Raw genomic sequence first — 144179 nt, 5'->3', positions numbered from 1 at the left:
AGATGCTTCTTGGATTGATAATTGATCTTTTTATATGTAACTTCAGTGTCCAAGTCTAAATGAGTCCTTCCCTATAAAAGGAGAAACCGTTTACCACTTAGCCTTTTCCTTTCGAAGTAAGAGCAGTCCAGTGGGGTCTGTTCCAAAACTCAGTGAGCTGACTCGCTGTCTCCTGCCACATAGGCAGTTGTCTTCTATGGCAACATTCTAACTGAAATGGATCCACATAAGAGACCAATTTGGACCACTCTACAATGGTGGTAACTCCACACGTCAATCATATTAAACACATTTCTTTCAATAATTTTCAGTTTATTGAAAATAAATATATTTAAAATAAAAATGTATCTCGTTTCGTCTGCCATCTTGGATTAATTTTTTTACTGAGGTCATCACAGTGCATTCTGGGATTGCCTATGAATAATACATACAACGCTACCTTAGAATTTGGCCAAAAAGAGATATCTTATTAGGCAGCATAATTAAGATACCTACCGTTTGAAACAGCCTTCCTGTCTGGAGCATGCCTATGATACCTTAAAATGCTGCCTCCAGAGGAAGCTCACTTGGTTTTGGAACAGACCCATGGAGTTGAGACGCAGCTCAGCTGTGAATGCCAGTACGTCCAATAGAGCTTTGAGCTCAGGAAGAATAAGATTGCTCTCGTGAGCTTGAAGTTGAGGAGTGGAGTGGAGTGGGGTCATGGGAGCACTCTTTGTGCATGGATTCATGGAAATCCTGGACTTGACTTTTTCTAAGTACTGTATTAGTGTCAGACTCCAAATATGGTATTACATCCAAGGGGGAAATTTTGTATATTTTATTAATGTGATTTGTGCTGTATTACAGTTTTATGCTGGCCAGTTTTAAGCCATATTTTTATTTATTAGAGTTAGGCAAATTAAGTTGTTCTTGTTGTACTTAACTCTCTGCCACCTGTAGTCTGTGTGGTGTGGCCTGGAATTTAGAACATATAAAGAAATTAATAGTTAACAAGAGTTTGACAGTTTTTGGCGTAGTCGACAGGGCGAATCACCCTCAGGTGGCAGCTGTATCGTTTGCACATCCACCTCCACTCTGCTAGGGTTGTCTGTTCACAACACTACTGCCCTTTCCTAATGAACATTACAAAATGTTGGGTTAGTCCCGCACAAGAATGTTCATTATTATTATAATCTTGCAATAAAGAGGGTAAAATTTCTCAACCCACGTAGTCTATTCCTCTTTGGTTAATGATCTCAAGAGTGATATGAGTGTCTGGTTAAAGCGCTCACAGGCCCCATTTCTCTAGTTGTGATAGGGAGTTAAAGGCACCTTTTTCAATCCATAAAATGTACTAAGTTCAGTCATCACTGATGATTCAATAACAGTTCCCCGATATAATAAGATGTTTTCAGGTCAACCCCATGTAAGAACAAGGTTCTGCCATATGGCCTTAGCTACCATTACCGCTGTCTGATCTCGAGTGGGGACAGCCCAATCATAACAAATCAGTCATAACAAGGAGATAGGTATATGGATCACCTGGTCTTTCCAAGGACAAGAAGTCAACAGCAACAGTCTTCAAGAGTGTTCAGGACCCACCACATTTTGTAATATAAGTCACCACTGGAACAGCTGTTCTAAGTTGTTGAGTGGAGTTGTGGGTGCTGATTTTGTGCGTGGATTTGTGGAAATTCAGGACTGGACTTGTTCTGTCTATTACAGTCAGACTTCTATTGCTGGACAAAGACTTCAAATGTGGTATTACATCCAAGAGGGTAATTTGGAAATGTTATGATTGTTGGTGCCAGATAGGCTGGTTTGAGTATTTTCATGCAAAAAAGTCTCTACAATTTACTCAGAATGGTGCCAAATACAAAACATATCCAGAGAGCGACATTTCTGGGTATGGAAACACCTTGTTGATGATAGAGATCAACAGAAAATGGCCAGACTAACTCAAGCTGACAGAACGACTACAGTAACTCCGATAAACACTCTGTACAATTGTAGTACAATAGCATCTCAGAATGCACAACACGTCCAACCTTGAGGCAGATGGGCTACAACAGCAGAAGACCATGTTGGGTTCAAATTCTGTCAGCCAAGAACAGAAATATGAGGCTGCAGGGTGCACAGACTCACCAAAACTGGACAGTTGAAGACTGGAAAAACTTAGCCTTGTCTGATTAATCTCAATTTCTGCTGAGGCACAGATGGTAGGGTTAGAATTTGGCATTAACAGCATGAATATATGGACCCCACCTGCTTTTTGGCATCAGTCCAGGCTGGCAGTGGTGTAATGGTGCACCTTTGCACAATTTGGGTCCGCTAATACTAATCAATCATTGCCTGAATGCCACAGCCTTTTTGAGTATTGTTGCTGACCATGTGCATTCCTTCATTGCCACAATTTACCCATCTTCTAATAGCTACTTCCAGTATGATAATGCACCATGTCACAAAGCAGAAGTCATGGTTTCATGAACGTGACAATGAATTAACTGTTCTGAACTGATCTGAATCCAACAGAACTCCTTTGGGATGTGGTAGAATGAGAGATTAGCAGTGTGAATGCGTAGCTGACAAATCTACATGAAATTTGTGATGCGATCATGTCAACAAGGACGTTAATCTCAAAGGAATGTTTCCAGCATCTTTCCCACAAAGAATTGAGGCTGTTTTGAGAGCAAATGGAGGCCCTACCCAGTATTAGTATAGTGTTCCTAATATTATTTTGAAGAGTGTATTTTATTAAGAATATGCAAATAAAGTTGTTCTTGTTGTACATACCTCTCTGCCCTCTTGAGACTGTGTGGTGTAGCCCAGGATTTAAAAACTGTGAAGAAACATATAGTTAACAATCGTTTGACAGGAACAAGTCACCAAGCGTTTGACCTAAAGTTACCTCAGTGGCATGGCAGATGAATCTTCTCTTCCCAACAATGGCAAACGCTCCAAAAATAAATCTGTCAAATTGCTGGAAGATCATTGCATTTCCCCAAGTGTAGCAAGACCAGGAGAGCTACACCTACTGAAGAAATATAGCTCTTTAAACAACCGCTGTTGCAGCCACCACTGAAAGACTGATTAATAGCTTGAAACTAAAATGAAATAATAAACGTGCTTTCCCAGATACAAATATAAATCTAATCTCTTAAAGAAGGGAAAAGAAATGCCATATAAGAATACGAAGTTGAACTCAATTTTTCACTGCTATAAAACCTGTGAGAAAATGATACATCAAAATGACAACACTTTAAGTTAATCTCTTACAGTATGAACCTGATTATGCCAACATTAGCTAAACAACTGGCCCTCTCAAAGACCCCTCCTGACAGTGAGGAAACGGCCCCCTCTGAGCTGTATTATAAACAGTCAGTATGTTTACATGCCCAGTTATTATCGAGCTACAGCTGGTTTTTGCATAGTCATTCTACAGTCTGTGAGTCCAAGTGTACATGAAGGAATGGTGTCAGTTTAGAAAGTGTATCAGTACATGTGCAAAACGCAGAGTCCAACTTTGGTCCAATTAACATGTATACATTCTGCAAGAAGCCAAGCTACAATTGCATTATCTAGGTCTGTTAGTCTGACTTCGCAAAAAGTTAACTGGACTAAAGAGTTTAAATTACATTTGAAATCAAACTTTTAATGTGCATGTAAACATACTTAGGGTTGGGGAAGCTACTTTAAACTGTAGATTGGCAAGTAGTTAGTTAAGATACAGTCAAGCTACCATTTTGAAAAAGTAGACTACAAGCTACTAATAAAAAGTACACTACATTGAAGCTATTTGTGTTGTTGTTGTTGTTGTTTTTTATTAATCAGAGCAGTATTTATCTGGTACAAAAAAAGTTACAATCTCCTACATCATTCTACAGTACACTAGCACGAATGAAACAAGGAACATTATAATTTAGAAAACAAAGTGATGAACAGCAGCTTTAATTTAAATCTATTATTTAGTAACATTTTTGTAATAAATATAGTTATTATGTATTTTACTATAAAAGACATAACTGATTAATTTATCTGAATAATAAAGATGATTCACTGATTCATTTAAGCATCTGCACTTACTCAAATGAATCAGTGAATTCTTGTTTTTAAAAAGACATTTTGGGTGAGCATGTTACTTCAGTTCGCTCAGCTGTAAAGCTGTGCATGCAATTAAGTATTACAAAAGACTGCAATTTAGCGCTTTATAATGTTACAAAACTATTTAAAAAAAAATCTCATTACTGGGAAAGCTAAAGTAATTTTTTCCAAAACATTTGGATGATGCTTCTGAAATGCTACTGAAATAAATGAATTGAAAAATTGTTTGGTTACCAGTGTCATTACTTTCAGTTAGCTACTGCCCAAAACTGATTATAACTGCAATCTGAAACTAGAAGTCAAAGAAAATGAAAACCTTCTGATATTAATAACCAAATCCAGAATTTACAACAGGACAGACATTTTTGGGACAGGCAGGTCCAAGATGAGCCATCCGAGGTTATCTAATGTCTAGAGATATTGGCAGTAGACTGAGGATTGACTTCTCATCAGTGAGCCTGTCCAACATATGGCCATAAAAAGAACATCTCTTCACAGCATTCTTCTCTTCCTGACTCCCTCCCACCCTCTCATCTTTAGCAGTGCCACATGTGGTTGGGGGGTTGTGAAGAGAGCAGCATAAATTGGACCTGTCAGCCATAAACATCAGGGCATTGCATAGCAGCTCTTCAATTATAATCCTTATATAGAGTGACTCAGCATAAACAATATTCATGGGTATCTTGCAAGGAAAAAACATAAGCTTCCTGTGATGTCCTACTAAATGGCTGTTGTTTGTGTCAGAGCTGCGATTTAGCGGTTAGTACACAGTTAGCCAGCTCTGACACATTGAGACCTGTGTTATGTTAAAAGATGCAGATTCATGTCTGGCCTGCATCATGATCCCATCCTATTAACCTATCCCCATTATGCTTGTCACTTGCTGTCTAAAGGCAGCGATTTCTAGGAAATCAAAGAAAGAACAGATGTGACGTTATTTTGAACCATGTCTGGCCAAACAGAAGGTGGAGTTAAGTTTGTTACAATGGTTCAAACAGCTTGCCAGCGCAGACTTTCAAGAAAACTTTGTACTTTCTGTTAAACACCTTCTTACTGCTATTGGACTATATCATCTGTGGGTGTGACCTGGTGATCCACCTACTTTGACAGCTTTTATTTATTTATTTATTTTCCATTGACTCAGTCGAGACAAGTCAAGATGAACACACTGGAGTGCAGAGTAGACGAAACTTGCCACAAATTCACCACATATTATTTTCATTTGCAAATGAGCTTTGCAGTAAACTCTTCATTGTCACCAAAGGTTTGCTGCAGGTTCACCGCTACCATTAAAGAGATGCAAAGTTCTGGCAAATAATGCGGCAAATTGCAAGCTCATTTGCATGTGAAAATAATGAGTGGTAAATTTGCGGTAAGTTTGCAGCAAGTTTGTGACAAATTTTTCAGAAATCTTTTTGGAAGGGTAACTACACCTGTACGATCGTTCTCATAGAGACATTATCCATGACAACAGTATGCCATGTGATATATTTTTTAGTTTAAGGCTACAAAATACATTAACAGATGGTAACCGGTGCATACTATGGCCACGTATAACATTGTAGCATTTATTTTATAGATTGTATTGAGCTTACCTTGTATCTAACCTAGAACATTCCTTTAAGGCCTCGGACATTGTATAGAACAATATAGGATCTGTCCAATTCCCAATACTTAGTAGGTCCTCATGGTGGCGTGGTTACTCACCTCAATCCGGGTGGTGGAGAACAAGTCTCAGTTGCCTCCACTTCTGAAACAGTCAGTCCATGCATTTTATCACATGGCTTGCTGTGCATGACACCGTGGAGACTCACAGCACGGGAGGCTCATGCTACTCTTCGTGATCCACGCACAACTTACCACACGCCCCATTGAGAGCGAGAACCCCTAATCACGACCACAAGGAGGTTACCCCATGTAACTCTACCCTCCATAGCAACCGGGCCAATTTGGTTGCTTAGGAGACCTGGCTGGATTCACTCAGCATGCCCTGGATTCAAACTCATGACTCCAGGGGTGGTAGTCAGTGCCATACATGCTGAGCTACCCAGGCCCCCGCATGGTAGCATTAGCATTATGAAATAGCTACTTTTACTGATCTCATGTGTATTCCATTCATTAAATAAGGCTTGTAGTGATTGATAACACATTATAATGTTACATTGGTTAATGTTTTATATGTAGTCTGTTAACAGGACAGCGTGCATCCCATATTTAAAGGCTTCTCTTTAAGCTAGCACCAGCAGTGCAAACAGTACCGTTGCTCAGCTATTTTGACCTTCTTTCTAGCTCTGAATGAAGAACAAAGAAAACATTTACTGTGAGTGTATCAGAGCCTTAAAGTGGCAAAAGCCCAAAAATGTTATATAAAAAATGCCTGTTGTGCTAAATATTAAGAGGAAATACAGAAGAACTGCCATGGGTTCTACCCAATTATATTATCTTTATGTGCAAACTTTGTCTAATTCATTATGAGGTTTTCCAGCTATCCGTAATACATCATACACTCAAATAAGACTCATCTATAAGTAATATGTAAGATGTACTAAAAGATATATTATGACATCGCTTAGCATCGTTTGGTTAACTTTTACTCCTTTGTTAGAGATGGGGCTTTTTCACAGTAGAGGCATAAATCATTTTTGGCAGGAAGTACGAGGGTGTGAGAAATAGACATGCAGTCTTCGGATTATACTGTTGTTTAAAGTGTTTTGGATCACTCTGTTGACAAACCCTTGAAAAAAATCCTTTCCAAGAAATGTTAGTACTCAAAAAAAAAAACTCCAGAAAACACAAGTTTTGGAAAATGTATGTCATCTAGCAGCTTTATACCATTTTATACACTGCATGCCATTAAAGAGTCTGTAAGTCTATCCCTCACAGCCTCATTTTCATTCCAGTCAAAAATCATATGTGCTGCTTCTGAGAATAAGTCTATGGGTATTTGATTGGTTGCTTTGTTTTGGAGGTGAGCAAATTGTAAGGCATGATTTCCTTTTGAAACTCTTTCATAGAATTGTATTATACATTTTAAACTGGTAAGGTTTAAAAGACTTCAATTACCTGATGTTTTGTAGGGTGCAACCACAATGGTGTCGATTAAAATAGGAAATCAGTTTTTGTTTTGTTTTGTTTTTGTGAACCAATGTACACAACAGCTGCACTTTTCCTGCCCACAGCTGCCACAACTATGTGTGTACTGGACTGCTTATAACTCCAAATCTGACCAGTTATTGTGGGAATTCAATTAAAATACAAAACAAGCCATTAAACCCTTTAAAGACCACACCCCTTAAGTTACGAGAAGAAAGAAGGACATCCTGGTGTTCTTTTTTTTTTTACAAAAGCTATAACTATACATCATTGGTATAAGGCCATAGACCATTCAAAAGTGTCTTTATATCAGATATTCAGCCACAAACATACTCTAAACAAGTATGCAAACACATATGCTTGTCCAACTTGCTCATATTCTAGTGTAGAGAATGTCTATAAGAATGTTCCAGGTTTAATATAAGTAAAGCTCAATTGACAGCATTTTTGGCATATTGTTGATAACCACAAAAAAAATTGTTTGACTTGACCATTGTTTATTTAAAAGAAATGCTAAAATTACAGTAAGGCACTTACAATGGAAGTAAATGGGGCCAGTCCATAAATATTAAAATACACTCGATTTCAAAAGTATAGAAACAAGATATAACCATTATAAATGTTAACATGATTTAAGTGTGATAAAATCAGGAATTTATCTCCATTATGAAAGGGTTTACCGCGTTATGTCGTCATAAAAACAAAGTTGTAATATTAGATCTAACTTTAAACAGATAAGACTGCATGCAATTTTATCACACTAAAATCATGTAAACACATACCTGTATAATGTTTACATCTTGTGGCTATACTTCTGAAATAGTGTGTATTTTAACATTTATGGACTGGCCCATTCACTTTCATTGTAAATGCCCGACTGTGATTTTAGCTTTATTATTTTTCGTGGTAATCAACATTTTGCCACACATGCCACTTTATAGTTTGGATTGAGCTTACCTTGTATCTAACCTAGAACATTCCTTTAAGGCCTCGGACATTGTATAGAACAATATAGGATTTGTCCAAAATGAATAAATGTTGAAAAAACAAACAAAGACAGCTTCTCAGAAATCATAGGTCTTATTTTCACTTTATTTGTAAATGCATCTTATGTATATCAAGAAAAATATTTTATATATATATATATATATATATATATATATATATATATATATATATATATATATATAATTGTTATTATGTACATTGGCTTAAATTTTACAGGGGACATTTATACAATCAAAGACGTGAGATACGTCTGTAGAAGAATATCCGGTATCTGATCCAACTACATTTTGTACAAAGTCTGTACATACAGTACACATACATTCAATGGTGGCCATAAGCACCTTTTTCACAGAGAAATTCATGTAGACGGCAAGGAATGCATCACTAACAGTACGCAGTCTCCTCCGCCTGTGTGTCTGTCTGTTACTTTGTATGTGAACGGTGGTCATGAACTTGAACAGGGAGCATCAAGCGCATAGGCAATTAGCATAATAAACAATAAGCGTCAATCGAGCGTATTCTTACTGTGTTTTTAAATGGGTGAGGCTATAAGTGATGCAACCAATGATTTGTTTTCTAAGAAAAATAGACTGCATGGTTATGACTCTTATGCAAGAGGGATGACAATACAGAGAACAACAAATAAAACAAAACAATATGATAGTAATTGTGGGTGACATTGCATTTCAGAAATGCTCTCATTTTATGTATGCATTTATTTATGCTATTCTGAATGAATAAGACTCATTGGCACTGGTTAAAGGGATTAAAAAGAAATTTTAAAGAGAAAATCCGGTCCCTTTAAACAGGCACAAACAGTAGCAAAACATCAATTAATGCACCATATACTGTACATTGGCATACATTTAAAATTTCCTTCATTTAAAGGGATTTACTGAAACTTCTCCAGGTCCTGGTTTTCTTTGTGAGAGGCCTGAGTGGTTCTAGTTTCTTCCTGCTCTGTTGAATCTGATCGAGATCAGATTTCCTGACCACAACAATTGCTAAATATTATGAGCTGTGCAGAAAAACAATACCATAATAATTTCTGAATGTTCCTCTAAGCCGCAGAATGCATACTGTTTCCCGATGTTATGCCCTATAATGCATGGTTGCCCATAGGAAAGATCATGAATGAGATCTCATGGAAGCAATTAGAGCAAATTAAGGTTAAACTGAGACATTTTGTTGTCCTGCTTTACAAATTTTCTTTTTCTATTTTCTGCTGAATTTGCTGCAATCAGAGATTTCAATATGATCTCAAACGTTTCTCATTAAATTCTCCCAAGACTACATTTTCTGAGCAATGTTTTCCACATTCATTTGATATCTCTATAATCTTACTGCATGTCAACAATTGTCTTATTTGTTCCTATCTGTATTTATTTGAATTTTGAGAGGATCGTCTTAGTCACATTTGATATTTAAATGACAAACAATGTACAATAAATGAAAACTCCATCAAAGGAATATTCCGTGTCAATACAAGTAAGGCTCACTTGAATTGAGCTGTTAGTGTGAATTGCTTACAGCGTGTACTGGTGTTGTGTCATCATGGCAACACACACATCACACTATAAGTATAGCCACAAGATGTGTTAACACACAAAATGTCCACTTCTTTTGGCTATACTTTTTAAACAATATGTATTTTAATGTTTATAGACTGACCCCATTCACTTCCATTGTAAGTGCCTAACTGTAACCACAGTTTTTGCTTTTCATTAAATAAACGAGGAATGAGTAATCAACATTATGCTACAAATGCTGTCGATTGAGCTTTACTTATATAGAACCTGGAATATTCCTTTAAATGTCCTGAGCAATAGTGCAACCTCTGAGCAATAAAATGTTCTTCTGGGTGAGTAGAGAACTAGAAGAGCCAGGTCAGTCCTGATTGCTTCTCTGAATGTCAGAGTCCCTGTGATATAATATCATATATACTGTATGTGTATATCGTGGATGCATCTATAGCTGCCTGTTGTGCCTGTTGGTTGTATATTGTACATTTGTGCTCAGTACAAAGTGCAACAGTGAGTTGATTTAACACATAAGGCACTGGTTAACTTTGTAGCTGTTTTCATTTGAGCTATTGTTTTGGCAAAAACAGACTGCATAGAAGAGATTGTATTTTCAAGGTTGTTGCTTAGCCTTCCACATAACAACCCCTTAAAATCCAATTGCACATTCTTAAACAGACCCTAATCAGAGAAGACATATCATTTTGTTAAAACTTAGTGCTAGTTATCAGCACCCCACTGGATTTTATGCACATTCCTTTAGCGAATATATGGCCAACGTGCCCTATCAGTAGTCAAGCTGTGTCCATGACTACAGTTCCCATGAAGAATGCCCTCTCTGAACTCCAGATGCATCCCAGACTACATTTCCCAAGCACGATTTGGCCTGCTTGTGTACCCCTGTGAAGAAGCTTGTGTTCAAGGCTGATTCGCGCTTTGCAATTCCAGTTTGTGTCATTCAAATTGTCTCATCAAGATATTTTGGCAGATGAATTAGTCCCAGGTAAATAATAATTACAATAAAAAAAAAAAAAATGGGTCAGTATTCCAGTAGAGCATTCAGATTTGTTGAGGCAGGTAGGTGGGAGAAAATAAAGAGTTATTCAGTCTTATATTGGTTGGAAAGCGCCATTTCAAAGGGCAAATCTGTTGAAAAGACCAGTATTGCTGGTCACCAGAATGGGTATGCTGGTCAAACCAGCTAGACCAGCACCAATCCATCACTAACCAGCATAAATCACCTTGTAATTGAAAATCATGCTGGTATAGGCTGGACTTTTCAGCAGGGAAAGCAGGGTTCTGCAAAACTGTTATGACATTAAGTACTGACTTGGCTTACATTTTAACAGTGACTGACTTGTATCATCTAATTTAGGTTTTGGCCAAATATGAAGCATGTTGCATTGCTGTAGAAAATATCCTCTAACCACAAGAACCTAACAACAAATGCCTTGGACCTAACTGCAAACATTAAGATTACATGAAGGCCCAGATGGTATCTTGTTCTTAGACAAGTCTTTGATGAAAGCAACAAATTAAATAAAAAAAATAAAAAAAATGAAAATAGGTTTCGCATAAACTCAAAAAGTTTGAAATAGGACAAAATTTCAATGCTGATCATAAGGCCAGTTCACATACGACAAATGTGCGTGTTTTGACTTTCGTTGTTTCACTCTATATGGTCTGACCGAGAGGCGTTTCACAGTTTACTACTACCAGGTCTCATAGAATCATGTTATTTTAGCTACACTTTTACAAAATGATTTTTTTGGTGGCTTGCTGTATGTATCACGGCAGTTTCCAGGTGAAATTAACCCTTGCAGGCACTAAAACAAATACTTTCACACAAATCACAAGTAAAATAGCAGATTATCTGTTCATAAACACTCACTTTTCGCCCTGTTCCTCAAACAGTGCGATCTTATGACATCTAAACACTTTTACTAAAGTGCATGACTGTTTAGGGGATTCATTGAACACATTTACATGCACTTAAGAAAACAGTTTACTCCAAGGTTTTTGCAGGAAGTAGCATTCTGAAACGTCATGTAAATGAGAACGATTTCCTTACACCATTTAGGGGATTAACAGAAAGCGGTTTAACACACCTGGGTTTCTCCCAGAAAATGCGGCTTATGTGGCCATATAAACGCATAAGCGACTTCTTACAGGTTTTTTGAAAAGTGTGCACCTGCTTGAACAGACCGGATAACAAAAGCCATAGGATGGAGTCCAACAACAAGTCAACACAGCAGAAAGAATTAAACATTTCTGGGAGTACAGTGTGAAAAGCACATACACTGTAAACTATACCCATTTATACACGCCAATGTAAAATATTGACTGTCCTTCACATTCGCGGATATTTGATTGTACATTGTAGGTATCCCAGAGTTTTACGTAAGAGGGAATCCCCACTATTGCAAGCGCAATTCTGTTGCAGGTTGCGATAGAAAGTTTAGGAAAGAAACACAGCAACATTTCTAGAATATCTGGAAATAAAGCGAAGCAACAGAAAATTAAATAACTAAATCTTCCTCAGATGCCATGTCTGTTATTTGCACAAGTGTTGCGGGGAAATTACGTTGCTGTGGAGAAAGCTGCTTTCTGACCGAGCCGTATGTATATGGGAGTAGAGTACGCCGCTTATACAGTGCATGGAAACGCGTCTTTCTCGTAATAAGCTGCTTTCTGGTGTCCATGTAAACGCAGTCATTTTAATGTTTGCATTACATAACCAACTACATTTATAAGCTTTTTTAAGTGCAATCAAATTGTGCAGTAGCTTAACAGATAGAGCGTTGCACTTGTGATGAAAAGGACGGAGGTACTGAAGACTTTGAGAGTAGACACATGAGCCAAAAGTTTTATAAAAGATCCACAAAATGACGCTTTTGATTCAGCAATAACGTATTTCATCTCGCATTTGCTTTTTCTGATACTATCATTTAGGTTTAGGTTTAAGGTTTAGGGTAGAGAGGTAGGCTTTGTTGATTTAAAACTCATTAGATCATTAACCTTAAAATGTAACTCACTTTTGGTGCCACTCAGTGGACATTTCACCTTGGAACTGCCGCGATACATTTAATATCATTTTGTACAAATTTTGCTACAGTCATGTTTGGTTTTTCATGAGATCCTGCTCGTTACTAGCATACAACAGAAAGTCAAGTGGGAAGACCTCATAGTTTGCCAATAGCTTATATGGCACAGTCCTACCAATGATCAGTAGTTCAAATGAACCCGAGATTTTTGGTTTAGAGGATCTAAACACTTTACGTTGGCAAAGATAAGCGACCTTATGATAATGAACAAGGAATGTTGATGTGCTAGTTATTGGCAGATACATCAACAATTCATACCTCAAAGTACAAAAAAATACTTTGAATGTTGCAAAATTTGTTCTCGAGACATAGAAAACAATCATGAATGCTACAAAAATACAATCTACGAAGCTTAGAACATCTGCAAGGCCGACGAGTCAAGTAACAGTTCCAAATTCTTCTTAAGTTCATCGGAACATAATGTAATAAATTATCACAGTACCACAAGTAAATCTGTCTCTCTCTAACTCTCTCTATCTCTTTCTCTCCTCTGGTGGGGGGTTGTGTGGGGTCAGTGTGCAGTGCGCGCTGTCCTGCTGCTTCGTGGAAAACGATGGACTTTGATGTGTTTGGACAGGTGATCGCTGCGGGCAAATTTCTTCTCACAGACGGGGCACTGGTAGGGCTTAACTCCAGAGTGAGACCGACGGTGTCGTGACAGCTCGTCTGACCGGGAGAATCTGCAAGAAGAATCCAGAGACAAAGCCAAATATCAATGGTGGTGCACTGATCCAATAAATGTATGCCTTTTTTCTTTTTTGTTAAAGATTTATTATTAATGTGTAAAACAAAATCATTTGGCCAAACTTCTATAATGCACTTGTCTTAAAGTCAACATGCAATCAGAATTGACACTATGTATTTAATATAAATTCCTGGTCTTATTCTAAACTAGTCATTAGTAGACATTATAACAGGTTAAAACAACATGATCACAAATCAACATGTTGCTTACATACTGTCATGTTACTAACAAGTGGCATTTTTTTCTCCACTGATTGTTAGGTTTAGGGTTGGGGTTTGGCTTAGGGTTTAGAGTTAATAATATATGCATTCCTGTTGACTGTATTACATTGCTTTTCAACTAAACATACATCTTGCTTTTGGCATCACATTCACCAACACTTTCAGCTTTGGCCACTGCGGGACAGTGGTTCGAATAACGGTAAGCACAGACCTGTTTCAGTAGCAGATCTTTCGACCTAAAGTTGCCGAATTCACAGTGTGATCAATCTGGTTATATAAATGTAGTTCTTTGTAATCTTTTATCGAAATTTAATTACTTGCTCCACCTCTGAAATGACTTTCCTTTTAGAATGACATCACAAATCCCACTTACTTTTCAACTCCTCCCCTTCAACCACCTGGCTTCCAACCAAATTCTCACTTTTCATAATCCAATAATTTCCTGATGGATAAAATCAAGTCTCTCCTTAATTTTTTTTTCTCATTAGGTATCCTGTTTAACTCTGAAGTATGTCAGATTATGGAAGCAAAATGGGTTGAACTGACTTTAAGGCAACCTTGGAAAAACAAACTACAGTTCTGGCAAACTAGCTGGAAAGTTGCCACTAATTTGCCACTCATTATTTTCCCATGTAAATGAGCTTGTAATTCGCTGCAAATGTTTACCAGAAGTTTGCAGCTCTTTGCTGGTAGTGGTGAACATGCAGAAAACTTTTGGCAACAATGGACAATTTGCCGCAAGTTTGCAGACAAAGCTCATTTGCATGTAAAAAAAAAAAATCAGTGGTGAATTTGTGGCAAGTTTGCAGAACATTTGGCATGAAGTCTTGATTTTTTAAAGGAATGCAGTGCCATAGCTTGGTTTAATAGCTTGAAAATGAGCAACACAGATGATAATTAAAAAGCTATTTGGACAAGAAAAGTAATTTTTAAAAGCCCTATTGCACACCTTTGCCCAACTGTCTTCTGATATTTGTGATATTGAAAGGGCCATCATTGTAAATGTGAAATCTGATGAGAGGTGAAAAATGTACTATAGTTACTGAGTAACACAGTGAAAATCATGACAGCTTACATCTGCCACAGAATTAAATCTCTTTCATGGCCTTTGAGTTGAATAGGCTGACACAGAGTGCATGCAATGTCAATTATATCTGTCAAACAATTGCTCAGTGTCTTCACTACCAAGTACCAAATGGTTTGCACTTGGGCAGATCTAATGAGCAACTATATTTAACTTAGGGCTTAACCCAGTGCTCGAGTTCTGAAAAGAAGCTTTACAAAATATTCACAATTGTTAATGTTTTCTGAAGGCAACTATGTGTCTATAAACCAAAGACCAGAGAAGGGAAATATGCACAGATCTCTTTTTTAAGGAAAATATGGAAAGCATTTTCTTAACAAGTTCCTCTGAGTTAAGTTATGCCATATACCCCGCACAAGTATTTGAGACTCATGGGAAATGAACTGCATTACGTCTCTGGTGTACAAATAACAGTCAACTTTACACTGCCTTTATTCTACCAATAGACACGTTATGCGATAATAAGCATCTGAAACAAGTGTGCACTTCTATTTGAAATGAGAAAACCAGGAGATCAACTCTTGCTCAATTCCAAGGCACGGGTGTGCAGTATATGCAGCCATAGGCAAGGTAGTATCTGTTTTTAATGCACCAGGAACATGTGTAGAGCATTTGCAAAGCTATAAAAACCAGTCTTTCTCCCACTAGGCTTTTCTTGCAGTTTTTCCAACAAGCTAAGACAGGAAAAGTACAAGTGTCTGCTATGCTAACATCCAAAAATAAAAGCCCCCTGAGCAACAACATGGCTGACAAAATTAACAAGAAGTTTCTCATTTCAAAGTCAAAAGAGATGACATCATAGGAATCAACCTTAGTGCCACAAGCATGGGTTTAAGGGATAGTTTGTGAAAAGTGAAAATTAAGTCATATGATATTGGAACAACATGAGTCTAATGATAAGTAAATCGATGTTTTTTTGTTTTTTGATTGATGAAGATCTTGACATTCTTAAATACCCCATGCATAATGGTTTTGGTATGCGAGGGAGGCTGGTTTTGAAGTATGTTTGGATATGATGGTGGTGGACTAATTGTTGCCCTGTGGGGTGGAATGAGGTGCCCCTCCTAGTTGGACGTTAGAGCTTAAGCTAAAGCTTGAGTTGTTCCAGCACATTCTGTAGCACATGCTATGAACTTCTATCTAAAAATACACATACATGCTCACAAACACATAGAGTACATTATTCCAATGAATTTCCACTTTGTGAATGCTGATATGAAATACTTTTGGAAAATGTACATGTTCCACAGGACCATTTAAAATGAACTAGTGAAGGTAAAACATTTATTAAAGATAGTGAAAAACTTAAAAAAAAATGTTGACCAGTTACAGGACCAAAGATAAACACTTTCCCTGACACATTCATATACATTTTAACCTGAAATCTTGATGTACAACTTATTATTATTATTATTTAAGTGGATAGTTCTCTCAAATATGAAAAAATGTATCATTAACTACACTTCCATGGAACACGAAGATGTTATGCAGACTGTTAGTCTCTTTCGTTGCAATAAAAGTAAATGGTAACTTAGGCTAAAATTGTGCCTTACATATCCTTTAGTGTTCCATGGAAGAAAGAAAGCCAGTTAACTTAATGATGACAGAATTGTCATTTTTGGGTAAACTTTCCCGTTATAAAAAAGTTCATGGACAGAGTATACATCAGTTAACTAACTCTGTGTTTTCATTTCCGAAACCCAATAGAAAACACAACAAGATGAGTTACAGGAGAGTCTCTTGGAGAGCTACACTCTGTTACATGCACATGTTGTTACTGTAAACGGTATCTCTTAAAATACAGTATGTCACGTGTGGTTTGCCCTCCATTAACCTTTGGTGTGCAGGTTGCTTAAACACAGTATGCATATCCAAGTCTTTTTCCATTTGTATGCGTCTTCTGAATATTAGTGTTTCCCTACTGAAAAAACAGCTTAAACCGGCATTAGATGGTTTGCTAGTCTTAAATGGTCTCCCAGTATGGTCAAGCTGGTCTGTTTTCTGGTTTTAGATGGGATTTGGGCACATATCAGTTTGACTAGCTAAACTAACTGAGCACCAGCTTGGCCAGGCTAGGAGACCAACTTAGACTGGATTAAGCTGTTTTTCATCAGGGTAATGGACAGCAAAACAAAGAATGTGAATGTAAAGATATTGTAATGTTTACCAAGCATCTTGACGCTTAGTCTTTTGCTGTGTTTTTCAGTCCAGTGTTCTTTTTCGTTGGAGAAATTTCCAATCTAAAAGTGTGTATTATGTGTCACTTAGACCCTTTTATTTGCGGAACACCAAAGGAATGCTAAAAATGCTGGCAAAGCGTTGCCGCAGCCCGGCTTGAGTCAGCCAGTGGAGCATTCTTTCTGTTGCTTTCTTCCCTACATCCATTTCCTAAACTTCCAGGAGACCTCGATCAGACTAACAGACTGCTGAAGGCTACTCACTGCCAGAGGACACACCTGCTATCCAGAAGCAAGGATAGCCAAGGTCACAGATAAAAACAGACCTATCGAGAGTTCAAGTCTTATCATACTTTACTAGAGGCCCTCTCTCTTCTCTTTTGACAGCACTGACCTGCAATTCTTTTTTTGTTTTTTGTTTTTGTTTACAAAAATGTGGTAATCTTTGCAATTGTAGGGTTGAACATGAAACTAGATAGACCAGTGGATCATTCAGGAGCTGTCATCTGAAAGAAGGACTTGTAACCCTGGAATAGCTAAATCTGGGACAATGTCTTACTAAGCCAAAGCACGTAAGATCAACAGCTATTGCACTCAATTCAAGATTAAACTTTTGTTTGGAATATGAACCATTTTGGACCCTGGATCAAAATACAGGATTAATAACATCAAACATACCCTCAATTTTACTCCTTTTGCTTAACTCTTGGTAGACAACCAACAGCCCAAACTGTTTTAAAACCGTTCTCTGTCAACTTTCTTAAAATAAATAGTCATTTAAGATTTATTTCCAATTGACAGCCACCAAAATCTATCTATCTTGTCAATCCTGACCTCACCACAAGCACTGGTGCACTTTACACTATCCAGGCCCTGCTCGGAAAGACTGTAGCTGGACATAGACTAAGAGTAAACAAATGAGCCAGTGAATAGGGCAAAGTCTGCCTCTTCAAAGACTTTATCTAATCTCCAAACAGCCGAGAGAACACAAAACAAGATCCAGAATCTAAGGGCAAAATGTGAATGAAACAACATCCACTACAAAGTCTTTATCTAGCATCACCTTAGTGCTAACAAACCACACTTAAGGCAATAATATGCACATCTCAATTCTACTCAATACCTATAAAGCCAGGAATATGAGTAACAAGAATATTTTAATGAACTTGTCTAATACCAATTTAGAGCCCTTCATGGCCCCTGTTTGAAATTCATTCATGGATGGTCAACAGAGATAGTGATGTGACTCACTGCTTTTGTAACCACTACAACTTGGAGTGAAAGCCCTTCAGACCTTGACAGCTAACCTTAGTGTTTGAGTGGAAAGAAACATGTGTAACACAGACGTATTAGTAATTATATTCATATTCTTGAATTGATTGCATTAGTTATTGATCCTAACATGTGCTACCCTTCCCTAAACACTCACCTCCAGCCACAACCTGGCCAAGTGCAGGCAAATGGTTTCTCCCCTGTGTGTCTCCTCAAGTGGGCCTTTAGGTGGCTGCTCTTGGTGTACATCTTGGCACAGCCAGGGAAATTGCACTTGTGCATTTTAATAAGATCAGCTACCGAGCTTTTCTGGAATTTGTGACCACCAACTACAAGCCCTTGGGCATCGCTTGTTCCATTCTCCCCTAGACCCACAGGCTTGGCTGCAATAGGAACCGGGGCAATACGGACAAACTTTGAGGATGAGCTGCTAAGACTGGCTGGTGGGACCACTTGAGGAACCAAGGCGAAGGTTTGACCCTGGATGTTAACGAGGAGCTGGGTTATTTTAATGTCTGAGGCAGGTTGTGGTGTTGGTGGTGAGGGGGCTGCTTTCGGGCTCAACTCCTGTTTTACCTGTATGGGTTGGAGCTGTAGAATTACGGGCATGCCAGGACTGTCCACCACCACAACCTTCCTAGATGAGTCTTCCTTTTCCAGTGCACTTTGATGATTTGAAGAGGGCCCTACTGTGAATTGTGCATTTTGGGGCTCGTTGTCTACGACAATGTCACTGGAGACAGGTACTGTTTGGTCTAAGCTTTGAGACCAAGGTTCTGATGTTGCTCCCAGGCTGTTTGCACTGGTAAATAGACCTACTTCGGCTTCCTCCTTCAAGGCCACCACTTCCATATTCTCCTCTAGGAACTCCTCAATCTCCTCCAGGGTGGGCTGAAACAGTAGCCCTGCATGGTCCTCCAAATCTCCAGGGAAAACCGGAAACTCAAAGCACTCCTCTTTGGTGGCCCGGTCCCGTCGTGACTCCCAAGCGAGACCCATGGGAAGGACTGGAGGGACCATGGGAGACACTGTGGTGGAGAAGGGGGAGTTTTGGCTCAACATGGACTGAGAGTGGAGGAAGTCAAGCAGGCCATCTTGGCTTTCTCCACTCGAGTTGCTCCCACAACTGGAGCCAAGCCCCTGAGACTCAGGGCTGGAACAGGAACGAGGGCTAGATGAGTCACTCAGGTTATCCTCTGAGAATGGAGATGGAAGCATATGGTACACCCCCTCGTCTGTCACCATATCCAATGGGTTGTGGGCTGGCAGCAAACAAGTGTAAGGAAAAAAAGTCTCTTCATCAAGCAGCAAGTGATCCACCATTCCTGGTGACTGCCTGTCCAAAGTGTGGCGGTAACTCGTGCAGTTTCCTGCTATGAATGATTCAGGTCTTTCTCTGTCTTTGTAAAAAGCATAAAAACAAACTGAGATAAGCAACAATTTTGAAATTTCACAGATGCTTTATATACAGAATAATCTATGAGAAATAATCTTTTTTCTCAATTTCACAATGGTGAAATCACAAAATTGCAACTGTAAATCTCCAGTTCCGGGCTATCTTCCACTTATCGCAAGTTTGGTGCTAAATTCTAACAGTTTAGAAAGCAGCTAATAGCAATAGCAAACAAAGAATCTTGGAATACTGTGAATGATTGGAAACAGATGATAATTGGAAACCAAAACTACTGCCAAAACAGTCATAAAATGATGCTGTTGTTTATGAGACAACTCACAATTTAATTAATCAACTATGATCAATAAATTAGTGTTTTCTAATGTAGTCATTTTTGGTCTGGGTTATAATTGTTAAATAAATATATAGGCCGATCTTTTTTGTATGAAAGCCCAACTGTAGTGCTAGCAGCATATCTAATATATGTAGACATCCATGAAGGCTGCATTGTTCATTTCTGGTAAATTCTACAACCAAAGCCTAATTACAACAGTGAAGCTAGTAATTTCATTATAGAATTCCATGGGCCATGCACAAAAAAGGAACAAGCTACAGCTCTCAAATAACCAATCCAACAGAGCTATTACACATATGTCCATAGTCATACAATAAAGGTAATAATATGTATGTGTCAATATATATGTAAAACTGTCTCTTAGAATTAAATATGGTCAAAGGTCCACCATATATTTTATAGTTCAGAATGAACAATCAGCAGCTCATGGAAAAGTTAAACGTGGTCATTGTGAGAAATATTAAACTGAATATAGACGACACGTTTCTTACTCATAGTAGCTATTGACATACCTTCTGGGTAAAAATGGTCACATGTTAGATTTAGAAATAGTATTTGAATTATTTTATGTTTTTTATGAACAATTTTAGGCCATTTTGAAGGATTTATTAGAATAAGAGTAAATATGTCACTGGACACGTTCGAACCATTATTTTTCGCTTGTCTTCCACACGATCATAGATTCGTTAGTGACAAACTTAAGAGAATATTTTTAAATATGTAACATGATCTGCACACGTGATTAAAAATTACACCTTTAAGACCAACACAGAAGGTCTAAGTCTATAATCTGCTCTAGAGCTCTAATCAGACTGTCTGGACGTTTGTTAAGGTCTGAGTAAGTAGTTTATTAATCAGTATTTGAATTGTTGTTTGGCGTTTAATCTTTGATCGTGGCAGTGAGTCTAGCGCCCCCTGTCCGCAGCGGAATGACCGAGAATAACCCTGACTTCTACAGTCAGTGTCAACACCGACATGTGTTCACTGCAAACTCAGGAGATAATGTGTCAAACACCCTTGGACACTTTAAGAATCACTTCAAAACTTTGCATTAGTGTTCATGTTACAATTAAAAAATGCTAATGATAAATAATAATAACTACTTAATAAATCGTGAAGCTGCATTATTAATATTATTATTATTATTGTAAATAATTATAATTTATAATCTAGCATGAACATCGTAGGTTAAAGTGTTATAAAAAGTGACATTTTAAAATTGTATTTCAGCATAATGTTTTTAAAATTAATTATAGCTAAGGTGAAAATATAAAAGTATCTGTAGGTATACTTTCATAACAACCATGTTTACGCATTAAAACCCCTATTATGCTGCAATAACTGGCGCTTGCTTCCACGCAGCAAATTGTTGCATGCAAATTTCCACGCATGCCAAGCAGAACTACTCGACGCTGAAATTAAATGTAAAACAAAACATGCAAACTTACGTCTCTAAATCACTCGTATTATCCCTTCTTCAAAGCTCTAACGCGATCCGTCTAAAGAATTCTTCAGTAGTTTTAAATGCAATCTATTTGCCCTTGACACAAGAAGCCTCTCATGGCAGATCATGCTCTCCGCTCTCTGTAGAATTACGTTGCTGTCACACGATAGCAGTCTTGTGGGCTTTAAGAGTAGATTTGGGAAAAGCTACTGAAGGCTCGCCTGCTCCACATTCTGGGATTGGTCGACATGTGCACGGAGGCAGGACTCTTGTCTTTTGTCGTCAGTGTAGCTACAGCTAGAACTGCTTTTATTGCAATTAAATTACTTATTGCAATGAGTTACTTCTGTAAACTAACTTGTGGAACTCTAGCTCTTGTCTGGTGCTGTATGAAAAATAATTGTCAAATGCTTCAATTGAAATTTTGCATTAAAATAATTTTGAAATGATGTTATTACAAGTTTAAATCAAACAATCCATTTTAAATATGTATTTGTCAATTGAAAAAGTGATGAATTCTTTATATTTTGTTTTAATTTTTTTATGTTTTCATTTTTAGTTCCCCATAGTGCTTTGTAATATTAGTTCATCAGATGCAAAAAAAAAAAAAAAAAAAAAAAAAAAGGTTACAACTGGACTATGACTGCAGCTGATCAGGTCAAAGTTCAAGAGTTGTGATTAATAATATGAAGTCAGACCTGTTTTAATTCACTCTAACAGAACTATTTTTATACAATAAACTAACCTTATTACTGGTGTTGCTCGAAAAAATGCTACTGGCAATTAAAGACACGTACACTCAATGAGCACTTTATTAGGAACACTATGGTCCTAATAAATTGCCCGATGTGATCTATTGTAGCCCATCCACCTCAAGGTTTGCCGCGTTGTGCATTCTGAGATGCTATTCTGCTCAGTGACGTGCGGTGATGTCTTAAAGAGGCTAGGCACTGAGTTATGAAAGCCAGATTACCTGATTTATTGTTTAAGCTAATAATACGCAATAACAGTGAACGTTACGCACAAGCGCGGCATATCAAGAAATGTCAAAATCAGGATGAATTATTTGTCAATAAAAAAAAATAAACAAAATCAGGATGTATATCGTGTACTCTCTCTCTCTCTCTATCACAGACACACACACACACACACACACACACACACACACACACACACACAGTGAACGTTACGCACAAGCGCGGCATATCAAGAAATGTATGTATTTTATATATGTGTTATAATATATACGATTTTGTTAATATATCTTCATTAGATATTATTATACAAAATTCAGTAGTCAAAACACAGAACATATAACAGAACATAAGTTGTTTATTTTTTACAACATTGTGCTTATTTTTTTATGTGCAATCTTCATCTTTATAACAGAAGATACAATACAACAATACTTTACCTTTTCATTGTGGTAGGTTATATACAGCTTCCTTTGCTCGTCAAGTGCAAGGTCGATCCGAGATTTTCCAAAGGTTTTCAGTGTAATTTGACACTGGATGTGAGCTGACGACTTTTCATGCTTGGTTAAAGCTGCGGGCAGGTTGTTCAAATCACAATATCCCGCTGAAGTCCAAACAGTCTGACTGGTTGAAAAAAACAGGCAGGGATAGCAGTACAGCCGCTGATTGTTAGAACAGCCACATAGCCAATCTTTTCTTACATACCAATCAGTTTGAAATGATCGGATAATTTTTGTGCCCTTTTGCTGTACTAGTCAATCTAAGGCTGGCGTAGACCTCCCTCTTGCAATTAACTCATATTTGGAATTAAAATCGAGCTCGGAAAAAATTCTTAATTCCGTGATTACGGCCGGTGCTGTCATTTTGATTTTGAATTTGGCCGGGATTAGGCATGTACGCTAGCTGTGGTGTAATGACGTTAGCTACGCAAATGTCCAGGAATATCTCGATTTTAATTGGTCCATGTCTGATACGTAACGGAGATGATTACGGGCATAACATATTTATGTCAAAAGGCACAGCAGATTTGTGCTTTTTGCCGTACATGTTAAAGAATACAGGATCGAAGTGCGCATGCGCAACATGGGTTTTCCGCGTGTCGTCTGTAATGAATGGACCGTAAAAGCACTGCTTATTCTACCATTTGTTTTTAGTTGATTATGCGTAACTGCTACATTTGTCATCATAACGTCTAAACAATTGGAATAACACACATATTGCATATATAAATCACAAGAATAAAAAGTCAAAATACAAATACAAGTTTATTATTTAATAAACATTTTATTTTTGAATTTTGGCAGGGTAGGCAGTGCCTAGTTTGCCTACCCAGACCGCACGTCAGTGATTCTGCTCACTACATTTGTACAGAGTTATCTGAGTTACCGTAGCCTTTCTGTCAGGTCAAACCAAACTAGCCATTCTCTTTTGACCTCTCTCATCAACAAGGCATTTCGGATAAAGACTTTTTCCGTCCACAGAACTGCCACTCACTGGATGTTTTCTGTTTTTGGCACCATTCAGAACAAATTCTAGAGGCTGTTGTGCCTGAAAATCCCAGGAGATCAGCAGTCGCAGAAATACTCAAACCAGCCCATCTGGCACCATCAATTATGCCACAGTCGAAATCACTGAGATCACATTTATCCCCATTCTGTTAGTTGATGTGAACATTAACTGAAGCTCCTGACCATATCTGCATGATTTTATGCATTGCACTACTAAAAAAATATTTTCATGACCTTCTTTGTGTCCCCGGCTTAACTTTTAACCATCTAATTTAATGTGAGGGGATAAAGACTTTGAACCAGTTTTCTCAACTTTTTCCAACCCTTCCAGGGTGTGCCCAAAGCTCATGGGGAAAAAAACTCACAATAAAATACAGACAAGTCTTACATATCTAATCAGTACAAATATGTGACAGTATTCTTGGTCCCTGAGTATTAAGTTCAAAGCTAAGCTGCTTATAAATAACAGGTGTTATCATTTGATCTATCTATCTATCTATCTATCTATCTATCTATCTATCTATCTATCTATCTATCTATCTATCTATTGAGAGAGAGAGAGAGAGAGAGAGAGAGAGAGAGAGAGAGAGAGAGAGAGAGAGAGAGAGAGGAGACATATGCTCTCTTAAGTATAATCTTGGCAACAGGTTACACGCTAGGTGTTGTTGTTTTCCACTTGTGGCTGTATGAAGTCACAGTGTATTTTTAGTAGGGGGGGATCAAACCTGTCTCAAATAACTCACCTCTTCAACGCTTACTGAAGGATTTATAAACTTTGTTGTTTTTATATGGCTTACCAGAATCTGAGCAGAGATAATATGGTCTATAAGAAATGTGTTTTATACTTGTACTTTGGTGAAGATGGAGTGTGCCAATTAATTATTGGGTAATGAGGGGAAACACTCACTTCATCCTTTGTATATGCTCATGACTCTTGGGCTGATGATTGAATTAAAGGCATACAAACATTGTAGAACTTAAAACTTAATGTAAAGCTAACATTTTTAAAGGGTATGTGTAATACCTCACATACTGTTTATAAATTCTGAGACATTTCCATATTATAAATGTTTCCTGTATTACTTTAACAACACATTTTTGATAAATTAATAAATCATATTTTAATAATATAATAATGTGTTATCCTAAGATGTTTTATAATAATATAATTACAATATAATTTTAATATGTTTAACTGACAGTTCGATTACTTTCACGGTTCAATTCATTAACATTCATGCATGTGTCATTAACAAAGAATAACAACTTTTTACAGCATTTAGGTTAATGGTAAATAAATGGTTATACATATCTATCCCTCCAACTTCCTCCACTCATCTGGGTCCGGGTCGAGGTGGCAGCATACTCAGCAGGACAGCCCAAACATCTTCCTGGGGGATCGCAAGGCTTTTCCCAAGCCAGCCGAGAGATATAATCTCTCATGGTCTAGGTCTGCCCTGAGGTCTCTTCCCAGTTGGACATGCCCGGAACACCTCCCTAGGAAGGCGTCCAGGAGGCATTCTGAGTAGATGCCTGAACTACCTCAACTGGCTTCTTTCAATGTGGAGGAGCAGCGGCTCTACTCCGAGCCACTCCCCGATGTCTGAGCTCCACACAATATCTCTTAGGGTGAGCCCAGCCACCCTTCAAAGAAATACAATTTTGGTCGCTTGTATCTGCAATGTAATTCTTTCGGTCACTACCCAAAGCTCATGACCATTGGTGATGGCGGGAACATAGATCGAGTGGTAAATTGAATGTTTTGCCTGCAGACTCAGCTCCCTCTTCACCACCACAGTCTGGTACAATGACTGCATTACTGGCGCCGCTGCACCGATCCACTTACTGATATCATACTCCAGTATTCCCTCACTCGTGAACAAGACTCCTAGATATTTAAACTCCTCCACTCAGGGAAGCTGCTCACTTCATACCCAGAGTGGACAATCAACCCTTTTCCAACAGAGAAAAATGACCTCAGATTTGGAGGTGCTGACTCTTATCCCAGCCACTTCACACACAAACTGCCATAGTGCACACCATAATGCCACCAGGAAAATATCATCCGCAAATAGCAGAGATGCAACCCTGAGGCCCCCAAACTAGACACACTCAAACCTTCGACTGCACCTTGAAATGATGTCCATGAATATCAAAAACAGGATATGTGACAAGGGACAGCCTTGGTGCAACACCCACTGGGAAAAAGCTTGACTTACGGCTGAGAATGCTGACACAGCTCTCACACAATTTAAACAGGGACCGGATGCCAATTATTAATGGCACTGGTACCCAATGCTCCTTAGCAACCACACCCCCCATAAGACACCCTGGGGTACACGGACATAAGCCTTCTCCATATCCACAAAACACATGTAGACATGCAAACTCCCATGCCCCCTCTTGGATCCTTGCCAGGGTAAAGAGCTGATCCACTGTTCCATAACAGGACGGAATCTGCATTGCTCCTCCTCTAGCCGAGGTTCGACAATTAGTCGAAGTCTTCTTTCAAGCACCCTGTCATAGGCTTTCCCAGGTAGGCTGAGAAGTGTAATCCCTTGATAATTAGAACACACCCTCCAGCCCCCCTTTTTAAAAATGTGAACCACCACACCGGTTTGCAAATACCCAGTCACTATCGCTGACTTCCACGCAATGCTGAAAAGCCATGACAACCGAGCAACATCCAGGGCCTTCAGCATCTTAGGGCGAATCTCGTCCACTCCTGGTGCCTTGCATCTTCTGAGTTTTTTGACTACTGCAGTGACCTGGCCAAATGGGCCAAGACTCCCCTGATTCTGCCGTCTCTGACTCCTCCACATAGGACATGTCAGTCTGGTTCAGAAGTTCCTCAAAGTGATCCTTCCACCACCCGACTACATTGCAAGTTTAGCAGTTCCCCATTCCAATTAACTAAAGCCTGGACAAATCCCTGGATCCCCCATCTAAGCCATCTGACAGTTGCTAGAACCTCTTTGAGGCAGACCAAAAGTCCTCCTCCATGACCTCCCCAAACTCTTCCCACACCTGAGTTTTTGCTTCTGCAACTACCGCAGCCACTGTCCTTCTGTCCTGCTGGTACCTATCAGCTGTGGTAGTTAAAGATCATCTGGACAGAAGACTCCCCCAGACATTCCCAGTTCACCCTCACAATTTGCGTAGGTTTGCCAGGTCTGTCTGGCAGTCTCCCCTGCCATCATATCCAACTCACCACTGGGTGGTGATCATTTGATAGCTCTGTTCCTCTCTTTACTTGATAAACTTTGGCCTAAGTTGCTGTGGTATCAAATACTTTTATGAACAACCAACATTCCAACATGGTGTTTATTATGGCCAATCCATGACTAGCACAGATGTCCAAAAACAGTTATCATTCCACATTCCTCCCAATCACTCGCCTCCAGGTTTCTCCATCATTGCCAACATGGACATTGAAGTCGCTCAGTAAAACTATGGAGTCCCCAGATGACACCCCTTCCAGGGGACCACTCGGGGTCTCCAAATAGGTTGGATACCCTGAACTGTGAATTGGGGCAAAGGCACAGACCATGGCTAGAGCCTTACCCCTGCAACACAATGTTGCATTGAGACCACCCTCTTGTCTACCAGGCTAAACACCAAAATCATGGTACCAAGCTGGGGGGCTTAGGAGTATCCCCACACCTGCTCGCTGCCTCTCATCCTGGGGGACTCCGAAGAAGGAGAGTCCAACCCCCATCCAGGAGTTTTGTTCCAGAGCCAGAACTGTGCATTGAAGTTAGCCCAGCTATATCTAGTTGGTATCGCTCAACCTCCCACACCAATTCTGGCTCCTTCCCCACAAGAGAAGTCATGTTCCATGTACAGAAAGCCAGTTTCTGTAGTCAAGGTCCAGTCAGCATAGGCCTACGCCTTTGTCTGCCACCTGTTGGGCATTGCACCCTGTAAAGTGATCAATGAAAAGGAGGAGGCGAGAACCGGCTTTTCAACATAAATGATGGTTGAATAATAAACTAAAACAGAAGACAAACACACACATGACGGACATGTCCGTTAACGATCTCTCTCTCCACACGATCCTCTGCAGTCGACCTTTATCCCTCTTGGAGGCTTGATTAGCCTAATATGGGACCGGGTGTGTAGTATCATGACCCGGCCCCGCCCTCCGCCCTGCCACACACCCATTCTCTATTTTCCTCCTGGCTGGTGAACCCACAATGGGTCAAAACCTGGCCACGAGGCTCACCTGAGAGCCCATGCCTTGCTCCAGAAGAGGGCCCTGGTCTCCCTAATCTGGGCGAGGTGACTATACTGCTTCTTGATGACCACATCATAGGTGGGTAGGTGGGATCGCTCTTTGTCTGGCCTCTCGGTTATAAATGTAAAATTGTTAATGGTTAATTAATGTTTGTTCTTTATACATTATCTAAGATTCATTTATTCAGCTTGAAATAAAAAACAAACAGTATATTTAAAAATTAACATTAACCATGATTAGTAAATGCTGCAGCACTTTACAGTAAGGTTCCATTTGTTAAAATTAGTTAACAACATTTGTTAACATGAACTAACAATGAACAATACTTTAAAAGCATTTATTAATCTTAGTTAATGTTAATTTCAACATATACTAATACATTTTTTTAAATCAGAAGTTGAATTAGTTAACATTAGTTAGTACAGTATGACATGAACTAAAAATGACCAATTGTAATTTTATTAAGTAACATTAACAAATATTAATAAATGCTGTTAAAAATATATATATTGTTCATTGTTAGTTCATGATACCTAATGCATTAACTAATGTTAACATATGGAACCTTTGTGTAAATTGTTACCATAAATACTGTAAAAGTATTGTTCATTGTTATTTGTTAATAACAATATGTTCTTGTTACCTGTTAGCTATTATATTAACTAACGTTAACCTATTTTATTAGCTTGTTTTGCTGAGTTTAGTTACTCTGAGAGTAAAACTTTCCTCAAATGATCTCAGTTCCTGCATTGAAAGCCCAAACAAGGTACAAGTACACTAGTGAGCGCAATGTGAGGTGTTCTATATTCCTGGAGAGCAGTGGCGGGCCGTCTATTTAAAGTCTAGGCCTTCAGTGTGATTCATGCTTTTAAGAAAACACAGTTTCACAATGAATAAGACACCCTATGCTTTTGGGCATCATACATTATGTCGCAGCTAACTAGTAATACCGATTAACCTTTCAAAAACACTTCCATGCGAGAAAGCCAGAACTTGAAACAAAATGTAATGCTCAAGCAAGCCTAATTTTAACTGCAGCATGACTATTTCATCTCCCGAACAGAGGTTCAAAATCAAATTTTTCATATGAATCTATCAAGGAGGTCTATAAGACCTGGAAAATCTAAAATCTACCCGAGCTTGCCTTTGGGCATGCGATTTGCGAAACAGTTGTCACGCTTTACTTGTAAGCGTCAATGAATTCAATTCTAACTGGAAACTTTTTTTTTTTTTCTTCAATTTGTTTGTAGATTAATTAAGTGTGGAAAGCGATTAAAAATACATAGGCTAAAAGGTGATTGAGAATGAAAGGATGAAAAATATTTATTTATTTGGCATGTTTGTATTTGGCAGCTGAGAAGGCTTTGCTGGCCCTGAGAAATCACCACTGCTGGAGAGGGACTTCAAGCTGGATAGTTTGGAAGTTATTCAGACCAGACTCCATACTTTACCTCCAACTAAGAAAAGGACCTTCCAAACCAGAGTGGGGAGTCTTGATCTTGAGAACTCTTAAGACCACATAAATGTGGCCTTGGACTGGGTCTGGGTCTCAGGTCTCAGGTAAGACCACAGTATAAAATCTATAAATAAATATGAAAATTTGACTTGATCTTATGAGCTAAAAGAGTGTCATAGTATTATGAAAACATACTGTAACTTTCAGAACTCAAAACTTCCTCCTCAGATCAAAAAGAGCATTTATTGAATTTATATCTAGTCAACCTAGAGAGTAATAACCACTAAAGACAACAAGACAAGAGTACTGGGAATCATAATTGAACATTTTTAACATATTTAAAAAATAATTATGGGGGTGGGTTCTCTGGGGGCCTAGCCCCTTATCTCTTCCAACCCTAGCAACACCTAGGAGTGCTTCTTTTCTAGTGCATTCACTTAAAAAAAAAAAATCCTCTTTTCACATTTGCAGTGGTTCTATAGATGTTTTTAAGTTCTAACAATATGCACACCAGTGGGGCCCATTTTCATGTTTTCGCCAAGGGCCCCATTAACCCAAGGGCCGACCCTGGGCCATAGGACTCACTGGGAGAGCCAGACAGTTGGGGAGGTGGTTGATGGTTGTTTGCCTAAGTGGGCCAACTTCCTGTGGAGCCCGGTCTGTGAACACATCTTAAAAATTGTATATCTTCCTCATTTCCAAACCTCATCCAAAAATTCTAGAGAGCCTCAAAAATATAGATTTGCACATTTCACCTGACCCTCTAACCAGAAGCCCAGACCCAAGGTTGGAAGGGATACTTTTGAAATGTATTCCATTACAGATTACAGAATGCATGCTGTAAAATGTCATTTGTAACGTATTCCGTTAGATTACTCAAGGTCAGTAAATACTTTTGGATTACTTCTTCAACACTGGTAGATTTGTTTCACTTGTTTTGACTATAAAAACTCTCCCAGTGCAGTAAGACAAAATACACGTTAAATATATATATTCTCTGAAAAACCTAAATATCTCATGCAGTGTTGTTTCTAAAACAAGATAAATTAAATTGACCTTGTTTTAAGAATTTTTAGAAATTGTTACAAGAAAACAATACAAAAATTGATATCAAGAATATGATTTTTGCCTTAATATCAAAGGTCTTACTAGATAAAAAAATAAATTATGTTCTAACACTGTAACCCGCACAAGAAGAGACAGTCACAATGTAAAAGAAAACTTCTTATTAAAGAGCAGGCAAAAGTACAAAAGGGCAAATCCAGAGAAGAGTAGTTGGGGGGAGCGATAGGTCAAAGCCAGGGAATCAGGATATGGCAAAGGGGCAAATCTACAGAAGAGTGGTCAAGGGAAGCGTAAGGTCGAAGCCGGGGAATCAGAATAAGTAAAGCGATAAGACAAGCGAGTTGAATAGACAGGGGAGCTAGGGGAACACTAGAGCTGGCAAAGCGAAGGGGTAAACTAAACAATAACCAACCAGTGTGAAACGAAAGGGCAGCGTGTATATAGGGGAAAACAAACAGTGCAGGTAAAACTAATAATCTAATGATTGGGACGAGTGCGGGTGAAACTAATACTCTGGTGATTGGGAGCGAGCGTGAGAGCTCGATGAAGCGGGGTGAACTAGAGGAGCGGGGTTCGTTACAAACACAAAATTTCTTGATAAAACAATATGATCGTGCCTGGTAACATGTGCATATAAAATGTCTAGAAATAGCATTTTAGCTTAGCGTAAAGCTGACAATTTACACAAGGTTTATTTCTATTTGTTCTGCTCCAAACGTAATTCAAACGTACTTCTCTGTCAGCTCGTATGAATGTAACAGATCATAAGAAAGTGTTTCAGCACTGTTCAAATGCACTTTGGATCACATCATTTATATGTATAAATGTTTTCCATCTGAAAGAACAAAATATTAAATGAAACAAATTACAAGAAAATGCAAAGTAATCTCTTCAGTACTTTTTGAATGTAACTATTCTAATTACCAATGATTTCAATTGTAACTGAAGTTGAATACTGTTACTTATATTTTGTATTTTAAATACATAATCCCGTTACATGTATTCCGTTACTCCCAACCCTGTCCAGACCCCACGTTTCAAGCTTCTCCATGACAGGTACTGAACATACTCCAATAAGAAGAATACACAGGCCACTATACTATATGGATTCTCAAGGAACACACAAACTGATAAAATGTAGGTTTAAAGTGAAATGCATGAATGTTAGGCCTGCAATTGTTTGCCAGACACCATAAGTCTATAAACACTTGAGTGAGAGTTTTCATACTTAATTTACATAATTTATTCAATAGTTTTTTCTCATTGTGCTTTCACAGTGGCAAAACACAAAACCTAGACAGAAACAGACCTTAGATAAAATCCCTTTTTTTCTGTCTAACGTGAATCTGGTTATGTAACATGTTTTCTGCACGTTAATGCTGTCTGAAATTGCCACATGGCTTGTCCCCTGCTGAACTTCCTCTATTTTACTACATATATTAAGCAGCTAAGAGTGTTTCTGTATCTGCTTTAGAGGATTACTGTACAGCCTTTCACCTACTTCCAATGATAGCCGGCCAGCCTGTGTGTATGTGTGTGTAAAAGCGATATGAGATTAAACAGAAATAATATCATTTTTAAAGATTTTTTTTTTTTTTCAATTAAAAGACCTGCAACAACGAAGAAGAAAAATTAAGATAAAAAAGTTGTATAAGCTTCAGTTTTAAAGTAAAAATGAAATAGCACTCTGAACCCATTTTACTTCTATAATATGGCTAATTTTAGAGTGATCACACTGTGAATTCGGTAACAGTAGGTCGAAAGTTTTGCAGCTGAAATTGGTCTGTGCTTACCGAAATTCAAACCACTTACCCCCAGTGGCCAAAGCCAGAAGTGTTCCGGTCACGTATGATCTCCAGTTTCCAGGTTAAATTTCTCCAGAGTGGCGGCAAAAGCGAGTTGTGTTTTTGTTGTTAACAATATAATAAAGTCAACGGTAATACATATTTTATTAATTCTATCCCCTAACCTCAACCCTAAATCTAACCGTCAGTGGAGTAAAAACGTAATTTTAGAGCAAAAATGCAACCTCTGAAACGCACTCACCATTATTTGTGTGAACACGATTACTTCCTTGTTTTCAATCGGACCAGAACCCGTGCCTCGGAGGTTAGCAGCACTAGAGGGAAATGTTTTTACACTGAATTGATGCAAACATGTCTGATGGGGGGTGGCGCTTGTCAGTAATTCAGGCTGAATGGAATCGATTTCAGGGTACATGAACGTTTGGAAGCAATGTCAATTTCTTGTGTGATCATGTCTAAAACATCTCTCTCCAAAGTACCCCAAAGTGACTGTAGGACATCTTTATAGTTTGAAAAGGCTCTGTAAAGTTAAATATGATGTTTATTGCCCCTCCCAGATTAAAATAAAGAAAACAAAGGAAACTGTTTCTGTTATGACAAGTGTTGATAAATGTGCATTTGTACCACGGTACACAAAGGGGGACAGAGGCTAGAGCTTTCACCACAGTACACTGCAGGACAGCAATACTCTCTCCCAGGAGAGATAATCCTCTGTCCCTTCCTTTTCTCAGTTTGTTTATCCAATAAAAACAACACACCCAGAGTTCAAGGGGCACTTGCACTCTGATTGTCCTCAAGGTTGTTTTTGCCCACAGTGTGGTCAACAAGCAGACTTACACTGAATGGAAATAGCTGTTTTCCCTCTGTGGTTAAGGTTCAAAGAACATATTCGCAGGAGGTCTGTGCTGTTTTTGTATAAAGTCAAAACAATGACTGTACACATAGTAAATAACATCTTATTTACTATTATTACTATTACTATTAATAATACTGTTATTATCAAATGTTGTAATTGTTAATGATAAAAAATATAAATAATTATGAACATTATTTAAAATTATTATTATGATGATGATGATAAATATTAATAAAAATGTGTGAAGATCATTGAATTTGTTTTATTATTATTTTTATTATTACGTAAACATGCAAGTAGTGGATGTTAAAGATTTACTAGGACTGGTAGATTGTATCTGTGTCACGGAATAGAGATTATTTCTCTTTTGAGACCATTAAGTATTGCTTTAGAAAATTTAATGTAAAAACAACAGTAGATTTTATATTTAGTCTGTGAAAAATACCATATCAGTAGATGAGCTTATTTGTTTATAAATTCATATTTGATATTAATATATTAAAATAACATGGCAAATGGTTACTATTTTTGGCAAATGTTTAATTTTTTTAATCAACAATCAGTAACCCTTAAACTGTCAACCACCTGCCGTGCTTCTATTACATCAGATAATTGAAACATCTTATCTTTAAACCATTACACCTTTGTTATATCAGCAAACATGCCTCTAAATGTATCAAATTGTCCATATTTTTATCTCTGTTGTCAACACTCCATAAAAATAGAGTGTAATTAAAAAGCAACAATTTGGTGGGTGGTACTGACTCCAAAAGGTGCTTATTATGTAAATGTCACTGGCAGGGTATCATTAAGAATGGAGAAAATCTTTGTGTGGTTGAATTCTGGGGGGAAATGGAATATTTAAGTTTTTACTTTCCAATTAATAGATACTACCTGTGCATGTTCATTTTATCTGCCCATGACAGGTGGGGTAGGAAGCCCCATCTGTTTTTTCAGAACATTGCCGTACAAACCACCAGATCTGCATAAAACTGTTCTGCATAAAACAAACATGCTTGGAATAGTGAATGGGAAAAATAAAAAAAGACAAAGTCAAAAGAAGAATATAAGACAGACTTAGCTATAAAAAATTGCTTTTAAATAATAGCAAAAATTAATATACAGAGGTTACTGACAATTTTTTTTAGCAACATCATAATGAAAATGTAAACTCCTGGCCCCGCCTACAATCCAGCGGCTCATGGACCGAATTCTCAGACTGCATGGTGTCTATGCCACTGACTATCTAGACTAAATCATTATTTACAGTAATGATTGGCAGCAGCAATAGCAAAATCTGCGGGCTGTCCTGAGATTTTTGAGACGAGCGGGGCTCACGGCAAACCCAAAGAAGTGCACAATTGGGCGAGCGGGGGTACGGTATCTGGGCTTCCAGGTAGGTGTGGCACCAAATTGATAAAACCATAGCAATTGCAGCCCCGAGACCAAAGACCAAAATGGAGGTAAGACATTTCCTGGGGCAGGCTGACTATTACCCTAGATTTGTACCTAACAATTTGGCTGTCACCACTCCGTTGACTGAACTTACTAAAAAAGGCTGCACCAGATCCGGTCCAGTAGATGGAGCAGTGTCAAAAGGTGTTTATGCAGACGAAAGCTGTACTTTGTGGCGGGCCGCTTTTACATAAACCTGACTTCTCTCTCCCTTTTGCTTTTCAGATGGATGCTTCAGACAGGGGGTTGGGGCAGTGCTCTTGCAGGTGGTGGAGGGGGAGGTACGTTAGTCGGAATATCTCTTTGAGAGAGACTGCACCATAGAGCAGTGTTTCCCAACCACTGTGCAGTGGCACACTAGTGTGCCGTGAAAATTTGTGAAGAGACATTGAATGCCTCATAATTTATTTTAAAAAAATATTGAAGATGTTTAGCCTATGTGGAATAGTTGTGTGCCGTAGAATTTTTTAGTCGTAAAAAGTGTGCCATGGCAGAAAAAAGGTTGGGAAACACTGCCATAAAGAAGGAATGTTTGGCCATTAAGTGGGCAGTCCTCACTCTCCGCTACTACCTGTTGGGGTGGGCCTTCACCCTCTGTTCAGAACATGCCCTGCTCCAGTGGCTCCACCGCATGAAGGATACTAACACGCAGATCATCCGTTGGTATCTGGCGTTACAGCCTTTTAAATTCGAAGTGGTCCACAGAACAGGGGCACAGATGGCTGTCGCATATTTCCTCTCCAGATGGGGGGGGTGGTGGGCAGGCCAGATGGCTCCCTGGCCTGAGTGGGGTGTGTGGTGAGGGCGTGGTTGAGTGTCCGTCCAGGGAGAGGGGACGCGGTGATAATTAAGTCTAACAGCTGTTTCTAGTTGAAGTAATTCGGAGGAGGAGCCCACGACAGAGCCCAGAGAGAGAGAGAGAGAGTGATACACATGCTGAAGCTGCACAAGTGAACTTTAAAACTATTCAGTCTATATTGAGAGTGAATAAAAAAGTGTTACATTACCTGAACACCGCCTCCTCATTTTTGCAACATCCTGACACAGAGCTGTCTCGGGTGATTCGATCACATGTGGTCAGATGAGACTCATCGCTATTTACATCTGGTTGCTTAAATGAGTCTCCTGTGATTTGGAGGGGAGGGTCCCTGTTTCATGACGTCATGTAATGTGTTACTGCACGATATTAAAGCTCAATAAAGTCAGTAAAAACAAACAAAGCAGGAAAAAAACAGCTCTCTATTTCTCCTTACAATTATCAGAATTATCTGTTGTTTTAGTTGATAACCTGTATTAAATGAGCTTCAGGTGTTCGTGCTTGTCTTCTGTGTTTATATCAGACACACTAAAGAAGATCCGGGAAGCTCTCGTGATTGTGTATGTATCCGGGCTTTTTTTCGATCAGCCAGTTATTTACATTTAAAGCCACTTGTAAATGGCAGAGTTTAAACACTTGTTTTAGCATAGCGGTTGATTGACAGGTGAGGGGTGACGCTTCCCCACTGTCTGGGATGCAAACAGGACGGATTAGCGTTTACACTTCAAATGCGATGTGGTCACATGCATTTTTGAACACAATCGTTCTGTATTTGGTTTCTGTTATCTGATCACAAAACATTTTTTGACCCTGTTTAGACCTGTATTTAGCACTGACCACATGTAATCTTAATGCAAGTTTGAAACAGGGTCTAAGAGGCTGTTTACCCCCAGTGCATATTTGCGTTCACTCGTTCTGTTTTTCGATTGTTTTTTATGTAAACGTGCTAAACAGACTTTTTTGACTGTGGCGTTGCATCTATTTTTTCAGCTTCACGCACAGGAACACTGCGTTTTCTAGATGCTGTATCAAGTTAACAAGTTCAACTGTTTAAAAAGCGCATCTCCAAACACATGCATTCGGTTTGTTGTGCTGCTCCTTGTTGTTGTTGTTTTGTTTTTTAACGAATGAGTTCGATTTGAATGGCGGCTTAGATGATATTTGCAGAAAAACGCACTACCTTTTCTTCACCATGAGCATCTTTAAAAGAGGGCCTCAATGATACATGAGAAGGTAATGTTCTCCAGTCACAGAAAAGCTCAGAAGCTGACATTCGGCAGAGCTTAAGAAGACAGCAGACTGACAGGAACACCCCCCACAAGAGTGAAGGCCTCAGGACTCCCGCTCACAGCAAGAGTGAACTCGTGAAACAACCCGCTGTTAAACTAGCATGCTAATGTCACAGGGGGAGCTTATATCAGGTTACTCAGTTCTATGGCTGCAGATTTTTGTTTTAATATTCATTTTGCAGACACCCTGTTGTTAAACACTTAATAATGTCACCCTGTACTCGCTCATGCTGGGCGTCGCACTAAAAGGTGGTGAAGCTTATTTTTAAAACACCCTTGAAGTAAATTTGAATTCAATTTGTTCCCCATTCTCAATTGTTTACGCATGTGCTCTCAGAACACATTAAGAGCCACAGTATCAGTTTGCTGTGAGAGAAAAGATGACAGCTTATGTTTATGTTTATATTGTGGCTTTCTTCCTTCTTACTGAACACTTGCCAATTTTAAACTTAAAATGTAATTATGTAAATTACATGTAACAATTACAAATCTCAATTTCAGTGCATTTCTCATGAGCTGTAAGTTGTACATGTATTACTTGTACTGTGGCATCACATTCCCTGTATATTTAACATATTCAGCCCTGCCCCTTTCCCACACTCTGAAATTTCAAATTTTGTCATCTAACTTCCTGCTTGTACTGAAGCTACTGAGAGGTGTCGATCAAAATGGATTACGTGTGGGAGCACAGAAAGTATTTTTCCCCAAGAGTTGATGGTGTGAGTCGACTGGCAGATCACATTCGGACAGCTATGACACACTGCACCTTTTCATGATACGTGTGTTTAACTGTTATACATATAATTCTGCTTAATTTTTAGGTTTCATCATGTTAATAATTTTAGTTAAAATGTGTAGGTAACATTATATTTCTAACAGTGACTGGTCGTATTATTTCTTTTTCTTTTGTACTTTTAAAATGATTTTGACACCATAAAAACAGAATATGAAATGAAACATACACTTTTACAAGTATATATGTGTGAATGTGTGTGTGTACACTCACCTAAAGGATTATTAGGAACACCATACTAATACTGTGTTTGACCCCCTTTCGCCTTCAGAACTGCCATAATTCTACGTGGCATTGATTCAACAAGGTGCTGAAAGCATTCTTTAGAAATGTTGGCCCATATTGATAGGATAGCATCTTGCAGTTGATGGAGATTTGTGGGATGCACATCCAGGGCACGAAGCTCCCGTTCCACCACATCCCAAAGATGCTCTATTGGGTTGAGATCTGGTGACTGTGGGGGCCATTTTAGTACAGTGAACTCATTGTCATGTTCAAGAAACCAATTTGAAATGATTCGAGCTTTGTGACATGGTGCATTATCCTGCTGGAAGTAGCCATCAGAGGATGGGTACATGGTGGCCATAAAGGGATGGACATGGTCAGAAACAATGCTCAGGTAGGCCGTGGCATTTAAACGATGCCCAATTGGCACTAAGGGGCTTAAAGTGTGCCAAGAAAACATCCCCCACACCATTACACCACCACCACCAGCCTGCACAGTGGTAACAAGGCATGATGGATCCATGTTCTCATTCTGTTTACGCCAAATTCTGACTCTACCATCTGAATATCTCAACAGAAATCGAGACTCATCAGACCAGGCAACATTTTTCCAGTCTTCAACTGTCCAATTTTGGTGAGCTCTTGCAAATTGTAGCCTCTTTTTCCTATTTTTAGTGGAGATGAGTGGTACCCGGTGGGGTCTTCTGCTGTTGTAGCCCATCCGCCTCAAGGTTGTGCGTGTTGTGGCTTCACAAATGCTTTGCTGCATACCTCGGTTGTAACGAGTGGTTATTTCAGGCAAAGTTGCTCTTCTATCAGCTTGAATCAGTCGACCTATTCTCCTCTGACCTCTAGCATCAACAAGACATTTTCGCACACAGGACTGCCGCATACTGGATGTTTTTCCCTTTTCACACCATTCTTTGTAAACCCTAGAAATGGTTGTGCGTGAAAATCCCAGTAACTGAGCAGATTGTGAAATACTCAGACCGGCCCGTCTGGCACCAACAACCATGCCACGCTCAAAATTGCTTAAATCACCTTTCTTTCCCATTCTGGCATTCAGTTTGGAGTTCAGGAGATTGTCTTGACTAGGACCATACCCCTAAATGCATTGAAGCAACTGCCATGTGATTGGTTAATTAGATAATTGCATTAATGAGAAATTGAACAGGTGTTCCTAATAATCCTTTAGGTGAGTGTAGATGTACCCTTCCCCTGGCCCAGTGACTTTGTGTCATTTTGTTTCTTGGAGTTTCATGAACAGAAGAACATCAGTACATCCACAGCATGAAGATAGGAGCTTGTGTATTTATGAATTAATTACTCTTGGTGGTCCACGCAGTGTTGTCAGCTTGAACTGGTCCATAATAGCTTGATTAATTAAATCAAGTCAGGGGGAAAGTGTTATTGTTAAAGCAGACAGCAACTCAAAACAGATAAACAGCATCTATTTATCATTGATTGACTATTTTCAAAGCATTAACGAGCTGCTTAAAATACATTATTTTACAGCATTTGTCCACCATTCACAACATTCAACCATGCACAATAAAATATTAGGATATTTTGGGCAGTGAAATTTTTGGTTTATAATTCAATTATAGACTATAAAATAAATGTATTATTCAAAGACAGAGTTTGTGTATGAATCAAAACTTTAGGTTATGAAATGAATTTAGTTTTACTTTAAATTTGTATATTGTTTTATTTTTTATTGTAAACCACTGTTAACTTATGCACATCTTTTTTTAGCCAACATCTCTGACACTTTTGAAGGACAATTCAAAAGTTATATGTATGACTCAAAATTATTATTCTCCTTGTTTGTGCAGTTCAAGAAGAGCTCAATGTAATTTTCTTTGGTTGGTATTTAAAGATTTCAGACTGATTGTCTGCCACTCAAGCAAATATCAATTATTATTTTTATTTTTTTTTATCTTCTGTGGCAGCTGCTGCGAGACACACACAGACGCATCAGGGATTTAGATACATGAGCAGCATGCAGAACTGCCCTGCATTGTGCAGTTTCCTGCAAATTAACTAGAAAATCATGTCTGTGATGACATGGCCCTAATATTATCAGTGGGCTTTTCCAGTGTTTTTGGATATAGCATTTGCTGTCCAATCGTGTTGACTCATTTGTATGTACTGTATTTTCCCAAATCAGTCAGCATATAGAGAAAAAATATTTAGAAAGAAACCTCAGTAAAGACTATAATTTCTTTAGATAGGGATCATTTTAATTAAATTAAATTGACAAAATGAAAATGAAGTAGAAATAAAAACTACATTAAAATGCGAAACATAGTTTCCTTGATTGTCATGACTAATGCAGTTTTCACTTTCTTTAGTCTATGTTTGAGTGGAGGGGAAAAGCAACAGATAATTGAAATGTCAACAGAATGCTATAAGAAGTGTGTTGAAGGACGATTTTGTCTTCATACACCTAAAGCATATGCTTTCATTCTGAAACCACTTTGAAGTTTGTTCAGAATGATCCTAGTCATAAAATATATATATGGAAGGCAACAGAGGTGTTTTTGTTACATTTTTATTGACATTTACATTTACTGTTATTCTTAGTTGTGAAGTTTAAAATAAGCTTAAAATATTGATGTTTATGGTTACAATTTTAATTCAGATTCATGAACAGGTTCATTCGGACTCGACTCTGACTCTGCATGTTATGGACTCGGTCTTGAGTCCAACTCTGCCCCTTTTGGACTCTGACTCAACTCGGACTCGATGGTTTAAAGACTCAGACTTGACTCGGACTCGACTAAGGTCGACTCAAACCCAACACTACTTTACTATCAGTGACTAACATCATCTAAGATTGTATTTTTCCCTCTAACATTACATTTTTACTCCACTGAAGGTTATGTTTACATTTTGAGGTTGGGTTGGGGTTTGGGGTAAGGGGTACAGTTTATTAAATATGCATTCCTCTTCACAGTATTACATTTTGTACAGCTAAAAACAACTTACTTTTGGCACCCCTTCATGGATATTTCACCAGGAAAACGATTCTTAAAAGATTGAAAATGATCGGTGGTAAAAAAAAAAATAATAAACAAAAATAGATAATTTGTAGTTTAGGCCTGTACATTAAAGACAATATTGCTTTTAATCCACAGAATTAATAATAATAAAAAACAAACAATCAATATAACAGGGGCATATGTAATGAAAAACTAAAATTAGTCATATTGCCCAGCTCAAGGAAATATCTTAAAATCTGTTCATATTTACTGTATAATACATAGTTAATACTTTTTTCTATTTATCATAACATTAACAAGCTAAAGAAATTTCTTCTTCCTGAAAATAAATAAACTAAATGGTTAGTGAAGAAAAAAAAAAGATTTTTAATTGATTCAGACACATGAAACAAAAGAAACAATTCAACTTTTAAACACCATAATTCCCCTTCACCTTCCCAATCCCTAACCCCACCCTGACCCCCAACAAATATCCCTGTGGTCCAACTTGAGAACACACACACACACACACACACACACACACACACACACACACATATATATATATATAAAATCACGCACATTTAAAACTATGTACACATCTCTCTCCACTTCCCCTCCCTGAGAGCCTTCCAAAATGCCAAATAGCTGCCCCAGTTTTTATTAAATAGCTCCAAGTTCCCCTGCCTTCTATGACATTTCTTCGAATGCCACCACCCTACCCATCTCTTTGCACCACTACTGAAATGAGGGCGCTCCAGCTGACTTCATTCCCCTAAGGATGACCTGAATGGCGATCATAACACTGGCTAGGACACAAATTGTATATATTTATCCTCTATATTAATGACTGCCCCATCACCTAAAATAGAGTCTGGAGCTAAATGAAATTTGAGTGTCCAATACGTCAAACATAAAACTCTGAGACCTCAATTTTCCCCAAAAAATCCTGCATCTTGACACACCACCAAAAAACATGGGTTGTATCCGTATCTTCCTGATAGGTATTGCCAGCAGGTGGGTGTGTCTTTAAGACCAAGTCAATACAATCTAGAGGGGGTCTAAAAGAATCGATGTAAAATCTTACAGTGCATAAGGCACACCCTTGCATCTCTAGATGTAGACTTAGTTTTTTAGAATCCTAGCCCACACTCCCTCCTCAAATAACAAGTATAAATCTTTCTCCCAGAATCTGTTGAGAGATGTTATAGCTCCATCCCCCAGACTCTGAATTAGCAGGGAGTAATACACTGATGCCTCATGACCCTTTCCAAAAGCAGTAATCACCACTCTCAGAGTATTCACTGCTCTAGGAGAGTGTATGCTACTCTCAAAAATAGTACAGTGCAGGTGGTGCAGCTCTAAATACCTGAAGAATTGAAAACCGTCCCGCTCCCTTCACATGAAAATCAGTCGACAGGCTTTAATAGGCAACCTAGGAAGTCAGGGAAGGGTAATTTTTTAAGGTGCGTTATAAGCCGTTCACACATTGGCAAAAAAAAGATGAATATTACATGAACTGTTACATACTGCACCTTTAACCTCACTCACAATCCACTCGGTCCAGCAGAAAGGGGACTTATTAATACATAATTTTGGGTTCAGCCAAATGCTCGAAGCAACATTTAAGTAAATGTCTGAATTAAACACTCTGGACACTTTTGTCCATACCGCGTACAAATACTAGATAACGGGGTATAACTTAACTTCTCCAGTTAGTTTGATAGAAAGGCTTTGCACTGGTGAAATAGGGACAAGAACTTCCTGTTCAATACAAAACCAGGGAGGGGCTCTCTCAGGTGAAAGTGACCAATGAGCCAAATGTCTGAGACTGAATGTATAATAATAAAACAAAATCTTGGGTAGGCCTAGCCCACCTTTGTCAATCGGCCTAGTAATTTATTGAAACGTAGTCTGGGACATTTACCATTCCAAATAAAGGACTTCGCTATGCTAGCAAATTACTTGAAATACGAGAGGGGGACATCTACAGGGAGAGATTGTAGCAGGTAGTTGAATTTTGGAATACAATTAATTTTAATAACATTAACCTTCCCAATCATAGACAAATGTAATGAAGCCCAACCATCTATATCACCCGAAAACCTTTTTATTAAAGGGTCAAAATTAACAAAAACTTTTATTAATGGGAATAAAATGCCCAAATACTTAATGCCCTGTATGGGTCACTGGAAGGCACCTGGCTGAAAAGACTTTACTGGGTAGTACGCTGTCAGAGCCAAAGTTTCAGATTTAGATCAATTGACTCTGTATCCTGAAAAAAATTATTAATAATTCTGTGATGGCAAGGAATAGATCTAGTAGGGTCGGAGACGAATAATAAAATATAATCTGTGTAAAGCAAAAGCTTTTGCGCCATACCTCCCAACACCACCCCTGTAAAATCCTCCTCTTTCTTATATCGGCTGCTAATGGTTCCAGGGCAAGACAGAACAATAATGGGGAAAGAGTGCAACCCTTCTGGGTGCCCCTATCCAGAGTAAAATAATCTGAAATTAATCAATTTATTTGTACCGCCGCTACCAGGTGTCTATAAAGTAACTTAATCCATCCAATAAAAGTATTCCTGAACCCGTATGTTTCCAAAATCTTAAAAAGATAATCCCATACTACCATATCAAACGCCTTTTCTACATCAAGTGAGAAGGCAATGACTGGAGTCTGATCATTCACAACTGAACACATGATATTGATGAAATGCCTAATGTTATCAGAAGAGCTATGGCCCCGAATAAACCATACCTGATCTATATGTATAAGAAATGTTATAACTTTACTTAATTGGTTAGCCAAATATTTTTGACAATATTTTAACATCTAGCTGGATCAGGGAAATTGGACGGTAACTCTTACACTTGTTTGGATCTTTGTCCTTTTTAAGAATCAGACTGATCCTGGCTTGTGTCATGGCTGGCGGAAGCTTTTCATTCTTTAATGATTCCATATAAACTTCTAGCAAAAGTGGAGCCAATTCTGTAGCATAAGATCTAAAAAAATCAGCGACAAAGCCGTCAGGCCCAGAAGCCTTTTCTGTGGGCAAGGCCTTAATTACCTCACCAAGCTCCTCCAAGGTTGTCAGAATCAAGATAATTTTTTGCACAGTCATCAGTTTAAGAAGTTCTAATGACTCCTCAAAGTTTCTAATATCTTCATTCATTAGCATTATTAATATCAATGGCTGAGGTAAATATTTCACCACCAACAGATTTCAGAGGGAATGGTAGAAAAAGTCTCTCTCGGTTTTATATATCTAGCCAAAAGCTTCCCTGCTTTGTCCCCTGGCTCAAAGTATGACTGTCTTGCCCTAAATAGCCAAAACTCCACCTTCCGTGTCAAAAAAGTACTACTTCTGTATTTCAATGGGGTCAATTATCTGAGGCCATTTAATGACATTCAGCGCTTCAGCTCTGCCTCAGCACTTTTAATATTCCATTCCAATTCCACGAGTTCTTGTGCTTTGGATTTTTTTTTTTTTTTTGTGAATGAGGCATACTGTATGATCCGGCCCCTAAGAACCGCCTTAAGTGCCTCCCAAGCCACGCCCACAGAGGATACTGAGGATATATTAAAGTGCCAACTTTGTAGTAACACCTCTAAACACACAAGGGCGTGATCTGAAACTAAAATGTTTCCAATCAACAATCAACAACAGATGAAATTATGAACTTAGACATAAAAAAATTTGCTATTCTAGAGTTAATCTTATGGACTGAAGAAAAAAAATTATAGTCCCTACCAGATGGGTTCAAAAGTCTCCAAATATCTGTAAGACCATGATTTTTACACATCCTGTGAACACACTGTTATATGATGCACCACAAAATAACTTACTCACACCATTGACTTTATGAAGGACATCACTTGCTGTAGGCATGTGAATGTTTTACGGCCATCCTTAGCATCTATGCTCAATTTGGCCAGGAATATCAGTGCAAAAGCGATCTTCCGTTGATGTAAATGTTTCTTGCATTCCTTAAAATGATCACGTTTCTCTCTTGGCGAATTTGCAAATTCTGGGAACAAGAAAATGCTGTGGTTCTTCCAAGAAATCCTTCCTTTACACCTAAACTCATGTAACACAAGATCTTTATTGGATGATCTCAGAAATTTGGCCAGAATTGATCAGGGCCTGTCTCCCTCAGCGGATCGATGAGCCGGAACCCTGTGAGCTTGCTCAATTTCCATCTTATGTCCTGTTATGTCGAGCAGACTCGGAAAGAGATCGTCCAGGAATTCCACCATATTCTGTCCCTCTGCTACCTCAGGGATTTCCACGATACGGACGTTATTCCACCAGCTACGGTTTTACATGTCCTCCAACTTCTCCCAGACATGCTCCAAATCCATCTTGGTTGCTAGCGGTTTAGCATATAATTCCCTCTCCAATGACTCCAGATAATATATCTGTTTCTTGACATCCCCCACTCTTGTGACCATATCAGTAAATTTCGCCACCATGGCAGTGATCGATTGACGTATTACAGCAAAATCCTCCAAGTCAGCAACGACCTTCGTCATCATTGCCGACATGTTCAATATCTCTTGCCGCATTTCCAGCAACTCTCCAACTCCCTGAGCATGTAAGTGTCTTTTAATGTCTCCAGAGCCCAAGGATTTTGAATTCTTTGACATATTGAGTCACGGAACAGAGTGTATCGAATCTCATAACGTCACTAAAAGTTATTGAAACTAGCAAAGTGCGCAGAGCTCGCCGTTCACATGTCCGATCCTCGCATGGCATCCAAAAAAAGATTTAAAAAATTGGATATAGAACTATATACATTAAATGATATGAATTTTCCATGCAAATTTATTTAAAAAAGGTCATTAAGAATGCAAGTCAAGTGAGATACTAAAGAACAAAGTGCCATTAAAGGAATAGGTCACTCAAAAATGAAAACTCTGATGTTAGTCCAAACTACTTTCTTTCTTCTGTGGAAACACAAAACAATTTTCTGGATATTCAAACTGCAATCGATTGGTTGTGACACATATGATGACCAGTGGTGTTTGCTGTCATTAAAGTCAAACATGGTGCAAAGTAAGAAAGTAATACCGGGTTAGAATGACATAAAAAAAAACAGAAAATCATCTGTAAATGATGACAGAATTTTTATTTTTAGGTTAACAATTTCTCCATAGAATGGCTCCAAACATTGTGGGCCCAAACATGAAACACAAACTAACACTAGTTGATTTTTAAGGTGCCAATAAGATAAGAGAGAGAGAGAAATTGCGAAAGGTTTACTGAGGATTGACTGTTTATACCACATGAATTATACGTACAATAAAAGTGACAAAGACACTACTGTACTGACTTTGCTGACAATGTTGAACTGTTTGTGTCTGTTCAGTCATTAAATAGCAACTTCAAGCAAATTGTTACATAAAAACCAGGAGATGAGGTAAGTGGAAACATGCAGGCAATCTAGCGTTGTTTTTCACATAACAAGGAACACACTTCACCAGAAGCTAAGTACACACGTTCTTTTCCCTCCTCAAAGCCTCTGTTGATATTTGCCCAGTTTCCCTGAGCTAAGCCTGTGTCTGACCTACTACCATATTGACAAAACAGTTTTTGTTTAAAACGACTTTAAAAGCCACTCAAAAAGTTCAATTTTCAACACGTTCACCTTATTTCTTTCCGCTAGCTCGTAAAGGCAGGCGAAGCGTCACGGCTACAGCAGCATCTGAATGATGCTGTCCTGCTGTTACTTTTCCAGGGAAAATAAATAAGTGAAGAATATATAAACATCTGAAAGTCCACTGGAAACTCAGTGGCATGTGTAATCAGTCTGACAGGAGGTGTTACATACTCTAATGAAACTTAAAATCCACAAACAACTTTTTTTCGTGAATTTACATGACTCACTTAAGAAGCTAAGAGCTTGTATTTACTGTGACCTCACTTTAAAAGGTATAACTATTTTTGGTCTTCATACAACTGGAGCATTTTGTTCAAGGGGGAAAGGGAGACAGTGTCTTCTCAAAAGTTTTTGATGATAACAAATAATCAGTATTAAAATAAAACTAAATAAATATGACTAATACTGTGTACATCACCCATTTCTCCCAAGTAACACTGTCAAGCAGCGACACCACTGTATAAAGTTTCAGAGAGAGGCAACATCTCTTGCTTCCCTTGAGCTTGTTGTGTTCTCAGTGAGATAATGGCCACTATCACATTCACAGTCGCTCCACAGATTGGCCTGAATGGTTTTAAACATGGAAACTATTACAGGGCTTATTACAGAGTAAACAACTCAGTTTCTCAGGCCACTTTCGGTCTCATCCGAATCAAAATAATCATGCTGTGTTCCAGGCAATTCAGAATTTTCCCACCTACTATTTGAAAATAATGACTGGAACGCCACTCGAAGCTGGGCATCCGATTTGTGAAGTCAGGGTAGATCGATCTTCAACCCTGACTTCAGCGAGAAGACTCATTTGACGTAATTTTCCAGATGGTGGTGACCAACAAGCATAACATGGAGTTAGGATTTGTGAAACCTAAAAACAAACTTTTAAGTATTTTAACTGCACAAAATGTATGAACATGCAATATACAATAAATATGCTAGATGATATTAAGAAGAATTGTTTGTGTAACAATCAATGTAAGTTAAGCAGTTTCTTACAAATGTGTTTTGGTTGAGGGCATATTAATGACAGTGGAGTCGAATTGCTTCTTTAACGCAGTCGTGCTATGAGTGACTAGCGTTAAATGTTTCTTTCTTTTTTTTGATCAACAACTGACTGTAAAGAATAGAAATGATATTAAAAGAGACATTATTTAATGACAAATGGATTTCGTGGATCTTCACTTTGGACAGAAAGAACTAGTTAAACCAAACTTTTGCGCTCAAAAAGCAATGAAAGGATCTCAGTGCTGAACTTCTTTGCCACTACACTACTCAAACACTAGCCAGTGATATCTCAACATTTACCAGCCAGTTGCTAATTACAGACATTTTTAGTTGGTCAAATGTGCAAGAAATGCCACTGTGATACAAGCTGTTTTGTTGCTGATAATGAGAACCAGGTTTAGATGGGAAACTACTAATCTGATCAGCATCGCTAAAAGACACAGTATTTCTTCTGTTGTCACCCCAGCACTCCTTCAGGCCCAAGAGACAATACTTCTCAGAAACACAGGTGCCTCGTGCATAATGAGGGGCCGTTTTAACAAGTATTCATATTTTAAAGAAACACTCGTACCCTAAGACGTCAACACTGTCTCTGTGCGTCTCACTTGCATGCTAGTAGATGATGGTTAGAAAAATAATAGCACCACATTATAGCATTCCCATTGCCCCATTGGGAATGCTATAATGTGGTGCTATTATTTTTCTAACCATCATCCATTCTCATTTCTGAACAGGAAGTATGGTGAAGTTGAAATAACTAAACAAAAGAAAACCTAAAATTTCATGGTGCTCATAAACTCATAAGGGATGTCAAGAGTTTCACAGAAAAATTACTTTCAAATAGTGTTTCATGAGAAGATTTGGAATACTTTTGAGTACTTTTCATGCTTATAAATTGTGAAACTATTAAGTGCTATTGTGTTGAATAGCTGGACCGCAATATTAATTAAAACATAATCTTTTGTATTTTACATAAGAAAGGAAGTCATACAGGTTTGGAACAACATGAGGGTGAGTAAACGATGACATAATTTGATAGTGATATGATAAGTATAGGGATATAAATGTCAAACATTGCCCAGTAGGTGGAAATATGCACAAAGAATGCAAATTACCAAAAACAGAAGAAAGCGAAAGTGGAGATTTATAGTAAAAAAGGACTTAAATGTGTATCTGTTTCTCACCCACACCTACCATATCACTTCTGAATATATGGATTTAACCACTGGAGAATATGGATTTCTTTTATGCTGCCTTAATGTGCTTTTTGGACCTTCAAAGTTCTGGACACCATTCATTTGCATTTTATGGGCTTACAGAAATGATATATTCTTCTAAAAAAAAAAAAATTGTGTTTAGCAGAAGAAAGAAAGTCATACACATCTGGGATAGCATGCGGGTGAGTAAATGATGAGATGATTTTCATTTTTGGGTGAACTATCCCTTTAATACTGTGACTTTGGAAAATCGCACTCAATCAATTTCAACACTTCAAACTAAATCTGGAAAATGTTTAATGCGCCCCAGAAAAAAAACAACAAAAGGTCCTCCCAGTAATGAATGAGTTATTATGTGTAATTGATTTGTTGACTGCACTCCCCTAATGCAGAGTTTTAATATCCTTTTTATTTCAGTGTGTGGAGGCTGATCCATACCCCTAAGGATTCTTTCGTGGCTTTGGAGCAGAGTTGCATAAGATGTTCCTCGACAGCACCACAATGTTTTCAGCTCTAATGAGAAACATTAAGAGCTTCTCCTTGCAAGTGCTTACATAGCTGTGTATATGCCTCTTCAGGCTATCTTTAAACACCTTCTGCAGCGGACAACCATTCCACAGTGTTCGCCATCATTTTATTGGTTACCTATTACCTAACAGCTCTTGAGACCAATATTCTCTATTCTGTAGGAAATGGAAGCAAGAGCATTAAGATAAAGTGAAGCTTGCAGTAGTTGTAAAGACACAATGTCCCCTTTGACAAACTTATCTTTGTGATTATTAATTCATATCTCAATATTAGTTGTCTAAATAGATTTTTTTACTTTTTCTGAATCAAACGTGAGTGGTGTTTGACCATGCAAACTTGCCATCATGTTGCTAGGGTGTTGTGGGTGGTTTCTAAGTGAGTGTTCTGAGTGTTTTTAGCACAGTGCTACAGGGTTGCTGTGTTCTAGGACTGGATGGTTGCAAAGGCACTCTGGATAGGATTTGTTCAAATCCCTAACCCTAAGTATGAGCAACAGCAACCACCACAAATAAGAACTTTCACTTTCAAGATGTTTTTTGACCACTAGAGGACAGTAACTGAACAAAATGTTCCCATATCAAGGACAGGCAATACCCATCTCACCACACCTCTATATCTGTCTGTCTGTCTCTGAGGAGGATTGGTGAGAATGCTGCAAAGGTTCTAAAGATCTGAGTGTGGGAAAGGTGTGAGGGTAAACTCAGCCTTCCGGAGATGTTTACTCATATCCAGATCCACGTGGGAGAGGAGCTGCAGGACATGAATTATTTTAGCTGTGAAAACCCATGAGAAAGAGAGGTAAGCTGGAATAGAATGTACACACATGGACACAGGGTATCTGTCTGCAGGATACATGTCTTTATGAAATAAACACGAGAATGGCCAACGTGTTGCCAGAAAGTGTGTTCCTGAGATGTGGAAAACAAAAATTCAATAGTTTTGATTTGAATGAAACAGATAGGCTGTGAATCACATGCCCTTTAAAGTCAACATGAAACAGCATTCGCAACCCATTTTAGTTCAGAAATGTGACATTTTTTTTTTGAACAAACTATGCAGGCTGTGCTTGGTTTTATCCACCATGTTATTGATTGGATTGGATCGTGAAGTGTTTAGAGGAAGGTTGGTTCAGAGATAGGGCTAGCCGATATATTGAATATTCACAACATAATACATTAATAGGTACTTAATTAATCGAGTTATGTTATATGCTTATAATATAGTGGCCTAATTTCTAAAATCCAATATTTATAGCTTTGGTGCTGCTGGCTGTAGTTTTCAGATGGTCTCTAACCACACCCTCCACAGTTTACACTGACGATCGGATTAAATATGGGACAAATCGCAACCTGTATTGATTCAATATGCATAAATTCATCTTTAAATATGGAACTATCTTGTATTTTATGGGACGATCCCGTATTATAGGGGATGGGTGGCAACCCCACTTGGGACTGCCACTCTGAAATGATGATGTCCAGAGATTGGATTGCATTCCGACTACCACGGTAATGCATGGAGCTAACGCATGCAACACTACGTAAAGAGACCTTGTCCAAAAAGAACGGTTCGTAGCTTTGATCAATTATTGTGATTGGACAGCTAATAATTAACATCAGAGAAATGCAGCCTCTTATGGTTGTTTGCGTAAACCTGAAGATATTAACATGATTCGACAATAGAGGTCACTGTTGTCCCAAACACCGCAAATGCACAGGTTTATTCTTCTATCTGGCAACCCAGCAGACAATGGGTTGTGACCCAGTAGTTGAGAAACCCTGAATTACATGATATGCCAATTCATTAATCAAATTAATTGCAACTAATCGCACAAAGTTATTTGCCGAGAAAGGCAAAAATTTTAATAAAAATTCAATTTATATAATGATTAAATAATTGTAAATTATTATATTTCAATTATAATAAATATAATATATATTATTATTGTGGCAGACCAGTAAAGCATTGAAAATACATGACAAATAGTGGCTTTAGAAGGCAATGTATTGTTCATTGAACGTAAGCCTATCACTTGACAGTCGACTGCTTTCAGTTTTTCAATTTCATTTGTCAATCTTTCTAAGATAGATTTATTATAAGGGCTTTTCTAAGGACATGTCAGTGTAAACATTCGTCAGACGGATGCTTTTAGAGTGTTTCACTTTGGTTGCTTCGCGTCATAAACACAGCATTTATAGTTTGCTGTGAATTTGAAACATAGAAAAGTATGTCTCGAAATCCCTGCTACCGGAATTGCACTCCGTCCAGCTGTGCTCTTGAACGCAAGAATGCATTCTCCTCATGAGGTGTCTCTATTGTGGTTTTTACAGCTGCACATTGCCTATATAGCTGGAGTTTCGCTTACTGCCCCCTTTTGAAAACAGGTTCTACTTCAAGCTTGAATTGCTTCGATGGTAGAATATGTATATATTCCTTATTACAGTACAGGTACATGATTAATTGCATAATTACTTTTAAAGCATTATTTATTGCATAATTAATCAAACTTAATTAACTCGTTAAATTGACACCCCTAATATAAAATTCAGTTTAAAATATTTTGATGACATTAATGCACTTTGTATTTGGCCACTATGTTTCCTAAAGAGTCAGTCGTCATTAGACTGATTCCACGATCCTTCGGGGCTGCACAATTAAGCAAAATAAAATCAGAATCACGATACGATCATTTGTGATGATTAAACAGTAAAAGGCTGCGATTTAATTAAACGAATACATGGGCTGCATTGGAATATGCTTTCTTTCATACTCCATAGTATGCCAAAAGCAGTGTGCCAATGGAGTAGGGTGTCTGATTCCTCAGTATTCATAAAAGACTAATCGAAAAATTACTATTTCAACGGTTTCAGAGCGTTTTTTTTGCATTGTGAAAATATGATGTACTGTAGTATCATCGCAAAAAAAGGAGATGACAGAATTTGTCAACTACACACTGCTCTTTCAGTTTTCTGTCAAAATAAAAGCTCCAGGTAAAGTAAATATGACTAATCCACAAAACAACAATAGTCAATATGCAGTATTATGTTATAATAACTTGATTGGGACCCACAATAATATTTATAAAGATTTACATAGAATAGCCTATCGTCATTAGGCAAAAAAAACATATCGAGATAAAGGCACATTTTTGTAGCCATTTTGCCCAGCCCTGTTCAGAAGTGAAGCAAAAATCTAAATTTGATGAAAAATTTGAAAGGACAATTTTTTTTTCTTCTTTTGGAAATAACCATTGAAAACAAAGTAAACAGGGTAAATATGGTTTATATGTTGACTTTACATTCCCTCCTTATACTTTCTCTGTCATGCAGTTGAATGAAACATCTACAAACCGGTTGTGTTCTAAAGAGATCTCCAGCAGATGTCAAGAGACCCTCATGAGTCACATACAATCAACACTTCATCTTGATCATCACTGTAGTCACTTCCTTATAACAAGATGAGCTCTTTAACTTTAAAAGTGACATCCTCTGTTTCCCAAAGCTTTCGGACATGATTTGCGACACACTGAATTCTGCAACTCTTATATAATGTTCTCTGGTGTTTGTTAATGCTGCAAATGCTTTTGTATCGCTGTATTGTCACACAAAAATTATTATATTGTGCTTATCTTGTTTTTTCATATGACACATACATTCTTCCAACATAAAACTAGGGGGGAAAGGTTATGGTTCAGCAATAGCATACAATATATTCACCACCAGATGCCAGCGAAGAGCTGAAGAGCTACTGCAAATCTCCAAACATGAACAATACAATTCTTAGTTCATTTAAAGGAATGTACTGAAGTCTATGGATAACATCTGTTATCTTCTGTTTACCACCAAAATAATACATTTGATGGTCCCTCAGTTTGTAAAAACAAACAAAAATCGGGTTGCAATTCACTCACAATGGAAGTCTATGGGGCAAGGCATGTCAGACTCTTTAGACGTTAACACAAGACATTCATGCTTTATTAAAAACACGACAAAGGGGTATAAAAGGAACATCTTTGCCTCACACATATCGATACGCAGTTCTCACAGGAATGTTAGACATTGTAACACTTTGGCAAAAGCAGCTGTGTTTAATATAGCTGTCTTTACTATGAAACAAACATGGATTATCTACTTTATAGCAACAGTTAGAACACTTGGATTAGTATATACTTTATATAAATATGGAGAGCATTTTCAAAACGGTATTCAACATGAAAATATCTGAGCAACATTTTGATCACAGCAACAAGGGTTATGAATGATAGATACATCCATACATTGTGGTGCAGTGCAATAATGCATGTCAAATGAACTAAAATTGCATTTCCTTAAGGAAATACCAGTGCTTGCATGGCAGTAAAAGAATAGTGTTTATGTTTAGGTAATTAAGTGTTTTAATCTGTATAAATACGAATATGAACATGAAACATTGTCTTTGCACTGTAAATGCTATATATTATGGCTATATGATTAAATAGATGCAAGAAAGAAAAGACCGATTCAGTATGTTAATAGATGTAAGAAGGAAGACCAATCAGACTTCAGTATGCAAATATTACAATGACGTCTTCACTGTCTGTTATATTTTACAAGGCAAACTGCATCATTGTAAGTCAATGTGAGTCTTTCACAGTTTAATTCTAAAATCTGGTCTTTGGTTTACATTAAATAACCAATAGATTTTAGCTTTGTCATAGACATGAACCATGATTTGCTATTTGCTGGTCTGTTGCAGGTGGAGGACATTCTAGAAAGCATTTGATTAGACAAAAATGAGTATAGTGCAGCTTGAGTCATCAATATATTTTGCCTGCCATATATTTTAAATGAGTACATCTGCTAAAAGTGTATTTTGTCCAAAAAATAATTAAAATAATAATAATATTTTTGTCTTGTTTTCAGAAAAATCTAACAAAATTGACATTTCCCAGTGTAGTAAGAAAAACCCTTCAAAGGGGCAAGTATATTTTTCTTACCCAATTGGCAACTTTAAAAAATAATAATAATACATTTAAGCATAAACATCTCTAGATTTTGTTTATTTGAAAAAAGACAACTTATATGTCACTCTGCTTATAAAGTAATTTTTTCTTGTTTAAAGGATGTTTAGATAGTTTTACCAAAAAATAATGACAAAAAAATTGCATATATGCCAAAAAAGCCTCTCATTGTAAATGAATGGGATTTATAAAGTTTATAAAAACCAAAAATAGATAGCACATCTAAGACTGAAGTTATCTACAAAACTACATTTAAATGGAGTCTGTTTGTTAAGTGGTTAAGCTTGTTAAGTTTAATACGTATGGTTGCCTTGCAAGCACTGTAAGGAATGATAAATAAATGATTCCACTGGAATGTTCTGATCTCAACAAACATTCAAAGAGTCTACAATCATTTTTGGATCTGCAATCAGAATTTTCAACATGGCAGTGTGCGCAAAAAATCCACCTCTATCCCGACAGCTCCAAAAGCATCGTCCTCTCTCGCTCATCATTTTAGTGATCACCTAATTTATCTTTGTCATTGCATTCCTCTACCTACTTCCTTAGACCACTAATCTCTCCCTGATTACACTCTGGATATTTCCCCCCCAATCTTCCTCTCTCTGGATGAACTGCACTGATTGGCACCTCTGTTTCAGTAGGTAATTAGGTGTACTTGAGGCATTCCTGTACAAGCATCTGATTTTCTGCCTGACTTAGCTTCTTATTACCTCCTTTCAATATCGTGCACAAATTAGAAAATATTTACACACTCAAAAGTATGCCGGCGCAACTCATTCAGCCAGTGAGAGAATGAAACAAATGTATGTGAAATACAAAGATGCCATTAAAGGTGACATGTGCATGCGAGGTGTGCTTGGGTATTACGGCGTACGACAGACTGTGCTTCCACTCGCTCACTTTCTGTTTCAGCAGCTTGTGTTCCTGGGTGAATTTCACAAAGAAAAGTCCAGGTCATATTTCCCCCCAGAATCCAAAGGAAAAATATTTATTTCGCATATCGAACATTTATGCCCATTACGATGTTTTCCTTGTGTGACATTATTTTTATTACAATAATGCACATTTTCCACCAAAACTTTTCATTACTGTAATGAAAAAATAAATCTTATTCTCAATTTTTTGCTTTTTAAAGTTCAGCATAAACGAAAGGCAGTAGAACAAATACTACAATAATGTACAATATACTTAAAATGGCACTGTACAAATGTGCTTTTAAATTTAAATTATATATTTTTTTCATACACCATAATGAGCTTTTTAAGTAATGTTTATTTAACTGCCCCCTGCTGACATGTCTGTAAGTTACACATACAGCTTGAATTGCTCCAATGGTACAAAAATGCATACTTTATTACTATCATTGAAAATGGATCAGGGAGCATGATTAATTGCGTTAATTTGAGGAACGTGTTAAATCGGCAGTAAAGCTGTCAAATTCAAATTCAAATATTTGTCAAATGCAAAATAAAAATACACATTTCAATGGTAAAATGTTCATTTGAAATTCAGATGTATGCAAAGTACTGACGATGAATTTAATTACCAACAAGGTTAAGGAGGTGTCCTTTAAACTGTTACACCACTTTTACCCAGTCAATATTTTTTTAAGAAACATGCTCCCTGAAATAGATCCACTTTGCTCCTTCATTAAGGCTGCTCACCTTTTTTGTGAACGTGTCCACGCTGAAGTATTTTGGAGAAAATTTTGTTTGTTTGTACATACCTCTACTTTATCAAGACATGGTTGTTTAGACCGATCACATTCTTGAGCTAAAACCAGAAGCAGCACAACAAATAAAAATGAATGCAGGTGTTTAAAAGATTTAATTTCCTTTTAAGCTGACAGTGTCTAAAAAAACGCAGTGCTCCTGCACAACACACTTAAAAAAACAAGATGCATCGTAATGGACAAAGATGTCCGTCTAGCGCATGCGTACATAGACAAATACAGATGTGAAAATCTTTGGAGTGTACTTTTGTACATAAGATTTGAGAATATGAACTGGTTAAATCTTTTGACTCTATCATTTTACACACTTTTGTTAACACCCAGATATGTTCTTTGCAATAAACAATAGTTATAATATGGTGCTGTTTGGCTTGTATGAGACAACGTTAATTTAATAATCAGATGTCTTGTAGCTTTTTCCCTCTACCTGAAATAATTTCTTTAAAATTAAAATTGTTAATTAATATTAGGAATTAAGTTTCTTAGCCCTGATGGTAGTCCTAATTGACAGCTCAAATACTTTCTTATGTTTTCTTTTGATTTTGGGGTGAAATATTACCCATACATTTTCTGGCAGTTTTCGTTTGATTCACCCTCCCAGTACCTCCACAACTTCCGTTTCATGCAAGCACAAACTGTTAGGATATTTAAGTGATCACTGGCTGATTATTAAGTGTAACACCACATACAATAACGTGTTCCTGATTTTCGTTTAATATTGTGTAACTACATAATGTGCTACTGCTAAATGATGTGGAAAATATGCATCCCCAGTGACTGACTGGAGATAAGACATGGACATATAGCTGTGTTTGAGGGTGTAGGAAAAAACTGATCTAGGATCAGAGGTGGACGTTTATCTGTGGTATGGGAGAGGATGAGAGGGCTGGTCTGGGTTCGATGCCTCTGCTCTTCATGAAGGAAAGCAGCTGGTCGGGAATCTCGGCCAGTACATCCTTGGCCAGTCTGGCCATACTGAGCACCTGGTTCCCGGTTCGGTCGATGTAGTCACGGAATGGCACAAACTGAATCAGAGATACAGGAAACAGACTAAGGATATAAAAAACGGCTTCCTCATGCCCAATGAAGGTCAACTTTGCAATTGGTCTACCTTGGAATAAATGGTATTACCTAAAACATTTGATATAGTTCTTAATATGAAATTCTTGGCCTTATAGCATAAAATATGAGTTGATTTAATTTCTTAGGTAAGAGGTAATTATTTGACTTAAAAGGGTGAGACACAGTATATCTTTATATGGTTATGAAAATGTATGTCCTCACAAAGGTAAAAAAAAAAAACTCCAGTGTGCAAATGTTTCTGCTTTATGGAAATGTTAATTTCTGCCACATTTCCTCAACATTATGAAAAAATATAATTTACAATGTCTTGAAACTCATTGAAACTTCAATAAAGACTAAAATAGCCACACAAAGATAGCTTACATTGTGGAGATTTTACCTGCACAATGTCTCTCTCTGCAACACGTCCCCTTGAGGACACTCTGACCTCGTCTCCATCCAACTCTTCCATAGCTGTTACATAAAAGACAGAAGTGTTATATCACCTGATATCTTATGCTTGTTTTAAGCTATTGGCTGCAAAAATTCATAGGGGAGAATTCACTAAGATTGAATTGCGTGTTTATTTGCGTGCACTGTCTGCATTGTTTTCGAGGGAGATTCAATAAAGGAATTATGTAAATCAGATAATGGCACAACCCTGTCCAAAAAATTTGTGCTGAATGCAATTTTCACAGTGCAATTCCCCATCTTACAGGCTGGTTCTGAAGACTAGATTGTGGAAACTGCAGCAGATTACCAAGATCTGGCATACTTTACTTCACCACTGCAGTCCAGACACTTGAATCAGCTATTTAAAATGTCAAAAGTGTGTGTTGAGGAGGAGGGCGTGGCCAGGCTGTGATGGAGCACGGCCGGCGTTGAATCAGCTGATAAGCTGGAGAGCGAGATAAAGGGGAAAACAGGGATGCCGTTTCGAGAGAGAGAGACACACACATGGCCATGCTGCACATTTGTTTCGGTTGGTTTTATGTTTACCATTAAACATTATGTTTACTGTTCAGCTGGTTTCTGCCTCCTCCTTGCCCGTCCATAGACTGTTACAGTGTGTTTGACTACATTGTGCAAAATTTGCACTGTACAGTTCCCCATCTTGCAGGCTGGTTCAAAGAGAATTTAAATACAGTGCAGCCCATTTTAGTGCATTTAGCTCTTAGTTAAACTACATTGTGGGTGGTTAGAGAATAAGATGCAAGTTTTTGCACTGAAATAGCATACTCAAAAGTGCAGCAACTGTTTAGTGAAATCAACCCATAAATTCCATAATCTCACCATCAAATTCAGCAGGGCCGACTCCAACAATTATGATGGACATGGGCAGGGATGCAGCCTGTAAACAGAGAAGTAGGAAGGGGAGGCAGTGTGTGAGATCGGTGCCCTGCTAAAAAGACTGTGCTTACAGAACACCACGGAGGTCTAGTGAGCAAAAATTACTTACAGTAACCACAGCTTCTCGAGTCTGTACCATGTCGGAAATGACACCATCTGTGATGATCAGCAACACAAAGTACTGAGAGCCATCTGTCACCTCTGCCGCACACCTGAAGATTTAAAGTTCCATTTTAGATTTAAGACAAAAAAATATCTATATCTCTCAAAAACAAATGATTTCATTGAAATTGGTCTAGTTGAAGTTAACTTGAAAGAACCAAAGAAATTGAAAAGTGATTGGTGTTTTGCATGCTAGCATGACACTATGGTGTTGTGGGTGGTTGCCAGGGCATTGCTATATGGTTGCTAGCGTGTTCAGGGTGGTTGCTAGGTGGGCACTTACTGGCCAAAGTCAAAAGAGCCTTCCTTCAAGTCTTCATGATATTCTGGTCCCTAGATATAACATGGCTCCTTCCATCAATGTAAGTCTATGGGATTGTATCGTCTGCTAGTTGAAAATTGTCAATCTGATTGCTTAGAAAAGTAACAGCAAACCTCATTCAATAAGCTGCACAATTTGAGGTTTCATTCATAAACCTTTAAATGAGAAGTTTAATGAACTAAGAGTTTGAGGTTTGTTCAAATTTCTAAACCTAAATATGAGCATCTGAGCAACTCTCTCAACTCTTATTATTAAAACTGTCTATTCCTACCAGTCCATTGACTATAATAGACACCTACAGATATTGTCTCGAGTTTAGAAAAATATAAGTGGCTAGCTGAGCGAGGCGACTCATATCAACTCAGAGAAGTTGACCACTTCAGACATGGGCGATCAATATCTGCCTCTAAAAGCACCTCTGCAGTTATGGGAGTTTGATTTTCTTCAGATTGAGAGATTTAGAAGGATCTGGAAAGGCCTTGAAAGTGACAAGGGCAATTAAAAGTCTCCCAACAAAACAAGAGCACGAGTCTCCAAGGTTTTGAGCTTTTGTCAAGTTGTGTGATGAGTGGTACAATGATATGACACATTATTAAAAGGGAATATGTGTACAGATAGTAAAAGAGTCATTTTCTACACTTTTATAGCATTTTAGTTATCAAGGGCTATGTTCAGAAAAGCATTCCACCATACTTCTCTGCAGTATTGAGCATACCGTGCACAATCTACATTATGAATAGTGCACAATGCATGCAAATAGTCAAATGACCTACTTTTGCAGCATTGTGCAGCATACAGCAGAATACACTGAGATCATGTATTTCACAATGCAATGGGATTTGGCCAATGAACTATACGTAATATTAACTGGAACTCATAACACCTTTATCTTGACTTATTATTTGATTTGACGAACAAAAATTAAGACTTTTTTAAAACAAGAAATTGCATAAAAAATGTAAAATAAATGAATACTCCAAGAGTACACTACTACTGCATAAAACATGTATATAATGAGGACATGTGCCTCTTTTACATTCTACATTCTAAGTGTCACAGTATGCAGTAAGCAGTAGGCTTTCCATTCTAAACATAGTCTTTTTTGTCTGCACCTTTAAGATATTGCATATGTAAATGACCTCTTTTCAATTGCTAACCTCAGCACACCGGCATTCATCAAGATGGGCCAAATTGGTAAAAACAGTCTGGTTCCAGAATTAAAAATCCCACTCATTTGTTTTCCAATGATAAATTATTAATTAAACTTTTAAAGACAGACCTGACATGAGCCCAGAGGTTGATAATTGATGGTACTTCTGTTGAAGCTATCTGTCTGCATTATTTAAACTTAATTTAAAAACAAATTGAGTTTAATAGCAGAATTAGCCCAGATACCATACTTTCATCCGCCATATTGCACACTTTTTCTTGTTTGCCGTGAGTCCCACTCACCTCAGCAACCTCAGCACAGCCCTTAGAAGCTGCATATGCCTCTGCCAACCATTACTGTATATGATATTGTCATCCAGGTAGGCAGAGGTATATGCGGCGTGTGGCCGGAGGATCTTATCCATTAGGCGCTGGTGCGGTGCGTGAGCCCCAAACAAATCGAGTGACGAATTGGTCTAATCCGAATGGTGTGAAAAGGACGTTTTTTTCTCGGGATAATTGAGATAAGGGGATCTGCTAATATCCCTTAGTTAAATCCAGTGTTGAATAAAATTGTTGAAAATAATTTAAAAATACGGATATGTGAGAGTGACATCGGGCTGGAGCTGCTGGCCATCGATTAATCTCACTTGGTCAAAGTGTTTTATCATGCGACTGCTCTAGAGTGAAGTCCCACTCCAAGAATTCCCTAAGGGTGAGAATGCCAGAGGATTCCCCTCCTGCGTCATTCTGAGGAGACAAGGGCGGGCCCGGCTATGCCTCCCCAGCCATCGCATCACACATCACACACCATGTTTCTGGATTGCAGGGCCCATCCACACACAACGCTTTTAATAATCATTTAAACCCCGGCCAATTTGTTCCAAGAATCAGTGGATGGGTGAGGCGGGAATGAACCACGGCCTCCGCTCTATGCTTTACTCCCTGAAATTGAATGAGAGTAGACACTACCAGATATTTGTGAACATATCCGTGTACACACCTCACCATCACCTTGTGTTTTGTACCCAAAGCCCCATCATGAACCAAGCCATGGTGGATCGAGGTTTGATTACAGTCCGAATCCACCAGGGCTTGGTATGTATGCCCCTTCATTTTTACCGGTATCCTGTGTGTCCTTGCTCGACCGTGGCAGACTGTGGCATATCGGGGACCCGAATCCACGTCTCCACTTCCATTACTGGTCGGCGATCTTGGACACGACTATGCTTCCCGCCACTTCGACAGTCTGGCCCAGATTTTCCGGCTGCACCCGTGGCGGCAGAGACATCAACATGGGAAGGATGACGGAGAAGGGGAGGGGAAGGGGAAGGGGCCGGCACATCGTGCAGCCAGCGAATGCAGGTCGCCGGTTTGGGTGGCAACACTCCACGTTTCTGAGGAGCGGGCATAGGGTGAGAAGGAGGAGAGTGAGGGGCAAGAGGAGGGTGAGGAGAAGCAAGAGAGAGAGAGGGACAGCAGCTGGACAGCATCTTGCTGGCTTCCGGGTTGGCTGCCATGATGGCTTTGGGCCAGCTGGACAGCGTCATCCACTGACATGAGCCAATGGCACTGGACCCATTCTGCTGTTCCTCTGGGCAGGCGAGACGTTAGCTGCTCCAGCACCATCAGGTCGATAAGATCCTCCACACACTTCCTTGGCCTGTAGGCCTCAGCAGGCATCATGGAGCTGCTGGGCAAACACGAATGCGTTGCTCAAGGTGAGGGAGCAGAATCGCCGATAGTGTTCTTTGGGGTTACGGCCAATCCATTGCAGGACAGCGGTCTTCAGCTGGCAGTTGCTGCACCGTGAGCTGGGCCTCCCCGGAAAGCAGTGGCAAAAGGTGTGGGGCCCATTGGGTTCGCAGCCAGCCGGAGGCGGTGGCCGACTACTCAGAGAAACTCTGATACGTCTCCGGCTCATCCTGGGAGCCCATCTTTTGTAGCAGCAGCTGTGGCTTCATCACTGCTTCCGGGGCCACAGTGGGGGAACCACCTGGAGCTAACCAGCTCCGCAAGGCCTGCCGATCCTCGGCTTGGGCTTGGAGGAGCTCCTGGAGGCGCTGCTATTGCGCGAGCAGGGCCTGGTGGTGGGTCTCCTGGATGCTGGCCACGGCACGGATGACTTCATCCAGTGGTGATGTGTCCATGGCCACTAGTCTTCTTCCTTATTCCCGGGTTTCGGTACCAGTGTAAAGGATTCAACAATAAGGAAGCGGGAAGCAGGGTGGCAGTCTAGGTATATCAAGCTTTAATGTTTTTTTTCAGTCTCACAAAAAGTCTTTGGCTTTTCAGCTTCACAACAATGTATCTATTTTAGCTTTAGTCATAAGAAACAACATAAACTCATAAATATTTAAGTTAAAAAGATTTGCAGTGTTTAACTTCATGGAATGTCAGGTTTGTGTGACTGGGACTCTCTCTCCTTCAGTGGCATTATCAGCGGCCTTTTCAAGCCCATCCCCATCGTGACTGTAACGAGACACAGGTGTTACATATCATTAACCACCAGGTGATGGCCCTTGCCGCTTCCTCTCTCCCCAGTGACAGACACATGACCACATCCCGCTCCACATATATGTATCTGAATTTTTTGCAATATACTTTAAATATATTGATCCTATACACAAAATAAACAACTTTAAATCAACAGTTTCATATTTTTTTCCATTGTTTCTTGTAGAGATGTCCTGATACAGATACTGTTTCAGAATCGGGTGTGATACCACGCTCATGTACTTGTAGCCTACTCTTAAATATTACTTAAACATTCAGCACACTAATTAAAATCACATTATGTCCTAGTGACATTATTTAACCGCAAAAGCTGAGATTTAATAAGATAAATGTATCGTTTGTATGTGCTGCGCACTTCAAATGTGAGTGCTAGTGAATGCGTGGAGCCGGTGTTGTGCTGACATAAAGACACAAAGTGCTTACATCTTTTAGAGCTCCTTGACTCATACAGGGAAAACACCATCATGAGCATTGCACACTCTGTAGCATATGACAGCGAGCAAAGCGCTAATTCACTTTGTAGCACAACAGAAATAGATCACTACTGTATAGTTATGTAATATTCACTGTAATACTACTACTAATAATAATAAATCAATAGTAATTGTATTACATTTAAGCAATATCTCACATCTGTGATGCTCTGTTATGCAGCACTTTATTTGACAAAATATAACTCCATCGTTGTATTTGTAATTATTTTTAAATAACACAATATTATGTTGAAAAGTAATTGTTATATGTTCATTAATGATTTATGGGAAGAATACTTCCGAAACCAAGGCGGCTGAAAAAGTGGGCGTGCACTGTTGATCTATATAAGCTTTGATACTGTATGTAAACATGGCCGGTAATATGTTTAGGTCCTCATAGTTGTGACATCCCAGTCATGATAATTTTAAATTCCGTTAACGTTTTTGCCGTATTTGGCAGCATTTGAATAAATAACCTGGGTGCGCTGAAAGGAAAGCAATGCCAACAAACTGTTTTAATTCAAATGAGCAAAAAAAAATAAAACATTCCATGATATGTCACATTAAAAAAAGTTTTAGTTGCTTGGTAAAAATTACACCTTGACTGCATCTAAGCAGCAGGTACACGGAGTGAAGTGTTAGTCAAACACAGAATTCTGGATGAGTCCAGTGTGTGTGTGTGTGTGTTTGTGCATAAGTGCATTTGTGTGTAGAAAGAGGACAGGCTTTAGAGTGAATAACAAGTGGATAGTGACAGGAATGAGTTCAACACGCAGGGGAGACAGAGAAAGAGAAAAGGGCAGAGAGAGAGGTGGGGGAGGTTGTGTTCTGGACCGCAGCTCAACCTCATGTCAATTGCAGGAGGAGTGTTTAGCTTACTGTGCCACCTGGTTGATGACAGGGGCAAAGTTGGTTGGTCCGTAGAGCTGTACTTTCCGGAGACAGTCATAATATGCCTCCAGCACGCCTTCAATGCCGACACAGTTTGCATTCTCACAGTCAGAGTTCTACAAGGTCAGAATACACAAGCATTAAGATGATCTCCAGAATTTATATATATATATGGGTTTCACACCACTCAGATTTTAACTGTGAGTACTATTTGAAAATTACCCCCCTATTAATCAAATAGGGGGGTAATAAGTACAACCCCCCCAGCCCCAAATATACGTCCATGAGACTTACATATTGATCTGTTTCTCACCCACACCTATAACATCACTTCTGAAGAAATAGATTTAACCACTGGAGTCATGAGCTTTAAAAATGTTGGTTCCCATTCACTTGCATTGTGAGGATCTACAGAGCTGAGATATTCTTCTAAAAATCTTTGTTTGTGTTCAGCAGAAGAAAGAAAGTCATAAACATCTGGGATGACATGAGGGTGAGTACTTGATGAGAGAATTTTCATTTTCAACTATGCCCAAACCTGATAAATATACTGTATATAACACATGAGAAATAAGTGCCATGCATTTTTACTTATTTATATCGAACAAATGCATTTTTTATGTTGTTACATGCTATGCCCATTTCCAAAAAATTCATGACACTCTATTTCAGTATCAACAATGAATACGAAGTCGTCACTGTTTAAGATTTAAGCATCCAACACTACTTTCGTTAATGGCTGTTTTTGTTACTCACGAGGGGAAAAGCATGAGAGATCTTGCCATCAGGAGGAAGTTTAGCCCCAAAGCCATAGGCAGGGAAGAGTTTGTCACTGTCATAATCCTGCACAATTTCCCCCACAGCTTTAAGGGCCATGGCGTATGCGTTCAGCTGATATGGGTTCATGTAATGGAGAGATGATGGCTGTGATGGGTTTCCTGCATTCAGATATCAACACAACACACTTTTAGACACAAATACAGAAAAGTTCAAGAGATTGTGGTTGTTCGCATCAGTGCTAAATTCTAAGTCTAAAAATGTGATGTCACAGTTGCATGCCGCACACACACAAATGGTTGCTGCTGAGTGTGTATTTCAGTCAGTGTAGATGATCTTACCATTTGACGCAGTGAAGTCTATGGCTACTGTGAAGTTGAGCTGTGTTCTGTTTTCAAGATTTAAAAGAGTCATAGTCAAAAATTGTTTGGTAGTTGACATGACAGGCTATTTTACATGTCTAAATTCTTACAGAGATTAAGAGTAAAAAAAAAAAAGCAGCAAAAATCGAGGTTACAGTGAGGCACTTATAATGAAAGTGAATGGGACCCATTTTTGGAGGGTTTACAGGCAGAAATTTGAAGCTTATCATTTTATAAAAGAACTTACATTAATTCTTCTGTTAAAACTTGAGTATTGTTTGAGCTGCAAAGTCATCTTACAGTCATTTTAGTGTTTGTTTATATGAAATCGTCATGACAACGAAGTTGTAAAGTTGGCTATAACTTTACACAGAAAAGGTTAGTATGTGATTTTATCACAGTAAAATCATGTTAACTTGCATATTGTTAATGTCATGTGGCATACTTTTGAAACAGTGAGTATTTTTATGTTAAAAAATTGTCCCTATTCACTTCCATTGTAAGTGTCTCACAGTAACATAGATTTTTTTTTTTTTTAAGAATCTAAATTATATTATGCCACAAATGCTGTAGACTGAGCTGAACTTTGTTTGAACTCAAAATATTCCTTTAAGTGCTATAATCTCTCTCTCTCATTTCACAAATTATTTCAAAAAATTATTCTATCTATCTATCTATCTATCTATCTATCTATCTATCTATCTATCTATCTATCTATCTATCTATCTATCTATCTATCTGTCTGTCTGTCTGTCATTCTATCTATCTATCTATCTATCTATCTATCTATCTATCTATCTATCTATCAATTATCTGTCTGTCTCTCTGTCTATCATTTATTTGTCTGTCTGTCTCTCTGTCTTTCTATCTGTCTGTCTGTCTATAATCGTCTGTCTGTCTATCTATCTATCTATCTATCTATCAGTATTCAACACAAATGCTCGTAATGCAAATAAAAAATGTACTTTAAATCAGCCTGTCCTGAGGGCTCACGAACGCAATATATTCAGATTGACAAACCACAAACCATTAAAATGCATGCCTGTCCCAGCTGCTCTTTAACCAGTAAATCTGCCTGTTTCTCCTGCCTAATTTATCCTGGAACTTTTAAGGGTCACTCACCCACCCCGAATGAAGTCCACAAATGTGTATTCAGATTCCACTTTGAAGGACAAAAGTGTTACCTAGAGAGAGTGAAAGAGGGGGAGAGGAGAGATAATGGAAGTCATTATGAAAATAAATCAGGAGAGGAGAGCGCTTGACAGGTAATTCATTCACACGTACCGTGCCAGAGTTGACGTATTTCTTTTTCCTCCCCTTCTTCTTAGGATTTAAGACCTGAAAGAGACCAAATGACACCAATCAAACATGGTTGAAAGGAATGGGAAAAATTACTGATGTGCACTCATTCTTTTTTCCCCCCCTTGTATGGTTCATGAGAAAAATCAATTCAAACTCTAAATGCTAAAATATTTTATATATATATATATTTAGTTGCGCCAGTTCAGAATTCAGATATTGATTACCACAAAAAAGATGTTTCTTCAACTATGGGCTCTTTAATGTCTAAAAGATTTAAACTTTTTCTTGGAAACTTTTTACCTTTCCTTCATTATTTATTTATGTATGGATTTTATTGTTTTTCCCCTTTCATATTTTAAATATGAAAAACCATTATAAAAATATTTTCTATATTTTAAAAACTACAATGATCTAAACAAAGAGTAAAATAATCACAACTACAGGCACTTTTATTTCCCCAGGGATTATGTTTTGGTTTGTTTGTTTGTTTGTTTGTTTATTCAAACTAAAAGAATTCCACTTTTTTCTTTTTTGTTATATGAAGGTAACATTAAAACTTTTTACTGGGCCTTCATCATTTATTTTTGGTACTTTTTAAATGTCTTTTATTAAATTGTATGTTTTTAGAATTGTCCTAGACAAATATTAACCATTTCAACTAATTTTTGTGGTGCCGTCTGCAGTTGTTCACACTCAAATGTAAACGCTCACCATTTACACCTAATGTGGATTAATTTCCAATAAATTGGCCACATATTTTCAGAAACCACCCCAAATTAAGAAGAGAAAAAAAAAGACAAAATTTGTTCTGTTCACTCCAGCTCCCTCCAAAAAGTATTATTTTATTCCACTAGTTAGCAGTAAGCACAAGAAAATAGTTTTTTTCCCTCTATCACCTCTGTCACAAAATGTCGATCTTAAATGTAGGTGGCGATCTAACGCATTTTACCCCTCATCTATAGACATTCAGTCAAATTTTCAGTTCATGCTCCGCCCACATTGTTTCATCAAATATCTCGGCCTCTGAGTGGACTAGACGATGGCACTGATTTGCAGCGCAAATTATTTCAGGCCTTATTTTGTTATTTTTTGTAACATTAATGCAGAAGTGATGTTCTAAGCTTTCAAATAATAGCCCATATGCCTGACTTATGTATTCATAGATTTAGCGTAGATTCGTAGTGTAAACTTAACCCACCAATGGGTCTGTCGAGTTAAAGAGGTTAAACTACGAAAATCGTATAAAAATACGAATAATTACATCTTTTAAACATGATAATCTAAATGTGTGAAATGCACAACCATTTCAATATACATTTTTCTAAAATTACAATTGCTGTAATTTCCATCACACCAAACAATGTAACCCCTAAGAGAGTGTTTTTTCCCCTTTTTTTTTTTTTTTTTTAAATTAAGTGTACTTGTGAAGCAAGTCGATAAAATTGTCAGTGAAAAGCTTGCTTGAGATGAAATACTGTATGAGACAAGTGGTGTTTGAAGAAAACAAAGTAAATAACATCACTTGTGAGCAGAATATTGTTTTGGAAATGTTATTTCCTTTTCCAATAATACATTTTCCAAATCATGTTAAAATGTGAACATTTTATTTAATTACGTAGTTCAGAAATCATAATCATCAGATTTATGTGCACACAAAAAATATTTCTTTTACCTCATAGACATTGAATTGACTCTGTCCGCGAGACAGTTCCCTATAGCTGGTGGTAAATTCGCCGATGAAGTCATGACTAAAGAAAAGTGAAACCATTGACTTGACTGAAGAACACTTAATAAACATTGTATGAGCATGATGAGAAGAAATTATTTTGGCTAATGAAAATGCATTGTGTGTGTTTGTTTCTTGTTATGGAGGATAATTTATGTCTTCATAAACACAATATCTACAACCCACAAGGGGAACGCAAGCCACGAAAAACAGCATACCTTCCATCTCGGTCCCAGTCAAAAACATCAATCTTCACTGTCCTGGAGAGATTACAAACAAATCAAATCTCACAGTAAGTCAATATCTAAAATTGAGTGCAGAAAGCCTGAGTTTTCTCAAAAGGTCAGAGTATGATGGGGGCCTGGTGAGTCCACAGAGCCAGTCCAAAATAACGGCCAGCCGCTGCCTCACTCAAACTGGGATTATACGGACTGCCGCAGACACACAGCTGCCCGTTTCCACAGCTCAAGGCACAAGCGGCGTCTCGTTTGAACACCTCACAACTCATAAGCCCGAGGGACGCTTTAAAGGTATGATAAAAAACCCTTTCCTGTCAAAAATATGACTCACATCAGAAATGTCAAACATTATTAAATGTTGGGAATATAAATTCTAAGATACTGGCTCTAAGAACACACCAGGAATCAAGTGCTTTATCTTAACTCGTATATTTATACATTGGCCCCAAAAAGTATGTAGACACCTAAGACTCATTTAAAAGGTAATAATGTCATTGCGTTACATAACAAAATATCAAACCAAATGCCGTTAATTTTAAATAAAGATTGCACAAGGACACTTTTTCCATGTTTGTTACGTTTTAATGCAATGACATTCACACATTTTTAAGTGTGGACTAAGTGTTAAAATACTGTCCTTTTTGAGTCCACTGTACATTAATGCGGTCACTCATATTAAAAGTCAACATGAAATTGTTCGTCATGGTTTTCGACACCTATTTTACTTGTGTGAGATGTATTTCCAAGTGAAACAGGATATGCAATGAGAAAACAATTGCACAATAGAGTGGGACTTGATTTTATCCATCTGGAATTAATTGGGTCAAAAGGAAGGGGTTCAAAATAAGAGGGCTTGGTGATGTCAGTAAACAGGTTACATTTTGATTTTATGTCAAAAGAGCAACGTAGATGGATTATATTATTAGTAGAGGAAAAGAGACTCACCTGTCATAGTCTCCGTTGCAGAGAGCTCGCACTGGGATGGTGAAGGGCTGCCATACAGGGTTCAGAGTATTCTTTATCACCTCTGTTTTGTGACAGATAGTGAACCTAGAAAGGAAAATCAAAAAGGAAATGTTTACTTAAAGACTTTTGATGCCTGCTGTAAGATTTATAGATTTTTCTATTACTGGGACAGATCAGGCAAAAATGAATTCTGTCATAATTTACTCAATCTCATGTTGTTTCAAACCCATATGACTTACTTTTTTGTCTTTACTTTGTGTTTTGAGAAACAGAATGTATAATCTCCTATTGTGCTTCATGAAAGAAAGACAGTTATACAAGTTGGGAACAACATGAGATTTTCCATAAAGAAAATTAAGCCTGTTTCTTGGTATCATTAAGTTTTTTTAGGGCTGTCAACTGATTACAGATGCTTTTAAAGTGTCTCACTGTGGCTGTGTCGCGTTTCATTGATTTTTCATTATATCACAGCATTAACACCACAGTTTTAGTTTTGTGTTGTTGTGGGCATGATTAATTGCATACATTTTTTAATGCATTATTTATTATAGAATTAACTATTAACACTGAATTAACACATTAAGTAGGGATGTCATAAAATATCAATATATCGATAACTGATTGGCATGTTATTTTATCTATATATTTTTGAGGCATCAATATAAAAAAATTTAGACAACATTTAGATTAGAAGCCTAATTTGCATGTTTTCCAATTCACTCAGTAGGACTCTGTTTAACTGTCTGGCGTAATAGCTTTGGGAGACAAAATGAGGATGATGTAACATTTACTGTTGTGGGTAGGAAAGACACAGGTATCACACTCAAAGTATTTTAGAGCTCCTTGAAACACACGGAACGAGCTGATGTGGTACAGCAGGTGGCAGTCCAAAGTTACAAAGGATTTTGTACTTTAAGAATTAACAAAATTACATTGATGAGTTTATAGGTTAGTGTATGAAACTGGTGTAAGTGTGCAAACCGAACGATTAGAAATGGTGACATTTATTATGCAATTTCTCCACATGTAGCCTTGGATAGGTTTCATTCAAGCTTTAAAAACACAAAATGTCATACCTGTAACTGAAAAAATATTATGTAGGTTCTATGAAAGACACATATACACAATATGTCATCCAGTGATGGCTAGAGTAAATCATCTTTGTCCTTTAATAATGATTTGGGTCAAATTTAATGGAAAACTATGTGTGTTGCGCTATGTGAGCTTTGATGCTGAGCATTGGCGGTGAGTGTGTACCTTCGTAGAAAATAATTGTTACGAATTTTAGAACGTGCCATGTCGTACACCAGATGTGTCCGATGTGCGACCCCCTTTAATTTACCCTGCTGCTCACACTTTACCAAAGTCGTGTTGAGAAATATGTTTGAAAAGATGAAGACTATTATACAATGAGCAGCCCTTTTAGTATCTGAAAAAAATCCTAATATATGTTGATAATTACAGGGAAAATCTTCAGATTATCGATGTGTGGAAAAGGCTATGCTTCTTGTATTGTGACATTATTTTTATGACAATTACAGTAGGCCCATTTTCTCCAAAATTCTCATTAACGTAATGCATCCAGACATTTTACTTTTGAATTATTTAGTAATTCCAACTATAATTTTTAATGGCGATTCCCATTAGATTGTCATTACTGTAAGGGGCCGCTCAGACCCAACTCGTTTTTGTGTTGTAAAATAAAAAGCTGAAAAAATGTGAGAGTGAAAAAACAGCAAGACTCAGACTAATGGTCAAAGAGTATGTCTAAAGCATGTTTACCAGTGTTGGGTGTAATCCATTAACAAAGTAATTATTAACTGTAATCTAATTACTTTTTAGTCAAAATTGTAAGTAGTGTAATGCATTACATATAAAATTCTTGAAATCAGATTAAAGTTACTGACTTTCAATTAATTACAGCCCAGTAACGAGTCATTGTGAAGAAGAAATGTGAGGTAAAGTAATTAGTAAAGTAGCCTAATTACACTTTTAGAGAAATAACTAGTAATTTGTAGTGGATTACTATTTAAGTAACTTATCCAACACTGATGTTTACATAAAAACAGTTCAGAAACAAAAAGGGGTTCAGTGTGTACGGCCAAAAAAAAATAACACACTTCACCTTTAAGGAAAGTTATTAAAAGGGAGAATACAGTATCACTTCTGATGATACTCACGTGCCATCTTCATTGCTTCGGTAAAACACCAAGAAAGGATCAGATTTTCCGAAGAAATCCTTTTTATCCAACTTGTTAGCACAGAGTTGCATGGTTGCAATGTCCTGTTATAAGACACTTTGATTACTTTGGGATGAATGGGAATAACATATTCTGAGTGCTACCAAACAACACACAAACAAGGTATACACACAACTAAACAAAACAGAACATCCTTGACTCTGGGACTTCAAAACCAATTCCACCCTGATGCTATTACATTCGACAATGCATTTTAATTGCTGGCCTCGGTTAACATCGCTCCAGAGCAGGAGTTCAGGACACAACAAAGACAAATAGTAGGCCAAGAAATCAATTCCACAGAGAGGTCACTCTCTTGCGTTAGAGGAGAACAGCAATTGTTTCATATATATTAATGATGAGTGAAGGTCTCCAGTGTTTAGCTATTTATTGGTTCTGTTCTCCTCAGAATAACAATTCTCTGGGGACTCTGGTGAAAGCAGCAGGGAAGTCACACATGCAAACAAATTTAACTGGAACTTGATAGATGATGTCTAGGGAGCACTCGAGAAACTATGGTCTGGGTAACACAGGACAGAAAGCTCATCTGCCTTTTAAAAATGTCCGGTCCCGCTTGAGGAGGCTGAAGCTGTGTTTGAGGTGTACTGTCAGTTATCCTTATACAGTGCTATCTGTCTAATACTTCCTTTGGCTACATGCTATTATACATAATTTGTGCCATCTGAAATTATATTTATGTGTTTTTTTTGGCATGGCCCAAGGCAGAGGTGAAATTGTGAGTGGAAGGGCTGAAAAGAGACATATTAAATTGATGGGTCAAAATGATGAAGTCACAGAATAGTGAGCATTTCCACCAAAAAGTCTGTACGGGTGAATCTCTCGAAAGTATATATGGCTTATATTTCTTCCCAAAATCAAAATAAAAACAGGATTATTATATTCTGCACAAGAAGAAAAAAAAAAGTCATTTAAAAAAGGGTTGCTTTGTACAATTATCTTTATGACAATTAAGCACATTCACCCCCAAATTCTTATTCAAGTTTTTGTGTAATTCCAATTATTCTCAGTGGTGATTCTAATTAGATTCTCATTACTGAAATACCTTAATTGTTTACATAAATCAGAAAAAACAGTGCTTTAAAAAAATCAGCAGTACAACAAATACGTACTACCATGATGTATAAATACTTTACAATCTACTCTAAATAATATATCATATTTTTTTCCTATTACAGTAATGAGAATGAGATTTTGTTTTGCATAACAGTAATGAGAATTCGCTTAATTGTCATGAAAATAATGTCACAGTATAAAAAAGCTTAACCCTCGGAGGCGTGACCCAAAATACCTACACGAGTGCATAAAGGAAGTAAAAATGACCCCGAGATATTTTGTCTTAATTCAAAGGGAAAACTAGTTACCTTTTCCCCATTGGCAAATAGTCTTCTTGTTTTAAGCGTAAACCCCACTACATTTTGTTGGATTTCTCTGAAAACTTTTCATGCAAAATAAGATAAAAATACTCAATAAGAAAGTAATTTTTACAGTATTTAAGATAATATGATGATAGGATGAGATTCGGCTGAATAAATTCAGTCAGGTGTAATCCAGGTCTGGGCACAAACCTGACTTTTTAAGTAATACATGGAATATCAAGGAGCAAAATACTATAATGAGTTAAAATTCCATAAGAAATGCATAGGGGTCATTTTGACCCCCTTTATGAAGACTGGGGGTAGTTATACAAAATAAAAAAAATTCTGAACCAATTAATAATATATATAAAAATGACACTGGTGAGGGTCACAAACATCATTTTTGATTAAATATAACAAAAAATAACCCCCTATCTGTTCAACTTGACCCCGTTATGCATTATATGTTATTAAAATAGGCTGCATTTAGCCAAATATAATTAGTTTTTAAATGTGACAGGCACGTTCTTGAAAGGTTTCATGAGATTCACCCATGGATTCTTGAGGGACTATGTTTTTAGGAGGACATAGAGAAATCAACAGTGGATAAAACTGGTAAAGGTAGATTGTCTTTTTTTCTGTCTCTCTGTAGCTTATCTTAGCAAAAAAAAAAAAAAACAGACAAGCAAAATAACATACTTCACCTCTGATATTTAAATACAATGCCTTAGGCATTCGCCGTGATAAAAAAAAAGACATTAAAGAGTCAGAATGTGTGTGTGTGTGTGTGTGTGTGTGTGTGTGTGTGTGTGTGCGTGCGTGCGTGTGTGCGTGCGTGTGTGTGTGCGTGTGTGTGTGTGATCATGGTCTCGTACTGACCCGGCAATTGCTGAGTTCCTCGGCTGTAAAGATAATGTTCCCACATTTTTTCCCTGGAATGCCCCTTGAGAAAAGATAGATAAATGCTTTTAAACTTTTGACAAAATGTGAGGTAACGGTTTAAAGACAATAGTTCAAGTCAACCCCTCTTAAAAATTGCTACAGTTATAAGCACACTGCAAGCCCACTTAAATTCAGGACAAATAAGACAATTCTCTTTCTTTTTTTCCTTTTGCTTTTTTTCAACTTTCTGCTGCTAAGAGCTTTCGATTGCACTGGTGGTAATGATGGAGCATTTCAGGCACTGAATAGTCCCCATCGAACCTCTGAAAAGAACATGATTCACCTGAAAAGAGGGAAAGTGTAGGGAATGATGGGAGAAGGGTGATGAGGGTTAGCTAGGAAAAAACATTAAAGGTTGTGGGAGAGCACTGGAAGACTGTTTGAAGGAAGAGAGATAGAGATTATTTGAGGGAAAGAGAGGAATCAGCTAAAATTATGTCATGGAACTGTAGAAGACGCTGTATACACATTATTTTGGGAAGTTAGTGGATAAATGGGGTTAAAGTCAACATAAAACCTTTTTTATGTCCATAATCAGACATTTTTACAGGGTATTTTCAAAAATATTTTTTTTTTAAGGTGGGACTTGATTGCATCTATCAGGAAATTATTGGCTTGTGAAAAGTGTCCGTTACATACCAGAATGGAACCAGGTGGTTGGAAGAAAGCATTGAAAAATAAGAGGACTTATTAAGAGGCATCAGCCAAAAAGTGAAAGTTATTTCAGAAGAGGAGCAAGTTATTACGTTGGCTTGCACAAGTTAAGCTCAATTGACAGCATTAGTGGGATAATGTTGATTACCACAAAATGACCTTGTTCCTCCTCTTCACTTACATGAATTCAAAACATTTATTTTATTTGTAAAGTTGTTAAAATAGTTGTTTTTATGGTCGTTTTAAGGTTTATAGTGTTACGCCGTTATGGCAACGAAGTTGTAAAATTAGATACAACTTTCCACAGAAAATATTTAATAACACTAAAATTAAGTTAACATGCATTTGTTTACATCTGGCTATACTTTTGTAGCAGTGAGTATTTTAATGTTTACAGATTGGCCCCCATTCACTTCCACTGTAAGTGCCTCACTGGAACCCAGGTTTGTACTTTTTTATTTTTATTTTTAAGAAAAGGAGGGAAGAGTTGCCAACATCAACGTTTGATTTGACAAACTTGACCTATTTACATTTGAATTTAGAATTGGAAAGACCATTTGTTTCTATGGAATAACATGCACCAGTGAATCACACAAAATGAGATGGCGTATTACAGTAAAGATGAATTGTGTAATTATTTTGATGCTAAAATATTTTCTCCTATCCGAGCTTAATATGTAGCACTAACTACTGTATAAGTGTGTGTATAAGTATATGTGTACATTGATTTCCTCGAAAATATTCAATACTGTGGCTCTATGGTGCTATCAGAACATTCCTCTGTTTGTTTGAGCATTCCAAACAGCCCGACACAACCAATGGCTTAAATGTGGGATGGGACTATATGTTTGTTCCACCAATAAGAGAAAGAGGTAGTGTTCGGAGAAACCTATGATTTTTGGTGATGTTATTGGCACAGAAATTACACACTATAGCTTAAAGAATGTAAATAGGGTACATTTTAATTTCATGTTGACTCAAGAATGTGAGGCATGCAAAAATATCTAATAGTATTATACTGTAGCCTGGGTCCAATATATTTGTCCAAAAATTCAGAAATATATAACGAGATGATTGATTCCAGTTCTAAAGGTCCATCTACATTGTCACAGACTCTTTTTCATTGTTTCTAAACAACATACTTAGTGTTTCATCTGTGCTGTGACTGGCAAAATGGAATTCCCATGGGAACGAATATCAACACAACTTTTAATTGGCAGATATGCCTGATACTTTCAAACGGCCTTTGACCCCCATCTATACACCTATACACACACAAGTGTGAGCATACACTCACAATTGTATGAGAACAATCACACACTGGCCACCTGCAGCACAGAAATCCAGTTAAAGCTGAATTATGCCAAATAGGAATTAAAACTATAGGACATCTCTAAGACAGACCAGCATCCCACCAGGTGTTTCATCTCCCCCTCCTGAGACACATGTCAGATCCAGACATGCAGGTAAGATTCAGTGAGGCGGATCTGCCATGGAGAAGCAAGAGTTAGCACGGAGGCTGAAATTGCCTCTCCGCGGCAGAAGTATTTGAAGTTATGTCCAGTTGACTAAGTTGTAATGAATGTAATTATAAAGTACATTTAAAAAAAATACATGGTTGAATAATATCTTCTTCCCATCTTGACTGTGCATTTTAAAAACAAATCAATTTATTCTTTAAAGGAATATTTCGGGTTCAATACAAGCTCAATCAACTGGCCCCATTTACTTCCATTGTAAGTGCCTCACTGTCACCTAGATTTGTGCTTTTTGTTCAAGAAAAGGACGGATGAGTTGAAACTATTTTTGTGGTAATCAACATTATGCCACAAATGCTGTCGACTGAGCTCAAGTTGTACTGAACCCGGAATATTCCTTTAAGAACTCCAAGGACATCCCACTAGAGATTTTAGAGCTGTATTGGTATAGAGACCGAGCAGGAGAGAGCTGGACATGTCTGAAAAGGTTTGAGTCTGGCCTCAGGCACCAGCTCATCATGCTCAATGTCACACATAGCCCATCATAACCGAAGACTCTCACATTACTAGTGACTGAGTAACACAAGACAGCTGTCAGTGTCACTAACTTGCTATATTCACTTTCCTGCTGCTATGGAAACAACTTAAAAGGTGAGCCGAGTTTTCAATCCCAACTTGAGCTGTGAATGAAGGCTCTATCACTGCTTGCACACAAAAAAGAACAGGAAGTTCCAGTAGTGTAAGCCTAAATAAATGAATGGAAGGAGAGATAAAATACATAAAAAAACTGACTGACAGCAGTGGAATGAATTAAAAATGTTTGTGTAGAAGTTCTTATTGGATTAAGAATAATTTCACTCAAATATCTTTCAAAATGAAAATTATGTAGCAACTGTTTGTTGTTCCAAACCTGTCATGTCATTCCCTAACATTCTGCTTAACATCTTTTGTGTTCCACAGAAGATAGAAAGTCATACAGATTTGAAAGGACATGAGGGTGAGTAAATGATGACATAATTAAAATTTTCAAACAGTGGTATGATACTCACTATTCATGGACAGACATGCAAAGAATACACTGCTTTTTAGCTAAGCCGTCACCTCTCTTACATAGCATATCTGACAGACAGAACAAAAGCATCTCAAGATTTTATCTGAGAGCTTCAAAACGCCCAGTTTTTGTGTGCCAGTGCCAAAAAAACATTCTCCCTTCATGTTTAATGAGAGTCCCTGACAGCCAGGATAAATCTGGGCAGCATTGCAACTGAGTCCCTCTTACTGGACGCAAAACATCAAACACTGATATATATATGTGTCACGAATGTACCAAGATATAACTTCAAAGAACAAAAAATATAAAAAAGTTAATGTTCAGAATTGTTCTTCACATTTTTGTAATTTTATAAAAAAAAAAAAGTGTTTGCATTTAATATAAAATGTTATCTGTAAATAAAGAGAGTGTCAGTTCTGGGGATGGAAATGCCTTGTTGATGAGAGAGGTCAACGGAGAATGGCCAGACTGATTCGAGCTGACAGAAAGGCTATGGTAACTCAGATAACCACTCTGTACAATTGTAGTATCTCAGATAAATAACGGTATCTGATAAATACAAACCTGTGACCACATATTAATAACATTCATATTAATGTACCAAGTCACGTTGTTTAGCAATCAAAAACATCCTACAGTTAGGTTAATAAATTAACCTGTATTACTTGGTGGAAGAATTATTTATTATGATTAGTATTATTAATAAATGATACTAGAGTTTTTTCTTAAGAAAATGCATCTGGTGCTTGGCCATACAAAACCTGCTGTCACATTTCATGGGTGTTCAGGTGGTTGCTTGAGTGGTTGCTAGGTGATCACTTACTGGCCTTAGTCAAAAGAGCCCACCCTCAAGTCTCTATGATATTCTGGCCTCTAGATAAGGCTCAGGCCCTCCTTCAGTGTAACTCTAAATCCCCATTCACACTGCCAGCGTCAACGAGTGACAAAGCGACATGTTAGGGGTATAACAGTTATGACCCAGACCAGATATGGAGAAAGAAAACCAGGAGTCAAGAAGTTCAATTAAAGAATCCAAAATTTACTGAAGAATAGTTTGCAGTGAAATTGGTACAGCCACCGGCAAAGTCTCACGAGGAGATCGAAAGCTAACTCATACCTTACACAAAATTTTACATCAATTATACCATTTGCAAGGACGTATATTCTATTATTTAACTCCTGATTGGCTAACAGAGCATAAAGTCACAACATATAGATAGCTATAGCACATCAACATTAATCAGCGCAATTGTCGTCCTGGCCCGAGATTTACATCTGAAGTGACCTCGCAGATGGTCTCGGGCGTCTTCGAGTCTGCCTGCTGTGTCTCCCTGGGTTCAAAACCTGGGTAGAAGGTCAATACGCACACACGAAACACTGAGGAACGACAGTGTTTCTCTCGCGCACAAGGGAACCAGAGCACACATTTATCAGGTCATTTTAACCAAAACAGTGAGATAAGAAATATTCACCCCTCAGGCAAAGGAGAGGAAAGAAATAATAAGAGAAAATTTACACTTCTACTTATTCAAGTGCTATTACATAGGATTTTAAATCATATAATTAGTCATGGACAGGTAAAAATCAACCACAGAATACATCTGGAACTATGTTTAACATTCTCCCTGGTGTCTCATCTCAAGCTTATTCCCAAGACGACCTTCAACTCAGCCTCCGTGCAGAACAGAGAGAGAGGCTTCAAGGAATGTGCATGAAATCAAAAATTAACTCTTAACACACATATGATTCGAAGTATATTTCAGTTATGCATAAGAAAAATAAAATTGATTATGTGCGAATGCATATAGTTAATTCATCACTTTATTAAAGAAGTTTAAGCAACAGAATATAGATACATAGTGATCAATACATCTTTATATATGTATCAATATAACTGAAGAGACAAGGGATTTTTGACCTTCCCCCTTCAGACACAATCCCATTCATTTTCAATGAGAGTAGAGTGACTTCTGGTGACATGAGCGGCAGTGACCAATGGCGACAGAGGCTGCCGTGGTGAGCGTCAATAGAAAGTTGAGAAAAGTTTAACTAAATATGCAAATTACTAGCCACATTCGGGAGCAACTACCAATGAGAGAGAAGACAGTGGAGCTCATGTCATCCGTCTCCGTGAGTGTGCAAGATACTGGAGTAAAGAGTAGGCAAGACCGAGAATATTTAAAAGTTTCTGTGAATGATTTCACAATTTATTATCATTTGTCTGTAACCACATAGGTACACAGATATCACCTAATAAAAATGATGCATGGAAATCTGTGTCGTTATTCCGTGTGAGTCTGATTCATACAGTGATAGATCGTTAATCTTGTTCATGATATGATGCTTTGAGCACTGCTGCATGTTATATAAAAACAATCTCCCTTGCAAAATGTGAATTTTTAGAAGCAATAGAATTGATTCCTTGTCAAATTAGAATGAAATTGTAATTTCGTATTCTTATACGTTCATTGTTTTATCCTTTGAAATTTTACTGCGTGATTCAGGTTTTTCTGCTTTTCTACTGTTCAACTGCATGTATTTTACTGCTCGAACCTGTTTTCTCTCTTCTTTTTTTCCCCGCTTGCCACATCTCGCCTCTCGACTGCGTGCATTTGTTTTCTCCACTGTTTACACGGATTATTGCATAAATCTCAGACATCTACTGATCAGGAACTCAAGAACAACAACAACAACAAACAATTGAATCCTGCAGTACATGCCACATGTTTACTATAGTTTCTTCCGTCAGCAGTGAGGGATTCATATGTGATAAATTTAAGGAATAAGTAAGGCTGACGGAGAAGGATAATGAGTTAGGCACGCATCCAAAGGCTAGTGGAGATCAGTGAGAAAGAGAAACCGGTAGATACTGTTTTGGATGTGGGTAGTACAGCGAGCAACACACACACATTGGTTCCGGTTCTAAAGCCCCCGCAGCAGGGTGTTTGGGTGACGTCTCGGCGGCATACTCTCTCAGCAAAGCAACACCACTCTCCTGTTCCTGTTAGGGTTTCCAATCGATGCTCCCACTCAGTGATGCACCCACTGAGAATCATGTTGAAAGAGCCTTAATAATTGGTGATTCTATTGTAACGAACATGGAAACTCCAGACACTATTGTTAAATGCATTTCCGGGCTCGATCATCTGACATCAGATAAAATTTACAAGTGCTGAATAATGCTAAATGTAGCTTTTCTAAAATTGTTATTTATGTCGGCACTAACGATATCCAGCTTCGCCAGTTGGAGATCTCAAGAGATAATGTTAAAGAGGTGTGTAAGCTAGCAAAAACTATGTCAGACACTGTAATATGCTCTGGCCCCCTCCCTGCTCGTCGTAGTGATGAGATTTATAGTAGAATAGTCTCACTGAATGGCTGGATGTCTGAATGGTGTCTGGAGAATAGCATAAGTTTTATAGACCATTGGAAGTGTTTTTGGGGTAGACCTGACCCATCCCTACAGGGAATGTGCCGCTCTCCTTTCTAGAAATTTGGTTCATAGTCTTAATAGTGAAGTATTTGACTAACTGGGGCACTGGTCAGGAAGCAGACAAACTGGTTAATCTGAACGTCTGCTAGCTGCCTTGAGACGTCACACAGGTCACATAAACTACAACACATAGAGACTATATCATATATAAACATCATATAAAGGTAGGGCTCCTAAACATTAGATCTCTTTCTACCAAAACACTAATTGTGAATTAAATTATTACAGATCCTAGTTCAGATGTGCTCTGTTTGACTGAAACCTGTCTTAAACCAGATTAATATATTAGTTTAAATGAATCTACTCCCCCAGTTTATTGTTATAAACATGAGCCTCATCTGAAGGAGGTGTTGCTCAGTTAAGTTTTTGGTGTTACTTCCAAGTCTTTTTAACTAATAATGCTTAATGTGACACCGTCAGATATAAATAAAAAAATCTCTATCTTCTTTTTCCCTTGTTTATAGGTCACACAGGCCATACTAAGATTTTCTTAGTGCATTTGCACATTTGATCTAGTAGTTAATGTTGATAGAGCTTTAATTATTGGTGACTTCAACATTCACATAGATAATGAAAATGACATTGGGGTAAGCATTTATCAATATTCTCAACTCTCTTGCAGTCACACAAAATGTAACAGGACCAACTCATCACCATAATCATACGCTAGATTTAATTCAATCATATGGAGTTGATGTTGATACTATTCTACCGCAGAGCGATGACATCTTAGATCATTACCTTGTTTGCTGCGATCAGCTAATGTTACTCAATCTACACCATGCTATCGTTCAGGTAGAACTATTCTTTCGACCACTAATGATATCTCACAGAACTTGATGTAATAACAAATAATATAATTACAGTCTTCTCTAGTACTCTTGATAGTGTGTCCTCATATCTCTCTCTCTGATTGAGCCACTCAGTGCCGGGCATGCACCCTCACAGCTCAGCCATGCACTCCTCCTCATAACATATCTCCACCGCCCGATTCAGGCCGGGGAAAGCTCCGGACTGACTTACTACTTAATTTTAAAAGTCTGTTAACTACACACAAAGCTTTGAATGGTCTAGCTTCACAGTACTTAAGTGACCATCTGATGCTATATTCCATCACGTTCCTTACGATCACAAAATTCTGGCTTGTTAATAGTTACAAGATCTATCAAATTATTCCGTCCGTTATTTGGTTGAGGACGATGACAAATCTTTGAGGTAAGTAACGTTAACTCAGCCCTCTACATTGCGAATAATTCACTCACATATGCGAGTAAATTACTCACTGTGCAACTAAAAAACTTCTGTTATTAGCCACTGGCAACAAGTAAAGTGAGGCATAATAAAATGATGCCGCACTTTCAATAAAGAAATTAACATTTCACTCGCTAGTGATAGAGTTGTGTAGTTTTGAACACAGAGTCCCTTTTACTGAATACAAACAGTTGAAGCTGGATTCAGCCTCGTCTTTCCCTGCATGCTGTCTGATGAGCTGCGAAAAAGCACTTGTGTCATTCAGTTGTGAAGATGAATAATTTCTCAAGCTTTCTGATGTGCACGCCATATAAAGAGACTTCCGCCAAACACCCGTGAAAAATAAACAAGGTATAAACGTATTAATTTTGTGAATTCATTTAACGGCCATGTAATGCAAATGGGGTTTGGGTAGGGGGGTACTGTTTAAAAAATTATGAATTACCCTTTACTGTATTACATCATGTAGAGCTGAAATAACTAGCTCAATTAAACCCTGGCTGGGGGTGAAGAGCATCATGTATATGGGGAAGAATTGGGGGCGCTGTTTCTCAACTGCCTACTGCACAAAACTGTTTCCAAGAGCACAACACTATAGCCTCTTTATTTTGCTCTCAAAGTGCACCAGATGGAAGTATTTAACTTTAAAATGTAAACAATTTTAACAGGGGAACATGCCCCCCAACCCCACTAGAGGGTCAGAGGTCCACCCCACATAGTCTCACAAAATCCTGTGGGAAACACTGCAATCGCATGTGAATAAATGTAAATATACCCTAAAAACACCCAGTAAAGACTGCTGTAGACTACCTGCAAGGTTAGAGAATAGTTGTCCAATTTTCTTGTGTAGATGGACTAAGGAATAGTTCATGCAAAATTTTATAATTATGTAGTCTTCCTATAGTACATGTCACTGTTTATAACACAGGGCATCCTTTGCTGGGCTGCTTTAAAAAAAATGGGGGCATAAATTAAGAGTATACCCACTTCTGCAGGCACCACTACACCACTGCTCACAGGGGTTCCAAAAAAAGTTTAATTATTACATTTGTATACACTATTATATACACTATATATTAATCAAACTACACAATGATCACTTTAAGACTTTATAGATATGAAAGTAAAATTTTTTGTTAATGCATGATTTTCTGTAAAGCTGCTTTGAAACGATGTGTGTTGTGAAAAGCGCTTTACAAATAAAAATGACGACTTTTACCAGCAGTATAATCTGTCATCAGAATTCCAAAGCTACTATGGCCAGATGTGCAGTCCACCAATAACATTAAAGCGACAGCAGTAGGAACACCTAACAGCGACACAGATCGCGGAGTATAGCGACGATGTTGTTTACGGTGTGAACGGTGCATAATTGATTTTTCGCCAATTTTATCATCCGCCAAGCAAATATCAAAACTCTGGCTGCTTAAACATGTAATACTTCATCTCTCCTCAACAAGCTGCAAAATTTGAGGTATCATTCATGTCTGTTGCACAAACGGTGCCAAGAACCATTGTCAATTGCTTTAAGACTACAAGGGAAGCATGGCTTCCTTTAAAATGTCATAATAAATGCGTCAATGACGAGTTTAATACAGTATAAGTACAAATAATCTATAAAAATTCAATATTACTATTAGTGAATTTCAATATTTTAATGCAATGTGCTTTTTTCTACATCAATATGTCCATAGAGGACACTGGACACACTGCAGACTGATCTCACAGTGAAATCGGAACCATTCGATTAACTTCACTTTTGATAAAATCGGTCTGCGCTTACCAAAATTGGAAACACTGCCTCCAGTGGCCAAAGTGGTAAGTGTTGTTGGTCGTATAAGAATGTGTAAGCTCTATTTTATGAGTGAAATGTCCACAACAGGATGCAAAAGCTAGTTATTTCAGCTGTACATGATGTAATAGAGTAAAGGGTAATTCATAATTTTTTAAACAGTACCCCCCTACCCAAACCCCAAACCTAAACCTAAACCAGTGGTGTAAAAATGTGATGTTACTTCTGAATCACGCTCTTCACTGATTAATTCCTTGTTTTAACGTGGGATGCAAAGCCGGGTCTCCCAGGCTGAAGACACAACACACTAACACTTGTGCCACAAGGGACGGTAAACATGATTGAGCCGATGTAAAAATGTCTGATAGGAGATACCGCTTGTCAGTGAGTAAGCATAATGTGGCCAATCCTAGGGTACTGGAACTTTCAGAAACAACATACCGACTTCACGTGTAATGTGTCGCACACGTCTTATAGAGCTCTATTGAAGCAGTGCTTCAGTGAAAGTCTATGGCAGATACCTGTACCAGTGCAAAAGATCAATATTGACTGGACAAGAAGCTATAAGCACATCATTTTGGGTCCAGTCTGGATGAAAAAATACAAATTTTATGACAATTTGTTTAAAATATCAATCTTTATAGGGTTAATTCATTTATTTTTTAAATTTCAAAAATTTGGAAAATTTGAGCAGCAACATTTCAGACAGCAAAAAAATGGTCTGTGCTTCCCCACTTGTGAAAAGCACCAGCCGGCACTGGCAAGTACCAGTAATTATTTATTGAACATTGGTGTCTTTCATCATAACACTGTTGCCGCTTCGTTTCATGCATAACAACACTCCATAGCCACGTTAAAAATCACTGTAATGCATGACCTCTCGTGGCTTATTGCTTTCATTTGTCATACAGTCAGGTGAGCTCTTCAACTGGCTTGCAGATGTGACAAAATCATGTAATGAAATTACTTGTTGCTATTGTAGATAGGATGGTTTCATCAGTATAATGGTGCCTCATAAATGTGAATTACATTCATTTTACAAAATGTAAGCTGCTAAAAATACAGTTCGAGAGACAGCATTAAAACATACATGGTGTTTAATATGCTGTTGTTGAAGCACGCTGCAGGTACAACCGTGGGAACAGACTAGAGAATGAGTAAGCCGGCCAATTATACGATGATGGTGTGGATTTTAGTGAGCATGCATTAACTGATCTCAGTGTAGGAGAGATGGCATATCAATCAGGTCAGGTTAATAGCTGTAAAAATTCCCCTGCAACATCACCACTCAAAACACTAGCACATAGATTGCAGAGGTGCAAATCAGAGCAATTAACCAGCCAATAAATGTCTGCCGAAGAGGAGGCCTATGTAGAGAATTGCAAAATGCATCTGAAGTGCGTGATCCAGGTAAGTGCGGTGATCATGTGACCATTTATTCGATTATGGATAATGAAATTTAAAGGCCACTCTGTGTTTGCAGGTCTCTCGGCTCGTGGCTTTGCACATACATCTGGGGCAGGAATCAAGAACAATGCTTAACTTGTAAGCCCATGGTTCCCCGACTGAGCCCTCTTAATAAGCCCCAGACTCATTTGAAGGTCAAATGTAACAGCTGTGTCTACAGATAAAAGGATCTTCAGATACGCCTAAACTTACAGATTCTTTCACTGAAATGACCTCATCACCAGAATACAAATTAAACAAAGTTGGTGACTTTAGAACTTCAGAACTTTATTCGGCAATTGTGACAGAAAATTTGTCTTGGTACAGATACAGAGAAAAACACATTAACCCAAATACCAGCAATACCACATGCGAGTTTAATAAAGAAAAACATAAACACACGTATGAGTCACCAAACATCCATAGCAGCCTGCTGGGCTACCATCTTTCCATGTTGTGATCTATCAAACACTAAAAAATTCACTCCGTTTTTAAAAACAGAAATTGTGCATAATTACATGCACACAAACACGGTGATAACTGTGTCACTGACAAATAAGTCTGTCTGAGAAAATGTTATATTTTAAAACATGTCAAGTTCATAGAAATGTAATCCTTTCTGTCCAATTTGGTTTCATACATTTTGGAACAACAATTATTGCATTTTCTACCAAAAAAATAAAAAATAAAAAATTATTTAGTGAGATCATGAGGTGTAACCTTTAAGTAAAAAGTACTCACCTTTCACCTTCTCACCGTTCATGAGAATGTACACTTACTTAAATCAACTTAATCATGAGTTTTAAAAAAGTTTTTAACACATTTTTAAGGTAAAAATTAACAAATTTTTAAGTCAAGAATATCTAGAAGTTTCCTAAGGGTTACATCACATGACCTGAACACAATGCCCCTTTTCATACAAATGTTAAGATTTTCTTTTAACCATCAGACAGAGTAAAGGTTTATAGGGGTCCTCTCTATTTTAAGGATATTATTATAATAATAAAAAAATGGTTCCTCTGGTGTATAAAAGTTTTTCAAATATTAATTATATTAATATTTAATGCAAGATTTTTTTTTTTCAAGGATTTCAGCATTTTCAGTGTCTGGACGGTTAAACCACATGACATATTAAGCCCAAGAAAAAATATCAAAATGACTTTCAAATCAGAAACTGAAAACATGTTCATCATAGAAGAGGTGTACATGTATTTTTGTACTAATTTAATACACTGTATATAGTAAAAAAATGTATATATATTTGTGTCATGCCATTGACCCAACCATCAAAAATCGGCTTATTCGAAAAATCTGACAACACAAGAAAACTGCATTTACATGAGACTTGAAATCATCATATTATTCTCTACTTTTGATGTCAAAACATAAACAGGCATATGCACAACACTTCTGCGAATTGGAGAAGTCTATAAGAATGGTGGAAAACTAGTTTACATGCAGAGCAAAATCAGGGTAATATGCAAAAATCTACCTGTGCCCAACAGTTTATGCTAAAACCGCTTATAATGTTACCCTGATAATAGAAACCCATTTAAGGTGCTTAAATGGCCTTTACACATTGTTGACTTAAATAGCTTAACTGGTGTAAAAACTTGCATGTAAACACAGTAATTGACGAATATCAGATTTGCCTTTACGATTATCTCAAAAATTGGTAAAATATTGGCCAATTAATTGGCCTACCCAATTAGCAAACATGCAGTGCTTCAATGTCAATAATATATAATCGTTTACCATCTAATACATTGTGGAAAACCATTGCAATGCTATTTATTTAGGCATCAATACTCTGACTGTAGTGTTTTAGAAGTTTATCTAGACACACTTCACCCTCATACATCTCAGTATAAACCTGCGACAGCACTGCTGCCAAGATGGATGTCTCCAAGACTAAAGGTATTTTCACACAAAATGTCATGCTTTCTTTCTAGCTGATAAGAAATTCTGTTTGTGTGTGTATGATGGGGGGTATGGAGTTAAATAGCAAATTATGTATGAAAAAGATTGATCGAGTTTGTATAAAAACACATGGCCATAACATTGGGTAATTTGTTTTTCAGCAGTAAACAATGACAAATTACCCACCTTCTGAGTAATTCTGGCTACTTTTTTGCAAGACATTGTTCTGGAACTTATTTGAAATATTTCAATACTCATACATGCCAAATAGCAGTAGCGTAGGTTTTCATCTGAACATTGGGGGGACACGTTTTCATCCCCACCACGATGAAGAAGCCTAATTTTAAACTATACAACATTGTGGGTATAAAACAGGTATGTTTTAGCCTAATTGAACACCAAGACGTTCAGCTCAATTCTACAAAAGTACACAACGTGCATTGATGCGCACACCGACTAGTTCAATAGGAGTTGCGCAGTATTCATTTCCTGTTTAATTTACATTAAAGAAGTCTGGTTTCTTATGTTTGGACATTGTATGAGTGAAAAAGTTTTGTTTTATTTTGCCCTTTTATAATAACTCGAAATGTTAATCACATGTTGATAAATGGTGTTCCTGAATCGGTGTAAGGTCATAAGAGGTTTAAGCATAATGGGAGATTTCACCCATTGCCCTGATTTTGCATCACATGGAAACACCTTTACTGCCAGTTTTACCAGCTTATCCAATGAGCGCAAGTGTTGCACAAATGACTAGGTTTTTAATGTCAAAAGCAAAGAATAACCAATTTATTTAAAATCTAATTTAAAAAAAATATTCTGGGTTCAGTACAAGTTAAGCTCAGCATTTGTGGCATAATGCTGATAGAAAAAATATTTTGACTCATTCCTCCTTTTCTTTAAAAAAAGCAAAAATCGAGGTTACACTGAGGCACTTATAATGGAAGTGAAATGGGAGCAATTTTTGGAGAGATTTAATGCAGAAATATTAAGCTTATAATTTTATAAAAGCACTTACTTTAATTCTTCTGTTAAAGCTTGTGTATTATTTGAGCTGTAAAGTTGTTTAAATCGTAATTTTTACATTAGTTTTAGGGTTTGTTTACATCATTATGGCCATGAAGGAGTAAAATTGTCTGTAACTACACATACAAGGTTGGTAAGCCATTTTATCACACTAAAATCATGTTAACATGCATATTGTTTATGTCTTGTGGCTATACCTTTGAAACAGTGAGTATTTTACCATTTACGGATTGGTCCCATTCACTTCCATTGCTAGTTCCTCACTGCAACAGAGACTTTTTTATTTAAGAAAAGGAGGGGCAAGTTAAAATACATTTTTGTGGTAATCAATATTATGGGGACAATTCATTCTCTTCTAAACCCACCCAATAATACAATATAGATTGTGTTCTGTAACAATTTGAAACCTCAAGCCATCCTGTCCTGCTATTGTGCGGCAATTTATGCATTCTCTCATCTCAAACATTCCTGAAACCAGGTTGTCTAAAAATATTTTGCTCTGACTGTCTTTTGCAGCATTGAGCCTGACAGTATATGGCTCTCATCTATCCACGCACATTTTCTCTTGAAATCCACCATGCTCACATGTGGAAATGAGACTTCAAAAAAAGAAAAGAAAAACAGGCCCGAAGGGGCCCAGAATGTGGCAAGGATCCTCAAATCCCCATCCCCTGTCCTTAGTACTCCCTAGCCTTATCTTGTGAAAACAGAAGGAATTAGATGTATTTGCCCAAATGCAGTGCTATGTAATTGAAAATCCACTAGTCTTGGTGGGTTTCCATAGAAACCAGCAGGTAATAGAGTAGTACCTCTTCCTCCACATTTCCACCCCAGTGTGTTACAGTATCTGCCCACTAGCTCTTTAGAGAGACGGACTGACCTACTAAAATATGCCGATTGCCGCCAACCTTTCTTCTAATCCAGTTCTCTCTGCTTGCACAGCACAGAAAAGCCTGACACAAAGGCCAAAAGGAGATGGCCTATTTAGTGTTTTTTGCCCCATGCAATGTCACCAACATACGTATTTGCAAAAAGCTTGCCGTATACCATGCTGCGATAAAGCGTGCATTCACAGCGATCACGGGTTCTTCGGTGAACAAAATCAGCTATTAGAGAGGACTTAAAAACAATTTCTCATGATACTAAGCAGTTTAGTCATGCAGTCTGGCCATATCTTCAATACTTCTCATTTTGCTTTCTTATTAAAGTGGCTTACATGCTTTTATATTCCAGAGACCGAGCATCCTTTTGGGCAAACGTGAATTTTACATCTGAACGCATTAAGCACATGTGTGCACATTTGCAAGCATGTTAAACACAAGTGAAGCCATGTTATTACATTTGAAACATTGCAAGCACTTGTGAAATGTTTCCAAATCACATACAAATCAGACATGAAAATACATGGGATTTTTTTTTTTACATGTGATCAAACTAAAGTAGCATTTGAGTATTGATATTTGCAAATTTGAAATCACAGACTGATCTCATTATTATGTGCAGTTATTCACACATGACATTTCCACATACATTTTTGCACGTTTGGATAGATAATGAAACGTTATGGAAGTATTAACAGCATCTAAAATGTAAAGGCTTTTACGCATTTAGCTTTAGAAATCCTTCATATTATAAATATATTTGAATAGTTACATTTGTACTTGATGTTTTATAAATATTTTAGATCCCTTATCCCTAAACCTACCCCAAAAGCTAACCACTTTTCAGTAGGGATGTCATAAAATATCGATTATTGATCAAAACATAATATTATTGATATATTTTTAAGTCCTCGATATATTAAAATTAGCTGACATTCAAATTAGAAGCCTAATTTGCTTGCTTTCCAATTTACTCAGTTGGCCTTCTATTGAAAAAGTCTGGCGTAATAGCGTTGGGAGACTACAAGAGGGTGATGTAACATTTATCAAAGCCGTTCGCAGGTAGGAAAGCACAGGGATCACACATACAGGACGAGTTGATGCATCGCAGCAGACGGCAGTCCAAACTTACAAAGGTTTTTTACTTCAAGAATTAACAAAGTGACAATGACGAGTTTGCAGGTTAATGTATGAAACTGGTGTAACTGCACAAACTGAACGATTAGAAATGGTGACTTTTATTAAGGGTCTTTCATTCAAGCTGTCAAAACACAAAAAGACATACTTGTAACTGAAAATACATTATGTAGGCTCTATGAAAAATACATATTACAATAGGTCATCCAGTGATGGCTAGAGTAAATCATCTTTGACCTTTGATAATGATTTGGGTCAAATTTAATGGAAAATAATTCAAGATGCACTCCAGGGCACTGCAGAATTTTGATGCTGAGCGTTGGCGGTGAGTGCGTACCTTCTTAGAAAATAATTGTATTGAATTTTAAAACACGCCATGTCCTTTGCCAGAGGTGTCCGGTGTACGACCCCCTTTAATTTACCCTGCCGCTCACACTTTACCAAGTGTTGAGAAACATGTTTGAAAAGACAAAGACTAATCTGCAACGAGCAGCTCTATTTATATCTGAAATAAATCCCGATATATATTGATAATCATCGGGAAATCTTCAGATTATCAATGCGTGAAAAAGGCATCGATCCCAAGCCTACTTTTCAGGTAGACAAATGTGCAGGAACAATATAATATTATATATATATTTTAATTCATTTTAACTTGTTAAAATTTGGTCTTGGTTAAAGTGATGGAATCCTTCAAGCACAACAAATCACACAGAACAGAAAGAAACCGTTATAATGTCAAATTAGGAAAATGCATTAAATTCCTTGAACTTTTAATTGATCTCATTGACAGTGTTGGGAAAGTAACTAAAAATAGTAATCAACTACAAATTACTTCTCTACAATTGTAATCATACTTCTTTACTGATTACTAATTATTTTATGTTTAAATTACTCCAACACACTTTCATAGAAACAATTTTGTTTTTGCTCAACGGATTCAAAATAATGTCAATATTTCCTCCTTGTTCATTTTTGTTCACCTTGTTTGTCACACAAACAAACACACATATGAACATATTCATATTTTAAATGTATTATACATAAATAAGATTACTTTAGAAATGTGTAACCCAAGTAATGTACATAAAAGTAATGACCTCAATTGAAAGTCAGTAACTGTAATCTGATTACAAGAATTTGAAATGCAATGTTACAATATTTTACTTACTAAAAGCTACAGTAACTAATTACACTGTAATCAGATTACACCCAACAATACTCACTGATTAATTATAAATAAATACTATAAAATCAACAGATTAATTCCATGAATTTAACATTCATGGATTCAATAAGGATTCTTAAATATATGCAAGTCTCTAAAGTTGTTTCGTACGTAAAATGATTTACATTTTAGATGCTGTCAATATTGTACGTTTCAGTCAATGCAAAAATAAGTAAATGTATGACTGCAACAAGCACACTTAAAATGAGAATACCAACATTTGTACTCATAAGATAACGTTGTCACTGCATGTCGTGTTAAAAAAACTTGTGAAAATGACATGAAATTCCAGTGTATTTTCTGATAGGTCAAATGCTAACAAAAATCCCCATGAAAGCATCATCCTCCCAGTCATCCTATTTTGTGCTACTGAAATAGATCATTGATGTGACCCAGATATGCTGGACAGTGGCAGCCTGTATCTTGGAGTTAAAATGCCACAGTCACTAGATCCAGAGTGCCATCCTTACAGTACACAGTTTGACCCAAAGCTTGATTTGGTTCTCTTTTTAACCCCAGCCAGAGCTTTGGGATCTGTTAATATAAAGAACTATTCTGAATTGATAAGTGCATAGAAGGTCTGCTACTGAGAAAACCCAAACAAGCACCCTGACTGTGGTTAAAAGTATCTATTTCAGCAATGTAGTCAAAGAGCTGGAGACTGTGAAAGATATTTGAACCACAAGCTGTGTGAAAAAGCCCAATGTATCAACCTTTTTGTTTCATAATCATTGTGAGAGCTCTTACTAAATAAATTAGCTCATCTGGGCAATGTAGGCACGAATAACTTACAGTGTGTCTTAGATGTGGTTAAGTCTGTGGCCTGAATAGAAAGCCCATAGGATTTGGTGAAGATGTTTTCAAATAACTATTTCCATGGTACTGTTTCTTCTTTACCGACATAGAGAGTGAAAAATAATCAAAGACTTACGATAGCACGCGCTCCATCCTTGACCCAGAGGACCCAATAATCTCTCCAAGAGTGCAGAAAGTCTGGCCGAGGAAGGACTGTAGTAGAAGACAAAACAATGAAGGTAAATCACAAAGTTCTGGTGGTTACTTCCTTTAAAGACTCAAATCAGCAGTGACAGACCTGTCTGGAAAATCTCAGATAGATGATATGAGGACTCACCTTAAATACTGCATGTCACTGAGTATAAAGACAGGTGAGGCCTTGCTGATGAAACTCTAAGCAATGGAAGGGGTGAATCAATGACATGGCAATGCATACAAAAAGCAAGCCGGAAAAAAAAATCAAAACAAGACAAGACAATGAACTGACTTTGAGAAGCACGACAGACCATTTCATGCAGTTTTAAAGGACACTGGGGGTTTGTGCTTTGAAGTCCTAACAACAAAATGCTGTGACACAATCACTTAAAAAAATAAATTCAAAGAATGAGAACTTAAAAACAAATAGTCTTTGTAACTTCTTTTGGCATGACAGAAAACAAGCAAAGTGAATAACACTCAATTACAACTTGTACCTTCTGCCATCCACGTCCATTGCAGCAGAGAAGACATCAAATCAAAAGTGTAAATTGTCGAGCCAACCGAGTAAATCTATTCTCTATTCTTTAGCACACAGGAAACACCATGTGAGACAAAGTTTGCTTACATGTTTCGAGATGTTTGAACTTCTAGAGTCCACATTGTATCTGGGTCAAACAGGCAAAAAAAAACAGTGAATTTTACATATTCATGCAAATCTCTGTGGTTTTGCATAAATACCACATAAAAGCAATGGAGCACTGTGTCACAAATGCATAAAGGGTGAATCTCACAAAACAGAACCTGACTAAATAATCGAAATATGAAATAAGACTATTTTTTATAAAAAATATATAGGACTATTAAGATGTTTTACAATGTTACATTATGAATGATAACATTACGCGAATTTCGGGGTGCTCACTTGTCATGAAAATAATGTAAAAATGCTCCTAAAAAGTTGCTTTTTTTTTCTCCTTTCGATTTTGGGCTGACATGTGTCAGAAAAGCGCGATCAACCACTTACACGTCAAACCGAAGGTTCTGCTTTTCTTCGAAGAAGTAATCCAAGACAAACTTCCTCACAAAGTCCGGGTTAAGAGTGTTATCAATCACTTCTGTTCGACCAAACTAAACAAGAATTAAAGATGCAACATTAGAATCGATTTTTTCATGGCAATATACTGAAAGAATGATATAGTCATAATCTAACTACTGTAATATTGTCACTCACTGTCCATCAAAATACAGTTTTATGGTACACTGTTGCACTTTTCCAAGAGCAAATACGTAGCATAAGGATGTTTAATATCATAAACCAATTTTTCCTGATTGTCCCTTCTGAAACACAACACAATCCTCTTATAGAAATATAGGAGATTAAAACATTTTGAATGAAGTAAATGGAAAACACAATAAATTAGGTTAATATTAATTATTCAAAAGTAAAATAAAATTTCTGTCATCATTTACTCTCCTTTATGTCACTTCAAACCCATATTACTTTCTTTAAAAAGTTAAAGTTCAGTTTCCTTCTAGGGCAAATGCGATCCTCCCCTAATACAAAACTCTCATATGGCTACAGTAATTTGTTACATGTACCTTACCATGTACGGTGAAAAATTATATTTATAATACATATCATTTTATAGTAAGATATTGTAATATGAAAATTTCCAGTGGGAATTGTCAAAATGTCAATGTCAAAGTGCTCCTAAAAAATTAGTTTTGCAAAACATTTATTTATTTATTTGATTTTGAGCTGAAAAGTGTCAGAAAAGTGTTTGAGTTTGTGTAGACAATACATGTAATTTGTATGGTAATATATATATATATATATATATATATATATATATATATATATATATATATATATATATACAGTATCCTGTATATACAAATGTCTTTAGAAGTAAAAGGTATGATTTATCTTATAAATAAAGGTGAAAATGTATACAATGTAATGTTTAGCAAGACAATACATGTACTTTAACGGTAAACTTTTATTAATATTAAGTTGAAAAAAAAAATAACTGGACATACCCAGAAGTCCCTGAAGTCCCTGTGTGACTCATTACATTTAAATATTTACTTGAAATATTTATGTTTAATAATATTTATTACTATTATCAATTTACGTTACATTTATGTTGTTTAGTTCATGTGTATTGCATTATTTTAGTGTCACATTGTCACACTGATTCAGTGTTTTCCATTCGTTCACTGTCTATACATGTTTATTGACCATTGCTCCTGGGTCACATCTTTTTTTTTAGTTGAAGTCATCTTGTGGCCTATTGTAATAGCATCTGTGGTGGTTAACAGTACATTTAAAAGTGCAAAATAGATCGTTGTAGTTCCAGTAGGTTGGTAAATTAACATAATTTCATTTAATGATATACTGTATACAGTAGTGAACTGTAAAATATACAAACACCAAAATGACATCCCATACTGCCTGAAACAACCACAGCTGCCAGTTTTTACCCTAAATTTAACAGGATCTTTTTTAGTGAATGGAATAAGGCATCTTGAACAATCTTTAAAATGTCTCCTTTAGTGTTCCGCAGAAGAAAGAAAGTCATACAGGAACGGCATGAGGGTGAGTAAATAACGACAGAATTTTCTTTTTGGGTGAACTTTTCCTTATAAATGCATACCGTTTTATAACACAGAAGGAATAGCTGATGTGCCAAAGGATGTTGCCATGTTCTTTACAGTTGCTATGATCATATTTTCATGATCACAAGCAAAATTACCCCTCAAACTTCCCTTCACTCATCAGGCTCAAAAGCAGCCTGAGCTCTGCGTGAATGTGGAGCAGGAATAGCAGCTCGCAGTGTGACTCTGTGCTCGTACAGCTTCCTGCCAATACACACATCCCTGAAGCAATCAGACAGTAATTCCCAATGGGCAGGAGACCTCGATGGAGCTCACTGACGGCATGGAGTAATGAACTATTGATTCTGAACTCAGATTCAGAGCCAAGATCATGTTCTCAACACCTCAGACACATAATCCCACCTATCAACTTAGTATCCACGCTTTCTATTATCTGCTCGTGGAGAACTTACTGAAGGTGATCAGTCCTTGACTAAAGATTCACTGACCGCTGGTTGCAACATTATCTGTTTAGGGCAGCGGGCTGTTTATAATGCTGTTGCTATGCATGGTTTAGGAGGTACTTATAATGTGAGTGGGCACTTGTGTGTTGATATGCATGCGGAAAAAGCCACTGGTCCAGATAGACGGTGGCTATATAAAAGTACAGTGAATATTTCATGATGCCATCTGGAATGCGAGATATCTCTAGAGAAGTCTGGGGTGTGCACTATAATAGTCAACCTACTGTTTTTTTCAATACTCAATATTAAACTTTCATCAAGTTGTTTCAAATCACAGTAAAGTGGTTTGACATAATTAGTAGTGCAATTTACAATTCTACCAATAGGTTTGTCTAAGGGTGATTTAAAACACAGAGATACAGAGAAAAATCCATACACAGAGTTTTTTACAGTATAGAATTCACCGAACATTTTTTAGATGGTTTTATTTCATGGCCAACTAAAGTTATGTTCAGTATTACAGTCAAGCAATGCCTCAATAATACATAATTGTTTTTCTTTGGATCATTTTTTTTCTGCTCAGGCATTGAATAGAGAAGAGAACAGAAATATTACATAAGTCCTCAAGAGAAGAAAGAGCACTTGAGTGGTTGATATAACATGCTTATTTTACACCCAGGGTGTCATAAATAGATATAAGCTTATATGGTTAAACAAGAGAGCGTGTAGATGTTTCTGAATACTCGATGTACTTAAATATTATGATCTGTAATTTCAACCATTCTAAATTCAGAAATCTGAGCTGAACATCAAAATGTTCAAGTGTTTACAGTGAATTGCCCATTAAACAAATCCCTTTATAGTCACTAACAAACTATTAATCCTGAATGTTTTATTCCTGTTTGTTATCAAATGTTTCAAATCATCTGTGTGACATTTTAGTAATAATCAAAATATCTTTAAAATAGAAAAAGTGGAATAGGAAATGGTTCTCTTTTTCAAAAAACCTTTTTTAGAACATGGTAGGGATGGTGTTGATGTGTTATGCACTGTGTTATCAATAAAAACTCATGATGCTATTCAAAGAAACATACTAATCATAAGTTTGATTTAAGTTGAATAATGACATTTTCCCTATAATATAACATAATATAATATAAAGGTAGATTGTTAATATAGAAAATAATTTGAAATAATTATAGAAATAATGACAAAAATGTCATGTGTGTGCAATACAACCATATACTGTATTCATATATATATATATATATATATATATATATATATATATATTTTTTTATTATTATTATTATTATTATTATTATTATTTTATTTTTTTATTTTTCACCATCCTCTCTGACCTTCAGTATGTTTAAACAATATCTGGAAGTCCAACTGTCTTTCTTCCAGCTACTTTACAGATACTTCTGAGTTGCCAAACTGATCTCACTGTAAAATCGGAATCAGTAGGTTGACTTTTCCTTAGCTAAAATCGGTTTGTGCTTACTGAAATTCAAAACACTGCCCCTATTGGCCAAAGCAGTAAGCGTTATTGGGCATTTGAGCATGTGTTCGATTTTTCAGGGTGAAATGTCCACGGTGGGGCTCCAAAAGTGACTTGTAAAAGCGAGTTGTTTTCAACTGTACAGGAAGTGAAGAGGAATGCATATTTTATTAACAGTACCCCTCAACCCAAACTCCAAACCTAAACATAACCATCAGTGGAATGAAAATGTAGCGTTAGGGGAGAACATGTAACATCGCGCTCTTTACGGATTATGTGACTACGACTACATCCTGGTATCAATGTGGGAGGCGAGCCTGGGCCTCACATGATGCTGACGTAACACGCTTCCAGTTGTGCCACAACGGAAGGTAAACATGCTTGAGCTGATGCAAAAATGTCTGCTGGGATATGCCACTTGTCAGTGAACTGGCATAATGTGGCCGATCCTAGGGTACTGGAACTTTTGGAAACAGCATGCCAACTTCCTGTGAGAAGTCCGATGTTGGAGTTAAGTCTCTTATGTTAAGTTTTAAATAAGAAACAAATAAGATGGATAAACTAAGGCCATGTCCACACTTACACATTCTCATTTGAAAATGCATACATTGCTATTTACTTCTCTTATCCACACTAGATTATAGATTACTTATTCCTCCACCGAAAACTATGCTTTTTTTATTCTTAGAGGACTTATTCCTATTAGGATTGGTTACATTCAGTCTTATGAAAGAAATTGCATTAGTATTCTTTTAGGATTTCTTTAAAAGATGGAATATCGACTGATAGATACAATAATCTGATAATGAACTGAAATAATTCCAATAACTTCATGGTGGATCACAAAAGCACAACAATGGCTCACATCAGTATAACTGCTAAATGGCAATTGCTCCTAAACTGTGACAAATGGACCATGTAAATTGATAGTACAATTTTACAAAAGGCTGAAAAAGAAAAGAAAACAAAGGCAACACATACATTTCTGAGCACCATATTTTCTGTTCATGTAGTCTACATAAAATGCATACTAACCTCTCTCCACTCTTTAGTACCAATCCCTTGAATGTACAACACAACAACTGTGAAGAGAAATGAAAACATAATGGTCAGGCACAGAGAGAAAAACAGACTGAACAAAATAGTGAAATAAACAAAGAAACACTCATTACAGTGCATCTTAAAACCTGTGCACACAGTATGCTTCCTTAAATGAAGCTAATTGAGATGATGCAGCTGAACTGAGGGGAACATCTTAACCATCTAAATTAAGATATTGCTTGGAGAAGTGCTTGTTTCATAGGATGTGAACAGTATGGAGTATTAGTCGCAACTCCAGCCCACTTTAAGTCTAAGTGTGTAGGTGTGTAGGAGCAGTAGGTGTGTGAATCAAACATATCAATAAATGTACTGAATCATTTAAAAGGAGTCCAAACAGGAAATTCCCTGGCTAAAAAATTGACTGCAGCTCCAAGGGTGGTAGTTCGGGTAGACGGCAGAATTTTTTTGTCAAGAAACCATTTGGTCCAGCAAGCTCTTGGGGAATACTAAAATTTGGACATAAAGAACTTTGGACTTGAACGGTTGCTCTCAAATCACAAAAAGATTTGTGGAAGAGCCAACAGTCATGAATCTTATTGAAAAGCAACAGGAGGGTCACTCTCAAGAAATAGTGCATTGGCGGACTACCACAAGGGGACATGTCCCTCCCAACATTCAGTTGGTTCACAAATTTGGGTTTTTCGATGGCCGATTGTTAAACAAGTACCCTCAATCCTAAATATGTCAGCCTGATCTCATAAAAAGTGGCATGACTATGATGTCATGTTTTGCAAAATGATATTACATGGTTCTTTACACATATCACGGCAGTTCCGAGGTGTGGCGCTAAAAGTGAATTCCATGTTCTACCAAACATCAACAAATCAACACAACCTACCTCCCTACCCTAAACTTTAAACCTAGGCCTAACAGATAGTGACATAAAAGCAAATGTGAGATGAAAAACGGCAACCACGTCATTTCGCTGTACTTCAATGACACTTTTGGCTCACATGTCAACACAAGTGCTCTTCACGGCCTCGTAGGTTGGTAGCACCCTAACAAGCTTACTACAACATTAAAATATACGTCCTTAAAAGTCATGTACTATAGTAAAAGTGTTTTGATGTCACAAGACAGCATTGTGTGAGAAACATGTGTTTATGATGTTTAAGATATTCTGCCATTTTAGTCGTGATTTGTGTATTAGGGAATAAAAGTCACATGTAGAAGTCAATAAGCAAAAATGTAGGTATAGTAACGTGATTCTATGAGACCAGGTTGAAATATGTGCAGGGCTGGACTAGGGCTGGGCGATATGGCCAAAATTGTTATCACGATAATCTTTTTCATATTGTTTGATATCGATATTTATCACGATATATATTTACAAATTGCACTTTCTTTTTTTATTTCACAGTTGACGGAAGAAAAGAATAAAAAATGTATTCTAAACAGTCAAAATAATCTCTACAAAACTGCACAGGGGGTCCAGAGATGGCCAAAGCAGTGGGGTCTGTGGGACCTTTTACCAATTTTACTGTCTTTTCCCATTTATCAATTGAAAATGAATGTTAAAAGATCATCTGTTCGTTCTGTAGCATAGTGACAGCAGTCCAGTATTTGTTGGAATATTTTTTATATTTCTTTAGATTCAGATACCCAAGTATGAGGCATAGAAGAAATTGTGACTGTGAAATTATGCTGAGTGTGGGTTCAGGGGTGTCCCGAGAGATAATTTAGAAAACTTTTTTTTTTTTATTTAAAAAATATTTGTATATTTTCATTAAAGTGAGAGACTAGTTTACCAACCAGTTATTTTTAGTCTTTCCTTATCCTTTCCGGACATTAATTAATTTTCAAAAATTAGAACAGAAATCGATTTGTTTATTCTATTTGTTTATTATTAAAGGCTCGAGTGGGTGCGGGACAGGGCAGATATGATGCTTTGTTGCTAGAGAACAATATTCAAGATTACAGTGCAGGAAGATCAGATCTGTTGTCACTGTTCGTGGATTTTCTTTATCGTGATATATATCGATATTGTTTTATCACCTAGCCCTAGGTTGGAATGTAATCTGGCATAAAGGCAGTTTTCTGGTGGGCCGATGCACTTTGGTGCCGATCAGGGGCGGACTGGCCATCTGGAGAACCGAACAGGCTATTGTGTCGGCCGTGAAATGGGCAATATGAGCCGCGATAATCTAAAATGAGCTGCCGCATTATGCAGAATGGACCACAAAACAGTGCTGCGATATTTTTTATGATATATATCTTTTGATCTTGTGTTCAAACCCTGCTACCTTCAAAATATTTCTGGGTTTAATCTCAGCGCAAAAATGGCTAGTACCAACTTTACCTAAATATTAGTTAGCTTTGTGTCAATATCACATACGTGAGGACATGATGTTTTCTTTCAAAAGCAACATTTAGATACTAACCCTAACCTAACTTTAACTCTCTAACTGTGATTCAACCGCTATTCCAATGAAAAACAAACATTTTTGCATTATAAATTAAAGAGAGAAAAATCAGTCAAATAATGTTACTAAATTCAAAGTCATGGCGACACATATAGCACACAAATGGCAGTTTACAGAAAATGACCCATTACTAAGACATAACTAGTGAAAAGTATTTCGAAAACTAGGCAGAAACACAGTATTTCTTTTTCCTTATGACGCAAATGTCACTCGAAGCAAGGCTTCGTTTTCCACTGAACAAGATGAGACTGACCAGATTCATTATTTTCAGCCCCTCAAGAAATCTACAATAACTACAATGGGCCAGCTAATGTTTAGCGATTTTTACATAAATTACACGGCACAATCATTAGAGCACAAAAAGCATTTCAGGAAGAGTAGAGACACCAATTCCTATATGACCTTTACTAGATCAACCAAGAAACTGATTTCGAATAAATCTTGGTGCAAATTATGGCAACTCAGATGTCAGTCAAGCATTTTATTGCTGTGAGTATTAGCGTGGACAATTAATAAATGTTATAATTTGAGCTTATCTGACTAAGGCAGGTTTAAAAAGACAAGTTTAAATCAATTTTTATTTTTGTATTTTTTTTTACTTCGAAAGGCAAGTGGTCCTTTGCTACTTCTAGACAAAGCAGAGATAGAAAAAAGAAATGTCCTAAGGGTACAACACTTCCAGCATTGGTCTCACATACCAAACAGCCTTGAATAACTCATCCAAAACCTCCGCATTTGTTTTCAAGGCAACAAAATAATTAATGTGAACTGCATTCATAACTGTACCACTGACATCTGTTGAGAGGGGAAAGATGTTTTGTGTTTATGCTCAGTGGTTGACCCATTGAGGAAAAACTCAGTCAGAATAATGCAATTTTATAATATTGCCACGTTCATATTATCATGCAAGATGACAATTTTTTTACCCTTAAGAATTGTAAACAAAACTCTTTCAGAATTATGATATGCTCATTAGTGAATGCTGGCTGTAAAGCATTTTACCATACAGTGATTAAGACGGTGGTTATAATGGCTTAAACTAACTGGTAACTGAATACTGTGTCTGATGTGTAGATGCTATTCTGCACACTACAATTGTACAGGGTGGTTATCCAAGTTACCATAGCACTTCAGTCAGCTTGATTCTGTCTGGCCATTCTCTGTTGACCTCTCTCATCAACAAGGTTTTTCCTTACACAGAACTACCGCTCACTGGATATTTTCTGCTTTTGGCACCACTCTGAGTGAACTTTAGAGACTGTTGTGTGTGAAAATCCCAAGTGATCAGCAGTTACAGAAATACTCAAACCAGCCTGTCTGGCACCAAATTCATGCCATGTTTCAAATCACTGAGATCACATTTTCCCCATTCTGTTGGTTGATATGAACATTAACTGAATCTCCTGACCCATATCAGCATGATTTTGTGCACTGCACTGCTGCCATATGATTGGCTGATTAGATAATTGCATGAATATATAGGTGTACAGGTGTTCCTAATAAAGTGGTCAGTGTGTGTGTGTGTGTGTGTGTGTGTGTGTGTGTGTGTGTGTGTGTGTGTGTGTGTATAGTGCTGGGTAGTTTACATGGATTACATGTCAGGTTAAAAAATCAAGTACTTGTAATTGGATAATACAGTTACTTTTTTTTTTATAAATTAAATGATTAAATATTAAAAAGGCAATGTAAATTGTTAATCATTTTTGATAATTTTCATGTCATTATCATAAAATTCTTAACCTGAAGCCCAATAGTCTCAACAAGTAAAACAAAGGTAATCGCATTAGATTACCCCTAAAATGTAATCTATAATAATCCACCTAGCACTGTATATGTATATACCTGTATATACACTGGTGGTGAAAAGTTTGGAATAATGTACAGATTTTGCTGTTTCGGAAGGAAATTGGTACTTTAATTCACCAAAGTGGCATTCAACTGATCACAAAGTATAGTCAGGACATACTGATGTGAAAAACAGCACCATCACTATTTGAAAAAAGTCCTTTTTTATAATCTAGGCAGGCCCCATTTCCAGCAGCTATCACTCCAACACCTTATCCTTGAGTGATCATGATAAATTGCTAAATTGGTACAAGAAAATCACTTGCCATTATATCAAACAAGCTGAAAGCTATTTGGTTCATTTAATGAAGTTTAACATTGTCTTTGTGTTTGTTTTTGAGTTACTACAGTATGCAATAGACTGGCATGTCTAAAGGTCAACATTAGGTCAAAAATGGCAAAAAAAAAAAGTAACAACTTTCTCTAGAAACTCATCAGTCAATCATTGTTTTGAGGAATGAAGGCTATACAATGCTTGAAATTGCCCAAAAAAACCTGAAGATTTCATACAAAGGTGTACACTACAGTCTTCAAAGACAAAAGGGCAACTGGCTCTACCAAGGACAGAAAGAGATGTGGAAGACCAGATGTTCAACTAAACATAAGGATAAGTACATCCTCTACGTCTGAGAAATAGACACCTCACATGTCCTCAGCTGACAGCTTCATTGAATTCTACCCGCTCAACACCAGTTTCATGTACAACAGTAAAGAGAAGACTCAGGGGTGCCGGCCTTATGGGAAGCATTGGGAAGAATTGCAAAGAAAAAGACACAACAAAAACAAAAAGAAAATGTTTGAATGGGCAAAGAAATATAGACATTGGACAACAGATAATTGGAAAAGAGTGTTATGGATCTTAACCCCATTGAGCTTTTGTGGGATCATCTAGACTGTAAGGTGCGTGAGAAGTGCCCGATAAGACAGACACATCTATGGCAAGTGCTACAGGAAGTGTGCGGTGAAATGTCACCGGAGTATCTGGACAAACTGGCTAGAATGCCAAAGATCTGTAAAGCTGTCATTGCTGCACGTGGAGGATTTTCTTATGAGAACTCTTTGAAGTAGTTTAATTTAAGAAACAAAAAATGTTATGTTATTAATGTCCTGACTATACATTGTGATCAGTTGAATGCCACTTTGGTGAATAAAAGTACCAATTTCTTTCCAAATGAGCAAAATCTGTATATTATTCCAAACTTCTGGCTGCCAGTGTACCTATATATAAATACAGTTATTATCTTGGAAATAAAAAGTTTTATAAACTTACCTGGTGCCGACCTTGAAAATGTATCAACATCCAGCAAACACCTGGAAAAATAGAAATGCTCATTATACCACAGACAGAACAAAATAACTGCTGCTATAATAAAGCAGAAATTAAGTATACTTCATTACCTGCCCTGCTAAAAAAACATCTTAACCAGCATGCAATTCCCATGATGGTATAGACTGGTTTATGCTGGCTAGTTTTGGTTTGGTGCTGGTCTAGCTGGTAGACCATAGCCATGCTTTTTACCAACAAAAGCTTTTTCTGATGAAGTGGTTAAGCTAGTTTAAAAGTCTAGTAGGGAACTTCAGCACCCAAAACATGACACAAGCTGGTGATCAGCAATGCTGGCCTTTTCAGCAGGGTACCTACCTCACTCTTTCTTTATTTCACAATGAAAAGATGGCTTAAATCCATGTAAGGAGTAACAAAAGTAAATTCTATGTTTGCCCTATCTAAACAAAGAGACTCATTGATGCTCAACTAGCAGGTTTGAGCTTTCTCTCACCAAACATCAATAATAAATGTCATGAACATTTAAAGCCAACATGAAATCAAAATTTACACCGTTTCCTTTTGTAATGCACTTTCCTGGTCTTAATATGGATGATTCATCACTGCATACTATTCCACTATCAAATATTATGCTTCCTTATGCTCATTTAGTGAAAAACAGTATTGGGAAGCATGCCTTGGTTATGTTTAATTAGTTTATCACTGATGTCACCAATCCAGTTTACTTTTTTTAAACCCCTTCCCTCCAACCACCTGCTTCCATTACACCTATTTTTTACAATCCAATCAATTCACAATGAGTAAAATCAAGCCTCGCCCTATGTTTTGATTCACTTAGAAATACGTCAAATTACGGAGGTAAAACAGGTTCCATGTATGACTTTAAGTACTAGGGTATACTTCGTTTCTCAACGTGCCGTTATGTGTCATGCACAGTCAAACGATTTAGCCTTTCAAAGCGCTGTCTGGGAGACGTCGTGGCATGAGGTAAACCGAAGTATTCTTTGGCCTTCACTCTTAACTCAAAGTAAGTTTAGATGAGGGGACTGCTGGCTTGAAACCCAAAAACTGATGACAAAAAGCCACGTTTTCAAAATTCACAACTGCTGCAGTTGCAGCAACCAACGTTTGTGTTACCATGATCCATCAGTCTGTTATTGGTCTCTGACGGTGCATTTAAATATGGCCAGATGGCTACTAGATGGAGATGATGGAAGAGCAGTAACAGGGAACCATAGATATTTCCTCGCAGGATAATATCTTTTGAGGAATAAATAGATAGAGAAGGGTTATAGAAGAAAGGTTAGAGAAGTACAGCAGAGAGCACATTAATCCATCCGACTGAGCAGACAATCGATTCCATCTCTAGTCTGCAGGATGGAGCCGCCTCTGAGCAACAGGAGGTATTGCCTGACATCTGGTGTGACGCCAACTGTGACGTTTCCAATCTGAATAAATCGGGTCCTGAAGCTCTGGCATCTCAACAGGGTGTGCTTTCACGTGCACCATACTGAGGGGGATGCCTTGACATAACACCTGGCATCAACTGTTGGGCTTTAGGTGATGACCTTCTTAACATCAGAATAATGTGTGACACCAAAAGAGTGGTAGCATTATGCTGTAAAAAATATCTTAATCAGTTTTTCTTGTTTTCCAGTAAAAACAATATCTAAACATTCTTAAAACATGATATATTTACTTGAAAAGCAAAATTATAGTATAGTTCACCCAAAAATTTTATTTCTCCCATTATTTACTCACCCTTATGCTATCCCAGATGTGTATGACTTTCCTTCTTCTGCAGAACACAAATGCAGATTTTTTGAAGAGCGTTTCCACTCTGTAGGTCTTTACAATGCAAGTAAAAGGGTACCAAAATGTTGCAGCATAAAAGTAATCCATAAGACTCAAGTGGTTAAATATATATGTTCAGAAGTGATATGATAGGTGTGGGTGAAAAACAGATCAATATTTAACTCCTTCCTGCCCAGTAGGTGGTGATATGCATAACGAATGTGAATCGTAAAAAACACAAGAATAAGAACGTGAAAGTGGAGTTTTATTGTAAAAAAGGACTTAAATATAGATCTGTTTCTCACCCACACTAATCATATCACTTCTGAAGACATAGATTTAAACACTGGAGACATATAGGATACTTTTATGCTTCTTTTATGTGCTTTTTGGAGCTTCAAAGTTTTAGTACACATTCACTTGCATTGTATGGACCTACAGGGTGGAGGTATTTTTCTTAAAAATGTTCTGCAGAAGAAAGAAAGTCATACACATCTGGGATGGCATGAGGGTGAGTAAATGATTAAAGAATTTCCATTATTGGAAATAACTATTCCTTTCAGACTAAAATAAAAAAGACAAACCCAAAAAAGATAATAAGACTTGTTTTCAGTCAAAATATTCTGAATTGAAATTTTTGTTTGTTTATTTAAAGCTAAAATGTGTCATTTCTGTGGCAATAAATCCACCGAACGGAATTGCAAAAATAAACATTGCTTTCAAACAAGTTTTCCAAATACGCCATATACTGTATATTTCAAAATGCCACAGAGACGTCGTGTTTACAGTTTTTGAGAAAATGTACCTACCAATGGCTTACTTATAGTTTTCTCTGCATATTAAGCTGGGATAGGAGAAAGTATTTTAACACAGAAAAATGTACACACGTCCACATTAAGTATAAACCTCACAGCATTTAGTTAGATTTAAGCTTAAAACAAGAACAAATTGCATTTAAAAAAATGCATTTAATTCAAGATATATTCTTTAAAATTAAGCTTTAATATCATATGCAATTTTGCTTCACGGGTACATTTATATTATTTACAAGATCACATCAAATCAGAATTCATCAAATTAATTTACAAAGAGTTTTGTGACTTTTAGCCCATACAGTATGTTAGATTGAGGTTATTTATATGCTAGTGTACTCCTTATCAAATTCACAATTAGAAGAAATCAGCATTTTAAATGTACAGTTTTTTTCTTCTAGGATAACTAAATATTGATGACTCAGTCTGCACTGCACAGATTTTTGTCCAATCAAATGCTCACCAGAATGGAATGTCCCTCCCTCTGCAACAGACCAGCAACTAGCACATAATGTGCTGCGTTTAAGTTCTCTTGGGAAGTTTGTACTTCTAATGTGATGTGCATGCAAGAGATTTTAGTCATTAAGAATGTACCTGATGTACTATTTCATAGCTCTCTTCTTTTCACTTAGTGACAAAGTCAATGAGCTTTTTTTTTAGCTCTAATGTAACTAAATGAAGAGAAAAGCCTTGCATTAGGTGTGTAATTGATGCATTATGTATTTATTTTATCATTTTTGTGCTGCCACATATAATGATACAAAATGTAGTTTTGTTGCAAACACCTGTCGCCAGCTAAACGAGTCTTGCCTGGCAAACTACATTAACGGTAAAAAAAAAAATGCATACTAACTAAACTGTACAGTCAAAGGTCCACAATAAAAATGTGCTTCCACCATGATTATTTAATCGACACGGCCCCAATATGGCCCCAAGATTCCCCACTGGTAATTACAACTTTGTGGTTGAGTTTAGGCTATGTGTGCTCAACTCGTGAATATGATTATTCTGACATGACTTGAATGCACCAATGGTTCATGGCTGTTACGTAACTAGTCTTTTGGTTATTTAAAGGCATTTATGTGTGCTCAACTCTTAAATAGGATTGTTCTGACATGACTTGAACGCATCAATGGTCCATGGCACAACTAAAGTCTGGGGGTTGCTTCGATATGTCCCACCCAAACTTCCTGTTTCAATAAGAAATATGTCAAGACAAGAAAGAAAACTGCACTCATCAAGCTAATTCACAAGGTCATTAAGTAAATAATGTTTTGCAGTGCTGACCCTACCTAGTACTTTTTGCATTTATGTCATCATTCCAATTATGGTTGGGCAAATTAGTCCAATCGCTATATATTATTACTGAATGCTGCAACCCCTAAATCAGGTTGCGAAGATTAGGTGATATATAATTCAAACACTGATGCAAACAAAAAGAAAACAGTAGACCTACTTATCTGCATCCTTTAACAAGACAGCGAGAAATCTGTGCTCAAAGGAAAATAGGCTGACAGTACCGCACAGCAATTTCCTTTTCGTGCTGCCAAGTTTGAGTCATATGTTCAATAAACATGTAGGGAAAATGTTTTCCTTTGCTTCTCAAAATATGGGCATGATGTGAAAGATATGAATATACAAGCTTTCCCTGCCAAACATAACAGTTCCCCAAGATCTCCAGATCTGGGAGACTTCAGCACATTCCCCCATTCTAGTTTCCCTTCAGACTCTCCCTTATCGAGTGACACAATGGCATCTGGTGCAATCTGTGTTGACAGTGACAAACAACCTTGATGAATTGGCTTCCCTTGTGAACAGCTTCCGCAATTTGCCAGCATAACGCACTGGCAGAAAGACACTCTTTTGCTAACTTGTTGCCTTTCATAGTGGTTGATAATGTCAGTATGCGATTTCATTATAGATAAAAGTTTTGCTTTGGAGTTTTGTATTTCAATGCTATCAAACTTTAGTAGCTATTTTTCTTCAAATTGAATTCCTAGTGAAAGTCATGAACTCACAGTCTGAATAACTGTTATTATTAGACAGAATTTAACTATAATCTAAGTCTACAAACGTATAGGCATTTGCACCCTGTCTTGAGTTTTCCAACATCCAGTAGTCTCATGACAACTCATTATAATTCATACGAGATGGTGAATTAGTAAGTTATAATACAACTTGGCTTGTACAAAAAGGTGCCACTTTTATTCTCATAGATACCAGCCATTTAACAAACACAATTTCAAACCAATACAATACAGGCATCATATTTTAGCTAGACTCTTATCTAACACTTTAATTTAAGAAAGGAAATGCAGTGAACAAATATGGCTGCTACAATTTGGCTATTCTATATTTTTAAGCAATATAAATGACATTTGTTTGTTACTAACATGTAATAAATTCATGATTATGTTTAAGGTTTGGGTAAGGATTTGGACTTTATGCTTAGGCTATAGGCTAGGGGTATAACTTAGGTAATTGTAACAACATTGTTTGGGTTCAATACAAGTTAAGCTCAATCGTCAGCATTTGTGGCATAATGTTGTTTACCACAAAAAATCCTTTACTTTTAAAAGAGCAAAAATCGAGGTTACAGTGAGGCACTTACAATGAAAGTGAATGCAGACAATTTTTGTATGATTTAAAGGCAGAAATGTGAAGCTTATCATTTTATAAAAGCACTTACATTAATTCTTCTCTTAAAAACTGTAAGTTGTTTACAGACCTTTTATGGGTTTAGGATTTATGGCATTACATTGTCAAGGAAATGAAATTGCAAAATTGTATATATTTTATCACACTAATATCATTTTAACACACGTATTGTTTACATCTTGTGGTTATACTTTTGAAAAATGTTGTATTTTAATGTTTTCGGACTGGCCCCATTGATTTCCATTGTAACGTCACTGTAACCCAGATGTTTTTTTTTTTAGGAAAAGGAAGGGACAAGTCAACATACATTTTTGTGGTAATCAACATTGACAAAAATGCTGTCGATTGAGCTTAACTTGTTTTAAACCTGGAATATTGCTTTTAATTTTCACTATGGGTGAATGTGACGTTTTCGCCCCTTCTCGTGCTAAATATTGCAATTGTCATTAAACTGGGTTGAGTTTTCGAATGCTCACTGCTTTTGAAATCTATTTATGAGCTGTGGTACACATTCGCATACAAATGCCTCCAAAATTCCCCAGCACATAATGATATACTGATTAATTGGTCATTATTCTGCTGATAAATCAGGTACTACTATGGCTGTGTTTTAAAACCCAGAGCTGCCTACTTTGACAGCATTTTAGGCTATCGCAACATTGCATTGTTAGGCATGTTCCATTTAAAATGATATCCAGTTAAGTGTCAACAAATATTGTCTACACTAACAAAAAATATCAAAACCATTATTTATCCTTAATCATGCGTGGATGTTTTATTTTGGCTTTCCTATACATAATGCATAATCTAAATTCATAAAAACTGACTGATCTCAGTTCAGGAGACTCTGTGCTGTTAGTAAAGGGTCAAACTTTCGACAGACAGAGTCATGTGACAAAACAACATTGCACAGACAACAGTGGAGTTTGTCTTTGGGAGAAACGCCATCTGGTAACAAACCTAATAAAGCTTTTACATTGAAACCTGTTTGAGTCTCTAGTTTCATCCAATATGCCATGTTTTAAATTTGAGTGAATTGTCACGAAATGCCACTCTGCTAAACACACTGTACACTAATGTGTACTTTAGCAAATTTTACCTTAGAAATCCTAGATTTACTGCGCATTATCATATTGAGAATCAATGGGTTCATCCAAAAGCTGAAACATTTTGCTTTCAGAGGTTTTATATGGAGTTAGGATGAAAATATGGTGCATTTCGAACTGTTCTGAGACCAGTGCAGACAGAGAGCACACTGAGGTTAAGTCATTCAGTAAATTTCTAAATTCCTATTGTGCGTTCACTCTTAAAATCTGACCAAAAGTTCAGTTTCAGGCTGCAGATGATGTTTGGACAACTTAACATGTTTGGCAGACATGGGACAATGGTAATCAGTACATTCAGAATTTATAATGTTTAATTTTATTTTAACATGGTTTGCAGTGATTGGATGATGCTGGCCATTACTTTTAATCAGAATTAATTATGCAAATTTCTGATGTAATGCCTGTAACATCTCAAAAAACATGAATAACCAGCCCTTCTGGAAACATAATATACAATTTGTTAAATTGATTTTTTTATAGTTTGCTATTATTAAAACTTTCATAAATTAGTCTCACTGTCCACATATGTGGACATACATTTTTAGGAAAACTATTTGCTCTTGACTTATTTATTTTTCATGTTTATTAAGTGCTACTAATTGCAAATCAACAAGGGAAATGTAAAATGCGCGCAGCAGTCATGCTCAGGTCTCAGGAGGTTATAGTACCTAAGAGGGATTATTTCACTGTTATCTAGAAAGTCCACAAACTCTTCCCTATTTGCACCTTGTCTTGCTACTTTGTGACCATTAACTCAGATTTTCTGCACCGCTGAGATGTCTACTGCCAGTTAAAATCCCACAAGGAACTGCATCATGTCAAAAGTGTAGCAGAAATCCACTGGGCATCTAGAAGCGAAACACTCAGGCGCACATTTCGTTGCTGTATTTCATTTTTCATTAATTCTGATCTGTCGCTTTCATCTCCCAGCAGGCTCCCAAGAAATATGTACCACGAGGTATTACTTGCTCCATTTTCTTGCCCCGTCTTCCACCTCATCCAAATTACTGCTGAAGGCTCAGCGGGCAGAGCCTGGTGGCCGCAGATGTGCCTCATGTATAAAGAGACCTCCCTTGGATATATGTGCAAGCCGTGTCTGAAGTGAAGGCTTTATGCAAACACACAGACAGCATCAGCAGTCAACACATTCATTATTCAGGAAAGAGTCTGTGGTTTGTTGCCAGTGGTGTCTGTCCAACATGGAAAGAACAGTCCAGAGGTACACTGAGGTCAGCAGGCATTCAAAAAGTTTGCCCTTTATAAACACAGATTACACTGGAAATTTGGATAATACAGTAGCAATGTTTGTTTGATAACAACTAAATCAAAGAAACACCGAAGCACCTAATCGCACCCCTTTCTTTTCAAGCAAAACTTTCACATACTGAAAACTTTCAACATAAAATGTGAAAAGGCCAATAAACATAAAATAACACGTCAAGATCAGCATACTTATGATGTCTAAATCCTCCCATTCCCTCAAGCAAGAGTGGTTCGAAGGCAATTATGATGACTAAAAAATGCTGTCTAGGTAGGCAGCTCACAAGGTTTTTGAAACAGCCTGTTGTAATAATAGCCACAACCTAAAAGCTGCTGCTAGATCACACCAAACCCCTTACAAATGTTTTTAAAAAGTACTGTGGTGGTACCATGGTACTTTAATATATGCTATAACATTGCACTGAATGATAACCATATTAATAACCCATGGTATTGGCACTGCACTCCAAGGTCAATTTGAGTCAAAACACATGGTATTGGCATGGGAGATGTCCTGACTCCTGAGCACATGGTATTACCATGGTACATTTGAAAAATGCATGGTATTGCCATGGGAGATGTCCAGAAAACATGGTATATCCATTGTCAATTAACAAAATAGGCTACAAGGTATTGCCATGGGAAGCTAAAAATACGGTACTAATGTATTTCGTACTTTTTATTAGTGAAACCCTGTATTTTATTTTCATTGTTTCCAGCTATTGTTTAGGTGAACATGGTATTAAATATATTGAACTCAAATTTCCCTCACGCAATGTACAACAGTTGTTGTCTCCGTATCATATCAAGTCGCTTCGGATGAATCAACAAATGTAAATGTAATGTAAATTAATAGTTAACTATATTTTTATTTGAACAAATCTAAACACATTAAGCAAACCAAAGGAGAGAAAAAAAGACAATTAAATCATTTTTACAACGCGTCGTCGCACATAAATTTACAGTCTTACCTGCACGAGACTGTGATCTCTATTTTAGTGGCAGGTACGCTGCTGTTGAGCGGATCAAACTCCCCGATCGATGCCATTGCAGCTCCTCGGGAGTTTGACATAAGTCTGCAGAATGCAAGACTCACTCCAAAATCTAGGTCTCACTCGACTTGGGCGTCACAGGTGTAATATAACCCAGCACTCGGCGCAGAAATGTTATTTTATTTCCCTTAAAATTTGAAGAGCGCGAACATCATCGGGTCCGTTTGAGTCTGACCCCCTCGCGCACCTGGAGGAGGGAGCGCGCTCGTCCGCGTGTGATGCTGCGCGCGTTTGATCGGCAGGTAGAGACTGACTGGACCTCCTCTCGCCCTCTCTCTCTCTGAGCGGACACTCCGACTCCGCTTTGAAAACATAAATTTTTAATATTACAGAAGCCATCCAATATTTATGAGTGTTGTCAGATAGGGCTCTGAAACCTTTGGAAACGTTTAATCCATTCGATATGCAGATATCCAGGTTTCCAAGTGCACACAGCTTTTACAATCCAGTTAGCAGCTGTGGTACATGTTGCATTACACAGTAAAACTACTAAAACAATTCGCCTGCCACTAAGAAAAATAGGGACCGTGGTATAACCATGTTTTTTTTAGAAATGGTAATTGTTTGAAAATATGCTAAATTTGTGGATAAAAACAGTCTGCATAAATGTAATATGTTTATATACATATATCGGCTATTAACATATATATACATATGTGTGTGTGTGTATATATATACATACACACACTGTATATTTAATATATGCATGTGTTTATATTTATATTTTAATTTAATATTTACCTTCTGAAATATATTTAAACTATTTTAGTCCTGTTATGCCTATTGTCATAAAATATAAATTGATATATCAATTATTCTCAGTCTTGAGCATTCATATTAGTCAACAGATGAGTCGCAGTGTTTTAAATGGTCAGAAATACAATATGACCTCTTAAAGGTAATATATATATATACATATATATATATATATATATATATATATATATATATATATATATATATATATATGTAAAGTTATTTTTTGACAATGACATACAAACACACATACACTGATGAGCCAAACCATTATGATGACCTTCATAATATGTTGTTGGTTCTCTGCGTGCAACCAAAAGAGAGCCAACCCACTGAGGCATGGACTCTACAAGACCCCTGAAGGTGTCCTGTGGTATCTGGCATTAAGACATTAGCAGCAGAACCTTCAAGTCCTGTAAGTTGCAAGTTGGAGCCACCATGGATTGGACTAGTTGGACTAGCACATCTCACAGATGCTCAATCGGATTGAGATCTGGGGAATTTGGAGACCAGGGCAACACCTTGAACTCTTCATCATGTTCAATCAAACCATTCCCAAACAATGTGTGCAGTGTGGCAGGGCGCATTATCCAGCTGAAAGAGGCCTCTGCCATCAGGGAATACTATTGCCATGAAGGGGTTAACTTGGTCTGCAACAATGTTTAAATAGTTTGCACGTGTCAAATTGACATCCACATGAATGGCCGGACCCAGGTTTTCCTCTACCCACAGTGCATCCTGGTGCCATCAGTTCCCCAGGTAAACGGTGCATACGTACACTGCCATCCATTATATATATATATATGTATGCGTGTGTATGTGTTGAAACTAACCATCTGATATGATACCATCACTATACCATGGTACCTTCGCTGTGCTTTTCTTTAAATTGAACCTTATAATATATAGAAAAATTAGGTATTAAGCTGATACATGGCCATGTTCGAAAACATAGTGAGCTGCCTACATAGGCAGCATAATTGGGCATAAAATGTTTAGTTTGGATGTCCAGACACACCTACATTTCTGAAAAACCAATCAAAAAAATACACAAAACATACAATTAAAATGAAACATGGTACTGCCAAAATACATGCATACACACACACACACACACACACACACACACACAACGCCAATTTGGTACTTTTGTTAGTAAAAAAAAGAAAAAAGTTTTGGTAAATGTAATGTCTTCTTTCCAGCAATCTTTCCAAGTGACCAGACTTTTAACCCCAATTTTAATAACAGACTGATGCCCTGCAGGAAGATAAAATAATGTTATATCTACTGGCCACATTACCTAACTGCTGATTATAGGCAGAATTTCTGAGGCACTTTTCAATTGCTTTCAGGAGATGGGATATTGAACGTCGAGAGAGAGAGAGAGAGAGAGAGAGAGAGAGAGAGAGAGAGAAGAGAGAGAGAAAGTGCATACGTTCCTGTCTGGTTACTCAGGCGAGCCCTCAGATGTGAGGAACTTCTCTAAGCGAACCCATCTACAGGGAAATTTAATTGTCCTTTAAAGTGAAACTCTGCTTAGCTTTCCAGTCACAAACTCAAAACAAGGGCTGGATCTAGAAACAGTGTGTGGGAGATTCTCATTACACCTGCATTGAAAAGACCACCTGTGTCCCGCCGTCCTTGAGATGCCAGAAACCTTTAGCTTGAGAGAAGAAATTAAAACGCACAGCAATATGCTCATTAGTAACGTGCCAATCACGGTAACAGATTGTGTTTTGTTGTTGTCTAGAAGAGCTAAATACACTTATCAAACATTAAGCCATGACATAATACATTTCACCTGCCATAAGGATGTTGAGAAAAACAACACTTCATCCTACAACAATAAAATGAGAGGGGAAAATCCTATAGACTTATACTGAAGGAGGGGCCCAGAATATCATAGAGACTTGAGAATGGGTCTTTTGACTTGTGACAGTAAGCAAATACCCAGGACACCTTAGAAACTTCCTAGCAATCACCAGAACACAATAGCAACCAAAAAACAAAGACTTCCTAACCATCCACAACAGACTAGAATCGTGGCAGCGATTTTTGAATGGGCACGCACAACTGACATTTTCTTTAGAAAACGTACATATCTAGATTCGTTTGACATTTGACAGTTGTTCGAACACTTAATTTAAACAGACTGGTCTCTTAGATTGTGTGGATTCTCAATACAAGCAGAAACAAATGTAGTCTGATCATTAAAGATACAAGCTCCAAATCTGACAGTTTCCGCTTGCACCAATGGTGCATAAAAACAAGCATTATGTTCTTCTCTGTCTTTTGAGCTTTTGTCTCAAACAAAACTAATTACATCTCCTGATATATAAGAAAGCAATTAGGAATGCACAATACTACATTTTCTTGTCATAAAAAGCATCCATGGAAAGAAATTTAATAAGAACCGAACAACAAAAGTACTTTAAAACTGCCAAAAAAGTTATTCTAATTTCCTCTAAATACTGGATCTTCATACAAACACATAAAACCCAATGAAGACAAATAATGAAGCTGACCAACATTATGTAAGGAATAAACTTCCTCATTAGTTTAATGTAATGTAATCAGCATCACGAACAGGCTTAAAATTCAAATGCTTTTCCAAAATCATCAGAAATGGAAAGTTGCCAGTCTAATGTTTTTAAACTCTAACTAAACCAAAAATTTAATCAGAATGAAGAAAACAAGGCAACGGTCTAATACATGCGTGCATAGTAGAGCGAGAAACCAAATCCAAATGGTCATGCTGTTTAATATGTTTATCTTAAGGTTTGTACTGATGAATTAGAATCTGTGGCTACACATTTGAATTATTAGTAAAGGAATAAATCCTTATTATCAGATGTTTTTAAAAAATATCTGCAATTTGCCACTTCTGCACGTCAAGGATGCAACTTTTTGAGACAAATACATGAACGAAAGCAATGTCAGCTATTTTTACCCTCTAAAAATAATGGACACACAGATATACTCCGCTGAACACCAAGACACCCTGTTGTCTAATTCACAGGGGCTATTTTCAGCAAGAGCCTTGAAGTGTAAAGAAACTGAGTTTGAATGTTTTGGAGCTTCTCAGCTGATTCTTGACAAAGCTACAGTGTCCCCTGGTGGTGAGGAGAATGTACAGTCTATGCTATGTTTGTGAGGTGTGTGCATTTGTGTGTTTTATTGTTGACAGTGCTGATGGATAAAGGAGAGGACGTCGTCTTTAGAAAGTTTGTCTGGGTTGATTCGCGTCTGTGAGTCGTGAACTCTGACGCCTTCCTCCCATGCCCAAAACAGTCTGTCCTGATGACATGCACTGAGAGAGAGAGAGAGAAACAGAAAGGATATGAAATAAGGCAGCATAGAAGGGTCAAATGAGATGAGAGCGCCTACGCTATTATATTCAATTAAATATTTAAGGAATAATTCACCCAAAAATAATAATTCTCTCATCCTTAAGCCATCTCACATTCATATGACTTTCTTCTGTGGACCACAAACGAAGATATTTTAATAGCGATGTGGTGTTTATATCCATACAATGCAAGTTAATGGGGTCAAACACTTTCGAGCACCAAAAAAAAATGTATATGCATGGATTAAACCACTCAAATGTAATGGATTACCTTTATGTCCTTTTTGGAGCTTGGAAGTTTTGGACCCCATTGACTTGCCTTGTATGGATATAAACACATCATATCTTCATCAAAATAGCATCATTTCTGGTCCAAAGATGAGACGGCATAAGAGTGAGCAAATGATGAGAGAATCATCCCTTAGCGATCTTATCTGTTTTAGGTGAGAAAAGACCAAAATGGAACTCCTTTTTCACTGTACATATTTCCATTGCAGTCTCTAGGGACAATCATGATTTCAAGCTTGATTGCACTTCTTAGTGCTTGACACATGCACAGAGCATTTGGAAGTGTAATCAAGCTTGAAATTATGATTGCCAAGGAGACTGCTGATGTCCTTTTTATTGTGAAAAAGCAGTTACATTTTGGTCTGTACTAAAACCAACTGGATCAGTTCTGAAGACATGGATTAAACCACAAGAGTCTTATGGATTACATTTATGCTGCCTTTATGTGCTTTCTGGAGCTTAAAAGTTGTGGTTGCATTGCATTGTATGGACCTACAGAGCTGAGATATTCTTCTAAAAATCTTTGGGGTCAGCAGAAGAAAGAAAATTATACACCTGGATGGCATGAGTGTGAGTAAATGATGAGAATTTTTATTTTTGGGTGAAATATTTTCCACTAGCGACACCAAACAATATTTATTCTAAAAATTAAAACAAGCAAAAGTTTGTGTCTTAATAATTTAAGTACAGTACCGTTTTTAAAATGTCTATGGGGCAAGGTATTGCAAAAGGATAAATGTTAAAATACAAAATGTTTATAAAGTAAAGCCACAAAACATTATACATGTGTTAACATAAGACTAGTATGATAAATTGCTAACCAAGCAAAGAAAATACAACAATTTTATTGTGATCCATGGAAAGATACTATTCAGAGCTATTTACAAGAGACAAATTCACCCACAGAAATTACAATGGTAAGACATAAGTTCATCCACCAAAAAGTAGTGCCACAGCTAAAAAGTACAATTTAGAAAGCTTTACAGCTCATACTACACACATTTTGTATGGAAGTACTAATATGGGCTTTAAAAAAAATACGAGATGCATATTTCTGCATTAAAACCTACTGAATGCCTTGCCCCATACACCGATCAGCCACAACATTAAAGCAACCTGCCTTACAGTGGGTACGGAAAGTATTCAGACCCCCTTACATTTTTCACTCTTTGTTATATTGCAGCCATTTGCTAAAATCATAAGTTCATTTTTTTTCCTCATTATTGTACACACAGCACCCCATATTGACAGAAAAACACAGAATTGCTGACATTTTTGCACATTTATTAAAAAAGAAAAACTGAAATATCACATGGTCCTAAGTATTCAGACCCTTTGCTGTGATACTCATATATTTAACTCAGGTGCTGTCCATTTCTTCTGATCATCCTTGAGATGGTTCTACACCTTCAATTGAGTCCAGCTGTGTTTGATTATACTGATTGGACTTGATTAGGAAAGCCACACACCTGTCTATATAAGACCTTACAGCTCACAGTGCATGTCAGAGCAAATGAGAATCATGAGGTCAAAGGAACTGCCTGAAGAGCTCAGAGACAGAATTGTGGAAGGCACAGATCTGGCCAAGGTTACAAAAAAATTTCTGCTGCCCTTAAGGTTCATAAGAGCACAGTGGCCTCCATAATCCTTAAATGGAAGACGTTTGGGACGACCAGAACCCTTCCTAGAGCTGGCCGTCTGGCCAAACTGAGCTATCGGGGGACAGGAGCCTTGGTGTGAGAGGTAAAGAAGAACCCAAAGATCACTGTGGCTGAGCTCCAGAGATGCAGTCGGGAGATGGGAGAAAGTTGTAGTAAGTCAACCATCACTGCAGCCATCCACCAGTCGGGGCTTTATGGCAGAGTGGCCCGACGGAAGCCTCTACTCAGTGCAAGACACGGAGTTTGCTAAAAAACACCTGAAGGACTCCAAGATGGTGATAAATAAGATTCTCTGGTCTGATGAGACCAAGATAGAACTTTTTGGCCTTAATTCTAAGCGGTATGTGTGGAGAAAACCAGGCACTGCTCATCACCTGTCCAATACAGTCTCAACAGTGAAGCATGGTGGTGGCAGCATCATGCTGTGGGGGTGTTTTTCAGCTGCAGGGACAGGACGACTGGTTGCAATCGAGGGAAGGATGAATGCGGCCAAGTACAGGGATATCCTGGACGAAAACCTTCTCCAGAGTGCTCTGGAGCTCAGACTGGGCCAAAGGTTCACCTTTCAACAAGACAATGACCCTAAGCACACCGCTAAAATAACGAAGGAGTGGCTTCACAACAACTCTGTGACTCTTCTTGAATGGCCCAGCCAGAGCCCTGACTTAAACCCAATTGAGCATCTCCGGAGAGACCTGAAAATGGCTGTCCACCAACGTTTACCATCCAACCTGACAGAACTGGAGAGGATCTGCAAGGAGGAATGGCAGAGGATACCCAAATCCAGATGTGAAAAACTTGTTGCATCTTTCCCAAAAAGACTCATGGCTGTATTAGATCAAAAGGGTGCTTCTACTAAATACTGAACAAAGGGTCTGAACACTTAGGACCATGTGATATTTAAGTTTTTCTTTTTTAATAAATGTGCAAAAATGTCAACAATTCTGTGTTTTTCTGTCAATATGGGGTGCTGTGTGTACAATAATGAGGAAAAAAAATTTACTTAAATGATTTTAGCAAATGGCTGCAATATAACAAAGAGTGAAAACTTTAAGGGGGTCTGAATACTTTCCGTACCCACTGCATATCATGTGTGTTCCCCTCGTGCAGTCAAAACAACTCTGACTAATCAAGGCATGGACTCCACAAGACCTCTGAAGGTGTCCTGTGGTATCTGGCACCAAGAAGTTAGCAGCAGATCCTTTAAGTCCTGTAAGTTGCGAGGTGGGGCCTCCATGGATCGGACTTGTTGGTCCAGCACATCCCATAGATGCTCAGTCGGATTGAGATCTGGGGAATTTCGAGGCCAAGTCAACACCTTGAACTCTTTGTCATGTTCCTTAAACCATTCCTGAACAATTTCTTCAGTGTGGCAGGGCGCATTATCCAGCTGAAATAGGCCACTTCCATCAGGTAATACCGTTGCCATGAAGGAGTGTATGTGGTCTGCAACAATCTTTAGGTTGGCGGTACGTGTCAACGTAACATCCATATATATGCCAGGACCCAATGTTTCCCAGCAGAACATTGCCCAGAGCATCACACTGCCTCCTCCGGCCTGCCTTCTTCCCATAGGGCATCCTGCTGCCATCTCTTCCCCAGGTAAATGACACACACACACACACACACACACACTCACTCACTCACTCACTCACTCACCTCACTCACTCACCTCACTCGCGTCAATGAGCCTTGGGTGCACATGACCCTGTCGCGGGTTCACCGGTTGTCCTTTCTTGGACCACTTTTGGTTGGCACTAATCACTGCATACCAGGAACACCCAACAAGACCTGCCGTTTTGGAGATGCTCTGACCCAATCATCTAGCCATCACAATTTGGCCCTTGTCAAAGTCGCTCAGGTCCTTACGCTTGCCCATTTTTCCTTCTAACAATCACATGAAATTCAAGAACTGACTGTTCACTTGCTGCCTAATATATCCCACCCCTTGACAGGTGCCATTGTATGAGATAATCGATGTTTACACTTCGCCTGTCAGTGGTTTTAATGTTGTTGCTGATCAGTGTAGAGCTCCATTGTAAGTGCAAAAAGGTAAACACAATTTTTGTTTGTTTTTACAAACTGAGGGAAAAGAAACATTTATTTTCCTGTGGTAATCGAAAGTGTGCCACAGAATGCAGTTTATTTTGAACATGGAACATTCCTTTATTAAAACTACAAAGCAATAACCAAACAAAATCTGAAGCAGAGAAAACTGCATTCTCATTTTTAAGGGAAAAAAAAAAGTCTACAGGATTAAAAAAGACATGTTGAAGGCTTATTGCAACCAATATAAACTTCTTTCTTTGAAGGTCGAATGCTGTATGAAGGCCAGAAATCTTCTCAAAACATAAAAATGACAAATTTAAAAAGGAATTTTCTTATTAAAAGCATCAATCCCTGTTTCAGTTCAACTGTTACGGGCTAGTAAGGCACACTGACTATAATGGACTATAATACTTACTGGAAAGGTGCCACAGAACTGGGCGGCAGATCATAAGTTGATTCTTTGCTCTGCTTATTGTAGAAGAACTTCCTTTTAGAACTCTTGCTGAATGCCATTGTCCATGGGTCTGTGTGGAAGATGCAGAAGAAAGAACCATAAAAGACAATTGAAGACCTTGACAAGGCAATTACACAACAGAGCACAACAATGCAGCCTGCTTTTCCAGTTGCCTTAGTTCCAAAAGTGTTTTCCATTCAATTTCTTCTTCTTCAAAAAAAAAAAAAAAAAAAAAGAGTTTAAAAACCAGAAAACAACAAAACAAAGGTACAAGCCTTTTTCCTTCTTTTCTGAGGGAATGAACTAAATATATCATGAAGAATTGTGAATTAAAACAATGTTACAATATAAAACAATTTAATTATATGCATTGATAATTTATTAATTACACTGTTCGAACTGGCATTCTCTCACCGTTGACTGTTTTGATGATATAAAGGCCGCTGGGAAGGAAGTGACGGTCATCTCTGCCCGTGTAAGACAGTCTTGGCATCCCCCCTGAACTCTTAGTTATCTTCATCTCCAACCTGAGTTAGAAATATGAGAATATATATATATATATATAATAGCCACAGGGGGGGCTGTGGCTCAGGTGGTAGAGCGGGTCAGCCGCTAATCGCAGGGTTGGCGGTTCGATTCCCGGCTCACACGACTCCACATTCAAGACACTGAACCCCAAGTTGCTCCCAATGGCAGGCTAGCGCCTTGCATGGCAGCTCTGTCACCACTGGTGTGTGAGTGTGAATGTGTGTGTAAAACACAGTGTAAAGCATTTTGGTAACCTCTAAGGTTAATAAAAAGCACTATATAAGTGCAGACCATTTACAATTTAATATACTCAAGAGAAATCTGTATGTGATTGATATAGTGAAACACACCTCACAAAGATCTTCTCCATCTCCTCTAACCTATAGACCTCCTTCACTCTGAAAAAGAGACGGAGCGAAACATAAAGCTTGCTGATTTGCAATAGGAGCGTAAAACATGACATATCCTGTCTAGGCTCTAGTTAAACACTGTAATCTTCATGAATTTTACATAATGCACCCTCCAGTGTTCACAGGACTTCCTGGCCCCAGGGCTCTTACTGACAAACTCACAGGGCAATTAGAACAAAGAGAACGGAATATTACCGGATCGGGTTCATGTCTGGTCTGCTGGGTTTGGACACTGCTTTCACAAACTTCTCTGCCATCTGGACTCTGCACCAAAACAGAAAAACATTGAAAATAAGTCTTTACAAAAACTTTCCAAATGGACAAAAAAAAACTCTGGGTTGTGAAATTTAGAGAACATGAAGAAAATCTATTGTACACTTAATTGTACATCTATCTCGTTTTTATTCGGGTCAAATTAAAGGAATATTCCGAGTTTTAACAAGTTAAGCTTAGTCGACAGCATTTGTGGCATAATGATGATTAACATAGAAATTTTGTTTGGCATGTCCCTTCTTTTCTTTAATAAAGCAAAAATCTGGGTGACAGCAAGACACTTACAATGGAAGTGAATGGGGTCAATCTGTTAACATTAAAATACCCACTGTTTCAAATGTATAGCCACAAGACGTAAACAATATGCGTATTACCATGATTTTAGTGTGATAAACTGCTTACTAACCTTTTCTGTGTGAAGTTATATCAAATTTTACAACTTACATTTATGCATTTGGCAGACGCTTTTATCCAAAGCGACTTACAGTGCACTTATTACAGGAACAATCCCCCCGGAGCAACCTGGAGTTAAGAGCTTGCTCAAGGACACAATGGTGGTGGCTGTGGGGATCAAACCGGCAACCTTCTGCTTACCAGTTCTGTGCTTTAGCCCAATACACCACCACCACTCCATGAAGATTTGCAATGCAAACATAACACCATAAACAGGATTGAAACAACTTAACTAAAATAATATCTCATACACTAATAATATCTTTATCTGAAATAATACATGAGTTTCTTCAGGACAATTAATCCAAGTGCTTTTATAAAATTATAAGACTGCCTTTAAATCCCCCAAAATTGGCCCCATTCACTTCCATTCAAAATGCCTCACTGTAACCTTGATGTTGCTTCTTTTTTTTTTTTTTTTTTTAAGAAAAGGATATGTTTTTGTGGTAATCAACATTATGCCATAAATGCTGTCGACAGAGCTTGTATTGAACCCGGCATATATACTGCTCTTTCACTAATGAATGTTAAAGGCATTGAGAAAGACTTGTTGAGGTTTGTTCAAACCTCTGGTTGAAGTGCTGTTCTCTGACGTCAGTGCCGTTGAGTACAAGGGCATCCAAAATGTGAACAGCATTGATCCTTCTCTGAGCTTTACCCTGTATGCACAGACATTAAGTCGCAGTATAAACCTCTTACAAACATACACATGATATACAGTATATCAGCCTTGTATATGAATTACATAAAAGATCCTTCCTCTTACAAAATCTGTAAGGGCACTCAACATTGCTTTCTCTCTCTTTACCTCTCCCTTCAGCTCTTGGACAATCTCTACACTCAGTAGTGTGTCTCTGGGCAGCTCCAGTTTAAAATTCTCCAGTTTCTTCCAGCGTAAGGGGGCTTTGCCATCCCACAAGTAGATTTGAGATCTCTACAATCAAAAAGACACAGTTTGGCATTTTCACTCATAAAGGAATAGTTCACCCAAAAATGAAAATCACTTAAATCACCCTCATGTTGTTCTAAACCTGTAAAATATAATTTCTTCCATGAAACACACAAAAGGAGAAATTTTGAAGATTGTCCTGGCTGTTCATTTCCATTCAATAGAAGTGCATGGGCATTCTGAAGCTCTGGTCATATGGACTACTTTCATGGTACTTTCTTATACTTTTTGGACAAACCTAGTCCCATTTACTTTGATTATATAGCAAAAGACAGCAAGGAAATTCTGCAGAACATCTCCTTTGTGTTCCACGTAAGAAAGAAAATCAAATCCTTCAATTCAATAACATTTACAGATCATATGCTATCTCTGCTTGCTTATTTTGCTTATGTATTCGATCTCTCTTATACACCTTACCCCAAGTCCAAGGAGAAAGAGCTGTTCGCCTCCTCCCACAATGCACCTGTAGTCCAGGACATGCTGTAGTTTATCAAGATTTCCTGAGCTCAGTGCAGTCGGTCTAGAGTTAAAACTGTCCATATTTGACCCCTAAGAGGGTACAGACATAAACAAACATTAAGTAGACATAAAATTAAGAGTGTATTTAAATCATATTTAAAGGTACAGTTCAACCTAAAATGAAAAATCACCTTTATGTTGTTATAAACCCAGATTACTTTCTTCAATTGAACACAAAATGAGATGTTTGGCAGAACGTTAGCCTCAGAAACCATTCACTTTCATTGACTCCTTTTTTTAATGCAGTGAAAGAAAATGGAGAATTAGGCTGTCATTCTACCTCAATTACTGTTTGACCCATGAAACTGGTTTTGAACAACATTAGGGTGACTAAATGTTGACATCTTGAATTTTTGAGAAAAGCCTGAAATTTTCATGAAAATCACAATCAATGTGTAGAACAACATAGCTAGCACTATCGAAGCCCACACAAACCCTCTCCTACCTTCAAAAGCTCATAGAATTTTGATTTTGGATCTGACGATGAATGAGTGACCCTGGCTTTATCAGGAATCTGGAGATAGATGAAGACATTTAAGGTTACAATCTTCACTCTAAACAAATAAACAGCTTTGCTTTGTCTTCGGATATCTATGTACAACAACAACATACTCTCAAATCTTTAAAAAATGTAATTCTATATACTGCAGAAACTGTTCAGTTTGCCAGTTTACATAATATACTCACCCCCCAAAGTTTCAGACATTCTTTTCGGATATCTGCTTGTCTGGGCTCAGATAGAGTCCTAGTTAAAGAGACACATGCCTTATTGGTAATGCTTAAATGGATAGTTCATCAAAAATGAAAATTCTGTCATTATTTACTCACCCTCATGTCATTCCAACCCCTTTATTTCCTAATGAAACTGAAAATGAGATATAAGCCAGAATGTTAGGGGCGAACAATCTCAGTCACCATTCACTTTCATTGTTTGTAAAAAAAGGATGCAATGGAAGTGGACGGTGACTGAGGCTGGCATTCCACCTAACAGCTCCTTTTGTTTTTCACGAAAGAAAGTCATTTGGGTTTGTAACAACGTGAGGGTGAATTTATATTTTTGGGTGAGCTGTCCCTTTAAGCACACACAAACACAAATATAAGAGTTTAAAAATAATGAATGCTCTAAAACACAGCAGAAAAAGAATGTGTGACTCACGTATCTCTGACGTACGCGTGGATCTTCGACAACGCTTTGATCTGTACCACACAATGGCTGCAAGACAAGGGATCATAGTTCAAGTGTGTATGAATGAGTCACCAGAGATGGAGAGAGATAAAGCGTCGGAAAAAGATGAAGACACCTTTCATTGGAGTTGATCATGTATTGGAAGAAGTCAGTGTCTCCTTTAATGATATCTAGAGGGACGACTTCAGTAACGTCTCTGTCTGAGTGTTTGAACTGATTCAGTTTCTGGTTGATGGCGAACATGTAGTTTCTGACGGCATCAGAGCCAGGCTTTAAACATTTGCAGACCACATACCTAAAAACAATAAAAAAAAAAAAAGAGCAATAAAAACAACATGAAACAGCATTCGCAACTGAAATGGCACTTGCATAATGTGATGTATTTCCGAGAGAAGCAGATTATTCGATGACAACATGGCAAAAATAATTTTCCTAATCAGTATTTTTGTCTTGTTCTCCAGTAAAAACATCTAATCATCCTTAAAATAAGACACATTTACAAGAGAAGCAAAATAGCATATGATACTCAGACTTGTTTTCAGAGAAAATATCTTGAATTAAGTTTCTTTTTCTTAGTTTATTGGAAATTTTTTTTATTATTATTGACAATGGGGTAAGATAAAAACAAGAAAATTAAAATATTAAGTCTTATTATCTTCTCATGCAAATTTATCTTGTTTAATGGATGTTTACATTATTGTTCCTGAAAAATACAGAAAATATTGATTAAAGGGACAGAAAATTCTCTCATCATTTACTCATGCCATCCCAGATGTGTGTGACTTTCTTTCTTCTGCAGAACACAAATTAAGATTTTTAGAAGAATATTTCTGCTCTGCAGGTCCATACAGTGCAAGTAAATGGTGACCAAAACTTTGAAGCACCATAAAGCACATAAAGGCAGCATAAAAGTAATCCATATGAGGTTTAAAGAAGATTCTGTAGCATTCCAATCGGTTTTTGGTGAGAACAGACCAAAATGTAACTTCTTTTTCACTGTACACTTTAACATCAGCAGTCTCCTTAGTAATCATGATTTCAAGCTTGATTACATTTCATAGCACCATCTAGTTCTCTGCAAATGTGTCTAGCACTAGGAAGTGCAATCAAGCTTGAAATCATGATCGTGCCTAGAGAGTGCAATGGCAAAATGTACAGTGAAAAAGGAGTTATGTTTTCATCCAACACCGATTAGATCGCTTCAGTAGATATGGATTACTTTTACGTTGCCTTTATGTGCTTTTTGGTGCATCAAAGTTTTGGTAGCCATTAACTTGCATTTACAGAGCTGAAATATTCGTATAAGAAATTTGTTTGTGATCAGTAGAAGAAATTAAGTCACAATTAAGCACATCAGGGATAGCATGAGGGTGAGTAAATGATAATGAGTATTTTCATTTTTGGGCGAACTGTCCCTTTAAGAAATGAAAACAAAATGTAGGGCGGGGCATGATTTTATGGGAACTGATTGGATCATTGGCGTTCCAATGGAATTGAATTGCAGTCAAGTGTGGAAGAATACTTCCCCCTAAAACACAGTATTGGTGATTGGAAGTGGCATCTTATTCTGTTAATAAAGTCAAAATTATACATTAGAAACTAAATATGAATAAATGGATTCAAAATAGATCATAACAATTGATTTCAAATTGAAATTAAATTAATAAAATATAGCTGCAAGCATCAATTAATGGGGTTCAAGCTTTTAAGGTCCATTAAGTACATATGCAACCAATATTAAGTATCAATTAGACAGTCCATTTGCACCTAAAATAACGATAAAGTGCCTTAATTTTTCAGAACCATCATGTTAGGTGGCACAGACATGTCATTTTTTACATTCATGACTGTTATTGCGCCACCAAGAGGCAGAGGTGCACAGTTGTTTTTCCACATGTCCTCAGATTGACATCCTACATAAATGTCCAAAATTTGGTCCTATCATCTCATTCCATTCAAGATTTATAACCGTAGTAAATGTGGCTACGCCCACTTTGAACGTTTTGGCGTACCATTGCAACAATGAATCTAAAGTTCAAATTTTTTGTGATAATTATTGATATCGGGACTCCAGAGACTTCTCTTCATTGGTTTGGTTCAGATCGGGTTTTTTAATAATCTTAAATTTTTAACAAATGATTTGCTTCACACTAATGCTTCTTGAGGCAAAGTTGTTCAGAATGAGAAAATCTTTCATCTGGTATGAATAACGTGTCTGAGTGAAACACAGTTTTATATACAACGATTTAACCTAGGGGTGTCCAAACTTTTTCGGTCAGGGGCCAAATGCAGTACACAATATGGTGCAGTGGGCCGCATCACTGTAATAATAAAAAAATGGCTAAAAGCTACTAGATTGCCACTGTGCATAAGCTTTATATTGTACGTTTAATATTATGCAAGTTTTAATCATAATTTGTGCTCTATGGTATGCTTGTGTTTCGCCCTACATGTAAAATAAGGATTTGGTATTTCAAAGAATACTTATAATGTAACAATGATGCAACATATACAAATTATTATACTCGTTTATTCACATTTTTATCTTTTTGACGTCCATTCAGAGGCACTGCAAGAACATAGATCTGCTACTAAGTGTTGGGCGTGACCTATCACAATAATCAGAATCAGATTACATTTTATCACTTTTACTCTTTATAGCCATTCAATTACAACTTCTGTTCAATAGTTACTTGCATCACAAATATGACTTTTATTTGATAACAATTATTGCCTTTAATTTTATTTTGAAGGTGTGCAAGCGGAGCACATGCATCGAGCACAGATGTGCAAGTGTTTTAAACGCTCTCTTCTACAGTACAGTATGTCCTCACACAAATGGCACTGGGAATATCAGAACAAACCAATTAATTATCCATCCCAGTGCTACAGAGGACGTTCTGTAAGATTATGCTCTGTTCACACGTCTCTGTGCACGCTCAAACTCTGTTCAGCAGCTTGCACAACATCATCTCTACTCAGTTGTATGATGTTAAAATTTCCCGATACCTCACAAGAACAAGAATATAAGTATCTAACATGATGTCAATCCTTCAGTAAATGCATAATTCTTTCTGTGTAGTACTTCATCACTGGAAATAAGGAGTATTCCAAACTTCTGTTGAACTCTGCCAGTGGAAGAAGCTGGTGACGACACAGAATGTACTAGTGGAGATGATGCGCTGTGAATAGCGGCCACACGTGATAGCGACATCCAGTGCCCAGAATATGAATTTCATATAATTTCTCCACAGCGGGCATAATTCTGCTCTACTTCTTAAGTCTCTCGTGGCCCGCATCGGAGCAGTCAGAGGGCTGCAGATGGCCCGTGGGCTGGACTTAGGACACCCCTGATATAAACGCATGAAAAACAAGATAGCGCCTCCCGGTTGCCAATTATTTCACATTCTGCACAGGCCTCTTGGAAAATGAGACAAATAGGCCTACCACATTTTGTTCCGATCTGCCTTTTCTAACCCCATCTAATAGCTGCTAAATTTGTATTGGTCCACGGTGGCCATGTTTTTTAAGATATGAGACTGTCCTCATAGACCTTGATGGCACCTTGGACAAACACACTGCATGCTAAATTTCAAGTTTATCGGACCAAGGGTTCCACAGTTAGAGACATGTTTAATTATTATAGCACCACCAAGAAGCAGCAGCACATATTTGTTTTTGTGTGTGTGCGTGTCCTCAGAATGGCACTGTACATAAGTATACCAAAGTTGGTGATAAGATCTCATTCTGTTCATGAGTTACCGTACGTTCACACCAGAGGCGGCGAGAGCGTCAAATCGACCGGAAGTCATTCTTTTTCAACGACAGCCAGCGTCTCTCTGCGGCGAGAAGCGGCGCGGCGAGTCTTGGGCGGCGTGGGCGTCAGATGGAAGTTCAAGAGCAGTCAACATTATGGTAATGAGCTGTGACGCGGTTCGGCGGCAACCAATTGGAATATAGAAGTGCTCCGCTCTAGCGAAGTCGAGAACACAACCGTGTAAACTTTGGTTCCCACCAAACATTCGTTCCGAAGATAAAATGTAGAAACGAATTATTGCCGTGACGGGTTTCCCTGTAATATAAGACCACAGTTATTATTACAAATGTATTTTATTTTGATAACAAACAACTATAATTTTAATTACTTTTGCCATCGATCGATTTCTTATTTTCACATTTTAAAGAGTTCATGAGGATATACGCTACTTGTGATCGGTCGACAAAAGTAAATGGTCGACATGTCTGGATGTTTAAATTGCAGCCCCTTTAAATATAGTTCACAAAACAAAGCATTCTGAACAAACGTTGCCGCTTATTTCAACTACGTCAGAGCGTCCACGAGCGTCCTTGAGCGTCGAAGGCAGGGCTGCCAGAGCGAATTTTGACGCTCTCGCCGCTTCTGGTGTGAACGTACAGTTATAACTGTTTCAGTAAAAGTGGCCATGCCCATTATGTACATTTTAGCTTACCGTTTGATGATGAATCTAATGCTCAAAATTCCTTTGATAACTTTTCATATTAGGACTCTGCTGAATCTTTCTGCACTGGTTTGGTTCCAATAGGACTAGTTCATTTATTTTTATTCAAACAATCCAAAATGGAGGAGCACAAATTTGATGGTATTCCAAAAGATTTGCAATGACACAAGAAATCACAGGAAATATTTGTTCCTAGGCCTTACGGTGGTACATGTTTTGTACCTAATAGCCTTTTATTTTGTCCACTGTAGCATCCCCCTTTGGCCAATCGGGTCCATGCCTATGGCTAGCCAGCCGGAGTACTAACATTCCCCAAAGTTTCAAGTCTCTAGGCCTTACGGTTTGGTCTGCACAAAAATAATAATAATCCTCCTTACAAATACAATATGGTTTCAGCCCTTTGGGCCTAAACATCTAAATATAAAAGTTATTTATTTAAAGGTTTAGGCTCATTTCTGAACCTTTCTGCATATCAAAAATATCCCAAATTGGTATGCTGCACAGACAGTTGCAGGTGTAATTCAGGATGTGCACTGTCAGTAGTCAATGGCATCAGCCCTTTGACATCCCCAAAGATCTTTCATGGTATGTCAAGGAGAATGTGCACACACCTCTCTGAATTGGCAGGTCGGCTAGTGACAGGTTTGAAGAGAGAGACCCTCTCGAAGCAGAGGTACAGCAGATAAATCAAGCCCACACTGAAGGGGGTGAACAGGTCAAAGGTTTTACAAACAAAATGACCTCCTGTAAAACACACATAATTGAGTGAAACATTAGGTTTAGCAGCAAAAGACAAGCAATTACTAAAAACACTATAATGAAACAACTTTTTTGCCATGGAATATAAATCAGAACAGAGGTCGTTCACATAAAGACATCTTAAAGGTACAGCAGCACAAACAGCTTATTTAGGGTCAGAGAGAAAGAGGAAAATGTTCATGAAAAAGTGCATGAAAACCATTATAAGAAAGTTTAGAACATGGCCCCAATGCCAGAAATGTAGTACAATATCGATAAGAAGTATCTCCCTTGATTTCATATACCTTAACTGTCTACTCATCATTTACATAATTACCTACCTAATTACAGGATTTCAGAATACATACACCTGTGTCTGGGTGAATACCCAAATATAATCCAAACAGATCTGAGACAAGGTTGTAGAAGAATATCAGGAGAATATAAAGAGAAAAGCAGGGCAAAAAAATAAATAAATTAAACATTCAAAGCATAGCAAAATCCATCATTAAAAAATAAGAAAATTAAAGAAATAACAATTCATCTTCCAACTGGACAAAGGAACAAATCATTTAGTAATTGCCCAGAGGAAACTGGACCAATTAAAAGCAAGACCTCTGTCAACTGAGCATCTATGGAATAAAACTGCTGATCACTAACCATCAAACTTAAACCTTCCATTTATTTACCCCAAGTCAAAACTATCATATGGCTTCAGAAGACTTGGAACACAGTAAACAAATCATCTTGACTATAGAAATGGCCTGGGTAGCTCAGCGAGTGCTCACGCCGACTACCACCCCTGGAGTCACAAGTTCAAATCCAGGGCATGCTGAGTGACTCCAGCCAGGTCTCCTAAGCAACCAAATTGGCCCGGTTGCTAGGGAGGGTAGAGTCACATGGGGTAACCTCCTCGTGGCCGCTATAATGTGTGGTTCTCGCTCTCAGTGGGGCACGTGGGGAGTTGTGCGTAGATGCCGCGGAGAATGGCATGGGCCTCCACAAGAGCTTAGTCTCCGCGGTAACGCGCTCAACAAGCCACGTGATAAGATGTGCGGATTGACGGTCTCAGACGCGGAGGCAACTGAGATTCGTCCTCCGCCACCTGGATTGAGGCGAACCACTACGCCACCATGAGGCTTTTGAGTGCATTGGAAATTGAGCATTCCAATTTGGGGAGAAAAGGGGAAAAGAAAAGGTCCATGGGAGGAATAGGCACTGTATTTATACAAAACACACTATACCTAGCCTGAGGTTAGACATGGCGGTGAGGAACTGGCAGAGCAGGAGTTGTTTACTCAGAATCTCTTGAATGTTCTCCTGCCCCTCCACAGAAAAACCCTGCAGCACAAACCACCATCTGTATATATCATCCAATCACACAACAATATCTACATTTTAACCAATCACAGATGACCATGTCCTCCAATCAAAGTAACTTTCTTACTCCATCAGCCATTAGGAAGTGCAAGCCCCGCCCTTCAGTGCTGTCTAGGACAAAATTACGAAACGCGCTGATGTTCTCCGGCAGAGTGATGTCACCATCTCCATCAATCCCACCCTCACCTGAAACAGCAGTAATTAAGTGTTAAAAATAAAATCATAATAGAGTTTAATCACAGTTTAGCATTAACCCTTAAATGCATACCTTGGGTCTTTAGTGACCCAGGACCTTATTTCACCTCCTGTGCCTAATCTATTTTTTTGAGTGTCACCCAAACCTCTTTAGTATGTCACAATCTTTCTCATCTGAATAGTGTAACAAAAAAAGGGAAAAATTGCAAAACAAAATATATTATTTTACAGTATAACTGCTTAAATTACCAAAAGTGTAAAGGGTCATTAAAGATCCCATACATGTTATAGTGTCATACTTTTCTTTAAGGGGTCATGACTTAGGGAATAACATTTTCCTTGATCTTTTGACATATAAGAGGTTACTGAACTATAAAAACATACTGTAATTTTCAGAAACAGAAAAAGAGCATTTATTTAAACCAAACCTGCAAAAATGGCTCGTTTGGAATTTGTGGAACTTGTGATGTCACAAGGACCAAATACATCTGCATATGACTACCTCTTCAGCAAGACATCAACATCATTGAACCCTTGGCCCCGCCCACTGGTGCTCATTGTCAGTAACACAGCTGAAGAGCAGACATAGGGCCTGTCATGGGAGATTCATCCAAAGTGGACTTACACTTATCTGGATTTAAATGTTTTTCTACATAAATGTGCGTGGCTTTGACCATTATCATACATCTCGAGCCACTTTTAAAAGATGCAATGTCAAGTTATAACTCTAAAATGGAGACCCTCATTGTGTTTCATTCAGCTGAGCCGTCATGCTGTTTTGAAGGCATCCTGGACCGTTTTTGCACCTATCTATGCTATTTTTAATTGTTGTTCTTTTATAAACATGCACTCTTTGTTTAAAAAAGTTTTAAACAACTTTTAAAAATGCATCTCATTCTGTTGCTGCCACTGAATGGTTGAAACGCATTCAGTCCTGTGTATAAACAAACACAGAGGATGTGAGATGTGAAGACCAGTGTCTCTGCTTTGGCCTGTTGAAGCACACAACATCATGGATTGTATTAGTCACAACATGATTCAAGCTTTGCAAAGGAACTGTTATTGAAGGATGGGACAGTTTAAACAATATTGGACTGATGAATATTTTGTGGTGAACGGTTTAATATATTCAGATGAAACGTGTTGGTTGTATGTTACGTTTTAACCCTGAAATGTAGTGTGGAGTTTGTTCATTTTCTTTGGATTCTTTGAATTGTGTTTTAAATATAGCTGTTTCAGGCTTTCCATTGAATTTCAGCAAATCTACATCACGGGTGTTCTTGATATTATTCATGAGAAGGTGTGGCCTTTGATAAGCGAGTTGCTGCCATGCATGTGACCAGCTCTTCAAACTCTCAAGCACCATCAGTCAGTTGAGAGAGTTGCTAGTACTGTGAAGCAATTTTTGAGATATGCGGTGATGTACGGTGTCTCTGACTGGGACTTGTTATAGACGCAGTTTACATTGATTGTTCCAGACACAAATGCTATTCATCCATCCACCCATGATCATGACCCATCCATCCATCCCATATGCAAGTGTGTAAACCGATCTAAGCACTTATATTTGTATATCATCTAGGAATAAGTCTCAAAAGTTATTAATGTAAAAAACATTAACATATTTTCGATACGGAGTACATGGTATTTATTTGCAAATTAAATTACAGATATAAATTACCATTGTAAGCATTGTATTGTGAGCTTACAAAACTCTGTATTGAGCAATTGTGAGAATCTTTGATGCTGCTAACTGCATTAATAAAATAAAGCTCAGTGACTGGATCAGACAGTTGTTGGGTTCACTCCCCCTTCTCCCCTCACTCTGCTGCTGATCCACCCACTTTGAGTGCTTCTTTTAAAAATGTGGTGAGAGCTCAACTGTGCTGAAACGGGGGTGTTGCAACTCTTTAAGTGATATGTATAGCTTAATATGTGTTTGAAAGCCAGTTGCGTCTCATGAGATTTCAGTCTGGAAGTAATCAATCCAGTTCTAGGTTTGTTGATCATCTCTTTGATATATAAAAAATAAAACTAGATCAGAATATATTCTATTCTATTATTTTCTAATTGCCTTGAAAATGTTAGGAACATTTGACACTATCAGGGCATTTTGAAGATTCATGTGACAGATACTGTATACGTGCCGGGTCTCTAAAGAACAGAGTATGGAATAATGTTTGGTGAAACACTCATGCATTTAAGTGCTAAGGGTAAAAATCAGGAATTGTTCTGTGTTTCTGTTAAAAACTTCATTTTGGGGTGAACTATCCCTTTAAAAATTCAGTTGGTATATCTATACTAATCGATATTTATACATATGTTGGAGTAGTAAACGCTAGACTCCTGAATTCATCTTGAGGAAAAATCTTGTAGATTAGACATATTTAATTTAAGGCTACATACCGTAATAGGGCTCGAACAGCTCACTGGGAGCCGCATAAAAATCCTCCAGTTTGAAATCGTTGGCACCTTTAAGAGTCATCCCAAAACCTTTCGCATGCCAGCGTCGCCGCCACAAGACATACTCTGAGAATCCGCCTGGACCCGCACACACGTCTCCAAAATACAACAACTCACCCTCCTTATCACGTGTCTGTGGCTTCTACACACAAACACACGCAGAGATTAACTTCAGAAATGTAATTATGGCACATATTTCAGTCCCTGATGCAATAGATTGTGTAAATGGGAACTCACCCCTTGAGAGTCCTTTGGGTTAGTGAAAATATAGTCAAAAACATGATCCATGTTTGCCATCTTCATAGCAGCTCTGAGAGGAAAAGAGATAGAAGGAAGAAAGACAGAGAAAGAAGTAGAGAAGATTTAGAAAATAAAATTATCCATATTGCGTGTACAAGAAACGAGACCCACCTGTTGAGAAAGAAAGCTCCTCGTATAGTTTCATAAGGATTGGATCGAGTACGAGCTCTCCTCATCTCCTCGCTTTCCAAGTCATCAAAAACAGACTGAAAAGCCACAAAATCTCATAAGTCTTAATCTAATACAAGATGCAGCTTCTGCTGGCCTGATTCTATACATGACTATTGACAGGAAAAACGAACGTTGACACCAATGCCAATATGAACTCATTTGCACACTCACCTTACAGCGGAGCAGGAGATGCAGTAGATTCTCAGAGCAAAATTCAGTTTCATCTTCAATCTTTAGTTTTTTCTGGAAAGTAAACATTAACAGCTGAAGACAGCAAGACAATTGATAATTCAGGAATAGAATACAATAGAATATCATTGTATAGTCTGTTTAAAGGGAATTTTTGGACTCATAAACAAACTCATTACCCTCATGCCCCCCAGATGTGTATGACTTTCTTTCTTCTGCTGAACACAGAGATTTTTATATTTTTATCAGCTCTGTAGGTCAATACAATGCAAGTGAATGGTGACCAACATTTTGAAGCTTTAAAAAGCACATTAAGGCAGCATAAAAGTAATCCGGAAGACTCCAGTGGTTTAATCCATGTTTTCTGAAGCGATCCAATTGGTTTTGGGTGAAAAAAAGACCAAAATGTTCACTATAAATCTTGACATCTGCACTCTACTTTGCGATCATGATTTCAAGCTTGATTAAACGTCTTTGCGCCATCTAGCGCTCTGCGCATGCGTCAAGCACTAGGATGTGTAATCTAGCTTGAAATCAACATCGTGCCTAGAGACTACAATGGCAAGATGTGTAGTGAAAAAGGAGTTACATTTTGGTCTGTTCTCACCCAACACGTTTTGGATCGCTTCTGAAGACCTGGATTAAACCACTTCAATTTTATGGATTACTTTTATGCTGCCTTTATGTGCTTTTTGGAGCTTCACAATTTTGGTCACCATTCACGTGCATTGTATGGACCAACAGCACAGAAATATCCTTCTAAAAATCTTAATTTGTTAGAAGTGACGTGTCGGTTAGAAGTGACGTAACAGCGTTTGCATATGACCGCCTCCAGCACAAGATAACTACGCTTTAAGCGCAAGACAACTACGCTCATTTCGTATCGCCGTGCGCCTCACAAGTGTTCAGTCGATGGACAGCGAGCTCTGACAGAGACTACTTGTGAACAGAAAAAATTACGATGCCACACAGATGTGCTGTTCCTGGCTGTGGTCAAACAAAACCTCTGAATAAGCTGCCGAAAGATCCAGACGTCAGGGAAAAATGGATGCAGTTTATTTTTTGCGGACGTCCCAGTCACAGCAAGGTTAACTTAAGCGTTTGTTCTGTACATTTTAAGGATGACTGTTTTGAGAACAAATCTCAATATGATGCTGGCTTTGCCAGAAAACTGTTGCTCAAAGATAAGTCCGTGCCGACTATTCTGGGAACAACGACGACGCAAACTGTAAGTAATCTATTTTAAACTTTAAACTACTTTTTAAAGCGCAATTTCATTCATTATGAATAATCACAGTGTTTTTACTTAGTTTACTTGCATATTGTTCTGGCTGGGAGCGTCAATAATTGATACATAGGCACTGACGTTAGCCAATCATAACAGTGGGCGTTAACACTGAAGTCTTAAATGGAAAACGCCCCCAAAACAGACTGTTTGAATCAGAGGATGAGAAACAGGGTGGGAAAAGGTCATAAATCAGTAGATTTTAAAAGTTTTTCTTAAAAAAAAATATATTAATACTATAATTGCACCTAAGGGAACATAATAATACAATAAAAAAACCCATGTCATGACCCCTTTAACTATTTAACTGCAGAAGTGCAAACAGATGCTTTGTCTTTTGTTATTTGGCTGATGAAGGCTGCAGTTAATTTATTATCTCTGTATTCCATTTAAAGAGTGTAGTCCATCCTTAGACTAAGGCGATGCAGGCAGAGGGCAGTAAGGTTCTCAGCAGTTCGATTGGAAGCTTGTGGTAGTTAATTTCTGGTAAAGTCCATCTTAAGTCCAAGTTTCAGGCATTGTCCAGTGAAGTACCAAATTATATATTAGAAAATAAATATGACTAAATTCATTAAAAATAGATAAAAATGTATTGCAAATTGAAATCCAATTAATAAAATATAAAAGTGAGGACCACAGGATTAAGCTAATTTCTGCATATTTTTGTGTGAACTGCTCCTTTATGATTAACATCGAGATGGCACGATAACATAATAGCATAACCAATGTTATTAACATACTGCTGCTGATCTCATGTCACTCATGTTTATCATGTAACTTGTACGGTCATACCTGTCCCACAGCCATCCAGTCCCTCAGCTCATCTGCATCTGGGATCTCTGTAGTGCTTTCTGGAAACCACGACACCTGTTCTACAGCACTTGGCTGAGAGAGAAAGAGCAGTAAAAACAGAAAAGTTATGGATAACTGGAATTATTATCACAGTCTATTAAGTTTCAATGTAGAAACATTTTGGAAAGGTCACTGTACCTCCGGCTCATCTTGCCAGTCTACATTGAGGTCGCCCTGGAAGCCCTTCAAGGTTAGACCCAAACCACGCCTCCCTCGCTGGGTCGAGGCCTCTATAATCTCTTTCCGCCCTTGACCGAACTTCCCAAGACCCTCACCCACTCTGAAACCCATTTTAGCCTGTGGGACAGAAAAGAAGATGTGTAGTGTTTGATGAACAACAGTACAAAGAAGCAAAGCCATATCATCAAATGAAAATGTAATAGGCTGAAAAAGGTTTGCTTAAACCAAACACTAATAACAAATGGAAAAATGAAAATAAAAATAAGCAGGAAAAAGGACTGGATGTCCATATGTTACCATGAGTTTCTGCGAGACGCTGTTGTACATTGAAAATTTGGAGGAGCTTTGATTCGGTGCATCGCTGCTCTCTTTATTCTGAGAATCAGAGTGTCTGGAGAAACTGGGCTTGTGATCCTCAACATCACTAGTAGACTCGCTCGGACTCGAGTCTGGGAGACAAATATGAACAAACATGCATGAACGTATCTCCATTAGCAAGTTGTTTTATTTTTATCATAAGCGTACTACAGCGTAACAGATATCTAGGTCACTGGATACAAGCTACAACTGCAGAGTTCGATTAGAAAGCCCCTGGCATTGACTGTTCTCTCTCTTACCCTGACTGGTGGTTCTTTGAGAAGACTGTTCATCTTCATCAGAAGAGTCCTCACGAAGAGTTTTCCTCTTCTTCAGAGGCTCGTCTGATGCTTCTGCCCCTCTCTTCATTGTGAATTCAAGAGGAACAGACACCTGAATCCATTCAAAAACAAGTCATCAACACAATAACACACCAAACTCGATGAAAAGATGCTGTCTCTTATATATAAATGAAGAATGGTCACTCCACTACACCATTTTACATTTTGAAATCCAGTGCAAATAACAAGTGGCTAATAACACAGGACAGGCACAAAGCTATAAGAAAATATTTTACAAACACTGTAGCATTGGGTCCAAGTCTGCTTTAGTTCTATATCTTATACTAGTTTATATACATTCATATAAAATAACTTCTCTGGTTTTGACAAAAATGGCTTAGTTCAAGTTGTCGTTCTTCGCTGTAAAATGTGCCAGAATAATAATAATAATAATAATAATAATAAGATAATAATTACAAATCCTACTTTCTATCTTTGTAAATATCCTGTTTTATTAGGGAATGAAAGTGTGTTACATAAACACGGAGTGAAATCAACAATCCGCTTTAGGTTTCGATTTCACAATAAACGAGCCAGCGAATCTCATAAACATACCTAAAGGAAACGTGCGGCTATGGGTCTGAAACACTTCCGAAATGTAACTTCATATCTATATTCAGGATGTACTTCACAATTTCTCCTTTATGGTGTTTTTCAAACGTCAAATCTGGCCCGCGTTCCACTTCCAGTTGGTCTTACCGTTTTGCTGGCGCATGATGATGACGTTTCGAACATTTGAAACGACGAATGCCAGTTTGAGGGGCCGTTCACTCTGAACATGTATTTTCAGTAGCTTTTCTCTGTGAAAGCTCGCTCGACGGAGGTCTTTGACCGTTGCGCCGCGTCTCGCTATTTCTTAGGCTTCTCGCGCAGGAGCGCCGGGGTTGTTAGACGCCATGTCCAGAAAAAAGGAAATCCAACTGTTAAAACGAGTCTTACGAGACACCTGCTTTCTGTCCTAACCGTTTTTTTAGCGAACGAACATGTTCTATGTGAACACCCCCTAAGACTACATGAAAGCATAGCAGTTGAATATTTAGTAGACCTTGCCCTCATAACCAGAACTTATTGGCCATAACATTTGCTCTTGAGTATAAATTAAACAATACATGCACACTTGGCTCGGTAACTTTTCAATACCAAAGGATTGGCTCAAGCCTAGCAGTAATTTTGCCGCTGGAGGGTGATATTACTGTATGTGAGAGATTGAAATATGAAATAGGTTCGCTATTTGCATGCCTATATGCGAAATATTTGTTTATGAATTGTATTTAGACTATACCTACGTCCCTGATAGCACACGTACAGTTGAAGTCAGAAGTTTACATACAATTCCTGACATTTAATCGTAGAAAAAATTATCTGTCTTGGGTCAGTTAGGATCACTACTTTATTTTAAGAATGTGAAATGTCAGAATAACATTAGAGAGAATTATTTCTTTCAGCTTTTATTTATTTGATCACATTCCCAGTGGGTCAGAAGTTTACACTTTATTAGTATTTGGTAGCACTGCCTTTAAATTGTTTTACTTGGGTCAAATATTTTGGGTAGCCTTCCACAAGCTTCTCACAATAATTTGCTGGATTTTTTAGATTTTAACCAGTTAATTAAAAAAATCTAAACAATTCAGATAATGAGGTATCTAGACGGATTCACAGTATTTTTAAGTGCCCACGATAAAAATACAGTGCATGTTCACTGTATTCAGTGATACAGTGAACATGCACTGAGTGAGTCACAATTCATATAAAAAAAACTAATGTAAAGATATGTAAATAAGTTGTACATCAGAGCAAAAATAAATATTCATTAAAAAAAATTGACCTCTTTATTTTAGTACTGTTGCTTGACACGACTTGACTTGAAACTCATCAGGACTCGACTGAGGTGAATCGCTGACTCGACTTGACTTTCTTGAGGTGAGTCACTGACTCGACTTGACTTGCTTGAGGTGAGTCACTGAATCGACTTCACTTGCTTGAGGTGAGTCACTGAATCGACTTCACTTGCTTGAGATGAATCACTGACTCGACTTGACTTGCTTGAGGTGAGTCACTGACTCGCCTTGACTTGCTTGAGGTGAGTCACTGAATTGACTTCACTTGCTTGAGATGAATCACTGACTCGACTTGACTTGCTTGAGGTGAGTCACTGAATCGACTTCACTTGCTTGAGATGAATCACTGACTCGACTTGACTTGCTTGAGGTGAGTCACTGACTCGACTTGACTTGCTTGAGGTGAGTCACTGAATCGACTTCACTTGCTTGAGATGAATCACTGACTCGACTTGACTTGCTTGAGGTGAGTCACTGAATCGACTTCACTTGCTTGAGATGAATCACTGACTCGACTTGACTTGCTTGAGGTGAGTCACTGACTCGACTTGCTTGAGGTGAGTCACTGACTCGACTTGACTTGCTTGAGATGAATCACTGAATCGACTTGACTTGCTTGAGGTGAATCACTGACTCGACTTGCTTGAGGTGAGTCACTGAATCGACTTCACTTGCTTGAGATGAATCACTGAATCGACTTGACTTGCTTGAGGTGAATCACTGACTCAACTTGACTTGCTTGAGGTGAGTCACTGAATCGACTTCACTTGCTTGAGATGAATCACTGACTCGACTTGACTTGCTTGAGGTGAGTCACTGACTCGACTTGACTTGCTTGAGGTGAGTCACTGAATCGACTTCACTTGCTTGAGATGAATCACTGAATCGACTTGACTTGCTTGAGGTGAATCACTGACTCGACTTGACTTGCTTGAGGTGAGTCACTGAATCGACTTCACTTGCTTGAGATGAGTCACTGACTCGACTTGACTTGATTTAGTCAAGATTAAATCGGCTTGATTTATCTGCCCTGCACTTGAGACTTGACTCGAGACTTAATGGTTAAGACTTGAGACTTGCTTGTGTCTTGAACATGTGTGACTTGCTCCCACCTCTGAGTCAATTAAAAGTTAAACAATCTATCTGCAAACAATTGCTGGAAAAATTACATGTGTCATGCACAAAGTAGATGTCCTAAACGACTTGCCAAAACTATAGTTTGCTAATATGACATCTGTGGAGTGGTTCAAATATGAGTTTTAATGACTTCAACCTAAGTGTATGTAAACTTCTGACTTCAACTGTACATCACCCAAACGTCTATTTTGTTTGTGTGTGTGTGTGTGTGTGTGTGTGTGTGTGTGTGTGTGTGTGTGTGTGTGTGTTTACATCCGGAAGATGCATTTTTTAGGTTATTTGCTCATCTGCAATACGTCTATATGACATTTCCTCTCGGCTGTTAATAAGACATTCAGAAGATGTCTTTGAGATGTTTATGATTTTGAATGTTTGTAAATCTGATCTTTTTAAGATGTTAAGCAGATGTTAATTAGATTGTGATGCTTTCCAGATGAAAAGATCTAAAACTGACATCTCGGAGATGTAGGTGTGCTATCTGGGGTTGCTTTGTAACCTTTCAGTAGGTTGCTTGTGAAAATGGGGGATATATTACTGTTTGTGAGAGGTGGTACTATGAAATTAAATGTTAAGCTCAATTGACAACATTTGTGCCATAATGTTGATTACTACACATTTTTTTTTATTTCGACTCATCCATCCTTTTCTTAAAGAAAAAGTAAAAATCGTGATTTCAGCGAGGCACTTACAATGGAAATGAATGAGGGCCAATTTTCAGAGGGTTTAAAGGCAGACATGTGAAGCTTATAATTTTATAAAAGCACATACATTAATTCTTCTGTTAAAACGAATGTATTATATGAGCTGTAAAGTTCTTTAAATCATAATTTTTACAGTTGTTTAGGGTTTGTTGACATCGTTATGGCAATGTAGTTTTAAAATTGGCTATAACGTTACACAGAAAAGTTTAGTGAGCAATTTTATCAAACTAAAATCATGTTAACACATGTATTGTTTATGTCTTGTGGCTATACATTTGAAACAATGAGTATTTTAAAGTGTAAGTTCCTCACCATAACCCAAAATCTTTCTTTCTTTTTTTCTTTTTTTTTTTTTAAAGGGGGAATTATATATTTTTTAAATCAATATTATGCCACAAGTGTGCTGTCGATTTAGCTTAACTTGTAATAAACCTGGAATATTCCTTTAATAAAGCATTAATAAAAAAGTACCATAGTACGACCATGTTGGGGTTTTCTTTAGACTACCATACCACCACAGCACTCATTTTGTAAAAGTTTAGTTAATAATATTTCACACAAATTGTATTTTTATTTTTATTTTGCTTGTAAATGCCCTGACCTACATACTGTAATTGACATTTAAATAGGCTGATGAGTTTGTGTGCCTATAGTATGTTTAGTGTGTAAATATTTCATTGTGTAGCCATATGGGATCTATGTATTTTTCTTATGCCCTATTGTTCATCCTCTTAGCTACATCTGAATAAAATAACTCAATGGTCCAATGGTAAGGCCTTTATGACGTCCCCAACATTGTTTTGCCATCTACAAGGCATCTCACTAGTGGTCTCTAAGCTCTCCCTCTGAGATGTGTTTGGAGGATCATGTAGCCTTTAGATTGTTTAAGCTCTACTTAACCCATATTAAGGTTACATTATATCTCTTATTAAGAGAAGATCTGACCTGAACTCATTAGTTGCATCAATAATGCTCAATGCAGCAGAAGCTTTAAACAATCATCACGAACGCTCTACTCTTAAGTCAGTGTTAAGAAGCTTAAGAAACCCAGTTCAGCAAACCAGTTGGCGTCATCAATTACAACCATTAAGGACACAATGAGATTATCACCTAATCCAATGTTCTGCATCCTAATATCTCAATTTGGTGGACATGTTTTACATACAGGCACATATTTTGAAACGATAAGATCAGAAACTTTGCATGGAAGCATCATTATTTTATTTCGTACTTCCTCATGAAAATTTAACATCTTAAAATGTCATGTAACAGAGAGATATTTGTGTTCATGTGAGAGCAAAAGTTTTGGTTGTAATTAATGCTTTCATAACATGTGATCTGATATTAGAAAGTTTATTCAAATGTTAGATAATTCCTCTTCTTTATTAAAGCAGATGGACTAAAGATTGTCATGGAAAGTTGTATACAAACAACTTGGCAAACTTTCAGTCTTTTTGAATCAATGGGAATATTTCAGATTCTGTCATCTAAACCTACATGATGTGTGTTAATTATTTTTTTAAACTAAGCATGTTTTGAATGACCCTACTTTATAAATAATAGCTTGAGCTATAGGGGAGACTGGTTGTCACATCAGAATGTTGTCAGGAAGTTTGAACTATGATGAGGACAATGATTTTTTCTTTTTTCCTTAATGTCAGGTGGGTACAAGTGGTCACATACACTAGCTGAGCACTTAAGTGGTCGACGTGCTCTTCTGCTGTTGTAGCCCATCCTGGAAGGTTCGACATGTTGTGCATTCTGAGATGCTGTTCTGATCATTAGAATTGTAAGTGAATATCTGAGTTACTGTTTCCTTTGAATCAGCTTGAAACATTCTGGCCATTCTCCATTGACCTCTCTCATCAACAAGGTGTTTCCGTTCACAGAACTGCTGCTCACTGGATGTTTTTTATTTTTTTGAACTCTAGAGACTGTTGTGCATGAAAATCCCAGGAGATCAACAGTTCCAGAAATACTCAAACCAGCCCGTCTGGTACCAACAATCACGCCACGGTCGAAATCCCTGAGATCGCATTTTTTCACCATTCCGAAGGTTCATTTGAACATCAACTGAAGCTCCTGACCCGTATCTGCATGATTGTATACATTACACTGCTGCTACCTGATTGTCGTGGAGTGATGAAGACTATCTGTGAGTTCCTAGATCTTCTTTGGCTTAAAAATCCATAAAATTAAGATTTTATGTACTATTATCTCAAACTATCATGTACAGAACTGAGGATTTGGGGAATACCCAAAAATGTGCTTGAATAATTAAAGAAATATTCCAGGTTCAATACAAGTTCATCAATATTATGCCAAAACTTGTACTGTACATGGAATATTCCTATAAGCATGTTTGTTTGGTCAAAATGAACTTATTCACTGAGATTCTAGTTCTTTTTAGTATTATTGATGTTGTTGTATTGTAATTAGTTTGTGTAAAGTCACCATAAGGGTGTTCCATTTGGTGAAGTT

The 144179-nt window shown here is 37.5% G+C and overlaps 3 protein-coding genes across 6 annotated transcripts; all 3 read right to left on the bottom strand.

The window, feature by feature from the left end:
- Positions 1-8372: 8372 nt before the first annotated feature.
- LOC127618488 (Krueppel-like factor 15) lies at positions 8373-21666 on the bottom strand. 2 transcript variants are annotated; one of them, XM_052090964.1, is made up of 3 exons: positions 21504-21666; positions 18465-19707; positions 8373-13488 (listed from the first exon to the last, which is right to left on the bottom strand). In XM_052090964.1, the coding sequence occupies exons 2-3, from the start codon at positions 19628-19630 to the stop codon at positions 13320-13322; spliced, it is 1335 nt and encodes a 444-aa protein (XP_051946924.1). In that variant the 5' UTR covers positions 19631-19707; positions 21504-21666; the 3' UTR covers positions 8373-13319. The 2 variants fall into 2 exon arrangements, with proteins under 2 accessions (XP_051946924.1, XP_051946925.1); XM_052090965.1 differs by having other exon boundaries at positions 18465-19703.
- A 31017-nt stretch (positions 21667-52683) lies between these two features.
- On the bottom strand, positions 52684-112340 carry LOC127619245 (copine-9-like). 3 transcript variants are annotated; one of them, XM_052092079.1, is made up of 21 exons: positions 112138-112340; positions 103522-103562; positions 97918-97964; positions 93341-93444; positions 92942-92981; positions 92811-92813; positions 92255-92331; positions 73904-73967; positions 71589-71692; positions 69388-69492; positions 68422-68463; positions 68150-68225; positions 66460-66513; positions 66298-66359; positions 65155-65201; positions 64793-64974; positions 64025-64152; positions 58632-58734; positions 58466-58523; positions 57573-57646; positions 52684-57135 (listed from the first exon to the last, which is right to left on the bottom strand). In XM_052092079.1, the coding sequence occupies exons 1-21, from the start codon at positions 112236-112238 to the stop codon at positions 56953-56955; spliced, it is 1695 nt and encodes a 564-aa protein (XP_051948039.1). In that variant the 5' UTR covers positions 112239-112340; the 3' UTR covers positions 52684-56952. The 3 variants fall into 3 exon arrangements, with proteins under 3 accessions (XP_051948039.1, XP_051948038.1, XP_051948037.1); XM_052092078.1 differs by lacking the exons at positions 92811-92813; positions 92942-92981; positions 97918-97964; positions 103522-103562; positions 112138-112340 and having other exon boundaries at positions 93341-93406; XM_052092077.1 differs by lacking the exons at positions 92942-92981; positions 93341-93444; positions 97918-97964; positions 103522-103562; positions 112138-112340 and having other exon boundaries at positions 92456-92890.
- Positions 112341-115527: 3187 nt separating this feature from the next.
- Positions 115528-138723, bottom strand: cmtr1 (cap methyltransferase 1). The gene is made up of 24 exons (XM_052092185.1): positions 138578-138723; positions 137942-138074; positions 137622-137773; positions 137283-137441; positions 137085-137177; positions 134990-135061; positions 134759-134853; positions 134585-134657; positions 134291-134489; positions 131757-131875; positions 131554-131650; positions 130183-130315; positions 125209-125388; positions 125064-125120; positions 124595-124652; positions 124353-124421; positions 123806-123937; positions 123248-123373; positions 123007-123098; positions 121909-121977; positions 121654-121701; positions 121190-121302; positions 120737-120845; positions 115528-116284 (listed from the first exon to the last, which is right to left on the bottom strand). The coding sequence occupies exons 2-24, from the start codon at positions 138048-138050 to the stop codon at positions 116149-116151; spliced, it is 2490 nt and encodes an 829-aa protein (XP_051948145.1). The 5' UTR covers positions 138051-138074; positions 138578-138723; the 3' UTR covers positions 115528-116148.
- Between the last annotated feature and the right edge of the window lie 5456 nt (positions 138724-144179).

This window comes from Xyrauchen texanus, chromosome 25 (genome assembly GCF_025860055.1).
Source record: "Xyrauchen texanus isolate HMW12.3.18 chromosome 25, RBS_HiC_50CHRs, whole genome shotgun sequence".
NCBI classification, from domain to species: Eukaryota; Metazoa; Chordata; class Actinopteri; order Cypriniformes; family Catostomidae; genus Xyrauchen; species Xyrauchen texanus.
This window is presented reverse-complemented; position numbering and strand designations above follow the sequence as displayed.

What these genes read in the sequence shown, in the direction of transcription:
- LOC127618488 (XM_052090964.1), bottom strand. Translation starts at nt 19,630, where the DNA reads ATGGTGGATCACTTGCTGCTTGATGAAGAGACTTTTTTTCCTTACACT. An exon ending in TGGCCAGGTTGTGGCTGGAG is followed by an intron (nt 13,489 to 18,464) that starts GTGAGTGTTTAG and finishes TTCTTCTTGCAG; the next exon opens with ATTCTCCCGGTCAGACGAGC.
- LOC127619245 (XM_052092079.1), bottom strand. Translation starts at nt 112,238, where the DNA reads ATGTCAAACTCCCGAGGAGCTGCAATGGCATCGATCGGGGAGTTTGAT. An exon ending in TCTCTCATGCTTTTCCCCTC is followed by an intron (nt 64,153 to 64,792) that starts GTGAGTAACAAA and finishes CTGACCTTGTAG; the next exon opens with AACTCTGACTGTGAGAATGC. An exon ending in CGGCCCTGCTGAATTTGATG is followed by an intron (nt 57,647 to 58,465) that starts GTGAGATTATGG and finishes TTTATGTAACAG; the next exon opens with CTATGGAAGAGTTGGATGGA.
- cmtr1 (XM_052092185.1), bottom strand. Translation starts at nt 138,050, where the DNA reads ATGAAGAGAGGGGCAGAAGCATCAGACGAGCCTCTGAAGAAGAGGAAA. An exon ending in ATCTCCTGCTCCGCTGTAAG is followed by an intron (nt 134,854 to 134,989) that starts GTGAGTGTGCAA and finishes GTGGCTTTTCAG; the next exon opens with TCTGTTTTTGATGACTTGGA. An exon ending in GGAGCTTTCTTTCTCAACAG is followed by an intron (nt 134,658 to 134,758) that starts GTGGGTCTCGTT and finishes TTTTCCTCTCAG; the next exon opens with AGCTGCTATGAAGATGGCAA.